This window comes from Pleurodeles waltl, chromosome 1_1 (genome assembly GCF_031143425.1).
Source record: "Pleurodeles waltl isolate 20211129_DDA chromosome 1_1, aPleWal1.hap1.20221129, whole genome shotgun sequence".
Lineage (NCBI taxonomy): Eukaryota > Metazoa > Chordata > Amphibia > Caudata > Salamandridae > Pleurodeles > Pleurodeles waltl.
The window spans coordinates 400312919-400457097 of record NC_090436.1 but is presented as its reverse complement, the minus strand read 5'-3'; the positions used below and the strand labels follow the sequence as shown (position 1 = coordinate 400457097).

The 144179-nt window shown below is 42.9% G+C and overlaps 1 protein-coding gene across 1 annotated transcript; it reads left to right on the top strand.

The window, feature by feature from the left end:
* Positions 1–26765: 26765 nt before the first annotated feature.
* On the top strand, positions 26766–135563 carry CRHBP (corticotropin releasing hormone binding protein). Its single transcript, XM_069218213.1, has 7 exons — positions 26766–26913; positions 27442–27535; positions 31307–31464; positions 54383–54593; positions 77616–77764; positions 118493–118613; positions 134880–135563. The coding sequence occupies exons 1-7, from the start codon at positions 26833–26835 to the stop codon at positions 135041–135043; spliced, it is 978 nt and encodes a 325-aa protein (XP_069074314.1). The 5' UTR covers positions 26766–26832; the 3' UTR covers positions 135044–135563.
* The last annotated feature ends 8616 nt before the right edge of the window (positions 135564–144179 follow it).

Sequence of the window (144179 nt, the reverse complement as noted above, 5' to 3'; positions counted from 1 at the left end):
GTTCAACGCAAGGCTTAGACAAGTTGCTGAAGCAGTTTGCCATTGATGTGTAATTTGCCAACATATAAAAAGGGAAAGGGATAGTGGTTAATTTGAGCCACGTTGAAAGAACGGGAGGTCCATTCAGCAGAATGCAAACTGATTTTATTGAGATGCCTGTGTGTGGAGGTTTGGGATATGTGCTGGTGATTGTATGCATCTTTAGTCATTGGATTGAAGCGTACCCTACACAAAGAAATTATAGTCTCACAGTAGTCAAAGTACTGCTTAGGGAACTGATACCACATTTCAGATTTCAGATCTCTTAAGAATCAGATAGGGGAAGTCACTTCAACAATGAAGTAATTACATTACTGTGTGCAGCATTGAACATTGAGCAGAAGTTGCATTGTAGTTATCACCCTGAAGCATCAGGACTAGTGGAACAGATGAATGGTACCTTGAAGTCAAGAGTTGCAAAGATGCGTGCGGCTACAAATTTGAAATGGCCTGACGCATTGCCTTTAGTGTTTATGTCAATGGGAAACACACCTGACGGGAAGACAGGATTGTCACCACATTAGATCCTCATGGACAGAGCAATGAGGTTGCCCGCGGTACCAGCAAATGCACTTGTCAACATTACAGATGGTATGGTGATGGATTACTGCAAAAGTCTGGCTGATGTGGTCCGCTCTTTTTCTCAGCAGGTGGAAGTCACCCCTATGCCACCGATCCATGACCCAGGACACAACCTGAAAGCTGGGGACTGGGTTGGCATCCGAAAGCATGTGAGAAAGATGTGTTTGGAGCCTCATTGGAAGGGACCATACCAGGTAGTTCTGACAACTACCACAGCTGTGAAGTGTGCTGGAATTCCGAACTGGATTCACGCAAGTCACACGAAGAAAGTGGCATGTCCACTGGATCATGAAGAAGCGTTGTTGAGAGTACTATCAACAGGGAAACAGGTCTCAGGGCCGGAAGGAGAACAAAAGGGAATTGAGACCGGATCTGAGCTCGTTGAGGACGGTTCAGTCACTCTTGTGAGAGACAAGGGAGGAGACCTCCAGGAGGGCGACAGAGAGCCTATCTCAACTGAAGCAGCAGGAGAGCGTAGTCAGAGGAGGGCTTTCCCAGAAGCAGACAATCTTGAGAGACAAACAGAGCAATTGCCATACCCAGAAGGTGAAGGAGTTGAGGTGGATCTCAGTCAATGTGATCTGACTCCTCCTGAACCGTTTGCAGGTCCGTCAAGAGAAAACACCACAGAACAAGGAAAATGTTCAAGTTCGATTTTAAAGAGAATACTGATAAAGGGTCCACTGAAAGAAGATAAGTGGCCAGAATCACATGTGGAGAAAGGGAAAGAGGTGGTTGTTGCCACAAATCACTTTTTACTATTGTGTTTTTGGTGAGGTGCTGCTAGTGAGCCGGCAAGGTTGGGACAACAGTTGCGATTTGTTGTAGGATAGTGTAGGAAAGTACCATCTTGCCTGGCATGTTACCCCCATATTTCACTGTATATATGTTGTTTTAGTCCATGTGTCACTGGGACCCTACCAGGCAGGGCCCCAGTGCTCATAAGTATGTGCCCTGTATGTGTTCCCTGTGTGATGCCTAACTGTCTCACTGAGGCTCTGCTAACCAGAACCTCAGTGGTTATGCTCTCTCTGCTTTCCAAATTTGTCACTAAGAGGCTAGTGACTAAATTTACCAATTCACATTAGCATACTGGTACACCCATATCATTCCCTAGTATATGGTACTGAGGTACCAAGGGTATTGGGGTTCCAGGAGATCCCTATGGGCTGCAGCATTTCTTTTGCCACCCATAGGGAGCTCTGACAATTTTTACACAGGCCTGCCAGTGCAGCCTGAGTGAAATAACGTCCACATTATTTCACAGCCATTTACCACTGCACTTAAGTAACTTATAAGTCACCTATATGTCTAACCTTCACCTGGTGAAGGTGGGGTGCAAAGTTACTTAGTGTGTGGGCACCCTGTTACTAGCCAAGGTGCCCCCACATCGTTCAGACAAATTCCCCTGACTTTGTGAGTGCGGGGACACCATTACACGTGTGCACTGTACATAGGTCACTACCTATGTATAGCGTCACAATGGTAACTCCGAACATGGCCATGTAACATGTCTAAGATCATGGAATTGTCACCCCAATGCCATTCGGCATTGGGGGGACAATTCCATGATCCCCCGGGTCTCTAGCACAGAACCCGGGGTCTCCACTGCAGCTGCTGCTGCTGCTGCTGCCAACCCCTCAGACAGGTTTCTGCCCTCCTGGGGTCCAGGCAACCCTGGCCCAGGAAGGCAGAACAAAGGACTTCCTCTGAGAGAGGGTGTAACACCCTCTCCCTTTAGAAATAGGTGTGAGGGCTGGGGAGGAGTAGCCTCCCCCAGCCTCTGGAAATGCTTTGATGAGCACAGATGGTGCCCATCTCTGCATAAGCCAGTCTACACCGGTTCAGGGATCCCCCAGCCCTGCTCTGGCGCAAAACTGGACAACGGAAAGGGGAGTGACCACTCCCCTGACCTGCACCTCCCAGGGGAGGTGCCCAGAGCTCCTCCAGTGTGTCCCAGACCTCTGCCATCTTGGAAACAGAGGTGTCTGTGGCACACTGGACTGCTCTGAGTGGCCAGTGCCAGCAGGTGACATTAGAGGCTCCTTCTGATAGGCTCTTACCTCTCTTGGTAGCCAATCCTCCTTCCTAGGTAGCCAAACCTCCTTTTCTGGCTATTTAGGGTCTCTGCTTTGGGGATCTCACCAGATAACGAATGCAAGAGCTCATCAGAGTTCCTCTGCATTCCCCTCTTCACCTTCTGCCAAAGGATCGACCGCTGACTGTTCAGGACGCCTGCAAAACCGCAACAAAGTAGCAAGACGACTACTAGCAACCTTGTATCGCTTCATCCTGCCGGCTTTCTCGACTGTTTCCAGGTGGTGCATGCTCTGGGGTAGCCTGCCTCCTCTCTGCACCAGGAGCTCTGAAGAAATCTCCTGTGGGTCAACAGAATCTTCCCCCTGCAACCACAGGCACCAAAAGACTGCATCACTGGTCCTCTGGGTCCCCTCTCAGCACAACAAGAGTGGTCCCTGGATCTCAGCAACTCTGTCCAAGTGATTCCCACAGTCCAGTGACTCTTCAGTCCAAATTTGGTGGAGGTAAGTCCTTGCCTCCCCACGCTAGACTGCATTGCTGGGTACCGCGTGATTTGCAGCTGCTCCGGCTCCTGTGCACTCTTCCAGGATTTCCTTCGTGCACAGCCAAGCCTGGATCCCTACACTCTAACCTGCAGTGCACAACCTTCTGAGTTGTCCTCCGGCGTCGTAGGACTCCCTTTTGTGATTTCACGTGGACTCCGGTTCACTCTTCTTCCAGGTGCCTGTTCAGGTACTTCTGCGGGTGATGCCTGCTTCTGTGAGGACTCCCTGACTTGCTGGGTGCCCCCTCTGTCTCCTCTTTGAAGTGGCGACATCCTGGTCCCTCCTGGGCCACAGCAGCACCCAAAAACCTCTACCGTGACCCTTGCAGCTAGCAAGGTTGTTTGTAGTCTTTCTGCGTGGGAACACCTCTGCAAGCTTCAGCGCGACGTGGGACATGCATCCTCCAAAGGGGAAGTTCCTAGTCCTCTTCGTTCTTGCAGAACTCCAAGCTTCTTCCAACAGGTGGCAGCTTCTGTGCACCCTCAGCTGGCATTTCCTGGGCTCCTGCCCACTCTCGACGCGGTCGCGACTATTGGACTTGGTCCCCTTATCTTACAGGTACTCAGGTCCGGAAATCCACTGCTGTTGCATTGCTGGTGTTTGTTCTTCCTGCAGAACCCCCCTATCACGACTTCTGTGCTCTCTGGGGGTAGTAGGTGCACTTCACACCTACCTTGCAGGGTCTTGGGGTGGGCTATTTTTCTAACCCTCACTGTTTTCTTACAGTCCCAGCGACCCTCTACAAGCTCACATAGGTTTGGGGTCCATTCGCGGTTCGCATTCCACTTTTGGAGTATATGGTTTGTGTTGCCCCTATACCTATGTGCTCCTATTGGAATCTACTGTAATTTTACACTGCTTGCATTACTTTTCTTGCTACTACCTGCATAATTTTGGTTTGGGTACATATATCTTGTGTATATAACTTATCCTCATACTGAGGGTACTCACTGAGATACTTTTGGCACATTGTCATAAAAATAAAGTACCTTTATTTTTAGTACTTCTGTGTATTGTGTTTTCTTATGATATTGTGCATATGACACCAGTGGTATAGTAGGAGCTTTACATGTCTCCTAGTTCAGCCTAAGCTGCTTTGCCATAGCTACCTTCTATCAGCTTAAGCTGCTAGAAACACCTCTTCTACACTAATAAGGGATAACTGGACCTGGCACAGGGTGTAAGTACCTCTGGTACCCACTACAAGCCAGACCAGCCTCCTACATTGGTTGTGCAGCGGTGGGATAAGTACTTGTAACTACTTATCACTTTGTCATTGTGTACTTTTCATAAGAGAATAATATACAAAACAAGTTCAGTGTATGTACACCTAACCAAAAGGTTTTGCTTTTCTCCTCTTAAACTTTTTACAAAGTTCTGAAAAGTTTCTCTAAACTTCTAAAAGTTTCTAAAAGTTTGAAAAAGTTTTTTTTCTCTGTTCTTTAAAAAGGTTCTGAAACTTTTTCTTTCTTCTCACTGTCTCTAAACCTTCTTCTATCATGTCTGATGTAGAGTCTGCTCTTAAAATGGTCAGTACTACCTATGACAATTTAAATTACAAGCGCCTAAGGAGTCTCTGCTTAGATAGAGGTTTAGTGATAGGAAAGAACCCCACAAAAGAGTTTCTATATAACATGCTTATTGTGAATGATGAGTCTCTAGGAGGCACTTCAAATGAGAAGTTAATAGATGGCTCCCATTCTGACTCAGGGGATCTCCTTGAGGGAGGTGGGGAGGGTTCTGTTCCAAATCTGCCCCTTAGCAGACCACCTAGTAATGCTGGTAGTAATGGAGGCTCCCATCATAGTAGGGGTGTCTTTATTCCTGGAGGCCAGGTTATTAGAGTCCATTAGGGACAGATCTCCCTCTGTTGTTTCCAATTTATCTTCTGTGCCCAAACATTCCCAACCCACCCACCCTGAAGACAACATATTAGAAAGGGAACTCAAAAAGTTGAGAGTGGAAGAGACCAGACTGAAGCTTAAACAGCAACAGCTGGCCTTAGATAGGGAATCCCTAGACCTGGAGAAGGAGAGACAGAGATTGGGGTTTGGACCCCATGGTGGCAGAAGCAGTATTCCTGATAGTAATCCTGTTAGAGAGCATGATTCCAGGAATCTGCACAAGATAGTCCCCCTTACAAGGAGGGGGATGACATCAACAAGTGGTTTTCTGCACTTGAGAGGGCCTGTATGGTACAGGGGGTCCCTCAAAGGCAGTGGGCTGCTATATTGTGGCTATCTTTCAATGGAAAGGGTAGGGATAGGCTCCTTACTGTTAGAGAAAGTGATGCTAACAATTTTGCAGTTTTGAAGGATGCACTCTTGGGTGGATTTGGCTTAACCACAGAACAATACAGGATTAAGTTCAGAGACCAGAAAAGAGTCCTCACAAGACTGGATAGACTTTGTTGACTGTTCAGTGAAGGCCTTGGAGGGGTGGTTACATGGCAGTAAAGTTTCTGACTATGAAAGCCTGTATAATCTTATTCTGAGATAGCATATTCTGAATAACTGTGTGTCTGACTTGTTACACCAATATCTAGTGGACTCAGATCTGACCTCTCCCCAGGAATTGGGAAAGAAGGCAGACAAATGGGTCAGAACAAGAGTGAACAGAAAAGTTCATACAGGGGGTGACAAGGATGGCAAGAAGAAGGATGGTAAGTCTTCTGACAAGGGTGGGGACAAAAGTAAAACTGAGTATTCATCAGGCCCACAAAAATCCTCTGATGGGGGTGGTGGGTCCAGATCCTCTTCCAATAATCAAGTTAAAAAGCCTTGGTGTTATTTGTGTAAAGTCAAAGGCCATTGGACAACTGATGCCAGTTGTCCAAAGAAAAACACCAAACCTCCCACTACCACAACCCCTACTGCAAATTCTAGTGCCCCTAGTAATAGCAGTGGTGGTGGGAGCAAACCTACTAATAGCCAATCCAAGGGAGTAGCTGGGCTCACTTTTGGTAATTTAGTTGGGGTTGGTCTTGTTAGGGAGACCACAGAGGCTGTGTTAGTCTCTGAAGGTGCCATTGATTTGGCCACCTTGGTTGCTTGTCCCCTTAATCTGGATAAGTACAAGCAACTTCCCCTAATAAATGGTGTTGCGGTTCAGGCCTACAGGGACACAGGTGCCAGTGTTACCATGGTAATAGAGAAACTGGTGCACCCTGAACAACACCTACTTGGTCAGCAGTATCATGTGACAGACACTCATAACAACACTCTTAGCCACCCCATGGCTGTTGTGAATCTCAATTGGGTGGGGGGGGGTTACTGGTCCAAAGAAAGTTGTGGTTGCCTCAGATTTACCTGTAGACTGTCTACTAGGGAACGATTTAGAGACATCAGCTTGGGTAGAAGTGGAGTTGGAGGCTCAAGCAGCAATGCTGGGCATTCCTGGGCATAATTTTGCTTTGACAAGGGCTCAGGCCAAAAAGCAAAAAGGACAGGGTAACTTGGATCCTGGAACAATGGACCAAGTGCTCCCTAAAGCTAGGGGTAGCAAGAGTAAATCCCTACCCACTATCCCTCCCTCTACAGATGATTCTCCTTCTGAGGAAGAAGAATTTCCTCCCTGTGCAGAACCTTCACCAGATGAGCTGGCAGCAGACACTGCTGAGCTTTTGGGTAGAGGGGGGCCTGCCAGGGAAGAGCTGAGTGTGGCACAGCAAACCTGTCCCACATTAGAGGGTCTCAGACAGCAAGCTGTCAAGCAGCAAAATAGGGATGTCAGTGACTCACATAGAGTTTACTGGGAGGACAACCTCTTGTACACAGAGGCAAGGGACCCAAAACCTGGAGCAGCCAGGAGATTGGTCATTCCCCTGCAGTACAGAGAGTTCCTCCTAACTCTGGCACATGACATTCCTTTGGCTGGGCATTTGGGCCAGATCAAAACATGGGAAAGGCTTGTCCCCCTGTTTCACTGGCTTAGGATGTCAGAGGACACTAAAGATTTTTGCAAGTCTTGTGTGACCTGCCAAGCCAGTGGCAAGACTGGTGGCACACCAAAGGCTCCCCTTATTCCACTACCTTTTGTTGGGGTCCCCTTTGAAAGGGTAGGGGTTGACATAGTTGCCCCCCTTGACCCTCCTATTGCTTCAGGCAATAGGTTTATCTTGGTGGTTGAGGACCATGCCACAAGATATCCTGAAGCAATTCCTCTAAGGACCACTACAGCACCTGCAGTGGCAAAAGCCCTCCTGGGAATCTTTTCCAGGGTGGGTTTCCCAAAAGAGGTTGTATCAGACAGGGGTAGCAACTTTATGTCTGCATACTTGAAAGCTATGTGGAAGGAATGTGATGTAACATACAAATTCACCACTCCTTATCATCCACAGACTAATGGACTGGTAGAGAGGTTTAATAAAACTCTCAAAGGTATGATAATGGGACTCCCTGAAAAACTCAGGAGGAGATGGGATGTCCTGTTACCTTGCCTCTTTTTTGCTTACAGGGAGGTACCCCAGAAAGGAGTGGGCTTCAGCCCCTTTGAACTCCTCTTTGGACACCCTGTAAGAGGTCCACTAACACTTGTGAAGGAGGGTTGGGAACAACCTTTAAAAGCTCCCAAACAGGACATAGTGGACTATGTACTTGGCCTAAGATCCAGAATGGCCGAGTACATGAAAAAGGCCAGTAAAAACCTTTAGGCCAGCCAAGAGCTCCAGAAGCAATGGCATGACCAGAAGGCTGTTCTGATCCAGTACCAACCAGGACAGAAGGTGTGGGTATTGGAGCCTGTGGCCCCAAGAGCACTCCAAGACAAATGGAGTGGACCCCATCTAATTGTTGAGGAAAAGGGTGAGGTTACCTATCTGGTAGACCTGGGCACTGCCAAGAGTCCCCTTAGGGTGATTCATGTCAACTGCCTAAAACCCTACTATGACAGGGCTGATCTCACCCTGCTCATGGCAACAGATGAAGGACAGGAAGAAGAGAGTGACCCTCTCCCTGATCTCTTCTCCTCCACTGAAGAGGATGCTTTAGTGGAGGGAGTAGTTTTAGCAGATTGTCTGACTACAGAACAGAAAGACAATTGCATAAACCTCTTGGACAATTTTCTGAACTCTTTTCAACTGTGCCAGGCACCACATCTTGGTGTGAACACACAATTGATACTGGAGACAGCTTGCTTGTCAAAAGTAAAATCTATAGGGAGCCTGACCATGTCAGGGACTGCATGAAACAAGAGGTTCAGAAAATGCTTGATCTAGGAGTGGTTAAACCTTCTGAAAACCCATGGGCGAGTCCTGTGGTGCTTGTACCAAAGCCTCACTCAAAAGATGGAAAAAGGGAGATGAGGTTTTGTGTTGATTACAGAGGTCTCAATCAGGTAACAAAAACTGATGCTCACCCTATACCCAGGGCAGATGAGCTCAAAGATACACTGGCATCTGCCAAGTATCTAAGCACCTTCGATTTGACTGCAGGGTATTGGCAGATCAAATTGGCTGAGGATGCTAAACCTAAAACTCAGTTTTCAGCTATAGGAGGGCACTACAACTTTACAGTGATGTCCTTTGGTTTGAAGAATGCACCTGCCACTTTTCAGAGGTTGGTGAACACAGCCTTGCAAGGGTTGGAGGCTTTTAGTGCAGCATATCTTGATGATATAGCTGTCTTTAGCTCCACCTGGGATGAGCACCTGGTCCACCTTTGGAAAGTTTTGGAGGCCCTGCAAAAGGCAGGCCTCACTATCAAGGCCTCGAAGTGCCAGATAGGGCAGGGAAAGATGGTTTATCTGGGACACCTGGTAGGTGGAGAACAGATTGCACCACTTCAGGGAAAAATCCAGATAATCATGGATTGGGTTCCCCCTACAACACAGACCCAGGTGAGAGCCTTCCTAGGCCTCACTGGGTATTACAGGAGATTCATTAAAAACTATGGCTCCATAGCAGCCCCACTTAATGATCTTACCAGTAAAAAGATGCCTAAAAAGGTATTATGGACAACTAGCTGTCAGAAAACTTTTGAGGAGCTCAAACAGGCCATGTGCTCTGCATCTGTCCTAAAAAGCCCATGTTACTCCGAGAAATTCATTGTTCAAACTGATGCATCTGAATTAGGGGTAGGGGCAGTCTTATCAATACTGAATTCTGAGGGCCAGGATCAACCAGTTGCTTTTATCAGCAGAAGGTTGACCCCTAGAGAAATGCGTTGGTCTGCCATAGAGAGGGAGGCCTTTGCTGTGGTATGGGCACTGAAAAAGTTGAGGCCATACCTGTTTGCCACTCACTTTATTGTTCAGACAGACCACAAACCTCTACTTTGGCTAAAACAAATGAAAGGTGAAAATCCTAAATTGTTGAGGTGGTCCATATCTCTACAGGGAATGGACTATTCAGTGGAACATAGACCTGGGAGTACCCACTCCAATGCAGATGGACTCTCCAGATATTTCCACTCATACAATGAAGACTCAACAGGTCATGGCTAGTCTTATTGTCCTTCGTTTGGGGGGTGGGGGTTGTGTAGGAAAGTACCATCTTGCCTGGCATGTTACCCCCATATTTCAATGTATATATGTTGTTTTAGTCTCTGTGTCACTGGGACCCTGCCAGGCAGGGCCCCAGTGCTCATAAGTATGTGCCCTGTATGTGTTCCCTGTGTGATGCCTAACTGTCTCACTGAGGCTCTGCTAACCAGAACCTCAGTGGTTATGCTCTCTCTCCTTTCCAAATTTGTCACTAAGAGGCTAGTGACTAAATTTACCAATTCACATTGGCATACTGGTACACCCATATAATTCCCTAGTATATGGTACTGAGGTACCCAGGGTATTGGGGTTCCAGGAGATCCCTATGGGCTGCAGCATTTCTTTTGTCACCCATAGGGAGCTCTGACAATTCTTACACAGGCCTGCCAGTGCAGCCTGAGTGAAATAACGTCCACGTTATTTCACACCCATTTACCACTGCACTTAAGTAACTTATAAGTCACCTATATGTCTAACCTTCACCTGGTGAAGGTTGGGTGCAAAGTTACTTCGTGTGTGGGCACCCTGGCACTAGCCAAGGTGCCCACACATCGTTCAGGGCAAATTCCCCGGACTTTGTGAGTGCGGGGACACCATTACACGCGTGCACTATACATAGGTCACTACCTATGTATAGCGTCACAATGGTAACTTCGAACATGGACATGTAACATGTCTAAGATCATGGAATTGTCCCCCCAATGCCAGAATGGCATTGGGGGGACAATTCCATGATCCCCCGGGTCTCTAGCACAGAACCCTGGTACTGCCAAACTGCCTTTTCGGGGTATCCACTGCAGCTGCTGCTGCTGCCAATCCCTCAGACAGGTTTCTGCCCTCCTGGGGTCCAGGCAGCCCTGGCCCAGGAAGGAAGAACAAAGGACTTCCTCTGAGAGAGGATGTAACACCCTCTCCCTTTGGAAATAGGTGTGAGGGCTGGGGAGGAGTAGCCTCCCCCAGCCTCTGGAAATGCTTTGATGGGCACAGATGGTGCCCATCTCTGCATAAGCCAGTCTACACCAGTTCAGGGATCCCCCAGCCCTGCTCTGGCACGAAACTGGACAAAGGAAAGGGGAGTGACCACTCTGCCCAGAGCTCCTCCAGTGTGTCCCAGACCTCTGCCATCTTGGAAACAGAGGTGTCTGTGGCACACTGGACTGCTCTGAGTGGCCAGTGCCAGCAGGTGACGTCAGAGGCTCTTTCTGATAGACTCTTACCTCTCTTGGTAGCCAATCCTCCTTCCTAGGTAGCCAAACCTCCTTTTCTGGCTATTTAGGGTCTCTGCTTTGGGGATCTCACCAGATAACGAATGCAAAAGCTCATCAGAGTTCCTCTGCATCTCCCTCTTCACCTTCTGCCAAAGGATCGACCGCTGACTGCTCAGGACGCCTGCAAAACCGCAACAAAGTAGCAAGACGACTACTAGCAACCTTGTATCGCTTCATCCTGCCGGCTTTCTCGACTGTTTCCAGGTGGTGCATGCTCTGGGGGTAGCCTGCCTCCTCTCTGCACCAGGAGCTCTGAAGAAGTCTCCTGTGGGTCGACGGAATCTTCCCCCTGCAACCGCAGGCACCAAAAGACTGCATCACTGGTCCTCTGGGTCCTCTCTCAGCACAACGAGCGTGGTCCCTGGAACTCAGCAACTCTGTCCAAGTGACTCCCACAGTCCAGTGACTCTTCAGTCCAAGTCTGGTGGAGGTAAGTCCTTGCCTCCCCACGCTAGACTGCATTGCTAGGTACCACGTGATCTGCAGCTGCTCCGGCTCCTGTGCACTCTTCCAGGATTTCCTTTGTGCACAGCCAAGCCTGGGTCCCCAACACTCTAACCTGCAGTGCACAACCTTCTGAGTTGTCCTCCAGAGGGGGATCCCCTTTTGTGACTTTGCGTGGACTCCGGTTCACTCTTCTTCCAAGTGCCTGTTCAGGTACTTTTGCGGGTGCTGCCTGCTTCTGTGAGGGCTCCCTGACTTGCTGGGTGCCGCCTCTGTCTCCTCCTCCAAGTGGCAACATCCTGGTCCCTCCTGGGCCACAGCAGCATCCAAAAACCTCTACCGCGACCCTTGCATCTAGCAAGGCTTGTTTGCGGTCTTTCTGCAAGCTTCATCGCGACATGGGACATCTATCCTCCAAAGGGGAAGTTCCTAGTCCTCTTCGTTCTTGCAGAACTCCAAGCTTCTTCCAACAGGTGGCAGCTTCTGTGCACCCTCAGCTGGCATTTCCTGGGCTCCTGCCCACTCTCGATGCTGTCGCGAATATTGGACTTGGTCCCCTTGTCTTACAGGTACTCAGGTTAGGAAATCCACTTTTGTTGCATTGCTGGTGTTTGTTCTTCCTGCAGAATCCCCCTATCACGACTTCTGTGCTCTCTGGGGGTAGTAGATGCACTTTACGCCTACCTTGCTGGGTCTTGGGGTGGGCTATTTTTCTAACCCTCACTGTTTTCTTACAGTCCCAGCGACCCTCTACAAGCTCACATATGTTTGGGGTCCATTTGTGGTTCTCATTCCACTTTTGGAGTATATGGTTTGTGTTGCCCCTATACCTATGTGCTCCTATTGCAATCTACTGTAATTCTACACTGCTTGCATTACTTTTCTTGCTATTACCTGCATAATTTTGGTTTGGGTACATATATCTTGTGTATATAACTTATCCTCATACTGAGGGTACTCACTGAGATACTTTTGGCATATTGTCATAAAAATAAAGTATCTTTATTTTTAGTACTTCTGTGTATTGTGTTTTCTTATGATATTGTGCATATGACACCAGTGGTAGAGTAGGAGCTTTACATGTCTCCTAGTTAAGCCTAAGCTGCTTTGCCATAGCTACCTTCTATCAGCCTAAGCTGTTAGAAACACCTCTTCTATACTAATAAGGGATAACAGGACCTGGCACAAGGTGTAAGTACCTCTGGTACCCACTACAAGCCAGGCCAGCCTCCTACAGATAGGCATAGTCACCTACAGACAAAAGTGCTGTCATCCTTAAACTAGCAGTCTTGCCTAGAGCAAGAGTCCAAACTACGACACCACAATGAAAGAAGATCCAAGTGAAGGAGACCTGAATGGTGATCAAAAATTGAAATGAAAGAGAATAGCAAGTCGAAGATACGCAGGTCCTGAGTGGGCGTATGCAACTACTAACGAATGGCAGCAAGAGTTTATATCTTTTTGTTTTGATACAGAAGTTCTGGGTCAGTATTTTGGCACATGAAGGAAATTAATTTACTGAACTGTTAAAACAATCTGAGAGAAAATGTTTGAGAAAGAGACTGTTGAAAGTAACCGGAAAAGACCTTGATGACCTGATTTGACCTCTTGAAACCTAATTTTGACAAAGCTGCTAACCGATTTTGACAAAGGATCCTGGAAGTGAAACTGACCTGCTGAAAGAAGAGTTTTTGTTTTTTGATTTTGCTGCAAGTTTTTCTATATTTCCTTCTGCTTTCTGATTCTTTACAGATCATGAGTAACAGAATTCAACAAGGTAGAGGTGCTAGGCCCTGTAAATGCATGAGCATTGGTTTGGCGATTATGTGTGGGATATTGTTTGTGGTGCTGATTGTGGGTATGTCTGTTCTTGATAAGAGGGAAGCCAAAAAGTCTTCTGCTTTTAAAAAAACTACTGCACTAACGGCATTAGAGAAGTTTAGGTTAGATAAGAAATATTTGCATGAGGATACTAATGCGCAGGGAGAACTTCCTTCTAATGTTTTCTATCGCTTATTGAGTGAGTATGTTGAGACAATGGATGCGAAGAATTGTTTTGTGTGTACGCAGATTCCTTCATCAGTCGAGGAAGGAGTCACCTATCATAGCTTGCCTTTAACTTATGGGATAAGTTGCAGTCTGTCACTAATAAGATTTTATAACCAGGAGTCCATTCAATATTTTTACTCAAAATATGATGTTGTGTTTTCGTTTGTTCCTATAAGTAGGTATTGGAGTAGAATAGCTAAAGATAATGACATAGTAATAGTTAGAGGGTTCTTTGATCCTACACTGACGTTTGGCACAGCTTATGCACATAGAAATAACTTGACATGCTTGCTTACACCTTTAGAGAAAAGCTTCTTAGATCTCACAGATGACAGGAGAAAGGCATTAAAAGAGAAATTAGAAAAAGGCTTAGAGAAAAGGACTTACAAGAATGACTATGCTTACAGTGCAATTAAAATGCAAGGGAAATTAGCTTTAGATGCACCACACAGGGAAACTTTGTATATATAGGCCTAAATTGCGCACTGACACCTTATTTGTGGGAACAAGTGAATGTAGGCGTGTGTTTTTGTTTCGGAGTAAATGGACATTTATTTTGAATGGACAGGGCCCTGCTATTCCAGGGATTTACCACATCTGTGGACTTAATGTTTATTACCGTCTTCCAAGAGGATGGTATGGGACATGTTATTTGCGGATAGTTTTCCCAAAGATTTATCAAATGGAGGATCTGAAGAAATTTCCGAAAGTGACTGAATTACATCATGAGAGATTGAGGAGGGAGTCCTCTTCTGCTATAGTGGGAGATATATTTGGAGCAGTGATCCCTTCAGTGGGAGTTATTCTGAATTCGATAAAGATTTGAAAGTTGTCTTCTATTGTGGATAACATACTTACAAATTTTTCAAGGGCCATACACCTGATAGATACAGAATTAGCTGCTGATAGAGCTATGACTCTTCAAAATCGTCTTGCTTTAGACATTTTTTTAGCGAAGGATGGTGGAGTCTGTAGAATGATTAATTCTAGGCATTGTTGTTCATATATACCTGATAGCAGTAAAGAGATAAGAGACTTAGGGCCAGATGTAGCAAAGGTTTTTACCCATTCTGTGTCTATGGGAAAAAGTGTTCGTACATATGGCCCTTATTTACTAATCTGACTAATGCAAGTGCTGATCTGAAAGAATTGAAGGAACCGGGTGTTTGGGAAAAGGTTGGCAAGGGATTTGCTTCAATGGGAAATTAGCTCAGCAACATTTGGAATGGGATTCTATTGAAAATAATACAAGGAATATTAATTGTTGTTTTTTGTCTAATTGGAATATGGGGATTATGCAAATTATGCAAAAGAATTAAATTGAAAAGGTCAAAGAATGATCAGAGGAGGGAAGAAAAGAAAAGGGAAAAACTTTACAGGGAAAATTCAAGGGGAAACCGAAAGGATGAAGAGATTGAATTGTAGAATTTTTAGCTAGTGCAAAGAATTTGTGGGTAATAGTTAGTGTGATGACATATTTAGTCATCAGAGGAGGGATTGCTAGCGCAGGTGTCTTAATAAAAATTGTTAATAAGTGTTTATATATTTTGATTAATAAGTTTATGTAGAAAATAAAAGAATGTAGAAAAATAATGCACGCATTTGAAAATGTGATCGCGAAGAATGGCCACCAATGTTAACGAAGTGTACTAATCAATTATTAAATATTATGAAATGTTGACTATATGTTAGACTTATACAGTAATATGTCATATTGAGGGCAATGCAATAAACTGTAGCTTTATTAATTGTAGGCCTTAACTTAGCGAGTGTCTTGGCCTACTTGCCAGGCCTCATGTAAAAGCTATACTTCTTAACATTTAATGAAATAGCTGACCAAGTGAATTAAACTGTGAATTTCTATTGTATTGTTTAAATGTGCTCATAACGGAAGCTTTTCGTGTGAACCGACTGCTAGGAGATGATGTTCTTGCTAATGCAACATTTTGTGTGTAATGTGTGTGAGACTGACTTTCCCAAGACAAGAACAATGAAGATACTGACTAGAGTAGAAGCTGCAACAATATTGTTACCTGACAAGCCGGATGATGAGGACATCGCAAGATGAACCAATCAACATTATGAGAACGGAGAAATATTTGAATTCATAGATTTGGGATGTTAGTTTTATTGGACAGAGTGTGAACAAACATACTATTTACTGACCAATAGGGATTTGGGGGATAGTTTAGGTGACGTTAACTTAACAACACTGCACAGTGAGAAGGCAGACATTCTGCCCTTGCCTTCATGCAGTCATTTTTTACCATATATTCCCTGACCAAGAGGTTACTACTTCCTAATGCATTTTCATTAGAGACATGCTCAACTTTAATGCTTAAAGTCTTTGCCCTTTTAAATTCTGATGCTGAAGCCTGATGTCTTGCTGATTGTCTGTGTTCCTGAGGACGAAGACTGATTCTGCTTTGCTGTTCCACCCTGAGGATGAGTATATCTAGACTGTGATTATTGTGCATATTTGTTTTTTCTAGGTAACAACTGCGCTGTCTTGATAGAACCATAGTTAGATGTTTTTCCAAATTTGTGTTACTAAATTGTTTTGCTTGAAGCCCAACATGCTGATGCTAATCTGATGTTAGTTAAGGATTCTCACTAATGATTTACGATAACAGGGACTAATGCTGGTGAATTTCTCTGCTAAACTTCATGTACTTCATTTTATTGACACAGTTGACTTTGCTATTGATTTGCACCATAACCTTAGAATGTGTTGTAGTTCAAGCTTTGACTAGATTGTGTTTCTTCTGCCACTTTGGACAACTAGTGTTATTTCTGTATGTGCTTCATTTGATATTGAGATTAATCTACGTGACCTTAGCATTGTTAATATAGGGAAATAAATATTCTAAACTTTACTAAAAAAAGGTGTGGTTATTCATGACTGAAAGGTCATGATGTGTGACAATTACTGACTCCATTAATAAGTGATTTATTGATTACTAATGGTTATTGATTATTTTGTATTGATTATTGATTGTGTACTGGATCTATGGTAAGAACATCTTAATTGCGAGTCAAAAGGTTAATCAACCTATTTGCGTCCCCTTGTGAGTTTACTTTTTAAGGTCAGACGTGCTAACAATGTCCCGGCCACCATATTGCAAGTGCCTTATAGCCATGGCATTTCTAGTACAGTGGCCAGGGTATCCGTCACGTTTTGATTGAGTATCCCACCTAGCAAACTCTAAATAAGACCTGAAATCAGGACAATAGAACATCTTACAAAGCCATATATTTACATACTTAGGCCCTGATTTAGGAGGGCCAAGCACCACTTTAGCGCCACATTAACGTCATTTTTTTAAGCTAAGTCAGCACTGAGGTGTCCTTTTCCCTACACCAGATTTACAAAGTGGCGCCATGCATGCCTGTCACCACTTTGTAATCTTTTGCACTACATTATGCCTGCACCAGGCATAATGTATGCAAAAGGGGCGTTCCCCAGTTGAGGGGGGGGGCTGAAAAAATGGTGCAAGAAAATCTAAGAGATTTCTTTGCGTCATTTTTTTGGCACCTTAACGCCTGCTCAGAGCGGGCGTTAAAAGGGGGCACACCATTGTTTACAAAGGGACCCCATGTACTGTTCAGGGTTAGCGCCATGTTGATGCTATTGCCCCCGTATCTTAGATACAGCGTACACATGGTGGTGGTAGGGGGTACCTAAGGGGTGCAAGGAAAGTGGCGCTGTACTGGGCGCAGTTCCACTTCCCTTAGATCTGCCCCCTAGTTGGGGTAATGGCTTTCAACCTGTATTTGGTGGGGTCTTGAGGGACAGGAGAGTAGTGTAACAAAACTGGAGGGGTCCCCCTGCAAAGAATAAGGGGTGGCCCCCTCCGGGCACACTCAGGAGCTTTCGGGCAAGTATGCTGTGCTGAGGGGTCACCCTGGAGTTTGACCGCGCCTGCACCGCGGGGGCTGTGGGGGCCTTTGTTACACCACTGGGACAGGAGCCCTGATTTGAGGGAGTTTTAGTACTCTGGAAGGATTAGGAAACGCTGTTAGGACCAAGAAGGGCATTTTCTGAAGATGACTAAAAAATATCAAACCAATGTAACAGAGGGGGACACGTGGGTTGCCTGTGCATGGGCAGTAGGTTGCGGTCAGCAGAGCGTAGTAAACGAGTGGTGTTCTGGAGGTGCAGCTAGATGTAGAGCAAGGCTCGCAAGCACACTTCTATGTTGACACGTGCATTGCCCTTTGTTTTGCCTTGTTTTTCATTCAGGTGTTCAGCTTCTGATATGATCGATTTCTTTGTTAATCATTTAACCATGCTACTCATTTGAAAAGAGTCGCTTAAATAAAGGTGAACAAAAATAGACTCATCGCCTTTGGACAGTCAGGAAACATACTCTTATCACAGCAAATGTATCAGAGAAAGTATGACAGTGACAGAAAGGAATCATTTTATTCTTGAATATTGGGGCCCAGATAGTGATCGCTATTGTACCTGCAGATTTGCGTTGTATACCTCTTCGCTAAAATAATGTTAGTTTTTCAATTATTATCATACGTAGCCACGGGAAGGAGGGCAATTACATCTACTCTGCTGTTGGGTATGCATCAGTGTTTAATTTGCGATTGTTTCCGGTGAGGGGCACCTGCACTTATTTTTCAGGGCCGGTGCTTATTTTTCTGTAGCAAGCATTTACTGCGAGCAAAAGACACATATGGGAAATACGAAGGGAGAGAAAAACGTAAAAGCGTCACAATTGGAAAAAGCATAAAGCTGAAAGAGAGAGCTGAAGGGGCAGGGAGTGGCTGTAAATGGATTAAAGAGGCTTGTGATGTCCTCAGGATTACTTTGCCTTAGTATTCCGTGTTGCAGCCGCCGCGTGTTTAAGAGGAAGGCTTTGGGCACCGGCACGTTTTTATTTACAAAATAAGCACTGGTATGCGTAGTTTACATGCCTTAATCACTCATTTATTCAAGGGGCTTGAGAGCTGCCGGTAATAACGCTCCTATCTTCTCTAGCGTGGTAAGTGTTTTCGACGCATTAGTTCTGCGAGCCCTCTCCCTCCAAGAAGGCATGTTTTGTACACTCCATTAGTCTCGTCTCTCTAGGCTTGCACAGCAGTGCACTTAGGGCCAGATTCACAAAATCATTTTGGCAATAAAAGTAGTACGTTTACATCTGAACAAGGCTAAATGAGCGCCTGCAAGGTACCCACAAAAGTCTATCTACCTAGCCTGCAACCTTTTTGGGGTGTAGGGGAAAAGGTTTCTCCACAGGGGACATTTTTCTCCTTGGACGAAAAATAGAAAAAAAATGCAACTGCAAGTCGGACAGACTTTCCTTCATCTGTGAGTTCAATTCCAATTAGAGAAAAGATAATGTGTAGAACATATAACATCACATCGCCATTGTCATGCTTGGAAGCCTGCGACTAGCAGTGTGTGACGTGGACAAAGTAGTGCGTCTGCACCGATTCATGAAGAGCAGGTCTGCCAGTGTAGACGTGGGACCTTTTTTTGGGAACTCATAACAGCATTTAAGTATTTTGTTTACTTCATTTCATTATGCATATTTATATAGTAAGAAAGCTAGCCTCGCTGCGATGGGCAATCAAACACTTTAGAAACCAGTGGAAACAGCCACCTGTGCATGGCTCTAAGGAATTGCTCTGTGTGGTAGTCTGGTGTTAAACATCATGCAAAGGGACTTGAATTTAATGGTGGCTGGCAAAGGGGTTTGTGGGAGTGGTGTGACTGAATTTATTTTAGTTCATAGTGAGGTAGGCAACAAAAAACAGAACAACTTTAATGGAGCCTCGGTGGCGTCTCGGAGGCCTGTCATTGGCTATAATTCACGACTATTTGAGTCCTTACAAAAGGACTGGACGAAGGAGTGGAGATTGTTGGGATGTCCATGCAGGAGACTGAGCTATATTGAAATTCTTTTTTATATGTTGCATGAAAGAAAACGCCAGACCCTGCGTACAATGAGACATCGAATGGATTTTTCATGTGAGCAGATGCAGGCAGAGAAGGGCAATGTGGTGCAGCACTTAATTTGGGATCTTTTGTTGTGCGACCATCTATGGATGAATTTCGTCTTTGGTGCAGTTGAGTTTTAGATAAACAGCAAGGATCTGATTCACAAAGGCCTCCAGTGGTGGCAGTGGAAGGGGACGGGGGCGACGCCCGCACTGTGGTGGTACCTCCACAATGAGTCACTGCAGTGCAGAGGTCCCACCAGGATGCGAGCACTCCGCCACGAGTACAGAGGCGCTTCGTGAATCAGGCCTCAAATGTCTATGTTTGAATGAAGATTAGGCAGGTTCAGAGGCAACTGATTTTCATGGTCACTGGTAATTTGTGCTGGAACTGTGTCTCTTGAGCTTATTGCTGAACAGAGATGTCTTGAGTTTATTGATGAACAGAGATGTCGTGATAGGCAAGTATTGCCCCTCAAGTGTCCCAGGTTGAATAATATTTATTCGGCAGCCATGTGGTAAAAACATGGGTGGGAACAAGACGTTTTTGACGATTCCATTATACTTAAGGTTGCATGAGAGAAAGAATGTGAGTGAGGTCAGGATGGTGCCTGGTATTCTCAAGTGTGAGGAGATGGGTTCAAGGTAGGTCAGAATAAACATTCCAGAGATGACAATGTGTGTTCCATTGTGTGTCCTTCTATACCATATTGTGTTGTGTTAAGGGCATTTTATAGTTCACACATAAGCGCGATATCGCAGAGCAGAGTATTGAAAGAAGGGCATTGCTAAGAAACACGGGAGTTAAGTGGGAGAATCAGAACAACCAGGTTTTAAGTTTTTCCTAAGGTTGAGGAGAGGAAGGGCGGGAGGATGGATAAGCAAAGCTTGTTCGAATGGCCACCAGGCTTTGACCCACAGAGTTGCGTCTTTACTGAATATTCAGAATATTTCAGTTTTGTCGCCATTTATACTAAGGCATTTACCCTAAGGCAGCTGCTGCTCATCCATGTGGCGACTGTTGTCATGTAGAGCTGCCCTGGGTATTGTGGGAACCTTTAGAAAGTGAAAAATCCAGTCAATGTAGTACATGTAGGATATTATATCAAACAGCACAACCCTGGCTCTTTACACTCAATGGAGTAGGAAGCAGGGGAAAGTGAGAGTTTGAAAAGGGTGGGGAGGGCAGCACCAATATGTTCTTGTCCCAGTGAGATCATTTAGTGGAGGAGGGATCATTAGGTGTACCTGATTTGATGGAGCGCATGGTTCTAGATATGTCCTATGTGTTCATAGGGGATAGGATGAACATTGATGCCCCTAAGCAGATGTGGAGGAAAGGGACATGACATCTAGTGAGTCTAGGGATGGGTAAGGCTTGAAGTTGTCATAGATTAGCTTAATATTGTTATGGAAGGAATTGGAGAGGTCTATGCAGAGGTCCAGGGAGGAATCAACGGGTTGAGAGAAATCATGTGGCTGTATGAATACCTTCACAATGGTAAAGATTTCTTTTGCTGGGTTGGTGCTTTCCTGAATGCAAGAATCTAGGCAGAGGTGCCTTGTTTGACGCAAGTGACTGGGATTGTTAGGAGGTCTGATTTGTAGGTGAGTGTGTCTTGATGAGCACGAATGCCCCTCCCACAGTCTCTAGCTGCTTACAGTGTCATTTGAGCTGCATTAAAACCTTTGCATACCAGCTGACATACAGGATCTAACGAAGGGTGAGACATGTTTTGGAATGGGCGATGTTGTAGCCCTCATTAGTAAGCCAGATGTTGAAGTTGGCACTGGCACTCGGCATACCAGTTGTCAGTTTGGGGAGGTATTTTGACATCTCTGATTCCCAGCTACCCCTCGTAACTTCATGCCAGGGCTGAGTCTTAAGGCTGTGCTTGGCAGTTGACTTCTGCAGAGAGGTGGGGACGTGAAAAGCTATTAACTGGTGGTCAGACTAGGATAGTGGGAGAGGAGTCCCCTTGTTCATGAGTGGGAGGTAGGTAAAAATCGAGTGAAACAAGGGTCCAGCTACGTGGGTGGCCCCCTCTACTTTTTGGCATAGGCAGAACACTTAAAGGTCTTCCATTATATTATTGTAGTTAATGTGGGTGGTATCTTCTAGATGAAATGTAAGGTTGCCTATTGTGATTAAGTATTGCAAGGACAAAGCAAACTGTAAGAACATTTCTATGAATTTGGTGCTGAAATTCTTGCTTGATCCAAGGGGGTGATATACGACAATCCCTTCCATTGCCGAAATGCTAAAGGAACTTAGGCTGAAGATGAGATATTCTATCCATTTGTTGGCATCAGCAGTTAGGGTGGTGCAGTTAAACGAGGAGTGATACACAAGGGTAAGCAGCAACCCCAGTTTATATGTTGTGTCCTGTCTGAGAATGCTGTAACCTAGTGGGATTGCATTAGCTATTTCATGCAGAGGGGGAGTTGAGCCAAATATTTGTCAGAAAGAATATGTCGGGGCCACAGTATCCATGAGGTCCAAGATTTCTATGGAATCTTTGACTAAAGAACTGGCATTGATATTGATATAGATGAAGAACAGGTTGCCATGATTCCCTGTATAGGTTGGGGGTGGGGGAAAGGCTGGGTGGTATGTAGGGTACCAGCTCTGTTGAGCCAGGGCCACCATTTCGAGGCAGCTGTAAGCAGGGTGAGGTATTACAGGAGAATTAGCAGTGGTGGCAAATTAAGGTGTCTTCCACTGTGAAGAGCCACAAACACACTTAAGTGAGTGTTGGCCAGGGGGAGCTTATTCAGGGTGGTGGCAGAGTAGCTATGACTTACCTTAAGGAAGTATGACAAAGAGCCATGTGTCCATGCCCTCTATTAGTGTGTCATGATTCCACAATTTTTGCCTGGACTCTTTCAGAGCTGTTTTCCTGGAAAACACCTTTTTCTGAAAAAGATGTAAGTATTTTCAGACTCATTGAGCTTCCGAGAGACCTAGGCAACAGAGTGTAATTGATCTGCCTTTAGATGTCTTTGTGCTGTATTTAAGATAATCCATTCTTTACAAGCTTCAAAGTGATGGCATTACCCTGAAGTCATAAATTCCAAAAAACTTCTTGAAGACTGTCTTCCTCTCATCTACAGCTACATCTTCGACTAGTTGGTAAATGTTACAATGGATGTAACTAAAGGAGTTCACTTGTTGTGCCTTCGTGCATCGCTTGTAGTATGGGTAGAATGTTCCTGTTAGATTATTCCATGTTCTGTATGAGATCGTAGTAAAGCATGTACCAGTCTCGGTGACCTGGTTGGTGCTTCCTAAGTCAGGCCACATTTAGTGGTATTCTGAGCTTAGGGATGAAGCATTATTTTACTTCTACTCTGGGTCCCCGTGTCATCACTAGTAAAGAAAGGACACCACAACAGAAAGCTCCTCGTAAATCACTACTGGTGTAGGCTTGTGCACCAGGCATCTATTTCAACTACTTGGACATAAGTGGTAGGAGATATTTAGTTTTGCAGCACGTGACCACAGGGCACAGAATACAGGTGCATAGGTCTCAGTAGTTCTTTAGTCCATGACCCCCACCCATACTGTACAGAAAACAGTTATACAGATTCACAGGAGGAGTGCCCCAGGTTGCAGTCCCACTCAGGTAAGAAACAGTGATGCCCACCTGTGTTAGGTATTGGGCAGTGTGACTGATTTGTATAGGAACTACAAGCTAGATTGTGTGAGGAAGGTCGGCTAATAACATGGGTCCTCATAATCCCATTATGGTGCAACTAACAGAACCATAGTTGTTGAACTGATGCTTAGAATAATGAATGTCACACAAAGAGAAACCTAGGATGGCAAACGAGCTAGCCGGAGGTGCGAGATGGAGGAAATCACAAGGATAAATGGACAAAAGAAGCTTGAATTGTATCAACCCCAGGCACCTCAGCGCCACATTATTTCCCCTCTGCACAGTTAGTTGCCAAGAGTTACTGTTATACTTGGGCTATGGCCCTGAGTTACATTTTACATGGCGTTTCACTGATAAAATGGGAAGATTTGCAACTGTCAGGCAAGGTCTTCGTGTTCCATGGAAGCAGCAAGTGAACCGGATCCCCTCCAACTATCCAACTATGACATGGGGATCTACATGTTCCGTGCTTAGGAAGAGATAGGATCACAAGTGCTGTTTTGGCAAAGAGCATGCTCACAGCCACTGAACTATCTTATCTGCCGGAAAGTGCTACAATCCCCTGAGACATGCACACTAACGTGCAACCACCATTCCTCTAACCGAGGTCTGGAGTTGCTTATGGGTGGCATCACCAACTGAGGCCTAGAAAAACACAGATCACACTTTCTAGGGAGACAGTTATGCTAAATGTATGGCAAATATTTACAAGCTGTATCCCAGATTCATTTCTGCTAGATGTTTGAAGTACATCCAAGGGGTTATAATGTGATAAGACAAACTGTGGCTGTCATCACTGTAGAAACATAGAGTTGAGATGCTCAGAGTCAAAATACTATTCTAGAGAATATTCTAGTTCTGGTGACCTCCATGAATGCAAGTCCTGCTAATGTTACCACACAAGCTGTGAAATGTGTTTTGTGGGTTTTGTCTGCTTATTTTTTCAAATAGATGCATCACCCTGATAATCTTCAAGATCGTGTACAGCCTTCTCAAGGGAAATTAATTTATAAAAGAAAAATAATGTAAGGAAGATCTCACATCTAGGCATATCTGTTGCTCTTAGGACATCCATTGTAATAAACAACAAGCTGATGGAAGGAATGATTGAATTAATGTCATCAATGTGCTCACTATGACACAGGACTAAGCTATACATTACTGATGAGGCCTAACCAAGCCAAAACCAGTACGGAATTGCTGTGTTCCCACCTGGAAGGGACCTGGCCTGGCAGTTCACACTGGACTCTTCCTATTGGAGTTGGGTCAAGACTGATTTACATAAGGCAAATCTCTGTGTAGCATGGGGAAATGAGTGAAAAACAGTGGTATGAAGCACAGCCCTAAAGGATTGCCAGTGGCTGAGATTAATTCAGACTTACTTCCCATCACCTTGTTGTGGTGAAGAGAGCCACACCTGTAGGGCCATTGATACTGAAATACAGACCTTGATGTGAAGCTTCTTCCATAAGCATAAACACCTTATGTGAAATCTAAATTGAAAAATCATAAAAACGGTAAGTAATGGGTTGCCGTAAGAGAGACCATTAATTAGATTAACTTATTGTTTTTTTCTTAATTACCTCAAAGTTGCTTGAAGTGAGGCAGTTTTTTGCTCAGACAAATGTGGAGGAATGTTGACATCAATTTAAAGTCTAGGAGGTCACCTATTCTTAGTGCTTCTCTGGAACGTGTGCACTTGGTGAACCAACCGCAGCAAATAAACATATTGGGAATCACAGGAGTTAGTTAAAATGCAGTACTGGTAAAAACAATTACACTACTTTGAAAAAAACAATTGTATTAAAAGATTTGCCATGTTTTTGCTGTGCCTATTTTTACCAAGCAAGAATACTAATTGCAGGAGTTCAAACTGAATTGCTGTTCCCAGGGAAGGCTGGAACACATACTGTGTTCATAAATAGATTCTTAAACTTTAGATTAATTACATAGTGAGTCAGTTGACGGCCTCACTATAACCTCACAGTAATGACTCAAAGCATCATGCACAGTTCAGAGTGCTCTTCAAGTTCCTATTACCTGTATGTATGTCAATCAACAGCCTTTCACTAGCCTTGTCAACTGCTACCTACACAAAACAGTGGAGCACCCCTCAACTTACTTGTTCCGCTCCAATTCCAGACCCACTAAAGCTCCCTGAATGGGATGATCTACAGCTGGTTTTAACATCTCCCATGACTTTTCAGTTACTTAGTCAAGACCCATCTCTGCTCCATGGAGGCCTCGCTCAACAATGCTGATGGACATCCCTGGCCCAATAAGGCCTAAAACTGTCTGCTGTTGCATGTGTTCCCTTCTTGAGGAGGCACTGGGGGTCTTGCCTGGCAGTTCAGGATGGACTGTTCCTGTGAGGAGAAGGGTCAGTTCTGATTTCCACAGGCTTCGTGTACAGTGGCAAACGTGTCAAAACACAATAGGTTAGTATGCTACCCAGAGTGAACGTCAGTGGTTTAGACTATTTGCAAAACGTTCTCCCACCACTTGTGTGCTTTAAGGGATTGTAAAAAGTATGCATGTGTCACTCAAATGCTTTCCTATAACAGCATAAAATAACAGCATCTCTTACCCACTTCTCTTAGAAAGCTCTTCAGCCCTGTGCTAACCAGGGAAAAATTAGGCCACAACAGTTTAGACATCTGGTAGCTCCCGCTTTGCAGTAGATCAGATGGGACCCTACAGTATGGTCTGACAGGTATAAAGTACTGCATCAGAAGTAAAGAATGAATAGAGGATGGGTGGTCTAAGATGGTCAACATAGATGCCATGAAGGATGAGACAGGTCTTTGTGGACAACTGACTGTGAGAGTAACCCTGAGGTGGAAGCTCTCTTGGTAGTGGAAGAAAACACAGGAAGTCTAAACAAATAAATGTTCGGCTTGCTTTCAGTCTTAATATATGGCCATTGTAAACTATTGTAATCTAAACACAAGCTGACCTGTCTTCATTATCTCTGTGCCCAGATTATTTCTGTCAAGCGGTTATTTTCTGCGTGTGACATGGCAAGCATAGAGCTGCAGGTTAAATGGAGAATGTCCGACAGCGTATGCCTCGTCCTCTCTCGTTTTTACACACCTAGAACAAACGTTTTGCCTTTTATATTCTTTTATTTTTTTACTTAAATGTATGCACCTGATTTGTCTATAAAACTAAAAGTTCATCGTTTTTGTAACAGCTTTTGTTTTTTACAGAAACCTGCTAATGGTTTCGCTATTTGTAAGTGTGCAAATAAGATAACTGAATGTTTACCCGTGTGAATGATGTACGTTTTGCAGATGTTTGGGGGTCTTCGTCGCGTGAAGCGGTTTTGTGGTACCCTGTGCCAGATCATCCATCCTTCTGCTTTCTCGCAGTACAGTGACAGGGATCCATCACGGCTGTAAGACTGCATCCACATTCTTACCTTGGAGTTGTCAGCCCTCCACTCTCCCTAACTCTAGGTCTGTGCAGCAGTTTGTACATACTCGAATGCAGCAACAAAAGAATGCTTTAGGGCAAACCAAGCACACGACAAGTATACAAATGCCCGGTGCCGAGATTGTGTGGCAGTGTGATGGACCCTCGTCGCAGCCACGTAGTTTGTCGGTGAGATAAGTGTAACCCATGGTTACTGAGTTCATATCTGTGACAGGACAGTGCCTCCCTCTCCCTTCCTCTATATAAGGGGTCTGACAATGAATCCCCACAGGCTCCTCCTAGCTATCAGCCAGGAAGGCACGAGGACACAGACGCGGAGAGGGAGCGCGCGCTGCCATGGCCCCGGCTTCCAGGCTTCAGGTGCACTTGATACTCATCTTCATGTCAGCCCTGAACGGAGAGACCAGATACTTGGAGGTGAGCAGCGCTATGCGAGGCGGCTGCCAGCTAGGCACTTCACTTTTCAAAGAGTACGCGTGCTTTTCAGATGTATATCATGTGTTTGTGAAGTATATCGGCATTGTTTCTTTTTTACTGTTATACAAAGAGTTCTTCCTCTTTTGTTTTCCTTTCTCCTTTTTTCTTGCTGTGTGTTTTTTATTTTCCTGTTCCATGTCTTCCATTTACTTTCTTCTCTTTTGTATAGGAGACCTTTAAAACACAGAGTTCCTAGAATGCTTTTGCTGCTTGTGTACTTTCTGTAATATGATGTTCTGTGGTTTATCAGAATTTACTGTAATATAAGGTTTGTATTGTTTGTTTTAAGCAAGTTTTTTTTTTTAAGTTGACTCTGCCGTTTCATTATTATTTGTAGTTCGAGATGTGTGTTGTGACAGTTTCAGCCATTCGATGAGCATGAACAGGGCGCCCAGCGAAAAACGCAGCTGCTGAACCAATGTACATAATGTCACACCTCCTAAAGTTTATTCCGGTTTTGTTTGACAGGTGCGAGAGGCGGCAGAGGATGGCGAGTTTTTACACATTAACCCTGACTTGAAAAGAGAGTTGTCAGGAGGGCAGCTCTATCGGCGGTCTCTCAGTAAGTACCATCCATTTGTTTTCTTAGGGGTGCTTGTGATCGCGCCCTGCTGCTGTATTGCTTTTCTGTAAGTGGTTGTGCTTACTAAATGTATATTAGTAGTCTACCATGTGAAGAGGAGTTAAATAAACATTATTTCAGATATCTTCATTTGGTAACGGCACCTGAATCTTTAACTGCACTAAGCAAATGCATGCACCCCTCCCCCACCACTTTACCTAAAGCAGGGGAGTGCCCAGAAACTTAAAGCACCCCTAACTTTGAAATAAACCCCTAATGGCACAAGAGAGGTGACGACAGCCCTCCATTGAAGAGCTCCCTTTTCTTTTCCATCCAACCATCTATTTATTCATACTTTCAACCTTCTATCCACCCACTGATATCCACTACATCCCTTTTACATACCGTCATCCATTAATTCCTTCATCCATCAATCTTTCCCTATTCCTTCCATCCATCCCATCTGCCATCCATTCATCAATCCACTTTGACATTCATACACCCACTCTGTCATCCATCCTTCCATCTAACCAATCTCCCATTCATTCATCCACTCTCCCGGCCGTCCATTCATTCATCCATTCTTATATCCCTCTCCTCTGCCATCCATTCATTTTGACATCCATACATCTATCCTCTCTGCCATCCATGTATCCAGCCATCTACCCATCCATCCATTATGAACTCATCCACTCTGCCATCCATCCATTTGTCCATCCACTCTGCCATCCATTTGCTCGTCTTTTTATCTATTCATCCATCCCTTTGCTATGCCATCCTTTCACCTGTCCATCCACCTCTATCCTTCCCTTTACCCTGCCATCCTGTCCCCTGTCCATCCAACTATCCATTCGCCCACTCATCCATCTATCCCTTTACTCTGTCATCCTCTCACCTGTCCATCCACCTATCTATTTACTCATCCTTTCACCCACTTCTCTATCTACCACTTAGTCATCCACCCACTCATTCATCCAAACGCCCTTTCAACCTTTCTTTCATTCTCTATTCTTTTATTCCCTATTCTGTTTGCTATCTTTCGTTGTTCCTTGCGCCCGCTTACCCTTCTAATAATGGTGTATTGTTTTATAGCGGTATTTATCAGCTATTGAGCCCCACCCGTGTTGAAGCTGCTAAAGCCCGGGGGCGGGGGAGGTTCAGGACGCCCCTGACCTAAAGGGGTGGCAGTTGTAATAATAATTTCAAACGAAAGTCTGAAGCATTAAACCTGGATGTATACTCGTCCTTCACAGGTTAGTTACGTAGATTGAACTAGGTGTATCCAGTCAACCGGTTGTTGCGTATTTTTCTTATGTAATCTAAAATCAGTTTACCATGTCGGTTAATGGTAAATATAGTCTGATATTATTTGAGGGTATATATTTTCAGCACTAATGTTCCTGCACCTATCGCGCTCCAGCTCAGTGACGATGTTTTATGTTTTGTGTTTCTTGCTCAGGGTTTTCTGCTTGTAAATGCAGTATATTGAATTTAGACAGAGACAAACTGATTTAACGACACAATGAGCTATTTCACCAGGTCACCAGATAACAATTTGTATTTTCAGACTGTCAATATAAAAGAATGAAATCTTTGTTTTACCCGATGCTCCAAAAGTGGCCTGGAGCTCAGAGGTCACATAGCAGTGACCTCAGCAACCGCTACAAAGTACCACTGTCTCACGCCTGAGGTTGAGTGTCTATCCACAGGAGGTACCCTCAGAGTTTCATTCAGCACTGGGCCTTTGGACAGCCATGCCCTGCTGTTAAAATGGTATTAGACGTAGAGCTGGATGGGAAGGGGCAAGCCGCTGGTTTCTGGAGGAGAAAAATCCACCCATGGAATTTCCTCAACCGTAGGAATAGAATGGAGGATGCAATCCTCTTGGATGAATTTCCTCCAGGTGTAAGATTTCTTCAAGAAATGGCTATATTTCCAACCCCCTCCCCCCGCAACTTTATATCTTTATCTCTCTGTGCATCATAAGGGGAAGGACTTCCTTGAACTATAACCACAGCCAAGGAATTCCACAGTTCCCCAATTTCTGCATTATTATGAATATCCCGCACTAGCCACATAACCCACTCACTGCATAATTTGCTGTAACAATGATTCTAGCTTAAATTGATGAGCATTTAAACAGAATAAAAACGCAGCACACAGGGTGCAACACGGTGCCAGGGACTTTGCAAACGTATCTGGTCGCTTGGCAGCTAATTATGGCTGTATTTAAATAGTTAAGAGCTGAGCATTTTGTATCTAAATTGTTAACCCCTGCCAACTGATGGACTGAGAAAGAAATCGTTTTGTCTATATCAGGACACAACATATTTGAATGGAGTTCAAGCAAGGAGGAAAGGCTTTTTTTCTTTGTCATGAAGATCTTTGTTTCCCTGTGTGCCTAAACAGATTTAAATCGCGTCAGAGCTCATGGCAATCAGTGTCTACGAGACTACCAAATAGTTGAATCACTTTTTAGTCTGCAATGTCTTGAACCTTAAAGTGGCTTCTAGAAGAACTTGTATATAATACGTAAGTAAGTAAAATAATGCTCTGCAGGGTTCCTCCTCAACAAAAGAAGTAATTACAAATAAATTATATCGGAAGTAAAAACGACCCTGGAGACTCTTTAAAACAAGCATTTGCAATGCAATGGGTCTTGCGTTTGCTTGAGTTAGAGCTATTAGAGTGGTAAACTCCTAACCTGACTTTTCTTGCCACATAACCTGCAGACACACAAAAGGAAACAGAAGTTTGCTCGCAGTGAAACGTATCCTAAAACTGCAGTTATCCATGGAACCGGCAAAAGTGCAATAATACATGTAACAGGGTCGATGTCATGCAAAGCGCTCGATTACTGCGTGCTGCTTACAAAATAAAAATAAAAAGTAGTCCAGAACCCAACAGAAAACATTGAGCCTCGTATGTTTTCAGTAGTTGGCTGATGCGCTCAAGAAGAGCTAAACACCAGAAAAGGCATGATGTATGCACTAATGCACTAATGAAATCAAGCACATTTTAAAAGGCAAGCCCACGAACAAATCAAACTGATGGGCCTGACATGGGTGTGGTTAAAAGCCCACAGAGAGATTACACCAGGAGCAGAGTGCTTTGCACGCTCGACCCTAGAAAAAGAACTGGTATGCACAGAACAAAGGAAGTGCAGCTTTTATTACAAGAAGCTGTACATGTAGTTTAGGTATGCTGACGGAAGCTTCACACATGGTCTGCCCAGGATATTCTACATAACGTAGTAAGGGGAGTGATAATAAACTTGTTTTTGCCTGTGTGCCCATCCTTTTGAATCAATAGCTGTAAAATGTCAAGAAAATAATGTCTCCAAATGAGTCATTTGATATCTAAGGTGCCTTTCTTTGATGCATAATTTGTGTTTAGTTCTCTGTACAATGTAATCATTTCTGCAGCTTGATTGGGTCTGTCACTGCCACATGACCCCAGTGGCCCTTACTGAAACCAGATTTCTTAGCTACTTTCCATGCCAACCCTATGTCCTATAGACATGGAATGAAAAGAAGTGGCCAGTGGGTGATATGTGCTTTGTTTGAGAAGATCATATTTTCACTATAACCAAAGTTCAGTTTGACACCAGTTGTATGCTTAAGCTATATGCTAAGCAGTGTGGAGATATACGATGCAGAAGTGTGCAAAGGAAAAATGTATGATGCTTGATGTGCATTGTCCATTGCTCCATGTTCCATTGAAGTTCCCGATATGGAGCAATAATGTACCCTTTTTCTTCTGCTCCTGTAGGGTGTGTTGACATGCTGAGCATCGAAGGGCAGTTCACCTTCATCGCCCAGCAACCTGCACTGCACTGTGCTGTTTTCTTCATTGGTGACCCAGAGGATCTCATCACCATTGAATACGACTTTGTCAACATTGACTGTCATGGTGGGGACTTCCTGAAGGTAAGCCGCCCTACAGATGCCTGGTGACGTCTTAAAAGCTACACTTTTCTTCTTGCATGACTCAAGTGGGTGATACAACATGATGGGGACTTCCTGAAGGCAAGCCGCCCCACAGATGCCCGGTGACTTCTTTAAAGCTACACTTTTCTTCTTGCATGACTCAAGTGGGTGATGCAACATGGTGGGGACTTCCTGAAGGTAAGCCTCCCCACAGATGCCTGGTGACTTCTCAGAAGCTATACTTTTCTTCCTACATGACTCAAGTGGGTGATGCAACAAGGTAGGGGATTCTATACAAGATCTGCAGAGGGTAGACCAATAGAGAGGTGAGTTGTTTGCACTGCTGCTCCTCCAATAAGAATGCAAGTGCTGGGTGAGCATATGGAATTTGAATATTCATTGGTCCTTCACTGACGATGACCCACCAAAAACAGCCAGCCACCCCCATTCCCAATTTGCCTCATTTTTAATCTGGAGGGGACTTTATAGGGGCCCGTCCCTTGAATTTCTGCAAATTCAAGGGAAGTATGCCCTCTGTGAATCATGTGATTGTATTGTGTGACGATGTGAGCATAGATGCTGTGAATCACCACTCAAGTTGTAAAACAGAGTGAAAAAAAATATCTTAATAGAGCGGAAGGGCAGCAACCACGTATCTGGATCCCCCATCCCCCAGCAGTGTGTACTGTGTGGATTGACTGACAACATTTCCTCAGTGAATCAGGAGGAATCTGTCTATAGGTGTGCCTGTGGGTGGGCCACCTCAGCATTGTTCAGCCTCGGGTTAGTAGTCACCTCTGAGGCATCAAGAGTCAAGTTTTAGGACTTGGTGTTAGGTGTGACCGCCTGTGGCCCCAGCAGGGCCAGGAATACAAAGGATATGATAATTTTCATATGTATTAAGAGTGGCCGCTACCTAGATGCTCAGAAAAATAAGTTTCCACTTTTGTAATTACCCAGATGGAGCTTTACACACACGTCAGCATATCGTTTTGTGATTGCCAGGGGGGCAGTTAATTACTAACCATCATCTACTCATTCCACAGCTTTATTCCTTTTGAGTAAATAGTGAATCACAACTAAAATATATGACAGCACCCACTTAGTGTTTTGTTCTTGTTGGGTGTGAGACAAAGAATGTCTATTTCTGGTGCTTCGTGTGGGATGAAAAAGGTGCGGGTCCTCTGAAGGCAGTGTGGCCAAAGAAGCATATCTAGGATTTTTTTCCAAGAAGTATGGCCTATGCAATAAGGGTATGGCTTATAACATGTAAACTAAAACCCAATGCATCACACACTGGGCCTCCTTACCAGTATTTGGGTGCTTCTGAGTTTTTTGTTATTGCATTCAGAGACAGCACACGGCAATGACCCTATGCCTAAAATAAAACAGACATGTTAGCTTTGCCATTGCTTGTCAGAAGTATCAGATAAATGAGCCACAACAATGGTTTTTGGCATAATTAAACCTGAAAATATTTAAATCCTGAAAATATGAGACTGTCGATTAAACATAAGTCAGGTCCATGTGAAGCGCAGTGGTGTTCGCAGTGTGTCAGTCACTCCTATTCTTCCTTCCGCATTACTTTCCTCTACAATCTTTCACTCTATTAGACACATACGCCCTTCTAGCCCGAACATATTTCAGAAATTCTCCACCTACCTATAACATCAGCTTCCTTCTCATCATTCTTTTCACTTATCTCCTTCCTGCTCATCATTTTTAGACTATGCTTCTGGGTGTTATTCCTTGTGTTATCTCCAGTTCATCATGTCTCTCTCTCACACACACTCACTCTTCTCACCATTAAACACAGCGTTGTTATTTCTTTTGGTGCTGTCAATATTTCAACAGCTGTACATACCTCCTTCACACACTTGGTTATTACAGCTCACACTTTTGTAACCATCACTCTGTGCGCTCTGCAGAGAGGCCAAAGACTGGGTGAACAACTTTATGGCCCACAAATTGTGGCTCATCATGAGCACCCACCCACACTTTGAACTCACCCAGATACCTAGATATGGCTGTTCAGCTCACAAGATGCACCATACAAGAGTCTTATGTTGCATGTAAAAACTTCACAAAGACAACATCTGGAAAAAGCAAACACATAGGGAATGCAAGATGAAGTAAAACATGTGAAATGTAAGCAGAAGCTGCATGGCTGACATGGATTATTTCAAATGTTTTTAGAGTAATTGTAGATAAACCCATTGTGATTTTTACCTGCAAAGTTGTGAGCATGAATATAAGTCATAGAAGGACCCCTTTCAAAGTCAGCTTTTATTAGCTACCAGGACTCTTGTATGGCAGGGTTCCTACCCACACTTAAAGCTCTTTGCCTATCTACTTTGCATTATCACTCAGTGGAGCACAGTATATATTCAAGAGGTCCCACGTTTTAGCTCCCAACTCAAGAAACACCTATTATGAAGACCACATCAAAATGTATTGACTTTCTCGGTCTTGAAATAGTTCTATGAGAATTCAAACCAGTGATGTCCAGAGTACAACAGACCTCAGCAAGATATACCTAATGTCTGGGACTGAGGTTCCTGAGCTGAACATTACTGGGAGGTATATACACCAATTGCCGACTTCCACCAGCCACAAAGTGGTGGACTGTGGGGGGGGGGGGGGTATGTGAAACATTGAGCTACCTTACTGTGATGGGACCCATGGCCTGAGTGTTACTTCCATACCTATTTGCTGGAGCCAAATGACGCCCTCAGCTTACTGGTATAGGAACTGCTACCTGCAGGTCCACAGGGACCTCTCCAGCAGGAGTGTATCCTCGGCCCTCCTTAGTGAGATTGCAGTGTGTGACCTGCTGATTACATGCTGCCATCTGCTTCAGTTGCAGGATCAAAGGCAAAGAAGCAGTCAACAAGTGACTGGAGTGAAGCTGGGGTATAAAACTAGAAGTGGGCTGTTACTCCATGGTCATGTAGTGTTCGTTAAAGACATGTGTCTTCAGTTCTGTCCTGAATTAAAGCAGGAGTAGGATGGTCCTAAATGTATCAATAATTAGATATCAGTGTAGGGTGCAGATCAAGCCATTTAAATGTTGCAATATCAGGATATCTGTGCATACCGTGGATCAAAACAGAGATGCATCGTGCAACTCTTGATGTCCAAGCTGTTCATGTTGCAGGGTTTATATGTGTTTTATGGGAGTTCTACTAACTCTCAATAGAGGTCAATAGAGGGGTCCACCCTGAGAGCCAGGTTTGTACCTCAGTACTAGGATACCAGTGCATGGTTCAAATATTGGTTCTTTAAAGAGAGGGAATAGCTAATGCTCCACAGGGTGAACGTTTCTGAAATTAAGCTATAGTAGAATATTCTGAACTATTACCAGGCACTTTTTTGTAGGTCAGCACTCCAAGACCTACTGTTACCACTTCTTTAAAATGTGCATAATGTGGGCTTTGGCGTCGCCTAACGGAGTACTCTCTTTGGCTGGTTGGTGTATCATTCCGTCTCCTATTGTGAGATTGTATTGGAAAGCATAAGATACAGTTTAAATCTGACAAGCGCAGAAAGTTATCATATCATTTATCCTAAAGAAGCATTAAATGCAGAAAGCATTTTTTTCCAATAGAGAAGGATTTATTTTATGTGTTTTAGGACTAAAATTGCAAGTCAGTCCTAATGAATTTGGTAATGCCTGTCATCAATATGCTCTGAAATGGATTTGTTACCAATTAGGTATTCAGTTAATTCACAGAATTCTTTTTTCTCAATTCTGAAGGACTGTGGCCAATGTGAATTTGCCATGCTTACTGTTAAGGAGCAAGGTACCTATCTTCCCATCATAAATGAGTTGAAGGGCAGTGGCATGAAACTTATTGGCGAATTGATGGTGAAATATCATTGGATGCACACGCGTCTTTAATTAAAGACATATCTAAGAAATATGGTGTTGTCCAGTTGCTCTTGACCAGTAGGGGCAGTGATGCCTAAACTTGTGTGGAGAGGGAGTTCCACCTGTACCGCTCACTCAAGCTAAAGCCAGTGATTTGGGCAAAAAGTTTAGTCATGCGTTTGAGTATTTGGTTTCTGGCAGATTGTGGATGATAAAGTCGATATGCAGTCATGCGATTTAAATATGAAATTTGACCTACCCTTGTCTTGTTTCATTGACAAAAGTAAAAGGTCATCATGTACGAATGTTTAAAAGTATGGGTGTTTTCACAATGCTATGGTGAAATTTGGCAAACTGCTAAATGTGCTGACCACTGTTGGGAAAGGATGTGTATGACTAACTGAGCATTTAGCTTGTTGTAAGCCATGGACCCCGGGTTATCAACTGTCACTTGTTTCCATTTATATTGTATTGCTTGTCAGTGTTTGTAATTTATTTTAAAGTAGTTGCAGCAAACAATTCAAACATTTACTTGAGTAGGAGTGCATGAAGGTAAAACTGTCCTAAAGTCAGGCAAAATTGGAAATTTCGCATTGGCAAAGCTCAGCAAATTTGTCAGACTTGCAAAGTTTTCTCATTCATGATCTGCACAACAGGGCTGTTACACAGCCATGGGATGTCCCACCGATAAAGGGCAAGGTGACGTGTATTGGATGAGAAATTATTTGGCTTGGAAATGGGTCGAAGTGTGTTCTCAGTAAGGGGATGCACAGAGAGAAGCAGAAATCGGAAATTGCCGGTGATCTTCAATGTCAAGGGATGAGAAAGGGCAGGTTCATTGGATGTTGCAAGGAGTTGGGACCCTATTGGAGGCGGCACTTTCTGCATGCCAGACAGAACCTACCATTCCCATCAGAGGTGGGTAATTGCACTTACTGTGTAACCTGCGCTCACCCCTGGGTAGCTTGGCACAGAGCAGCCAGGCTTATCCCAGGGGTGATGTGTAAAGCATTGAGATAGCACTTCCCTACAACAAATATACTGAGCATCACAAAAGAGCCTTTACCCGAGGTGTATGTAAATAAAGTTTGTATTCAACACACATTAGTTAACACAACTTGAAAATCATGTAAATATGGGCATAAATCACATTTATAACTATCACTAGCAGTACTAGGCTCAATTGTTTTAAAACAACATTAGCAATATGTACAGTATGTACACGTGAGAAAAATAATACTTTCCCTCCAGCACCCTTATGCGGTGCCAAAACTTTGTCAGCACAAACCCCATCCCAGCGATTACCCTAATTCAATACCACACAGTTATAGGATGCATCCCGGTTCACAAAGATAGCAGCAATGTGTACATACAGAGAATTGCAGCACTTTTAAATAGCTCCACGGCCTAGGCAGCACAGGTAAAACCCAACGTCAACCATGATAGTCCTCTGACAAAGAAACAACATGTACGGCAACACCGGTGTGCGGTGTAGTCAATCCAGAGCAATCACTCCCACACACTCCCAAATTTTTGGCATGCTAGTATAAAACACACTTTCATACACTTGCTGATATCCAGCAGGTTAGTGGTCACTGCCCTCACAGACCTCCCCTGAGTCCAAAATTTCCTTCACCATCCAATCAGTTCCTACTATCCCGGCCCCCATGAGCTGAAAATGAGAGCACCCTCTCCACGGATGCTAGGCCGCTTGCAGACGGAGGTACACTTATTCAGGATCCGGGAGCAGAGGTGGGGGGAATAAAGAGATGGCAGCTGGTCAGGCAATAGACGACAAATGGGGGTGTGGCCACCACCCTGGAAGTTCACTCAGGGGTCACCCCACTGTGATTTCCGGTGCGGACCATGTTGTGCCAAGCACAGGGGGAGGGTTGCTTTGGCACACATGCTGTCCACAGTGGTGCCCAGCCACGCCAGGCACTAAAATACACAAATAGTTACCAATTCTGCACCTCCCTGGCAGGGGGCACAGTGCCTGGGATGCGATGACTTGAGTCACCCTGGACATTCCCAGTTGCACACGAAGAGTCAAAATCCGCACCTCCCTGGAAGGAGGCACAACGTCTGGTGTGTGATAACTTGAGTCACACCAGACAATTCTGATTGCACACAAAGAGTTATCAATGCCATACCTTCCTTTAATGAGGCACAGCGTCTGGTGTGCGAGGACTTGAGTCACACCAGACAAAACCGGACACACATGAAGAGTTCCAATCCCATACCTCCATGGAATGAGGCAAACCATCTGGTGTGCGATGACTTGAGCTGCACCAGACCAACCGGTTACACACAGAGAGACATAAGCTCAGCAGTGCAGTAGGAGGTAGAATGCAACACTGCTCCGGGTACTCCCCCACCTCTGTGGGCCACAACCAGCGAAGTGACCAGTGCACAGAAGGATCATGAAGTCAGATGTTGCACAAGAGAAATGCAGCACGCTTGACAAAAGAGGGCCACGCCGGTTCCAGCCACTGGTGAATCCGCTCACTACCAACAAGACGCTTATGCATGTCATGGCCCCACAATGAAGGGCCACAACCTCTTGAATGCAGCCAGTACTTTGAAGGCTCCGCACCAGGCAAATACAGTCTCCAGGCACAATACCTAGTACCACGTCACACCGATGCTGCCAGGTGATGTCCAGCAGATGATGTAGGCACTAAAGAGGGCACCACTCTCCAAATGACACAGGTAGAAGATGTATGTCCACCTCCACCTGTGAACAGGGGGCAAGCCAACAAGCCATTGGAGAGCAGACTTCAGGGTGCCAAACAGCAGCAACCAGTTTGCCCAGGCCAGCCACGATGCAGGAAGGGTTCACAGTCCCTTCATAGGGCAGTAATTACTCATTGTGCACAACAGATTCCTCTGGCAGTGTGCACCACGGTGTCCAAGATCTCGTCCCACTTTTCTTCAGTGTTTCTCTCAGTTGCTGCAGTGTGGCACCAGTAGTTTTTACTGCAGTAGTCCTTTGAAGTTGGGGGAGGTTCAGAGGGTTCCTCTTTGAACCATAAAAGTCTCCCCTAAATTTCATGGCCATGGGGCTGTGGAATGCAGATCTTAATCTTTAGTGGGGCCTTCCTTCCAGTTGTGTGCCCAAATTTTATAGCGGTCGCTGGCTAATGCATAGACGTGCTCCTCCACCCCCCAGTGTGGACTTGAGTCAAATTAAAAGGCACACAAAGAGTTTTAGGGCAGAGAAACTTTCACTTTCTAGAAGTGGCATTTTTCTATGATAGGTGACAAAACCACCTTTACCATAGAAAGGGTTATGTCAGGACGAATCCAATGATAGTAAAAAAATATGAGGCGACTCTGCTGCAATCCACTGTTGCAGTTAGGAGTAATTTGTAACACTTCCCCCATAATAACCTATGGGCAAAGCTGCTCTCCTATGCAGTGAAAACGCACCTGGATATTCTTCACTCTCTGGGCATACGTGCACTTGAGCACATATCTAGCATGCATTGGTAGGCTGGACACGTGATTAAAAGCACCGTAGATGTAAGTGCACACACAGGCTTGCTAAGGCAGGCGGGATACATGTTTGAAGCAACTGTACTGCTGGTGCATACACACAGGACAGCACCACTTCCCAACATATGTGGGAAGGTGCACGCACATTTTCACACTGTACTTACAGTAGGAAAGTGTTCAGGGCCCTAAGGCCACTAAGGGAGAATCAGCAGAACCTACTAGAAAAAGCAAAAACGTTTGGGGAAACACCACCTCATTGTGTCAGGTCCAGCAGCAGCCCATCTTTAAGGGCAGAGGGGCCACGCACCTGCACCTTTTGGACCCTAATTCACCCAATCACAGACTCACTCGAGATGCTCATGTACTCACTCACAGACCCACTCAGGCACTCGTGCACCCACTCACAAACCCACTGAGACACTGACACACCCACTCACAGACCACCACAGAGACAATCACACACCCACTCACATACCCACTTAGACAGGGTAGGAATACCCTGAACCCCTGGGCCTGCTGGTGAAGTTCCCCAGAGACCCTGCTGGGGCCAAAAAGCATTTATTTTTTATTGTTCCCACAATAATTGCGGAGGATCCATTAATCTCAGCAAAAATGTTAAAAAAACACAAAATCGTCCCGGGAGGCACATGCCCTCTCACCCTTGCAATAATTGGCTGGGTCCCCGGGGATAGGGTTCCTGGGGCAGATATTGGCACGGGGAGGGGGGGCTGTGCAGGCTCCCTTCCCCTTGCATTAATTGACTGGGCCCTGGGGAGTGGGGTCCCTGGGGCAGAATTTGGCAGGGGAGCAGTACCACCTACCCTTTTAGTATTTGGCTGGGCCAAGGAAGATGGGGTTCCAGGGCCATAATTGGCCTGCGGAGGGGGATTCTGCACCCCCCTCTCAGGCTGCCTGTAGATGGGGTGTAGGCCCTGTGGCCGACCCACTACTGAGCACAGCCAAAGGCTGAGGCATGGGGGTGGGTGCCTGTCTGAAGCCAGGCCTTGCGCCGGTTGGCCACAGGTCCAGGGTAGTGGGGGTTGGATTCACATAAGGTAATTAAATATTGCTTAAAGTTAAAAAAAACACAGGGAGGTGGTGACCCCAGGGCAGCGGGGGAGCAGGTGGCTTTATTGATGACCCCGGGGAGGTGGTGATTCCCGGGGCAGCAGGGCGGGCGCACGGCCCCTGCATTATATTTATTTATAGCCATGGGAAGGTAGTGTTCCACGTGGCAGCCGGGGTGCTCTCGGCCCCCCACATACTATTTATAAGCCCCAGGGAGCTGGCAGTCCCCAGGTCAGCGGAAAGGGGGCAAGAGGCCCCCCTCCATTATTCAGCACATGCCTCTGGGACTTGGCCCACCCGCTTGACAAACCTTCCCAAAATTTTCAAAACCAGTTTGCCACTCATTTTAGCTGCTCTCTGTAGGAAAGTACCCTCTTTTGCCATGGTTACCCCAATTTTCTGCCTGATGTCAGTGTGCTTGATTGTGTTCACTAGGATCCTGCTAACCAGTGATTATGCTCTCTATCCTCTAAATGTTGTTTTTACATACTGGTAACCAAGTATTTCACCCAAAATTGGCATACTGGTGCCCCCTTATAAGTCTCTCGTATATGGTACCTAGGTACCCAGGGCATTGAGGTTCCAGGGGATCCCTATGGGCTGTAGCATATCTTCTGCCACCCATAGGGAGCCCATGCAAAGGCTTCTCCAGGACTGCCATTGCAGCCTATGTGAAAAGGTGCATGCACCCTTTCACTGCCATTTACACTGCACTAGATCACTTATAAGTCACCCTTATAGCAGGCCTTCCAGCCCTGAGGGCAGGGTGCAGAGTACCTGTGTGTGAGGGCACCCCTGCACTAGGAGAGGTGCCCCCATGACCTCCAGGACCATTTTCCCAGACTTCTTGAGTGCAGGGATGTCATTTCACGTGTGTACTGGACATAGGTCACTACCTATGTCCAGCTATGTATTGGTAACTCCGAACGTAGCCATTTTTGGTGTCCAACATGTCGGAATCACACACCAGAGCTTTTGCAAGCACTGGATGTATGATTCCATGCACTCTGGGGGCTCCTTGGAGGACCCCCAGTAATGCCATTTCAGCCCCAGCTGCTGCCACCTCTCAGACGAGTTTCTGCCCTCCTGTTGCTTAAGAAGCTCAAGCCCAAGAAGACAGCTTACATGCTTGAGAGGGTTAGCCTCCCCAAGCCACTGGAAATGCTTTGAAGGGCACATTTGGTGCCCTCATTGCATAATCCACTCTACACCAGTTCAGGGACCCCAGCCCCTGCTCTGGCACGAAACTGGACAAAGGAAAGGGGAGTGACCACTCCCCTGTCCATCAACACCCCAGGTGTCGTGCTCAGAGCTCCTCCAGAGGGTCTCTGGGTGTTGCCATCTCGGACTCCAAGTTGGCAGGGAACTCTGGGAGCATCTGAGTGGCCAGTGCCAGCAGGTGGCGTCAGAGCCCTCCCCTGATAGGTGCTTACCTGTTTAGCTGACCAATTCCCTTTTCAGGGCTATTTAGGGTCTCTCCTTTGGATGGTTCTTCAGATTCAGATTGCAAGACTCCAGCAGGAACAATCTGCAGCGTCTACTTCACCTTCTCACTGAAGAAACTGCATCTGGACCCTCCAGGAACTCTACAAACTGCAACAAAGAAGCAAAGACGACTTCTGCAACATTGTATCTTCAGCTCCTGCCAGCAACTGCAACTAGTTCCCAGTCAAACATCCTCAGAGGACAGCCTGTCTTCAGCCTGCACCAGAAGAGCAAAGGAATCTCCCTTGGAGTGAACGAGTCACTCCCCTGCTTCAGCAGGCACCTCACTGCATCAACGACCGGGGCGTGGGTCCCCTCTCCTGACAAGTTGCGTGGATCCTGCATCACAGGTGGTAGACTGAATTGGTCCCGATGGTCCTGACGTCCTACTGTTCACCTTTGGTGGAGGTAAGACAGTACCCCAGTGCACAGCGTGTTTTGCAGTTGCCATGGCTTGTTGGCATCCTTCCACGAAGTTCTTCGCGCACCATGCAGCTCCAGCCCCCAGCACTCTATCCTGTGACACACATCTTCCTGAGTGGTTCTCCGGTGGCGTGGGAGCCTTTGTCGTAGTGCTGCATGGGCCTTCTTTTGCACCTCCTTTGTCCCCATGCTGTGGGACTCCTGTGCGCGCTGCCTGGTCTTCTGTGGGCTCTCTGAGTTGCTGAGAGCCCCCTCTGACTCCCTTCCAGGGTAGAGTCCACCTGGTCCTTCCTGGTCCTGGGCAGCACCATTTTCCCCTAACCGCTAGCTTTGCGTGTGCCAAGGCTTGTTGGCAGAATCCAGCAAAGCAAACCAGACTGCAATCCTCCTCCCGGCGTGGGACATCATCTGCCCCAACCAGGAACCCAGATCTGTCTTCTAGGGTGCAGTACTGACTGTTCCTCACCGATGGTTCTTCTTTTGCACCTTCATCCGGGTTAGCAGGGGCTCCTGTTCTCCCTGGACTCTTCTGTGCTTCTTGGACTTGGTCCCCTTCTTCCACAGGTCTTCAGGTCCAGGAATCCACTGTTAGTGTCTTGCAGTCTCTACTGGTTCTTGCATTATCTTCTTTCTCGTGTTTCTGTGTGTTCTGGAAAAGTTACTGTGTTTTGCTCATGCTTTCCTGGGCTCTGAGGTGGGTTCTAATATTTATCTTTGATGTTTTCTAGTACTCCCAGCGACCCTCTACACACTACACTTGCCTAGGTGGGAAACTGACATTCGCATTCCACTTTCTTAGTATATGGTTTGTGTCCAGATAGGCCCATTTCTAACTATTGTGATTTTCACTATTTGCACTGTTTTTACGCCTGTCTGTGCATACTAGTGTATATATTTTGTGTAGTACTTATCTCCTAAGGGAGTATAGTCTTTATGGCATTTTTTGCATTTGTGTCACCAAAATAAAGTACCTTTATTTTTGTAACACTCTTTTCTTTCACGTGTGTGAGTACTGTGTGACTACAGTGGCAATGCATGAGCTTTGCATGTGTCCTAGATAACCCTTGGCTGCTCAGCTACAGCTACCCCAAGATAGCCTGGCTTCCAGACACTGCCTACATTTCACTAAGAAGGGATAACTGGACCTGGTATAAGGTGTAAAGTGCCATAGGTACCCACTACAAACCAGGCCAGCCTCCTACACTATCTGGAAAGTTTCAGGGTGATTTGTTCAGGGGTCAGAGAAAAAGGGGGGTCCCAAAACACATTTTCCCCATGCAATTTCTCAGTGGGATTTTAGACACAACTACAGCCCGAACTTCTGGACGGAATTAGACCAAATTTGGCAGAAAGCTATATCTTACGCAGAACGATCTCTTTTCGTAATTTGGTGTAAATCTGATCAGTAGTTTTGAAGATAATTAAAAAAAAGGTTTACATATATCTAGAGATGCAGATCCACCAGGGATCCACCACAGTGGATCCATGGATCCACACGTCAAGAGCAATGTCATGATTGGCTGGCCGCAATCTGAGCGGGAAGTTGCGGCTGCCATTTTGTGTATCAACACTCGGTCCCAAGGGTGGGGGGGGGATAAAGCTTGGCAGCCCTCTGAATGATCATGTGGTAGGCAGTAGTGTCCTTGGTTGGCAATGGTTTGGGGTGGTAGGGCTCTGTTTCTTTACTGTATGCAGGGTCGACCATTTAGTCCACCCAAAAGTCACCCCCTCTCTAGGTGCTAAGGGTTCATCATAGGGATCTAGTGTCTCATGTAAGCTCCTTAAATCAGAAAAGGTGTCATATGGTATGTCTGGGTAGTGAGGCGGTGGTGGTTGAGCGGGTGTGTTTTTTTTTGGGAGTGATGGAGGAAGAAAGTGCTGTGGAGTAGTAGCATGAGGTGGTGGGCTTGTTCCCCTGTCCCTTTACTCGGTGGATAGGTCTTGGTGCCTCTAAAGCCAGCACCTCCTCAAAAGTGAGCCTGCGCTTCTTAGGTATGCGTGGTGTTACATGTGGAAGCTTGACTGATAAGTATCTTGCCAGTTTACGGGTGGGTAAAAAAAATCTTCTGGTCAGCATTGAGGCTGACGTATGAGGATCAGGGCCTCAGCAGTGTCTGACCTTGGTGTAGAATTTGGTTTCAGTGCAGCTTTAAGAGTCGATCTTGGTTTTGAAAAATGGAACTCACCACCACAGTGTGGAGACTGAGTTGTCTTGATGATTTTGGGTGGTGACCTGATAGGAGTCAAGGCCTAGTCTCACGATGAACCAGCACCTGGCATTGAAGCTGAATTGGAAGGTCATTGCTGTTTATGGCTTGACTAGGGGCTAGATAACCAATTCCTTCTGGAGTGTTGCTCTGCCTCAATCTGAGCATGTTCTTGGAGACAAAGGCGTTTGTAACTCGGGCTTTGTCTTCAAGAACAATGCTGCAGAGCTGTGCGTGGTCCTGGCGTGTGAGCCAGACGGTTTCAGAGCCATTCCAAGACCTTATCCAAGACCAACCAGTGCAAATCCTGGTTGTGTAAAATGACTGTTATTGTTCTATAGCGATGTATGAACCAAGTTGCAAAGACAATTATTTAATTTTTTTCTCCACGTGAAACTTTGCTTGGGCACTGTCAAATACGGATGTGGGGTTCTTAGTCATGTTATATACATAGAGGACGAGAAGGGGTGTTGGGAGGCTGGCTAGATCTCTCTCTATATATCCATTGTGGTTCATAGAGATCTTCTTATCTTTTTAAACCCTGATCTGTGAGAAAGACAATTTGGTAATTAACACAGGTTGCTAGCCTTATACCTCCATCAGTATAATCAGCCCATATTCTAAATAGAATGATGAACAAATTTTCATCCAGACCATTTGTTATTTGATCCATCTCGTCAATAAGTGTGAAAGAAGTCAACTCTGTATTTATAATCTAAAGGATGCAGTTTATAATTTAGGATAGTGTCATTTTGGTGTATTGTACTTTACCCGACCATGTAAATATTTTGGTGACCATCTCTGTATGATATCATTAACTTTTCTGATTATTAGCTTTGAATGGAGCTCGATGGTTTACTCAAGATCCATGCTAATGTTAATACAAGTGTATCAGGACTGCCAAGTATAAGAGGGGGAGCACTGTCTAGATCCTGGAGTATGAGAGAATGTGGGTGAGGTGAGGGTGTTAGCTTTGTTGTGTCAGTGGGGGAGTCATAGAGAGACATGACAACTGATATAAATGTGGGGCTTACATCACATTTGTGCATACAAAGGGGCATGGAACTTTGTATTAGCATTTTTAGTTTGTTGTTTCTCTTTATGAGGGAGCTGAGAGTATACACAGAAACCCTGCTATACCTGCCCATACTTGCTAGTTGTCTCTCTTTAGCAAGACAGTTCTGACTCTCAGGCCTATTTGTTGTAAATGTGTAAATGTGTACCTCTTTAACTTATTGTTACTTCTTAAAAATCCTTTCTGACTTTCGGAGGTATTCTTTTATTAGAAGTTTGGAGGTAGGTGCATGACAGATAGCATATTAAATTCTCACAATTCCTAGTGTCCTGGTGTCGTATTTGGGAAACTTTTCCTCTTGTTACCACATTCAAATAAACTCAATTTGTTGACCAAAAAGGTTGGAAGCCTGTATTAACCTTGCAACAATATTATGTTTCTGGCTGTTTCTTGACTCAGCGAGTCATGGTTAGAGAAGGATACCTCTGTGAGTGTGGGTTGTATGTTGGGGTATCTTTTTGCGAACTTTCAGGATATTTTTCTATTTAGTGCGCGTGAAGGTGTGGTAGGTGAAGGTGTTGCCTGCTTGTTTGTGAGCCTTTTGTAAGTCTCCAGATTGCTGGAGTACATAATTTCTAATAGATTGATGCATCACATTTGTTAGATGTATTTATTGCATTAGATATCAGTGTTTTAAAATTGGTTGCATTAATATTATGAATTAAGTTGCATCCGAATAAGTTATTGCCTTAAAATATAAATCATCTGACCCTGTCACATGAGCAAAAGGTACATAGAAGGGGTTGTGAGAATTGCCGTCTGGTAAGCTCCAGGCTTACAACTATGCTGTAGCACGGTCTCTTCTGAGTGAATGATTTTATGTTGCTTGTGCTCGTGTTCGATTAATCTTAGGTGAACTCAGACATGCTGTGCTGGCCTTGTATTTGTGTGCAGGGAGTAGAAATAACTGGAACTGTGTTTTTGCCCCCAGGCTGCTCTGAAACAGGGATACATCCCTAGTAGTTCTTGGTTTAGGTGTGTGGCAAAATGTGACACTAAAGCATGGAGAGAACAAAGAGCTGGATCACCCAGGAGTTTGCTATGTTTAAGGGACCTACTGATTCCAGTCCTGATCTCCTTGTCTGTTCTGTGTGAGAATGTGGATGCAGTGTTACTTGATGGGGGAAATGGTTGCTCGTGGTCTGTGTAAGATCTGCAGAGTCATTGGTGTGTATGTTGTTAGTAGAGGGTGGAGAGTGGGACCATAGCAGGTGTGGGAGAATATGTTGTGCACACAGGAAGTGTGTGCCGGGCATGTGGCTCGAAAGGTGTTAGGGATGCAATGTGTTAGTACAAGATGTTGATGTTAAAAGGTGCTTAAGGGTAGAGAGATGTGCGAATATGGAATAATTCTAAGACAAAGTGCTTGAGGTGGAGGAAAAAACTATGCAAGTGATATTTCAAGATGCTCCAGTGTGTTGACGGCTGGGGCAGAGGTTTTTATTTCTGTATATAACAGAACATTTTTGGCCCTAAGGGGGAAGTGTAGCCCTTGGCTTCCACTGCAATGATTCAATAATTTCTGAAACCTTTTTATCTCAATGAACTTATCACATTATTTGTACCTTTTATTCAATAAACAGTTTCATACTGATTACGAATTAAAATTATTAGTAGAACTCAAATGTACAGGTGGTCCTAAAGTGATGACGCAGTGAAGGTGAGTAATGTGATAGATAAAGTGCCAAAGTGTTATATACAATATATACAAAGGTGCGGTTAAAAAGATGAATGGTCTTCAAAGAGACCCCGTCAATCCAGGTGTCTAGAAGTCACTATTCATTTTAACAATAATCCACACCCATTTATGTTGATGTTTCGACCCAGCATATAAGAACAAATCAATAATGGGTCATCATCAGGACAGATAGTCTTTTGATAGGAAGCACCCACAGATCAAATAACACTAATGATTTGAGTGTGTAATTCTTTGAATTGTTTCTATTCCCAGTTAACTTCAACTGTTCCTCCATAAGCCTTCAATCATGGCTATATGCAATGCGAGTCGAAAATATGTGTGAATCTTTCCGGTTGGAAAGGCTTTCCTTATTGCAACGTACAACCTCGCTTCTTTTTTCAGTAACCACTTGCTTGTTTCAGCGAAATGGAGGATGCCAACTTTATTTATGGTGCATTTTCCGTCAAGAGGTGCGTTGTGCTAGCTGTTTCCCATTGAAACACTAACATACCAAACCATATGCATTTGATGTGGTATGTTATGATTGGGACTTGACCTTGTGTCAGTGTGATGTAATGATTTCCGTTCTAATTATGAGATGTAGTGCAGTGTGATAGGTTGTTTTGTGAAGTGCTGTCCTGTCTTGTTCAATGTGGCCATGTGCAGCAGTATGCTGTTGTTCAGTTACGAATGTTCTGTGCCATGCTTTAGTATTGTTCCTGTCCAAGGTAGGGGTGCAATACAGAGCCCTGCCGCCCCTGCAGTGCAGGAGACTTTCCAACCCTTTACGGGGCTCCCAAATCTTCAGGAGGCCCCTATTCAGCACACCGCCAATGAATATCCATGAGATATGGGAGACTCAGAGGCCCCTCATCAAATTTTGCAGGGAAATCCCAACAATTTGAGTTACGCCAGTGGTCCAAGGTCCCAGTTGGACAAAAGGGCTACTGGCAGTTACCCAGACTCAAAATACTATGAAAACTCTAAAGGAAGAATGTTTAAAGGCCGGGCGGCCTATTAAGTCTATCCTGATACCCAGAAGGGAAACCCCTTGTTGGGCTAACCCACTCAAATGTGAGCAACCTAGGTTAGAACATTTTTACTAGATCCACACAAATGAAAACATTTATATTTGGTCCTGCTATATGAAGTTCATCTACAAGACAACCCATGTTGAGTCTACCCTGGTGTGGGCTACCCAAAAGGGAAAGTTTGTGTTGGCTCCAACCATGAGTGAGTCACCCAGATGATGAAAATCAAGATAAATCCAATCTTAAGGGGGCTGCCCAGAATGAAAGTGTATGATAAGTCTATAACGAAGATTATCACTTCAACAAGTAATCTCTTTTTACAGCCAGACATGATAGCTGTCCGAAAATGAAATCCCACAAGTGAGGTGCAATCAAATGAGGTGCTTGAGAGGCTTTAAGTCATGAGACCCTTACCCCATTTTCATTCCTCTCTGAAAATAATTGTAAGGTAGTGGATATTGTTCTGACCATCGCACCATAATTAAGTCTACTGGCGTGGGATAGCCTAATGTACAAGTAATCGCAAAAGATAACTGTCAGTTGGTAATGTTGAAATGGAACTCTAGTGAAAGAAGAATTATCACCCCAATAGCCCCGGTAGGGTAGTGCTCATGCAGCATGCCCAGTATCCCTAGGTAAAAATTGATTATTCTATGAACATGGTGTGAGAAGTCTGCATGTACAGAGCAATCGAGAATTATACATAAAGATGCTTCTAAAGAATGGAAACATAATATTAATCAGGCTGGTAGCATGCAGGACACTAACTGTGGGCAGTGTAGTGGCAAGAATGTATCAGCTATTAATCACTGTATTGTGGCCATTTAAGCTGCTCAGCTGTATAGGCATAGGTCACCTTACCTACAGGTAATTTTCAATTCGGTGGAATGGTGGAGATGCAGGTGTTCTCGACCTGGGAAGTCTAGGCCTAAACAGGGCCAAGGTGTAGGGCTGGCTCAAAGATGAGCCCTATGTCTCAGACACACTGAGTTTGAGGATAATATGCGGGGCAGAAGGCAAAGGCCTGCCCCTACCACCAGTCAGAAGCAAAATTTCTGTAACTGCCAGTTAAACTGGCCAACCTGCCCACTTGATGGCTGCTTGAGTCATGTGACCCAAATGTCCACTTAGGTCCCAGAAACACTAAGGCCCCAATATGAGTTTCACCGTACCATGATGGATCTACAGCATGATAAATTTGCCTGCAAATTTACCATTACTGTGCAGTAAACCCACCCAGTACTGTGCAATAACAAGTTAAACCTCTTTGAATGGGGAATTACTGGGTGGAGATCAGTGCTTAATATGTGCTTATTGTGTCCGGTGCTGAGCATCGACACTTATTTTTGAGGGCCGGGGCTTATTCTTCTGCCTCAAGCATTTGCTGCGAGCAAAAGACACATATGGGAGAGGTGGATGAAGGGAAAAACAAAAAAGCGTCACAAAGGGAGAAAGTAGAAAGTTGCAAGAGCGAGCTGAAGGGGCAGGAAGTGGCTTTATATGGATTGAAGAGGCCGAGATGGCTTCAGGATTACACTGCCTGAGTATTCCATGATCACACATTTAAATGCAGCAGCTGCGTGTTTAAGAGGAGGGCTTTGAGCACCAGCACCTTTTTATTTAAAAATTAAGCACTGGTCGAGATGCTTTTCAGTTGTAAACCCTCATTGAATTTCCCATGCCATGGCATACATTTCTCTGTACATTTACCACCTGCTTTGAGCAGGAGGAGAATATATGCACCGGGTGGGAGGCGAGGGAGGCAAGTGGGGGAGTAAGAGAAGGAAGGAATTCGGGCAGAACTAACTTAAACCATGAGAACATGTGCTAATTTTGTTCTGCCTGGCTCGTAACAGGACCCTATGAGTAGTGTGAGAGCAGGAATGGAGGAGGAAATTAACCACAAGGCTAAATAGGAACTCTGGAGAAAGAAGACCACAAAGCTAATGTAGAAGGTATCACGGATCCAGACAGTTACAAGGGGGGATTAAGATATCGGAACACATTCAATCATTCCTTAGCCTGACAAAGAGACAACACGTGTAGGCGTGACTCTCTGAATCCCTGAAACAAGGCCGCAAGGAAGAACTAAGGGAGGTGATTACTGGAGGCAGGGCAAAGCTGATGTATGGATTAATTTATACTTTTACAGCTGGAGCTGCAGGCAGTGTAGAGGACACCTTACATTATGTAAACATTAATTACTGCCATTCGAACATGCTACCTGATGGTTCAATACACACACAGGTGACTGCTGTATAAATTCAACAGGCTAAACTATCTTAGTGTGGAGCCAGTACCGTGCAAGTTGCAAAGTTGTCTGTGGCATTTACTGTCCGATCAACCCACAGCTTCTCTACAGGAGACTTGAATGATTTGAGTGGTTTGAAGTGCTTATTTTACCCCTTTCTTTTTTGTGGTATGCAGAGTAAAAAAGACACCGAGACCGCAGTTTACAGGTATTATTATTACTATGCTCAATGGCACTAATTTTAGTGACAACAGGAGGGTCAGCTGAAATGGCACCTCTGCAATTGCAAATCAATGCATTGTAAGACATTTTTGGGTGTCTTAGTACTGGCATGTTATGGAATGATGCAAGTCATGATTGAGGTGAGGTGCATTGTGAGACCTATAATTGTCTCTATAAGTACTTGTTACAGTACTGATATACTGCCTGATGCATGTTGGGTTTGGGGAGCGTTGCATAAGTTTGATGCATATCATAGTACTGGCATACTAGTGCAAGAAGCAAATCAGGAATGAGATTCATTGTGAGAGTTTGGTACATGTCTTTGTAGTGGAACATTACTGTCTTATCCAGGTGACTGGTTGACACCTGTTCAGTATAAGTCAATAAGGACGCTCAATGAAGGACCACACGCCAATTATAAATACAATTTAGCTTTACTAGAATTTCAGGGAAATGTATGAATTTAGCACTTCAACAATGGCAGAATAAAAATAGCAATAAAGAGCATATATATACATATATATGAGTACACTACAAAGATATATATGAGCAAAGAGTTCATTGACAGAGATAAGCTTGGAATAACTGTATACCAAAATGTGTTACACTACGATGTTCAGGAAGTCAAATATAAACGAGTTGAATAATTCAGATAAGCTTTGATTTGCTGCACACCAAAATGCATGTTTCAATTACTGCAGCAGGCTCACACTACGATGTTCAGAAAGCAAAATATAAACGAGCTGAATTCTTCAGATTTGCTTTGCTTAACTGCATACCAAAATGTATGTTTCAATTACTGCAGCAGGCTTATACTACGATGTTCAGAAAGCAAAATATAAACAAGCTGAATATTTCAGATTATAAACACAGTGCAAGCATAATAATCAATCATAATAATAAAGCAGAGAAACAAAGGCCTTTCATCCCTGGGTGGAATTTAACTTAGTCCACGAAATGCTGGGAAGCCCTCTCCCGCCCGCTTGGACCTCTCTCCCCCTCGAGCGTCACGGTCTCTGAACAGCACAACAGGGAGGCAGCGCTGGGTCTGAAGATGACAGTTTTCACAACTCCATCTGCGAGCTTCAATTCCCTCACCCGCCTTTCAGTGCTTAAATAACCTGAAGCTTGGATTCTATCCCCTTCCAGCATTTTCTAGCTATGTTATCAGCACATGTCTCTTGGCTGCTCTGCCATTCCCTGCCCATTGTTTTCATTCCATCTTTTACTGTGGTCTCGTTCTCAAGGTTGAGACTGAATCTCCTTCACAACCTGTTTCTTACACATGCAGCTGCGAATAAGTTTATCTACGGAATGTAATTAAAAAAAAAACAAGCTTGAAAGCAAACATCGTGAACTTTTCCACGTTGCTCTGGCTTCAGCAGGCATCACGCTCATCTACACTGTTCAAGCTAATTACCCCTTTGCATCACAATGTCTTCCGCACCTTTCCCTATACTGATCAATTACCTAACAGGACTGTCTTCCTCGTTCCAGTCCTTAAGATACGAACAATGTCTCTGTCACACACAGGATTCTCTCAACTTCTTTAAAAAAACTTTCCCTTTGTGCCCCTCCCAATAAAGATTGCTGTATCCTGGTGCACTGTAAGGTCATCATTTACTTTGATTTAAATATGAATACAATTGAATTTATAACGTAAAAATGTGCTGTAGAATGCACTGCTTTTGCCATTTTTTCCCAAATTTTCTTGGGTGGAGAGAGAATCCCGCAAGTCCCATCATTGTCAGGCTCGCTCGCTATGCACACTATGGGGGCTGGTCTGACAACATTTGCCAGGGCTGCTTTGGGTTCCCAGTCCGGTCCTGGTTGCAAGAACCCCCTTTTGAACCCTCGAAGACAATTTCTTTATATTTATTGACACTTGCAATCTTCTTTTCAGTTGCAATACCTTCAGGAAAAAGATTGAAATTGGGGCCCTATTATGTCATAACACTTTCGTTGATTGTTTCCCGACTAAGTAGTATTAAGGCCTGATCTCTCCTTTATCCCCAAGGTTGTGTTGCTCTCGGGAGGTACTGTTCCTACTTTTTTCCTTCTTCTTCCTCGAATCAAGAGATCCTCTTCCATTTTCTGAACCTTCATAGGGCTCTCTATATCTATCTAGATAGAACTAGTTATTTCATGAAAGTTCATTTTCGTTTTGTTACATTTGGCCTGGAAAATAAAGGCCATTTCCCGACTACTGCTACTTCAAGTTAGGTACACTGTAATAGTTATTGGGCCGTCTCAGAATCACCAGCTCCCCTGCCCCATACATGACACAATAGAGAGTACTGCTGTAAATCAAGTATTTACGTTGTAAATTGATAATGTTTAAAGTAATAAGTCCTGCCTAGCTGTACCATTACAACATACTCCTAATTTCGAGTACACAAAAAAATAGGGCTGGTTATAATACTGCATTTTGCACACATATATTAGTCAATATGAGTGCTGCGCTTGTTTAGGTTGGGGAGTTTGCTTTAAGTATTAATGCCAGCAAGACACTAGTTTTATTTTTAGGACATCAGCAACCAAACATCTGCCCTTCCATTTATGCTCCCTGTTCACCTGTTGCCACACTATGGCTCATATTTATGAAGCCTTTCTCTTGTCCTTGGGTCACGCAAGGCAACACAAGGACAACCCAAAGGCTTCAGGAATATTTACAAAGCTCTGCAAGGCCTGATCTGAGTGGTCTTGCGTGGCTTTGTAAAGAAATGTAACGCAAGATAGCTGCTCGTGCTGCATTGCGTTACATTTCAACCTGGGAGGCATCCCATGGATTTTGGCGCATTCACAGATTTACAAAGACTTGTACACCTGAGAATGCCTCAAAATGCTATGCCCTCTCTACTTAGGCATAACAAGGAGAACTATCTTTATTTCTCCTCGTTATTTCCTCTTTCTATGTGTGCTGCATTCTTTCGCACACATAGAAAGAAAAATCCCTCTAAGTTTGTTTTTGTGCAAGAAGGTGTACCTTCCTGCACAAAACAATCCTGCTGTAACACAGGCACCCTTGCACTATGGGTGCACACAGTGGTTGCACACAGTGTGCCACCGTAAGGAGACAGCAGAGATTCTCCATATCTTTGTAAATTTGGGGCATTTCTGCTATCTCCGTTCACGCACCACAGCGCAGAAACATTGCTTGCTACCTAGTAGATGTGCCCCCTGTTTTTAGCTGGGTGGACATCTCAGGTGACAGTCACACTTCCTATTACTAAGGGCCAGACTTATCATCATCCCAGTTTGCATTTCCTAAATAGCGATTTTTAAGAAATTGCTATTTAAGAAATGCAAAATGGGATTATGAAAATTGTGATTCGGTAATAGCAATTTCTTAAAAGTCGCAATCGCTATTACCGAATCGCAATTAGGGAATGGGACTCCATTCATCCCTATGGGCCTGCAGGTCCATAGGTGCGATTGGTTTTGCATTACCATTTTGCGAATTCCTGTGAGAAATTTGCAAATTAGGTAATGCAAATCCCAGGGTGCTGGGGGCCTAAGGCCCCCTTTGATGCACCCCAAAAAAATATTTGTGGACATGTAAAGCGCACACATGCCCAAAGGGCATGTGTGCGCTACATGCCATTTTTTAAAATACATTTCTAATGCATTTTTTAAAATTGCACATGCTTAACACAAAACTTGAATTTGTGGTAATTGCATTTCCTAAATGCCAAATTCGCATTTAGGAAATGCATGCTGCATGTGAATAGGTAATCGCAAATAGGTATTCCCTATTTGCGAGTCCCTATTTAGGGAATCACAAATTGCGATTCCCTAATCGGAGTTGCAATTTTAAGGAATCGCTATTTTTGCGATTCCTTAAAATTGCACTGCGAATTCCTTTCATAAATCATGAAAGGCGATTTTGAATATGCAAACGGTGGAATTTTGTGATTCGCACTGTTTGCGAATGCAAAATCCTTTGATACATCTGGCCCTAAGATTCATCTCTGTGAATCAGGTCTGTAGTGAAGTAGATTCTGAAAACACACTTTCAGCACTAACGGGCCCATGTGAGTAATACATGTATGTTTTCAGTATGCACTATGAAATTCATGCGCAATAATATTTGATGCTTGTCCCTAAAGGTGTTCGATGGCTGGATACTCAAAGGGGAGAAATTTCCCAGCTCCTTCGACCATCCCCTAGCCACCTCGGAGCGCTACACAGATTTCTGCGAAGACGTGGACAGAAAAAGAATTTACAGGTCGTCGCAAAATGTGGCCATGATTTTCTTCAGAGTCCATGAACCAGGGAACGGATTCACAATAACCGTGGGGAAAACGACAAACCTCTTCCGTAAGTACGCCATCTTGTTTGGTGCAGCGCCTCTGTGATTAGAGAATTGATATCCCAGATCAAGGGACATGGCCCTATCATCACTTTGATTTAATACATTTCATGTCAGAGCAAAAATGAGTATTGATTTTTCCCTAAAAGCTTCAGTCGTTTAGTTTTTAAAAAATATGACTCAGCCATAAACAAGTAGCAGTCCATTTTTTTAATTAGGGAGCTCCAGGTAAGTGATTTCTATCACACGAAATGAATTGTGGGTGTCATGTTTAATATGAGAGGTCGGGCTATCACCCACACAAAGCTACAGTTAATTCAACTATTATTCAATCTGGTCTGTTACCTCCGACTATTCCTTGCCCTGCAATGTCTTCTGAGACACCCCATCCATCTTCGACATAAACTCCATCGGTGAGGGAATATTTGCTATGGCCTGCTGCCCAGCTAAATGAGAAATGAAATGCCGACTTCGAAGAAACAGCTACTATACACAGCACGTGTTTGTGGCTGCGATTGCCACTTGCCCAAGGCTAATTTGTTTCCTTTGAACCGCGAAGACCTGGGATCTATCCCTAACTTCGGCACTAAACAAAAGGTGTTCCCTTCAACCCCTGACTATAAAATTGTAAATATTCGTACGGCAAAAATAAACAAAACGGGGAGATGTCCCGAGTAGCCAGACGGCAATAACGCATAGGCCTCCAGGCACTGACAGTAATGAGGACACAGAGACCAGGGATTCAGTGAGGGCGGTTACTGGCCCCGAGCGGCCTGGGCACCTGTTCTTTTACACCCTCGAGCCGCGCCCTCGGATGAATGTGCGGACACAATGTAGAGTTGTGGCCCGGTGGCTCAGGACATCTCTTCTAACCGTTCGAAAAGAAGGAAAACAAAAAAAACTTATGAAAATTATAAAACAACTAAACAACTAGTCTCAAAGATGTTACCTTAACATACAAAGTCTTGCGGCCTCTAGCTCGGTGGAGGATTAGTTCTCAATTGATAACGGTGTCCTCGACGACCTCTATCTTGGAACTAAGCTTGTGATTCACTTTCCTCCCTCACAGCTGTTGGTGATGAACTATGATCACTCCAATGACCTTCTCCAGTGGTGGTCTCCTCTGCCTTCTCCCGTACACTTTCAGCAGCAGTCGCTTTTTGATAGTAGTTCAGTTTCTCTTCCTCTGACTCAGACCTTCCAAATGGAACCCTTTTGGACCATGATACATGTCTTGATACCTCCATGCGCCTTCTTGCCGTCACCATAGTCCCCTTTCTTTTCACTGCCACCCACTTTTCTTTTTAAAAAGCGGTATGAAACTTCCACCTGGGGTGGTGGTCTTTGATGACTGCTTGGTCTCCTACGGGAAGATTAGGGTCTGCCGCTCTCCTGCCTCAACTCGCTTTCTCATTGTTGCTTCTCCTCCTTTGCTGGACAGTGTCTACATTGATGATGGATGGTTCCCACGAGGGCCCCAATGGTAGAAGATCCTGTATCGATCATCTCATCAAAAGATCTCTTGGTAGAAGATCATCAAAAGATCACTTAGGGCACATCCTGTGGTAGTGTGAGGTGTTTGCTGATAGACCCTCAAAAATGTATTCAAACAACACTAACGATCTTCACACCTTTCCACTCCATCGAGAGTGCTCTGTTGAGTGTCTGCATAAATTGCTCCACTTCCCTGTTGGCTGAAGGCCATTGGGGAGTTATTTGCCGATGCCTGATGTTATGGGTATATATGTATTCTCGAAATGCCTGTCTTGAAATGGAGGACCGTTGTCTGTTTTGATTTCGTCGGGCAGCCCCAACAGAGCAAAGATTCTCTTGAGTACAGGTTTCACACACTCAAAGGCCGGTAGATCTCACTAATTCACCAGCTGGAAATTTGGTGTGACTGTCATTACCACCAATATGAGTCTATTATCTGGAAGGCTGCCAAAATCTATGCTTACAGACGACCAGAGCTTAGTGCTTGTGGCCCCCATGATCACCGGTGCTGCACGCGGCTCACTACTTGTAAGGATACACAACTGAACATTTTTTACCATTTCCTCCACCATTTGGTCCATTCCAGGAAACCACACCTTGCTACGTAAGAGTGCTTAAGTTTTGGCTATGCCTTGATAGCCTTGGTGTGCTAGTTCCATTATTTTGGCCTACAAACCATGAGGGATAACAATTTGATGGCCCCGCAAGATAAACCCTTCTTCACTTTCACTGAGCTCATCTCGGCATCTCCACAGCAGTGTTCTTGCTTCCTGTTCCATCTCTGTGAGGCCACGGGAGCCATCTAGGAAGTTTCCCCAGTGGTGTCCTAGCAGTGCTTCTGTTGTTTGCACTAGACAGCTGTCAGCTTTAGTGGCTTCCACAATTTCAGGCAGGGATAGCACCTGGGGGCAGGCCATTTCTGTTACCATCCGGACAAACACCTCAACTCCTGGTTCATCCTCCCGCTGGGCACTGGGATCAGCAGCCAGAGCATGATGTGACAAAAAGTCAGTTGGGTTATTTACTCCTGGATGGTACACAACCTCAAAGGAGTACTGCTGAAGCTGGAAGCACACCTTTCGATTCTTGGAGGACTGTTCCGCGTAGTGCCTGTAAAGAGTGGTACCAGGGACTTGTGATAGTTACCACTTGAAATATCTGTCCACACAGATAGATGTGGAAATGTTTGCACGCCCACCGAATAGTCAGGGCTTCTCTTTCGATCTGTGCATATCACATTTCCATCGCTGTAAGAGCAATGCTCGCACACTCGATGGGAACCTACCCCCTTTCACTTTTCTTCTGCTAAAGTACTGCCCCAAGCTCCATAGGGCTAGCATTTAAATGAGCTCCATGCATTGTGTGGGGCTGAAGTATGCCATGGTGGCATCATGCAAAAGAGCCATTTTGCTGTCTTTGAATGCCTTGGCTTTGCTGTCCCATTCCCAGTGGACATCCTTTCTGGTCAAGGCCCTCAGGGGATCAGAGAAGGTGACCAAGTTGGAGACAAAACTGCCGCAATAATTGCCCATCCCTAAGAAGCAGGGACAGCCGCTGTCCTGATGACCTCAACCTTACTTGGATTGACTGGTAGGCCCTCCTCTGAGAATTTGCATCCACAGAACTCTACTTCATTAATATAAAACAAACATTTCTGATGGTGGAGAGTTAACCCTAGCTCTACCAGCCATTGCAGGGCAGCTTTTAGTCTGGCATGATGCTCTTCAAGGGTGCTTGAGAAGATTAGAATATCATTACTCACATTTACTATGCCAATCAGGCCAGATAATGCTTCACGTATGGTGTCCTGAAAGACCTTCGCCACTGACGACACTCCAAAACTGAGGTGCCTGAATCGTAGCAGACCCACATACGTGGAGAAAGTTGTCTTATACCTGCTGGATTCCTTGAGCATCAACTGATTTCCTGAGTTGAAACACATTTTTAAGAACCATTTCACTCCATTTAAATCAGCCAATTTATTCTATGGTCGGGGTAATGTGCCTCTCCTTGTGAATGGCCATGTTGGGGAGTCTCATATCAAAGCATAGTCGTATAGCACCTGGTCGTTTGGCATCAGCCCTATGCCCAGTAGCGAAACCCACAGAGTAGGGCCAGTCACCTTCTCTATTATGCCTGATTGCTCCAGTTGCTCCAACGCCTTTTTATGGATGTAGGGGTACTCTCCGGTGATGCAGACCCACTGGCCTCACTGTATCATGGATGTGGAGTTTCACTTGAACACCTTTCAAACATCCTAGCCCCTTAACCAGCTCCAGAAAGTCTTTCAGGATGTTGTCTGCTTGGGAGTGATGAATCTGCATTGCAAAAAATAAACTAGGTCCAGATCCTCCACTGTGTAGCAGGCTAGCAGAGTTCCAGTGTTTTCTTGAGTCACGTGAAACTTGGCTCCTGTTTTGCTGTTTCCCTTGGCCACTTCTACTTTGTTGACACCTTTTAGTGGAATAGAGTCTGTGCCTCCTATATGTAACTTTTAGCCTTGGTGGGGTCAATATCGTGCGTGGGATCCAGCTTGAGGAATTGCTCTGTATCAATGACATTCACCGATGCCCCCATGTTGATGAAAAGGGTGATCTTCACTCCACTGACAGTTACCTGACATATGGGGGATAGTCTTCTCTTCTGATTACTTCGCCCTGTGAAGGATACAGTGAATACTTCCTCCTCATCTTTGTCTTCCAGGAGGTTTTCAACTGCTTCGGTTGACTGATACAACCTCCTCTCCCTCTTCCAAGGATAACTGTTGGATGTTTACGCTCCTTTTCGCTTTTGGGGTTGGGTTAACCCCTATGCTGGAACTCCGACAGACCTTCGCAAAGTGGTTTGGACGGCCACACTACTTCAGGCACAGCTTGTGCTGAGCGGGGCATCCTCAAGGAGGGTGTCAAGCCAACCCATTGTTGGCGCACATCTTTTTGCTCAAATTGGCAGTGGCGGTCTCACGTGATCTAACTGGGCACTGTTTTATGGCCTCGACTCTTTCTTCTTTGATTTTGATCTCACTATATATTGTTGGAGTCGTTGAGTTGCTTGCCAGGGTAGATTCCATTTCTCCTGCTCAACTGTCAGCCAGCTCATGCGATCTGGCCGGAATGAGTATCTCATCCAAAGTGATGTCAGGTTGCTGCAAGATTAGCTTTCAGAGGGTGGATGACCTACACCCCTGAACCAGCTGTGCTTGGATCTCGCCCTGTTTGTCAATTCCGGTGCACTTGCTTGCCAGTTTGTGCAGCTGCGCAAAGAACGTGTCGATGGACTCACCCTCTGCCTGATGTGCTTGTCGATGGATAAACCTTTCACAGTCTGTGGTCAGTTAGGGATCAAAAGTCTTTTTAGGGCAGCTACGTCTGCATCAAAATCATCAGCTCCAGTGTTTTGTAAATTTTTGAATAACTCATACAGTTCATCACCTCCCATATGTAACATCATGATCATTTAACAGCTCCTTCCGTTTCGCGCATAGCGCAAAATTATTGCTGCAGACGCCTGACCCACTGGCGCCTTCATGGTGCGACTGTCGCCGGATCAGCCAGCTGGCTGAACAGTGGTAGTGCCGTGACTGAAGCATGTGCGCAGTTTGTTTGTTGCACCGGAGGTGCAGCTCCTTGCTGTGGTGCTGACATATCTCTTCACTGTGTGGCTGCACTTGCTTATGCTTTTTGAGTTCTCTTTTTCTGTTTCTGATATCGGGCACACCTTCCTCTCAGCACAGCCCATGTAAATATCCCTCTTGTACACACTTGGCTCTCAAGCTTGCTTTATTAATATAAAAAAGGTTTTCTTCTTCCATGTCACCTGTATGCACTATGATTTTCCACACTTTCTAGGTGTTGTCTTGTGTCTTTTTTGTCTTGTGTCTTTTTTTGTCCAACATCCTGAAATTGTTATCCTCTTCTGGGCATACTGTGGCCCAAGGCTAAGAAAGCAGTGCCTATGCATTGTTGGGGTGAGCAGGACAGTAGGTAGGTGGCCTCTGCAAATGACAGTAATGTTCATGTGCAAATATGGGAGCCTTTAATACTTGATAATTTTACATCCATCAGGACCGCAGTGGAATCAGGGTCTCCAGCTTACTGTCAAACCAGAAACATCACTGATGTGATATTGATCAACAAAAGCTCTGTGTACTTTGTTTACTACCAAATGTACCATTCCCCCACTACATCCTTTTCTTGAATCCAAGAAACAAGCTAATCTATATCATGCATCGGCCAATAGTCAACTTATAGAGTGGGTGGCCCATCTAAAGGAAAGCCCTGGCCCTTCCAAGGCAATTTCACAGCCGCACAAAGACCTGCTTGATTGTTTTAATGTCTGGGTTAGATATCTGCCCAGAGCCAAAGCAATAAATACTTTGGGTCAGTCGCCTTCAGACTCTGATTGTTTGCAAGAGTAATTTATGGTTTGGAACAACCCACACTGCTGTCTTTCAGTGTGGGAGTGTTATTCAATGGTTCATTTAAATAAGTTGCTTCTCTACGGATTTCATTGGTACAGTTGTGTCAACAGTGGCCTGGTGTCTGTGTGGACATGGGTCCTGACGGACAGCAGCACACTCCTGCTTCTCTGATTTGGCATGAAGGTTTACAAAGAGCAAGTGTTTGCCACAAAATCAGCCTTCCTTACAGCTAAAGTAATGGAAGTGGAGAACTCAGCAAAGACATTTTTGAGATTGTTCAGAATTTTTCCTCCTAGTATTGTACTGGAAATCAAATTGTGAATTCTCAGGAGCTGGCAGATAATCTGTCACATATCTTTGAAGAGAAGATGCTCTCCATCCTGAAATCGTTATCCTCTTCCGGGGCATACTGTGATCCAAAACTAGGAAAGGCAGTGGCTATGCACTGTTGCTGTGAGCAGGACAGTAGGCAGTGGCCTCTGGAAATAATAGTAATGTCCGTCTGCAAAAATGGGAGCCTGTAACACTTGATAGCTTTAAATCCATCATGACAGCAGTAGAATCAGCATCTTCATTGGATCTTTTGTCCCCCTCCCATGGAAAGCTGCTAAAGCCCTTGGACCTTTGGTTATTTGCAATAACTGTTGCAAAGCGGACTGGTTCCAGGAGAGTGGAAAAAAAGCCTTTGTTGTGCCATTATTAATAAAAGTGAATGCCGATCCCGCAGTTTTTACTAATTATCTACTGATCTCTCTGTTGCCACTTGCTAGGAAAATAGTGGAGAAACACATAATATATCTCTTGTCAGAGTGACTGGAATACGAACAAATACTTGACTCTATTCGTCTGACAAAGCCACAGGAAATCAGCATCAGAGGACAGGCATTGTATTGGTGTAGATCTTACCATATTGATAGATCCCAGGCAGTTTTCCTTTCACCATTTATGTCTGAGTTTAATACCTTGAGCCAAAACGTTCCTCAGGGTTCAGCACTTAGCCCCACTGTCTTCATTATTTACATCTACACGCTGTTGGGAATGATAGAATCTCTTGGTCTCCGGTGCATGAATTATGTGGATTATGCTATTTTTGTGGATGATACTTAGCTCATCATCTCGCTGGATGGGTCAGGTGCCAACTCTATGGAAACATTCCATCTCTGTATGGCAGCAGTGTCCAAGTGGCTGCAGACCAACCCACTCAAATTTAAATCAGACAAGATGGAGATATTGGGGACTGAACATTCTAATATCCTGGATTCACTACCAGTGACCTTTTACCTCAGCACTTGGTCGATTGTGTTAACCCCAGGCAAAATTATTAAAAATCGGGGCTCCTACCTGGAACCAGAACTTTCCTTAGAGAGCCAAATGAAATGTGTTACAGCAACGTGTGTTTTTAACCCTCCTCCGTAAATCAGGTCCACCGAGTGGTTATCCAGGCAGCCATATTCGGTTGCCTGGACTACTGTATCTCTCTCTTTCTGGGGTTGGATGGGGGTGTCCTAACAAAGCCCCAAAAGATACAGAATGCCGCAGCTAGATTGGCTTTGGGGCTTCCTCATTTTTTATCGACTCTGAGGACCTCAATTATTGATATTTCCTTCCAGTGAAGAATAATGCCTTTGCCTTGTGTTTAAAGCAGTTCATCATAGTGGTCCAGATTACGTGGTTCAGAAATTCCACAATTACATTCCATCATGTTGCCTGTGAACCTCAGGAGCCCAACTATTGGCTCTGCCTAGGATCAAAAAAGCTCGCTAAGGTGGCAACGCCTTTCGGTGAAAGCAGCAAAGGTCTAGAATACGCTATCAGGCCCTGTACGGGTTGCCTTTTGCCCTGTACGGGTTGCCATTTCCTTACTTAAGTTCAGAAAGGACCCGAAGATATGGCTTTTTTAAGACCTAAGATCTGCTTAGAACTTTCCAGTGGGATTGCAACGCTATTTGCTTTGTTGTGGCTGTTTCTTTTTTCCTGTGTTTTGCTTAGCACCAGGACACCTTTCTGAGATATTTGTTGTGCTTTACAAATCTGGTAACATAACATAACCTGACATAACGGTACTATGCAAAACCAAATATTACATATGAAAATATGCAAATAAATATAAAGAACCATTAAGCAATTAAAAAAAGATGTTCACAATAAATTGATTTCTCCCCATTGGTTAGAAGAAGGGTTCTTCACAGTCAATAAATTGTTGCCTACATTCTTTGTTAAAAGTTGTCAGAATACGCCTTCCCACAGTATAACCCTTTGGAAGGGAAACTTCTAGATGGCGACATGAGGGACACAAAATCTCTACACTTTATTGCTTGTTAATAAATAATGATACACAATCCTTTGTGTCCCTCCAGCAGACCTGGGAGCCGGATCTAAGCATCCTTGATGATGATGATTGGTCGGAGACACTGAGGGCGCCAAGGGAGGTGGCTATCTCGGCCTGACTGTGTCTCATTCAGTTTAAATACCTCCACCTGGCTTACTACACCAGACACCGACTGTGGCGAATGGGAGTAGTGGGATCACAGCGGTGTCTCCGATACAATGCAACTGATGGTACATTTCTTCACACTGTCTAGGGGTGCCCCTCGCTGATCCCCTTCTGGAGGAAAGTGACCAGCTGCCTTAGTGAGGTACTCGCTTGGGAGATCCCATTGGACCCCAAGTTAATCATCCTGCACTTTACAGAGAGGAGTGGTAGGAACTGATATAAGTGGGCACTTTTGTTCTTAGGCCTCACCATAGAAAAAAGAGGCATAGTTTAAATATTGAAGTCCCATAGTGCACCATCCTTGAGCATATGGAAGAGAGAACTAGACTTTTGTATGGGGCTGGGGATACCAGTGTTCCACGCCCAGGCATGCACACAAATGCATCCAAAAATTTAGCAAAGATGGGCAGAATACAGGGGCATAGTGTTGGCTCCACCGTACACTGTTGTTACCTGCCTGGATGAGGAAATCAGGGAATGAGACATTAGGGGACTTTGCAGTGGTCTCCACGCGAACAAGATGGCTCATTCCTGGATGAGAGGCAGAGGGTGGGATTGGGGGTGGCAGGTGTTGGACACAGTTACCTGAAGGATGTTGAATGATTAGTTTAGTGTGACAGAATTTCATCTGTATCCTTCTGGCATACATGTAAGATCATGTATAAACCAGTAAAATGTGTTCAGCCAAAACAGCTGAGGTTGAAAGAGTGGGGGACCACTCTCAGAGGTATGGAGGCTCTTTAACATGCTGGAGGAAATAGATAATCTGCTCACCACAGCTTTCCCTCCCTGACCCAGGCCTCACACTCCCCTTTAGGAATTACATGTCAATTCCTCTGGCATGGAATGCCTAAACCAAACATGTGAAGAGCCTACTGCGGCACCTAAGAATGATTCCTAAGAGGGGGTGACAGAGATCAGCGGTGGATCTCAATTGGGACTGTGGTTCTTCCTAGTGCACTTGTAACTGGAATCCCAGGCTGAAAGAGGTTTTATTTAAGAGAGTGATAGTTTTGAAACTGCTAAACATGGTTAAGCGTGTCCAAAGCTACCACACGTCAAAAGCCCTCATCAATGAACCACTGAACTGAGATTTTCAATGCAGCACTCTTTTGTGATCTATAAATCAAAACCTGATGAATGTAGTCAAAATTTCCAGTGGTGGAGCTATCAATAGAGCCACAGGGAACCTAGAAGGCTACACAAAGGCTCACACAAGGTGGAGCTTTAAAACAAAACATCTCTGCAACTAGGGAGATTTACAAGTAGTTATATGGTATGATGGGCCTGATTTCGAACTTGGCAGATGGGGTACTACATGACAGCGGTGACAGAAATCTGTCTGCTTAAATCTAAATCCCATTGGATAAAATGGAATTTAGATCTCGGCGGATGGGATATCCGTCACCGTTGTGACAGAGTAACACATTCACCGAGTTCTAAATCAGGCACCATATCTAGGTCAATGCTATCACCCGATAGTCAATGTAAGTATATAATTACTTTTCTTAACTTCATATCTACTGACATAGACATATCATGGGATGTAGCAGTTAGCTCAATATAGTGGATGCAATATTTTTATCATGTGAACATGAGCATTATCCTGGTGGTATTAATTTCAAGGGGCTTTACCATGGACTTATCCAGCTTAGCCTCACCTGGAAAATGCAACCACCTATTTTCAGGCCATGAAGATGGACTGAGCAAGTACCAAGATCTGATGAGGGCTACCAGCGGCACACACTAGGGGTCAAGGACTGGGGACTGCTGAGGGTGCTCAGACTTGAATCAAGAGGCTACATTTTAAATAAAAGGGAAGAGGCATCCTCACCCACAAGCTACTGAAATCTGACTTCAGTGACAGTCTTGGGGGAAGGGGCAGGAAGTATCTGAGCTCATAATCAAATGATATAAAGGAAAGAACATGTCACATCCAGTCATCGGCCACTAGATCTCAGTTAGAGTAATTCTGGGGGACACCTTTAGAAAAGGTCCAGATTTGCCTATGGTTAAACAAAGGGCTTCATCAGCCTTACCTAAGCCCTCCATTTTATGTAGCCATCCACACAATGCCCCTCCCTGCCTGGACAATCCATTCCTATGGTGCCTGCATTTTCACCGGCCCTTCCTAGGGTTTGCAGAGTGATTCAGGCCACCCTCAGGTCCTAGGGGGAGTGTTGAGCATTTGTTATACACACAAGAAATGAGACACACATTCAAAAAGAAATCCAAGACCAATTTAGAAACAAAAACACAGATTTTTATATAAATTTAGAAACCAAGATCATCGATATTGAAGTTTTTAGACGTTATTGCTTTTTACAGTTAAAACAGTAGAAAATCACAGTTGTCAGATTTGAGGCAGGAGCTTCGAACGCAGTAATGTTTTCCTTTGGGAGGAACATATATGCTGCATTGAAATAATTGCAAGCATTTTTCAGGGTTCTTCTCCTGCACTTATGGGACCTGGGGGTCCAAGGGCCAAGAAACCACCAGTAGTTCTGTTTTAACTGCCCTGCGGTGTCCGGATGCACAGGTGGTGGTCGATTTGGTAGGCTTGAGCACTACACAGTAAAGTCAATGGAAAAGTACCTGAAAAAGAAAAGGCTGCAAGGTGGGACTGGGAGACCAGTCTGGCAGAACCCACAGTGGGGCTCAGCTGTTTAGGATCTCTGGGGCACAAAGACACAGTCGGCTTATGTGGACTCGGGCTAGGGGGCACGCATGCCGAGGTGTTTTGTCTGGCTGGTCGCCTGAGTTAGAGGTTCTCACTTGGTTTTGGTGACCTGGAGAGAGAGAGACAACAAGACTGCAGGCCCCCTCTCAGGGATGACCTTGAAGATCCTGACATCCCTTGTCAGCAGGTCAGTGTTTGCATCGGTGGGGCTAGACACATAACAAGCCTTGGTGCTTGCAAGGTCTCCGGTAGCCCAGGTATTAGTGCAGGGAGGCTCAAGGAAGGCTCGGAGACTGGGTGACATTATGGGGCTGACCTCCTGGACTCTCAATGTTCTCCTGTTGGTGAGTTGCACCCTTGGTGGACCTGATTATCTGCAAAATGGTGAACCGGGCAGATGCGGTTGGTGCCGGCAGATGCATGGAGAAGGGTCCTCTAACTCAAGAGGGAAGCTGCTTGATTGGCAAAGTGCTGAACAGACCTCTAAGGATTTTGGGGATCCTGGTCAGCACAAGATGAGTCGTTTCCTCCAAATGTTGGGAGGGCAGCAGCCAGGCTGGGTTTGGCATCAGTTTCAGTCCTGGTCTACAATTCCTGCATTTGTGACTCTTCTTGGTCATTTTTCTGTTCCCAGACCAATCTGATTTTCTGGTGTTAGGGGGTCGAAATACTGAATTTAGGGGTGTTTAGGGGAGTGTAGCATGGTAGCCAATGGGCTACATACCCCTGGGGTGACCACACCCCCTATATGACCACTTCCTGTGGAAATTGGGCATATTCCTGACCCAGAGTTCCTAGTTTCACAAAAACAAGATGGTAAAACCCTTCCTTCAGTGCTCTATTCAGGTTGCCCACCTTAGGGGTGAGACTAGCCCTAGAAGTGTAACACACCCTTTGAATAACTAATTTCCCTCCTGCTCTGGTGCCAAATGGGTCTCACTGCAGGGGGTGACATGCACAAGAACTGGGGGAAGCCAGGGTAGCATATCAAAGGCGACAGGAGCTTTGACACCCCTGGCACTGATGTGCTAAATTGCTAGCCATCCTGCTGGAGGAGGTGTGATCATCTTCCTCATGAGCAGGCATTGTTTCTGGCCTCTGAGAGCATTGGCTCTCACCTGCAGGGGTCAGAAACTCATCTGTGGTGTCAGGCTGGTTGAAACCAGTTAGTAAGGACACTAAGAGACTAGTATGTTTTCAGGAAGCACATCTAAGGTGCCCTCTGAGTGCATGTCATAATAAATCCAATACTGACATCAGTATGGAATTATTAAGATGAGGTGTTTGATACCAAACACCATTAGTTTCAGTGCAGCCATCATGTAGCTGGGTCACTCATAATGACCAGTGTTCAGTACATGTCATGAAAATAGCTGCCTGATCACTTGTAACTCACTTGTAACATCAAGCAATGGAACTAGACATCACAGGGGCTCATGCTGAAGGGCCCTCACATTTTAATATAATGCACCCTGCCTTTGGGCTCTAAGGCCTGCTGTAGGGGTGACTGACATATATTATATGCAGTATACCCAAGCATGCCACACAGTGAGTGTCTCATGTCATGGTTTCAAAATGGTTTGCACCATTTCACGCATTCTGTGATGGCAGTCTGCATGTGTTTGAGTGTGAGTCCCTTAGGGTGGCATAATACATGCTGCATCCCTTAGGGATCCTCTTTAGAACCCATGCTTTAGTACCAGGGGTACCATTAAATGGGGAATGTCAGGGGTGCTGCAGTCCTTGCCAATTGGGTTACAATTGTCACGTCTTGTTTTTAGGGAAGGAGCACTGGCACTGGGGGCCTGGTCAGCATGGACCCATTGCACTTCCTGTGAAAAAGTATCAGTACTAGGGGAAAAAATGTGTGGGGTGACCATGTCAAAAAGGGCACTTTTCTACATGGCTACCTACTCCTCCAGATGATAAATAATACCATCTATATTGGAGAGTTATACAAACCTCTCTGTACTCCAAATACTTCAAGTGGAGGATTGTAAAACCCTGGAAACTCATGGATATTTTATTAAGATACTCACCTACAGGTACCACCTGTGGCATGCTTCATCCTCGGATCATCACCCACTGCACCTGGTGTGAGTGAGTGGGCTCAACACACTTTGTAAGCAAAGCACTTTCTAAAATGAATTGTGTCAGTTAAAATCGCCTTTAGGGTCCCCTGTTTGTGTCTGTAATGTGAGGCCCTTTGGCAAGGTTAAAAACATAAATATGAATGATGTGACTGGGTACTGTGGTCCAAAAATCACAATGGGGTCGACATGTTTCAGCATCACTAATTGCCTATGAGGGTCAACTGGCTTCCTTCAGGACCAATGAAGATCTAATCCCTTCTTTACTGTGGTTACTATTACCACCTGTCTGTAATACTAGTGATGGGATGCTCTTATACACTCAAAAAGCATGCAGGTTAGTACACACAATCCTATAGGAAATTTTATGTACTTATTGTCAATCGTGTCTAGCTCCATAAGGCTGCAGGGGAGGACGATCCCTGTAGTCACACACTTGCCAAGGGAAATCGTCCTGCCTTTCACCTACATGGGACCCTTCGAGCCTTGAATAAAACCATCTTGGCATGAATCAAGAGAAGTGTATGTTCTTTATAATCTTACTACTTACATCAGGATGACCTCTATATATTTCCCTATAGGATCCAAGCCCCAGGCTCAGTTTGGATAAACAATTAATTGCCTTTTCCCTCATGAAATCTTTTCTGCCTCTTTCAAGCAATACACTACCTGCTCTCCATTCTTTTTGAAGTAGTTTATTTGTGAGTTGTTGCCTTCACTGTCTGTCGTGAACATAAAACAAAGCTTTAGCATGAGTAATTCAGTTCTCCCCTTGCTCTCTGTTACACATTCGCCTTCGCAGCTTTGCAGGTTGACAAGTTCTTTGCCACTTTAATTGTTGGCGCTGTACGACTTCCTCTGACACTATCAGATGCAACAATTCCCACTCTCTACTTACCATATTCTGACCCAAACCAAGGCTCACTTCTTTTGTCTAAGCTCAACCGTTTTGCTTTCTCTCTGATAAAAAAAAGAAATTCACTCCTTTTCTGCAGAATGGTTCTTTTAGGTCTTTTTGGTCAATTAACTAGATGACTGAAGCTGACCAAAACCCTTTCACAACAGCATTTGAACAAAACCCAAACAACAGTCACATCTTCACTTGTGACGTGAATGTAAACAAAGAAATTTATGGCTTAATTACTTCAGCAAGATGTTGATCATAGTTTGGCACTAACCCCTTTATTTTTGGCAAAGAAGTGGTTGTTCGTGCAGGTGGACATTATAAACAGTGCCAGTTCATTTGAACACAGTTGCACTTATAGCCATCAACAGTAATTCATGCTTGAAAAAGCCCACACACAGACACATCCCTCTCACCACACATGAACACAACCAAAGCTGCACACATAACTACTGTCGCACATCATCCCGAATGGCTACCCACAAACAGCACCACTGACATACATACACACCAGCACTGCAACAAACAGCACCACATACAGCCTTGCAATAAAAGCATGTACACAGAAAACAGCCCATGTATGTTGAGTTTGCCAATTTTTGTTTAATGCCTACCAAGCGCCTGTGTGTTGGTCTTCGTGAAAAGGTAATGTCTGATATCTTACCCATTGATGTCATCGTAACACTATCAACATACACACCAAAGTCACTTGTTCTATTCTTTAACCTCCAAGCAAACCCAAGAGTTGGTGTCCTGCTCTTACAAAATATACCACATCATACCTGGCATTCAGGCCCCCCAATATACACATACACCAAGTACCTGGTAACCTAGCACCCTCAGCAACCTTAAATGCACACACTCACAGCAGATTTCTTACCTGAACGCATATATGCACAAACCCATAGCATGTTGTTTCTTCAACCCTTCAAAACTAGTCTACATCTGGCATGCTGCCATTTCCTATTCATCCAAACAACTGCCCCTTCCACTTTCCCATATAAATATGCAAACATGCCGTTCTAAAACCCAAACCTTAAACAAAACCCTGAGTGTTGTCCCTCCATCCTCAACCTTCTACATGATCTGGGCACCAGGGACCCAGCCATCATTTAGAGAGGCCCCTGGCGTGGATCAGAGGCCTGCCTATGGCTACATGTCATTTGGCCTGCTGCTCCACTTCACCTCGACCCTGCTTGCTGAATTCCTGGTGCAGGACATGCAGGCCGCTATAGGAGATGTGGCCGCCTCCAGGAAGATCTGCTACTGGACAGTTTTATGGACCGGGTCTTGCCGACAGAGGCCGACTGCTGTGGGCCATGAGGTGCGGGAGTGGCAAATGCAGGATATGGACTGGATCCCCCCCCCTCATTTGCATCCACTAAGCACAACTGCGATGTTGAGGATTGATTAGCCCGCACATCCTCTTGGATGAGTGTGCTCGAGTGGCATGTCCCTGGGATGGCTCTGGTGGGGACACACCATCTCACTCTTCAGATGATGGATAAGACCCTAGAAATATGAACCACTTCAAGCCCTGAGAGATACTGTGCATCTGTGGTCCACCAGGATTAATTAGAGTAGGTACCCTAGGTAGACTGTAATCTCAGTAGCATCCCTAGGGGCAAAGGGGACATGGGGAAAACACTCATTAGTCCCTATCTCCCCCTTTGCTGTACTGCTCATTTCCACCCACGGATGGGCAGGGACACACCTTCCACTTGTGTCAGCTGTTGAGACATCTCTGCTCGTCACCATGGGAAAGAGACAGGGGGCATCTTCATCCCAACAAAGCAAAATTGATAAATATACAAAGGTGACTGTAGACTCTCACCACCCAGAACATACTGGGGTTGCACATGGGTCTGGTCATACATCAATCACCGCTGAACAAATACTCCAGGCCAAATGTGACAATGAGCTGATGCTTGGAGCATAAATCAGTGGTTTGGGTGTGGAGGTGGACCTCCAGTGCAAAGACATTCAGAAGATGAGACTAGAATTTCCCTGGCAGAAAATTTGACTCATACCATGCGTACAAATGATACACGCCTGAAAGATAGGACATCATGTTTAAAGTAGAGGACAGACATTGCTGGGGCATATCTCGCTGAAACACCTTGTGGTTCTTAGGGTACCTGACAGTGCTGCCGGGCAAAATCCAAAGCAGTTTCTAGGCAACTGGTTGAAATCCTGGATGCCGACTCAAGTCTTTTCTCCATGCTTTGTGATAGAAAGGGCACTTTGTGCTGTGGTGGCCAAACCACCCCACAGAGCTGCTTCGAGGCCTATGGATGCCCACTTTTTAAACTATGAGATTTATGTATAACACGGCAATCTTGCCTTTTATCGGAGCTCTCCCTCAACTCGATGAGAATCAGTGTTTATTCAGACTACACAGCACAAGTACAACAAAAGAGGTAATTGTTCCTTGCTGTTGAACAGAAGTTAAAAGCCATGCAAATAACCTTGCATGGCAAATAAACTTGGCTCCTTTTCATGAAAACCTCAGGGTTAGTGATGATAGCAAGACACTGTTCTTTGAAAAGTTTCAGGATGTGTGGGACTGGCACGAGATACAGATTGCTGCTGGGGGACATGCTTCAGCTCGCAAACGAGCCATAGTATCATCAACATGTGAAAGAGACACCAAACCGCCCTATGAAATGAGGAATTGGGGCGCTTGATATCATGGGCTATGATCAGACCTTAGAAAACCAGGCGCTGAGGATTAGCCACCGGCCAGCACAGACCGCGAGGATAGGCATAATGAGAGACTTGAAAAGCTCAGACCCACTATTCAGAATGCACTGTAGGGCGATCTTCTCTCTGAATAGTCACAGATATAATTTCTTACCTTATTAAGCATTTCCTTGCTGCTGGGGAAGGCTGGTAAGCTGGCCTTAAATGCATAAACGTCTTCTATTAAGTAGGTTGAAGCTGGGTCGGTATCAGATTTATATAATTTGAAGTGCTCAGACTATTTCCGATTCTGGAAAATCCCCCTACTGATCTATGGGACCAAAGTTGGGAAAGAGAAACAGATGCTATATGTTAGGGAGTGTAGGGTGGGTGGGAGCTGGGTGTATTAGTTTTTGTAGCTTAGTTTGTTGTATTATGGTCATGCTTTCATTGACCTTGAGTCAAACCTGTCCCCAGAAATCTTTGAATAGATTATGGCATCATTCTTGTGATTTCTTGATGACTGAAATCACCACAAGCCATTTTATAACACTTTTAATGAAATTATATTCAATGACATACAACACAGCTTGGGCCCTGGAAGCCAATTTACTCAGCATGCTTAGAGGTTTACATAGGATTTAGACCCTTGTGATAGTGCCACTATACGCCACATACTTTGTATTATTTGTGAGGGCAGCCTCTTGATGCATATACATATTCTTTGACTTTCGCATATTAGTCCTTGCCTTGTGTCCATTCTTCTTTAAAGGAGGCAGTCTCCGATATCTGACATTGAGCAATGCCCCATTTCGTAACCACTAAACTAACTGACACAAAGAGTCTTCAACATCTTGGTCATCCCAATTCTTCCATCAAGCTCAGTATAACCATCTTAGGATCCAGTCTAATGTGTCTGTCAATAACCCTAAGTAATATGTTGTGTATTTGTAACAAGTAATTGTGAATTATTGGCAGGCCCAAATGGTAAAAGGTCCCCATTTCATCTCTACATCTTAGACAATGTAGATCTATTTACTCTTTCATTTTACGCAGTCTAGTTGAGTGGTAGTAAACTCGATGCAGATACCTAATCTGAATTAATCTAAGTCACATAGACACGGCCAGGACTTGAGGGGCCATTATTGATTCAGTAAAGTCAGCATCATATAAAGGCCCCACATCTTGTACCCATCTATTACGCAGTTGCTTAGGCAGGTTAGGGGTATTTTTCACTAGCATTCAGCATATTTGAGACATTACTTTCTTCTCAAGATATGATAATGTTTAGTGTGCCTCCAATGCATTATATTCCAGGGGCTGTCTTGGACATGAGCGTCTACAGATTGGCATAGCCAAAAGTATCAAGAGAATTAGGATTTATGGATGTCGTAAAATTCGACCATTTGAGTAAATTATTCATATGGCTGCCCTTTCACACATCTCCCAACCTAGAGAAACCTATAATGCCCTAGTGACGGAAGCCATGGAGACCCACTGTATGTTGAAGCCATGTGCTTCCGCAGTTGTGACTCCGTCCCACCCAATCCACTGGAGCACCTGGATTCAGAATGTCAAGGTTGAATTTGTGGTAGGTGGAAGCTGTCAACACTTGTACAGGCTTTAGAACAAGTCAAGTATATTATTTGTTTCAGTACATTCCAGCTCAGCGGCAATACAAAGGTCATCTTGATCATAAAAAGCCAGTCATTTATGGGCATCAGTTGGCTAACTAATATAGTTTAGTATCAGTCACTTACAGTCATAACAGACTTCCAACTACTCTGCTCCTACACCTGGACTCTGCCAACTGTAGGTCTGCTCTGTCATGTGGTGTCACCCCAGTCCTGAGCCCCCGAGAGTGAGCCTAAGGTGATTGCTCCAATGGAACTGATGCATCCTCTGCTGCAGGAACAGAATCAATGCATCGCCACAGTTACATAGAACCCAACTGGCACATCGCATTTAGAACCACTACTGCAATGCTTTTCCCGGCTTCAAGTCCTCATATCCCTGTCGATGGCAGCCTTGATGCCAAAAGTCTGCATCACAGCCTCTGCGCTCATTGGAACTGATGCACTGCCTCGACTGCGCCACACATCCTCGACCCTGGTCTTGACTGAGCAAGCCCTGGCACCTGAATCCTCAACGTCAACGCAGCAGGAACTTGCACCCAGACTCCACTGCATCTCAATATTGGCAGATCACTGCTGCTGTGTGAAGAAGCTTGACACATCAACTCTACTTGATCACTGGTCTAGAACTATTGATGTAACTTTCGTCTCACTGCCTTTTTCCTGAGCCCTGTTTGTCTGTCAAGAATATAGCTGAAATTTGACTATATTTTCTCCACACCTACTGACTTTTCAGAGGCCCACTTGACATGTCTCAGCACTAACTGCCTATTAGATTTGCACCCGGCATTTGATTTACTCTGCTCCAGTTCTACTGGCCTGTCAGAGGGGCAGTCACATGTGACTGACTCTGTCCAGGCCAAACTGAGTTGTACTAGGGAGCATCCAGCATGAGGCAGATTCTGCCTCATCTTTACACAATTGTTATTGTCACATCTGCTGTCTAAATTTGCCACAGCTATCGCCCTTTAAGAAGCACTGGCCAGCCGGACGCTTTCCCACTCCCGGCAGCTTAGTCTTTCATTTAACTTTTTGTGCCACCCAAGCTCTCCTCAGATCTTGAAGTACTCCTGAGAATGGCATAATAAGCATAAAAAAGCACTTGAATCAATATAAACAAGAAAATTATTACATTTCACAGGTCTCAAACAGGTTGCGCATCCTATGAGCCTGCTTTAAATAGAATAGCATAGCAAAGTAACGCATATTTAAATATCTTTTCTGGTCAAAGAAAAATACAGTGGATTGTTGAAAATGTTTTTGCAACATTACAAATAAATAAAGCAGATCCAATACAATAGGTGTTACCTTTAACAGGCAAGTGTCATAGTAATGGTTTGCTATTGCTTTTTAATTTACAGTTATAAAGTGGCAGTCAGCCATAACTGAAAGGTAAAATATAAAAAAAATAATGGCCTCTGGTGCATCACAATGCTGCATGTTACAATATGGCAGCCATATTGGAAATATTTTATTCCAAGTAGACCACAGTGTGTTTGCTTACACATGCATGCAACACTGCATCACATGTGTTGCGACATATGACCACAACACATGTATTGTGACACAGCATTTTTTTTTTTGCTTTACTGTTTCAATATGGCCAGTGGCCATCGTAGAAAAGTAAAATAAAAATATCAAAAGAGAAAGCATGGGTGCAAATAGAAGAAAGTGACTAGGTCAATAGCACTTAGCAGCTTTCATCCCTTGAATAAAAAATAAATTAAACATAAAAAAAAAAACAGGAGACAGAATGTAGAAGGGTGGGGTAGCAATGGATGAGCTGGACTGAGGGGATGGAGAATGTGGAATAGTCACCTAGAGAGAGCACAAGGGCAAGGTCCTCATCATAAAATACATGTACAAAATGAGTAATTTAAAAAGAGGTTCATGATAATATGTTTGTAGACTATTTGTAAGGTAGATCACATTCATAAAATGCCGTAGACTGATACCAGTGCTGAGGGACAACCCCTAAAGCTAGTGCAGAACAGTAGTCAATGTCTGAAATGGCATCTTAAACTCCCCTTTCTGGATATGTGTGTATGTACTGTTTTATGTATATTGTTTGTTCTGTGGTGAGTGGTATGTGATGACATCAGCTCTCATCAGACAGCTAAAGCTGTGTGTAGGCAAGACCTGGCCTAAAAAGCAGCTTCACACCTAAACAAAAGAAGACAACCCTCATTAGATAAAAATATCTCAATGATGTATCAATTAAGTTAATTAGTTGTACAATGGCAAGCCTATATACTTTGTGAATAACAGTCACTTTCAAGCTGATCACAGGGATAAATTGTACAGTGGTGGAGTCCATTCACATACTCTGTATAATCCCACCCCCTGATATACCTCTGTAAAAAAAATGTTGTCCAGAGATTTTCATTTTTGATTCGTGTTTTTGGATCATTACAGAAGCAATTTAACCAAATTTTTCTGTACGACATTTTTAAAAACAGCGTATTTTTAAGGAATATAATATTACTAATCAGGACCAAGCGCTTAGGCTACTTATTGATATGAGATTTTTATATGTAACCTGTGCACTGGGCCTATTTTTAAACGATTTAAGAAGGGAAATATTCATATTTATAGTGGTTGATAGAATGTAGGGTATAATGCGGAATGTAGAGTTTTAAATGTTATAATTGATTACTATTATAGAGGTTGATGGTATTTTAGGAAATCTTCTATGCTAGGAGAAGGCAAGAAATAATATGGAAAGCACTTTATTGAAAAAAAAGCGCTTTATAATAAAGTATGGATGGAGCTCTTTTAGAGCTGTTTAGGGGATAAATTGGTTGGCATGTTGCACTTTATGAAACTATAAGAACTTGAATTATGGAGGAACTAAAAGGAAAGAAGAGTTTGTTTATTCTAAAATAGTATTGGTTGATGGTATTCTAGATAACCTCACTACGCATGACAAGGCAAGAAATAAAACGTGGAGCATTCCAAAATGGGAAAATGCACTTAGGAGATCGCAAGGACCAGAGTCTAAAGAGAACTGTATGTGGGATAATTTAAGTTGGCACGCTGCACTTTTAGGAACTGTAAGAACTTGATTTTTAATCAAGTGAATTATGCAATTAGAGTTGGTTAATAAGAATTAGAATGATCTAAGAACTCTGTGTGTTAATATAATATGTAATTGTAAATTGCATTGTTTTTATACTTTTAAGGCTTATGCCAAATAAAATAATTTTTTGACTGACAATTATTGCAAATGGAATGATTGTCAATGAGGAGTTGATGCCTTCAAAGATATATTCAAAAGGTACAGCCAATATTGTTTAAAAACTTAACAGCAAATTGGAAGAAACTTGACCTTCGTGTTTTGCCACATGCTGAGTGGGCTGTTCGAAATGGTTCCAATTGTCATTGTACTGTCAGATGTTATTATTGTGCTACTTATATTTGTTGCAATTGTTCATAAGTCAAGAATTGTCAGAGTTATGGATACGTTATGGAACCAGTGATAAAAAACACTTAATCCCGTTTCAGAGATGCCCAGTGTACTTATCAAGGCACATATTCCTATGGGTGATGACTCTATGAGCAAAATTAGAACAAAGCTTGGAGCTTTAACTGCTCATTCTGTAAAGTTTCTAAAAGAATTTGCTGGGACAGAAGAAGAATGTGACATTAAAGACCTTGAAAAACACTTTGTGCATTCGTGGAAAATGTGTTCTGACTGTCACACATTTGACGATCTTCAGTACAGTGAGTTCAAGAGATCAGTCCTGCTGTGACCTCCCACCTACGTCATATTCTGTCCGAGTGTTTTACTTGATCAGAAGATGTGTAAATGTTTTGGATCATACATACGTAGAGAAAGATCTGTGTGAACTTGGTTGTGAAGGTATTAATGGAGTACTAAAACCTATGAAATGTCTAAAGCCTCTACTCACAGAACTTACACATATGTGTACTTGCAAAACCTGAGCAACAAAAAGATATCCCTGTTCATATGCTCTTCTCAAATGTTCAGCATGCTGCAAATGTACCACAAGCGATTATCAAAACAAATAAAGAAAGGGAGCTATGAAAATATGTCTAAAACAGGAGTGATAAACATTATTTATTTCTCAGTCAGATCATAAACATTCTTTGGTGTATACATAAAAGGATTAAAAACCATTATTATTTGTTCCATTTCTATACATGCCTCTTCTTCCTCTATTATAGCCACCATTTTGGAAAATGGTGGAAGGGTTGCTCTGAGGAGTTATTTTCTGTCTTTATAAGACGACTTGACCCCCAAAACCTATGTTTTGACACCAAAATGAAGTGTATAGGTCTCATGGTTCCTGAAATATAACATCATCATTGCAAAACATACGCTGTTTTGTCATCTAGAACCAATTAGCCCCACATTAGCAATGTCTAACCAAGGTAAATTACTTGTTTAATGACACAAAAATACAAATCAAAAATGAAAATCTCTGGACAACAATTTGTTTACGGATGTATATCAAGGGGCCAGGACTAGTATTACATAAGCTTGTGAGACAACTGAAAATGTAGCTGCCAGACATAAACAATAATTGTACAAATAAAGTGAGCATGAGTGATAAAGCGCTGCACATTATGGCAATATGAAATTAACAAAGTGTTTTCTCCATTGTCAAGCTTGCAATGTGATCTCCCAGACACCAAATGGAAGATTTACTATGGTGATCCCTCATCAGCACAGAAATTGCAGTTTCTCCATAATATACCCAGTGGTGATCAAAATCTCTGATGTGACACTCGGTCACTTGAGTGACCTGCAGCTAAAGGTTAGTTCAAGATTTTGTTATTGATTTATAATCACATTCCCTTCAGTTTTTACTGCATTACAACATTTATGCAAACACACTCCTCTATTAAAAAAGTAAATAGCACAAAACTAGCATGACAACAGTTTACTACCTTGGACTAACCTGCCTATCCAGACGATCAATGAGGTCTCTTGGAAGGTTGTAAGGCATAGAATTGCCACTATGTTATTCCAGCAATATGAGGTTTGAGTCACAAAAGGTCATAATACATCTCATTGGTGCAAATATACAGCTTTCTCTACTTTCAGAATGTTTTCAGGTTACACTTCAAAATCTGCACAGCTTGCATCTTCCCATGCTTGCTTCTTGATTCATTGCACCAGTGTAATTGCAGTTAACTGGTGTACAAATATTCATGTTGAAATGTTAGCACTTTGTTTTTCTTTTTTTCTTCTCCAATAAGAACATATTTTCAAGACGTTGACAGAAAAGTTTTGTTAAATGTTCACATTTTAATTGCTAAAAAGTGAATCATTACAATGTGGGTTCTGAGCATACAGTTGGTTAGCATCATTTCTACTTTTGGACAGACCCCATAAACCCATTATTGGGGGCATTCTATTTGGTACAGTTTAGCATCAGGCTTTAAACACATGTGTAATTTGATCGGCACAAGCTAATCAGGAACCCACGCAACCATGTTTTATCACAGATAGCCCTTCCTCTACTGCTCTGGATGATTATCCATTATCGCTCTTTGACATAGTGAGTGGACTGTGCTCCAGCTAGCACTATAATTTATCAAAACCACACTTTGGTCCCTGGTAGCACTTCTCCTACTATCCCAGGCTCCTATATCATCAGCCTACTGAGTTGCTTAAAAAGTGGTATATCACTCAGCATGTGCCAATCAAAATCTTCACTCTAATTCTTGTGGGCACCTGTAGAGCTGTTGCTGCCAACAAAACCACTCTATTTCACAAAGACCCAAATATAAGATTTAGCTCCTCTCTGCTAGAAAAGTAATGTTCCTACTGACTCTCTTACCTCTCCAATACTTATTATTTCAGAATACTTCTGTAACACAATGTTGCAAGTCTGTCCTACCAATTCCATGTAGGGCAATCACGCAACCACACAACAATCACACTATATTTGTATATATATCTATTACCTACTGCTTTTTCCGCCTGGTCCCCTCCCACTGCCCCAAGAACCACCACCTACCCGGGGCTTATAATATATTTGTGGGGGGCCTATGGCCCCCTCACTGCCCTGGGGACCGCCACCTGTCCAGGGCTTTGTTCTCCATCTCCCCAAGCGTTCATGTAATATAATGCGGGGGGGGCATCAGGCCACCCCTGTGGTGAAATGTAATTTATTAATGGGGGACCCACATGCCCCCCCACTGCCCTGGGGACCACCAACCCATGATGCAACACTATACTTGGAGAGAGGGGCCATGCGCTCCCGCACCCAGGGGACCAACACATGTGTAAAGAAAGAAAAAATCCCTGGGGATCATCAACTACCCGGGGCTAATATTGAAAAAAAAAACATATATATATAGATATATATCTATATATATATAGATGTATATATATATATGTAAATAAATAGGGACTTGTGCCCTAAGGTAACTATAACTCACACCCTCGCCATGCACAGTTTTTTTAATCAAAAGTTTTACTGTATATATTACGTTCATATTATCAATGATGTTATGAATGATGGCATGATTGCCATAATTTGTGGGGTAATTAGCAGTGCATGGTGAGGGCGTGAGTTATAGTTACCATAGGGCACAAGTTATAGTTACTTGAGGTAACTCTAACTGTAACTGGTGAATTTCAATGGTTTGGTACTTTTAAAATGTAAAAGGTAACGTCCCTGTAACCTTTGTTTTTTGTAAGACAATATATATATATGTATATGGGTGTGAGACAAAGCGTAAGAACATCTCTCTGGGTGTGAAAGTGAGAGAGCCTGGGTGGGAGAGTAAGTGTAACAGTCTAAGTCTTGATTTGAGAATGGGTGTAAGAGTCTGAGTGTAGGAGTGAGTGTGAGAGTGTCTGCGTGGCTGTGAAACTGGGTGTGATAGTATCTGTCTGGGTGTGAGAGTAAGTGTGCGAGTCTCGGTCATGATGTGAGAGGGATTGTGACAGTGTCTACCTCAGTGAGAGAGTGGGTGTAAAAGTATCTTTATCTGAGTATGACAGTGAGCATAAGAGTGTCTGCATGGGTGTGAGACTGGGTGTGAGAGTGTCTGGGTGTGAGAGTGGATGTGACAGTGGCTATCTTGCTGTGAGAGGGAGTCTGAGAATCTCTGTATGGGTGTCAGACTGAGTGTGTCCATGTGTCAGTGGATGTGAGACAATGTGAAAAAAACATCTCTGTGGTATGAGAGTGACAGTAACAGTCTGAGTCTGGATTTGAGAATGGGTGTGAGAGTGTTTCTCTAAGTGTAACAGTGAGTGTGAGAGTGTGCATGGGTATGAGAGTGGGTGGGAGAGTGTCTGTGTGGGTGTGAGAGTGGAAGTGACAGTGTCTCTCTGGGTGTGAGAGTGGTTGTTAGGGTGTTTGGGCGTTTGAATAGGTGTATGAATTAATATCTGTTTTTTGGGGACGTTTCGCAAAATCCACAGATCCCCCCGCAGATTTACACCGGGGGCCGCACTGAACCCCGTGGATAGATCTGTAGATCTCGGAAACAACAAAAAATATGTTTTAAGGCATATGAAGACCATTTGCACTATTTTACACAACTATGTAACCTCCATGGGGTCAGGGAATATCTCCCATGACCCTATCATCTACATTCATCCAAGATTTCAGCCCTGGGGACCGTTTCCTGATGAAATAAAATGGCGACTGCAACCTTCTTGTCAGGGTGCGGACAGCCACTCAGAATCTCCTCGTTTTGCATGGATCCGCAGATCAATCCGCGTGCTAGATATCTATAGTCTTTGATCTTACATTACTCCAAAAATGCTGAAAAAACCAAAGGTTACAGGTACGTTATAGTTAGGTTCTGAATGTACTTGTACAAAACCATAGAAATTCAGCTGAGTTATCTAAAGTAACTATAACTCGTGCCTTAAGGTAACTATAAATGGAGCCCTTGCCATACATTGCTAATTACCCCACAAATTACAGCACTCATGACAACGTTGATAAAGTCACTGTAACATCACACACACACATAAACATATATATATATATATATATATATATATATATATATATATATATATACATATATATATATATATATATATATATATATATATATATATACATATATATATATATATACCTACCTAACTTTCTCTTAATTGTTGCCCAAAAAAGGAAAAAAACACTCCAAACAGTAGCCATGCCCTCTTTCACTCAGAAATATCAACAGTCAAAAAGGCAACAATAGCAAATAGAAGTCACTGTAACATCTCACAAATTACAGCACTCATGACAACTTTGATAACAACATTGATAAAGTCACTGTAACATCACACACACACACACAAACATATATATATATTCATATATATATATATATATATATACCTACCTAGCTTTCTCTTAATTGTTGCCCAAAAAAGAAAAAAAAACACTCCAAACAGTAGCCATGCCCTCTTTCACTCAGAAATATCAACAGTCAAAAAGACAACAATAGCAAATAGAATGTGTAAATATGAAAGGCTTTCCATCCTATTCCTCTCCATATCGTTTACCCTGTATGCTAACTATCCTCTGTGCACGAGACCACCATAATCTCTCAACTTTCCCACTGAAGCTACTACCTCCACTCTCTCCTGACTATCCATATACTGTACACATTTTGCAACCCCCTTCTAACCTCCTCCTACATGCATTAATCTAATTTGCAGTTCTCCTTCCCTATCTCCGATAACATATTTCCAATCTACTCAGCTCTGTCATTACATATTCTAGTGCATACCCCCACTCCAAAAGCTCCATGCTCCTTCGCACTCTATATTAGAATGATTGTCCTCCTTTCCACCCTTTTACTCGTACTGAAACTCAAAAACATACCAAGTTGCACACAAAACCACTCTTTTGCTGTCACCTCTATAGCATCTTGTATCCACTCATCTAACCTTTCCTCCACTATTGGCACTCTAACCCTGTCCACCACATGACAATTTCCTCTTACATCCTATCTTCTCTTATCTTCTCACATTAATACCATACTCTATATCAACGCCTATATCTTAGACCCTCCTTCTTCACCATGCTTCCCCTCCTCCACTTAACCCTGTAAAATCCCTCCTATGCATGTGTGAATACAATCCTGACATTTCCTTACTTTCAAATCCTCTGTCAGAACCAACTACTATACTTAATTTACTCTTCAATCTCTCACATCCCCTTCTTCCTCTCCCACATTCTCATTGAACACAAATTGTCTCATTAAGGATCATTTATTAGATTCCAGTCCTGATTCAGCGGTGGCTTCCTACCAGGGGCTTCAGGGCAGAGCCATACTTCCTGTGAGGAACAACATTCTGCCCCTTGCCTCTGCTGCTAAGGATTTAACTGAGCAGTGTTAATAAATATAAGTTTTGTCATGTTTCATGAAAACTGCCAGTGCATAGGTCAGCCCTCTTGGCTTTGTCTCCACAGTCCTGGTGACAGGAAGAGGGAGCTTAGGCACGATCCAGCTACAGAGTGTTGTTTAAAAACATATATAGCAAACATACTACGCATGCCTAAGGCAGCTTGGTGCATCTGCTGAAATTTGGATGTCAGGGCATGTATCAGTGCATCCTTGAGGTTAATGAGAAGCCACGTAGGGCAGCAGGGGCAGGATCCTCAGCAATGTCTCAGCCTCGTACAGGGCTCTGCTTCAAGTCTTATCAAGAAGTTGGGAAAGGGATTGAGGTGAGGCTTCCCAGTTTCAAACCTAGCCTTGCTTCCCTCTCTGGCTCCTTGTTGAAGGTCAAGGCTTGCAGGATCTAATGTTCAGCATCAGATTCCTGCACTACTGCTGCCAAGTAACCTCTGAGCAGCCAGCTAATGAAGCAAGATATAACAATGTTGTTTCTCAGTGCATGTGTTTGTGAGTGTGTTTGTCAGTCATTGACAGTGAATGAGATTGAGTGTGTGTGTGTGAGTGATTGATTATGCAATTTATAAAGCGCATGGCTACCCATCAGGTTTCCCAGCGCTAGCTAAGGTTACAGTAATCGACAACCAGGCCTCCAAGGGCTACATAATCAAATGCTCAAACAGCCAAGTTTTCAGAAGTTTGCGGAATTCCAAAATGAAGTTAGTCTTTTAAAAGTAATGGGATGTTGTTCCAGAGTTTAGGTCCTGGAACACAGAAGGAACAACCACCTTGTTGAACGCTCAGAGCTCTGGGAACAACAGCTAAATTCTGATAGCTTGATCTGAGAGCACACCTAGGCACATAATAGGTAACTTCAAAGCTCAAGTAAGAAGCGGCAATGGTGTGGAGACATTTATACATAAAGCAGAGTGCTTTAAAAATGCACCCGCTTGTCCAGAGGCAACCAATGGAGAGATTTTATTAAGATGGCAGAGCTAGTAAACTGTGCTGGGTGAAGCAAAAGACGCGCCACAGCATTCTGTACTATTTGAAGACGTTTTAATAGGATTGTTACTCCAAGATAAAGAACATTTCTGTAATCCTGCCTTGACATAACTAAGGCTTCGATTATGGTACGCTTGTCTGTAAAGGTAATATAGTAAGGAACTTTTTTCATCCATTTCAAGATGCCAAAGCAGGTGACAGCCACCTTAATTATTTGTTGCCTCATTGACAGCTCCTGATCTAACCACACTCACAATCTTTTAACCAATGAGACAGGGAGTCAAGGAGTGCCCAAAGGTGCCACCCCATGGTATAGAGGATTTACCGACCAACAGTACCTCAGTCTTATCACCATTTAACTTCAAAAAGTGTGCAGACATCCAATCTGCCACTTGCTGAAGACAGAGAGGGAGTGCAGCCACAGTTGACTGGTCCTTCGACTACAGAGAAACCACAATTTTGGTATCATCCGGAAAAGGGAGTGAGGCAAAAACCCTCAATGCTGTTAGCCAATGGCCTCACATAAATATTAAAAAGTAAAGGGCTCAAAATGGAGCCTTGAGGCACTACTGATGTGAGAGCATGTGGCCTAGATCTGCATTGATTTCAGTGAACCTGAAAGAAACGGTCCTCCAAAAATGATTAAATCCAGGCAAGCGCCTTACCCCGTATACCAAAGCCATTGAGTCTCCTGAGTAATATATCATGGTTGACAGTGTCAAAAGCCGCACTCTCTCCTCAAAGCAGGAGTGCAGCTACCCCGCCACCATCCAGTTTATGTCTTAGGAATTCAGGGACCCCAAACTAAGCAGATTCAGTGCTATAGCCTGCACGAAAGCCCGGCTGAGAGGGATGTAGTAGATCATTCTGATTTATGAGTTGTGTTAATTTTAGATTCACATGTTTTTCTAACAATTTAGAAAATATAGGTAAAAGGGATGTGGGCCTATAGTTGGATCACATCCGTGAACCAGCATTGGGCTTTTTCAGCAGGGGGGTAACTAAAGCTGTTTTCTAGCAACTTGGAACTTCTCCGTTAAGTAGAGACTGATTGAATAGATGGGCAATTAGCTCTAGGTTTTGTTGAGAGAGCTTACCCAAAATGTATAAGTGAGTGTTTGAAAGTGTCAATGAAAGTGAAAGTGAGAATCTGAGTTTGAGAGAGGACATGCATAAGTGAAAGTGTGTGCAAGAGAATGTGTGGAGGAGTTTTAGTGTGTTATATGGAGTGAGTGACTGGAGATTGTGAAGAGGTGTGGAAGTGAGGCAAGAGTGTAGCTATCAATAATGCAGCAGGTGCAGTTGTAAAAGGGTGTGTATGGGGATGCATGTGTGTAAGTGTGTTTGTGTGAGTGCAAACCAGTGAGTATGAGTAAGTTTGTGTGTATGAGTTAGAGTGTGTGAGCTACAGTTAGTGAGGGGGAAGAGAGTGAATGAGAGAGGAAGAGAGTATGAGTGAGAGTAACAGAGTTGTGGATGAGTGTGTTTGTTTAAATATTTTATGATTATGAGGCTACCACTGGCCCAGGCATACACAATATAATTCTGGGCATATGACAGCACCCAAGGTAACATGCTGCCACTGGCAAATTGAAGATAATCCGTGGCAGAAGGCCCATAGCAAAATGCAAGTCTCAACATGCTCAATGTAATTCTTGTGATGCGGCCTAATTGGAAAATGCTAGTGCTGGCACATTGGAGGTAAATATTGGCATAAAGGAAGGCACCAAAGGCAAAATGCAGACCCTGAAGAACTGGTTGGGGAAAGCAAATCATGATAAGATGCTGGCTCTGACATACTAGAGGTATTTTTTGAAATATGGGCCAACCATAGTATATAGACAATATCATGGCAAAATTCTGATAATGGAATATTGTATGTAAATATTTGCATATGGGATACCAATATAAATGTTGGCATTGACACAATGAAAGTAATTCTTACCATATGGGGAACTCTCAAGGCAAATGCTGAAAAAATGGGGTGAACTCCTGCACATATTAAGACCCACTATTTTTAAATATCATCTCACCAGCCACAACGGCCCTTAGATATTTTTTGGGACAGACACCTGCTTGAGTGAGGATGTACCAACCATTCAGCCTGATACTATTCCTGCTGACTTTAAGAAATCTCATATACTCATTCAGCAGAGAAAACTGTAAGTAGACTTCCCATTGGCCACAAAACTGCTCTCCTGACCAAACAGTTAAAGAACACTGAAGTCTCTGTTTATGAATCACTATTCATTCAGTGCTCCCCATCTCACCCATTACTTGCACATTCCTTCTAATCTACTGACACCAAATCTCTGCAAATTGGTAACTTTAACCCTTGATTTGACAAGCCTAACTCAGATTAGGTAAAAGGCCCTATCAGGGAACATACATCAATTACTTTCCTGCATCTAGTTTCTGGGACATTCAACGCAGCAGGACATACTTTATCATGCAATATTTGCCTCTTCTAACGTAAGCACTGCAAGCAACTGTTATCCTGTCACCTGGTAAAAACATCACCCAATTTCATTCCAACAGTGAACGCCATTTGCAATAAACACAAATCATTCCTCAAACCATCATTTTACCATCTATACCCTTTTCCATGTCTCTACCATTAGTATAATAAAACGGGTCAACATTCCTCTTGATGCTTGAGAGCTAATTTTAATGCCATTCAAACTGATCTCAGTCAGAAAACTACCATTAAACTCGGCCAGATGACACTCGAAGTAAAACTGCTAAAAACAATGAGAAGGACACTGGAAAGACTTTGGAAAAAACACTACAGTAGACATGGTGTTCACAGTATGTCAACTGTGCTGAAGGCAACAATAAATCGCTAGTTGCACCTCATTTCAATAGCGTGATGCCTTACAGAGGGACAGCATAAAATCATCAGTGCATTCCAGAAGCCAGAACACACTAATACAAAATTGGCTCACTCCTAATAACTATGTTATTCTTTGGCAAATCATTTAAGCAAAAAAGCAAATTACCTTAACATTTGCCCTGAAAAGAGGCAACAGAACAATTTCACCACAATGTCAAAACTAGCCACAAATAAAAGCATGATCTTAAACTGCTTCTTATGACCTTCCTTACAGAAGAATACTTCTTTAAACCCCTAAAGCCTGTCAGTCATCAGGCTCACCTGAACAGCCATACCCAGCTCATGGTTTCAAGTACGTATTCCATGCTCCTCAAAAGCTCTACGGCCATTCTAGCCTATACCACAATAAGTAATTCCTTAGTGACTGTAAAGAATTGGAAATTACACATATCAAATGCATTTAAAAAACGGATTCTTTCTGATCAGACATTCATATCTTCTGATCAGTAATGAATGGTCCTTTTTTAAATGAACTGACTTAAAGACATGGATTCAAACAAAAAATAGTCACTCATTGAAGAAAAGTCTGACTCCCAAAATGGATTCAGCTCTGGCCGTACCACAGAGGCATCACTGATTGCTACATGGAATTATATTGTTAGTGTGTCTGACCCTATTTGGCTTCTCTTCATTAATTTATAAGGGGACGCATTAGAGGTTTGATGGACATTTGACTGCGCCTAGTGTAATTCCCACCACAAGATTCAATTTCAATATCAATCAATAACAATATCAATCAATAGAGTCAATAATCTTGGGAGTCAGTAATTTCCAGACACTATGGGGGTTATTCTAACTTTGGAGGAGTGTTAATCCGTCCCAAAAGTGACGGTAAAGTGACGGATATACCACCAGCCGTATTATGAGTTCCATAGGATATAATGGACTCGTAATACGGCTGGTGGTAAATCCGTCACTTTTCCGTCACTTTTGGGACGGATTAACACCTCCTCCAAAGTTAGAATAACCCCCTATGACCTTTTGGCCATGAATAACCACAACTTTATGTAAAAAAGTTTATTTCCCTATATTAACAATACTAATATCACGTAACAGTCTCAAAATCAAATGGTAAACATACAGAAACAATACTGGCTGAACGAACCTTCTAAAGAATCGCAATTTAATCAAGGCATGGATCATTACACATTCTAAAGTTACAGTACAAATCAACAACAAGAATAACTGCACAATAGAAATAGAATACATTTATATTCAAAAAAGAAAAGAGATCAACTGTTGTTAATATTTAGCAAGCATCCTCAGTGAGTCTACTGACTAACCTTCTGATTAGAATAGCATGTTTGGGCTTCATGCAAAACAATTTAGTCAACACAAATTTGGAAAAAACATCTAGCTATGGCTCTATCAAATTTAGCGGTTGGTACCTAAAATCAAAAGCATATTACATTGAGATCAATGACATAGCCTTATACCTTGCTTTGATATGGTTCAGCAAGCTGTGATAGTCTTCATCAATTGGACATCTGTTCAGTTGGCAAGGCATCAAGACTCAGCAATAAAGTTCAAGATAGAAATGCCTCAGGAACCAGCATAATCAGGATGTCACTTCTCAGCAACAGAGTTAGAAAAGTGAGCGTGTCTCCTCTCTGGACGGTTAGGAAAAATGTGTGGAACTCTCTTCTCTGTACAGTCTGGCTAAGTTAGATTCCCTAGGACATTTTCCCACGGTGCTATTGGTCAAAGAATCATATGTTTACATTTAGTCCAATAAAAGTAGAATTTCAAATCTACGATATAATTAACTGTCTTTCACATATTGATGATTGGCTCCTCTTCTTCTGTTCCCTTCGTTGGGCTTATCAGGTAACAACTTTGTATCATCTTGTACTCCAGTCAGTGCATCCATTGTTGGTTCCTGGGAACGTCGCCTATATACACCCTAAATTCTACAAAGTATCAATTTCTAGTACAACAATTTCTAGCAAGCAGTTCTCATTGGAAAGAAAATGTAGCTACTATCATTCGGTCAATGTAATGGAAAAATACATATCTAATTCTCTATGCAACTATTTTGTGTGACTTGTTTAAGCAATGCAGCTCAACATGAGGCTGTGCAACTAGGCCTAAGACCTCGCTGATTTAAGGCCTATAATTAATAAAGCAAATACATAATACATGACCATTAATATAAAATACTACTACATTAATATAATCATGAGCACAACATTTCATATTAATATGCAGTTAATGAAGACACTTTGGCCCTCATTTTAACATCGGTGGTAAAAACTGCCCACTGCCATTGTGACGGTCGCCAAAAGACCGACGCCGTGACTACCAGCTGTCTGCCATATTATGACCACAGCCGGATTTCTGCCACAAGAACGGCGGAAATCTGGCTGTGGCCATGCCAGTGGATGGCGGTAAAGTGGCGCTACTGTCACCAGCAGCGCCACGCCAATAGACCGCCGCCAGCCGTATTATGACCAATAATTTGGCCTGGTGGTGTTCTGCTGGCAGGCGCTGCTGGTGGTAGAAGCGCCCCGTCCTGTCTCCTGACGGAGGACCCCCTGGATCCAGGTAAGTCGGTTCTCAGACAGGGGAGAGGGGTGAGGGGTGTTGTGTGGGGGTGGGGGTGTGTTAATGTTTGTGTGTGCATGGATGCGGGTGCGTGTTGCGTGTTGAATGCATGTGCGCATCTATGGAGGTGTGAGTGCGTGTATGTTGCGTTATGTGAATGCATGTCTGCATGTATGTTTAAAAGTGTGTGCGGATGTGTGTGTGAATGGATGTATGCATGCGTGTAAGCATGTGGGAATGGGTGTGTGTATGCATGTTTGTGAAGGGAGCGTGAATGTAAGGGGGTTGGGTGTTTGGAGAGGTGGGGGCGGTGGGAGGGTAACTGGAGAAGAAGGGGGGGAGACCCCTATCAGTGACAGGGAAGAAATTCCCTGTCACTGATATGGCCTACCGCAATGGATTTAGTGGCATTACGAACGCCATGGAAATTATGGCGGTAGCTGGGGTCATAATCCCCCAGGCGGAACAATGGCGGCCGCCGGACTGGAGATTGATATCTCCAGCCAGGCCACTGTTACCACCGTGGAGGTCAGAGTGGTACATTGGCAGGTTGGCTTCAGCCAACCCGCCAATGTCATAATATGGCGGTAAGTACCACCAGCCTGTTGGCGGTACTTACCGCCACATGAATGCCGACCACCGGGGTCGTAATGACCCCCTTTGTGATTACTGACGGTCAACCAATAAGGCACATTTTCAAAGTTGTGTATTATTTCTGCATATTAATTCATTTTCTATGCAGATATAACATTCAGAATGCATAATTATTTATTAGTAAAATTCAGCGTTAACACTGTTGACGTTAATGATATAGTTACTGGACTTCTACTTGATCAGCCCACCTCACCTCTGCCTTCCTTCACAGACCACAGGACATAGGAATCCAAGGAGTCAGTGGTGCTGGGACAGGTTTTAGAGGGAGTGCTGCTATTAGTGTTTTGTTACTGAAGTTATAGGGATTGTGAAAAATCCAAAAGTTACAACAAGAACAAGTGGAGCAAACGAGCCACACCCATTCAGCAGAAGTGGTAAGGGAGTAGTATGTCTCCAGTAGGACATTTTGGAGCACATTGTCCACATTGTCCACCATATATCTAACGCATGGTAGGATAGTGCTATTTACAGAAAATACTTTTCATTCAATGGCCTCCTGAAAGTGGCCTCTAAATTTCAATCATATATGCAGTTTTACTGCTATAACAATGTGGCACACAAAGGATAATGTGTGGATATCGGGATTCTACACATATTAGCTGCACGTCATACAAGTAAAGTGTTATGTTTTGTTTTGACCCAATACAAACACACATCAGAGTTACAAATAATGTACCTTATTTTGCTTTTATTGCTGATGTTTTCTAGAATATTTGTATAGTTAACTCACAGGTAACTTACAAGTATTTACATTTAGTATTTTTACATTCTGCAGCCTCTGCGTTCACAGTCCCTGCACTCTCTGCAATCAGAGAAGGGAAAAGTAAATATCAAACAGGATGTGAAAAGAATAATAAGCAATTTGTCAGACGACATTGCCTTTCATTTAGCCTTTGTCTTTGAATGCAAAGGAAATGCAATAAGATGAAAGCAAAATGTAAATGGCTCTTTATTGCTCAGTTACTTCTGACCACCTGCAAGGTTTTTTTGGGGTGTTGCATAACCTCCCACACTCCTACTTCCAGCGCCCCTGCAAATGCCTGTCCTTTGATGGATTATATCTTACCTCACTTGCAGTATGATTATCATATCCCTTCTCCTTTTCTATCTTAAGCTATTTAATTCCACAGCTTGTACACCACAAGAATCAATCACTGCTCCTTTTTAATTCATTATTTACCTCAGTCCACTACCAGAGCTCAGATCCTCCTTTAATCTCAACTGCTATGTAGATGACACAAATCATTCCAAATCATGAAAATTTATCTAATCTTAATTCATATGCCTCACAGAAATGTCCAGAAGCAATTAACCACTGAGGGCCTCAGTACGACTTTGGCTGTCCTTTCACAGGACCGCCAAAGCCGCTGGAGGCAAAAGACTGCCAGTAATGGAGGTCTTTTGCCCGCCACATTAGGAGTGTTCCGTTGGGCCAGTGGAACACTCACCACAACATTGACGCTGGCTCGTTATTGAGTCGGAGGCAATGTTGTGGTGTGTCGCACCACCCGTCGCACATTTTACTGCCCGTAATTCGGGCAGTGAAATGCGCAAAGGGGCCCCCAGGGGGCCCCTGATGCTCCCATTTTGCCAGCCTTTCCATGGCAGTGTTTACCACCATGGAAAGGCTGGCGGATGTGGACTCGTAATCCACAGGTCAGCGCTGCTTGGAGCACTGCCGTGGGGGATTACAACCGCCGGGACCGCCAGGCTGCAGGCTGGCTGCAGCCTGGCAGTGTCAGCGGTTTGACAGTGGCAGCTCCGCCACGGTCATAATGGGGCGGTCGGACCGCCCTGTCTATGCTGGCCCGATGGCCATCACAAGGCTGGCGGTTTTAAGACCACCAGCCTCGTGATGAGGCCCTGAGTGTTTGATATCTATCTCAAGCTCAACAGGTCAAACACAGAGATACTTGTATATAATAACTGGAAGTTTCATCTATCATTTGGATTTATTAACTAGGACCTTCACCATTGTGATCCGCTGAAACTGGAACTTAGAGGTGATTATGGTCTCTGAACTTTTCTAAACACCACCGGTTAATCGAATTGGTAAACAAAGGTAAACTTTCACATGATTTGATGTCTTAGATGAATTATACCATCTCCCCAGGCACAGCAACCAGGATTCATAGTAGACCATATGTAATCCTACAGACTGGCTAATGGCATCAGGCCAGCAGGGTCAACCATATTACATTTCATCCTAAGCTGATCCTAGGAGGCCACTAGGACTGCCTCCATGCTTTGCCTCGCATGGAAATTCAAATTAATTAGAGCGTAAGCTATCCAGAGAGTGCACCAACCAGTTAGCCAGATGTAGCACCATAAGTGCAGCTCGGGTGAGGAAGATTGATGAGACTTATTTTTATAAAACAATTGGGTTTCTTAAGCAAGTTTGTTACAGTCCCTTCTTGCAAAGATCGATAACCACTCTGGCATAAGGGGCCAGAATAGTTGTGGGTCAGCTATTCACAGTGATTGTAGACAAGGGCTATCTGGTGATCTCAATTTAATTCAGGGAAAGGCAGATTGCACTTTCTCTGGGGTCATCAAAGGCACTTTCAAAATGGCATTGGTGTGAATGAGTTCTGACCTAAAACGGTCAGATACTTGACTGGTGGGAAAAGGCTGTGAAAAGTCAACACAGAAATTGCAGACTTGCATGATAAAGAAAGATGCAAGGTCATTGCATAATTGTTGGGAGGGACAATTGCTAATACAGGATGGAGATAAATAGCTATTAAGAATGCCAAAAAGCAAATGCTTCTCCTAAAAAGATGAACTCTTCCATCATTCACAACTCACTGTTGTGAAACGAGCGAGGTTTAACATTTGTGATCCCGTCTTTGTCAGCTATTTTCCTTTTTCTGGCGTACCCTGGATGACTGCAGAAAAGAGGAGAGAAAGCTCCTATTAATGATCAGAGATCCTATTTTCTTGGTTTTTGGTCGAAACAGCATGCGTGGCTCATATAAACTTTACCTAAATGTCTCAAGATCCAACTATATCACAAAGCGATGAAGATGGGCATAGGCTAACATTAGTTCAAGGCTCAAAAGTTGCAGCCAGCTAGAAAATCATTTGCTTATATAGTGCCATGCTTTAACTCACTGAATTGGTAGCAGTTTTGGATCTTGAGGATTTCCTCACCTTACTACCTTTGTACATCTGGATCTCCAAATGTACCAGGTTCAGCAGTCATGGCTTGCTTCAGGAGGCGGTAGAGGGTTTGACAATTCTGCTACTCAGAAGAAATTGCACTCAATAAACTCAATAAACTCAACATCCAGTCAGAGCCATGTGTCTAAATACATTAGGCCTTACAGGTCTTTAATTTATAGATTCAAGTAAAAGACAGTTAACACATATGAGAACATTTAAAATTGAAGGTCTTAGCACATTCTGAGGTTATTATAATGCTTAAATGGTGGTAAGGCAATACACTCAAATTACATGGGACTCCATGCCCAGTGTTACTATAGGAGAAAGAGTTCAAGTGTTCTCTACAAACCTCTCTGATTTTACAGTTATTGAGGTCTCTGTTTACAAACAGCCAGCTTCTGGGGAATAGGTACCAGAAAGAATACACTAAAGGATTCATTTGTAAATAATATGATTAATTTCAAGTTTCTTATCAGCTGTGGGTACATGGCAGGATAATGAACAAGTATGTCCCCTAGTGGCTGAATTTCATAGAGAAAGACCCAAAAATCTAAAAATCGAAAAGCCTACCAGCCAGACTGGAAGAAGGGCCCTACCTAAATCCAGGATATAATTTACGGTACCAAATATGCCAGTTCACATGCCTCAGTGACAAGTAACAGAGCTACCAGGAATCCAGTATTTGAATATCAGCAGGTCCTGGATAAACATCAGGGATATGGCATTCAAGGAGAGCAGCTAGTCACACGTCATTGCAGGGGGTAGGTGTTAACTTGCCAATTCCATTCAAGATTACCAGCTAACGGGGACAGCCACTAGACCAGGGTACCTCTGGACCCACCAACTCTTCATTTGGATTAGGGGAATAGGATTCAAATCTAACCACAGTTTCAGATGATGATAATTGATTAACTGTAAGGGCTACAGACTAAAATCTAGTTGTTTCAGAATATGCATGACTGGATGCAGCCAGCGGCACATGCTGAATACCTTGAGTGAAAGTGGAAAAACATCAGAGTTAATTGGGGCTGTGCAACAGCAGATATACTGTCACCAAGCCTCCACACCCTTACTGTCCATCTGCAGAATTCCAAAGATAAAGCAATTGGTGGAGAAGGAAATCAGCATAACAATAAGAGTCATGCATGAACAAGGTAACAGGTGTACCTGAGAAGGAACTATAGTAAAGGGCATACCAATTATCCACCTTCCGAGAAAGGAACAACATCCATGTACACCAGAATCAAACATGAAATAGTCTGGTATGCACCCAGCTCACTTGTAAATGGGGTCACCTTTTAGGTGCATCCTCTGTGCCAGCTGTTGAATGTCACAAAATCATTGAGCAACTTACTTAGTTGACTGAGGTTATAGGACAAGCAAAGACTTCAAACAGTAACACAGTGGCGGCACAACTTCCACAGTTATGGGATGACTATTGTGTCTACATCACACCCTTCATAGAGCCTCAAAAAGCCAATTAAACCGAAACGGAATACAGATGTTATTTGATTTATTGTCTAGAAAATGGAAATAATGGCCCAAATATGATGGCAGTGACAGTGAAACAGCTGATTTCAAATTAGTATTACGAAAACATTATCAAATCTCCAATAAGGAAAAAGATGAGACAGAACCTACTAATTGGACCAAAGACTTATTCTTTCATGATATACCTTTTCTAAATGATCAATGTGCTCAGAAGCACTGTGATCCCAACAGCAATGGCCTCTCGCTCGACTATGGCAACTGTTTATCATCGGCTCCCCAAATGCACCCTATCCATATTTCATTTTTTTTTAGAGTGGGACAGCAAGGGTAATCCTGGGCAGCAAGCATTTGGTCAGTCCTTTCACCAGTTTGGCGTGCTACACTGGCTTGCAATTTCTATGCATATGTCTTCAGAATGTCTCTGCATTTGGTATCTCACTGTCCACTTCCAGGGTCCAACTTCCTTCAAGAGATATGCTCCCATCTGCCATCTGTGGTCCTTACTTGTTTATCTTTTGATAGCTTCTAGCATGTATCAGTATACAGCAGAAAGTATCCCTTATCCTACCTCAACCCGATTGCCTAGCACAAACTTTCACTCCTTCATAAGAGTGAAATCAATTACCTGAAATGTTTCAGGATCCTAACTTTCCACTCATCAGAAACGTACCTTGCTTCTCAGCACATGCCTTAGTGCAGGGTTATCCATATGGGTTACTGTAGATCTCTGCAAATTGCTATCATCATTGAGTATTACAGCTATTGCATCGGTGTAATAGCATCCAAACCTATCCAAAATAAAATTAAATCAATTTTGAAACAATCTAGGCTCTGATTCCAGGTGATCAGAGGAGTGAAGCTTTGTACCGGCAAGAACCCAATAATAAGTAAAACAACAATACTCAAAAGTGTAGAGTGGTGCATAAACTATGCAACACTGAAAACAGAGCTTTCTTCAAACTCTTCATTTTAAGAAGGAAGTAGTCCAAATCCAAGTTTGTAGGGGAATAGGGTGGGAAATTAAACCTAATTAAGATTTATTCTTAAAACATACTGAGATTATTGGGTCATTAAGTGGTGATCAGAGGTAAATAATGCATTGACCATTTGGGGAGGAGTTAATTCTAAGACATATTGTTCTTTTCAAACCTGCTTTATTTTGATGTAGTGTAACAATATAGAATTTCCATTACTTTAAGTGTCAGGCGATAATTTCTTCATCTGTATAATACAATGTAAGTAGGAAAGTAGTTTCTTTTTGGCGCAAGTGTCATTTCCTAACTTTTTATGCAGATATGTTTTTTTATTAAGCAAACATGTCCCAAGGTCATTGAAGTGCTTCACAATAGACCCAGCCCTAGTGATGTTCCCCGAATCAGATTGCGAGATGAAGGTAGAGTTCAAACCTGTTTCTGCAGGTTGCAAGTTTGGCATGTCTAGCCACTTGGCCATCTTTTTTCACTTAGGGCCCGATTTAAATGTTGACGGAAAGGGTACTCCATCACAATGGTGGCGGAGTACCCTTTCCCCCAACCAGAAGGTCCACCCTCCTCATTTAGAGTTGGGCTGACCTCCAGTGTATAGACTGGGGACACTACTCCATTGCTGGTGCCTACACACAACTTGGACGATCCAACACAGTGAGGGCGTTGGAGGATTGGCCATGTGTCTGTATGCCATATTTAAATTGGGAGGACACATGCTCAGTTTTCAATGCCTGTCATCTCCATGAAAAACATTGTAAATGACCCCCACACCATGGGAGAATGCTCCCATGGTGAGACAGTCATTTTTTTTTTTTCAATAAAATAAATCTCACTCTCTTTCTGGAAATAAAAAAAAGTTGTAGGTTTGAAGTACGGGTTTGTCATGCTGACAGAGATATCCGTCAAACATACAAACACATTTTCAGAAACAGCTGTCATCTTGGTTCCTGGAAATACATGGTACAGCGGACATCTCTAAATGCGGCAGGCGGAGTACCCTAACAATGGCGGGAGTAAAGTGATACACCATGGCGATGATAATTACTCCATCCACCTAAATTTAAATCAGTCTCCTAGTCTCCTTTTATAATCATCAAAAAAGGGCCATTTTAGTTCACATAAAAATAGTATTTTTAGAAATCATGTCTTTTAAACAAGAACAAACAATATGCATACAACAAAAACATTGAAAAGTGTTTGAAACAAAATTTTTAAATTATCAATTTTTGTGCTCATGTCAGCATCCACCTAAAGCAGATGTTCTTTTCAGGCATCAGTATTCTACTGTGTTTTTAGGCCTTGCTTTTCCAGTTCATTGGGCGATTGCTTTCTTTCCGTTAGTGTAATTCCTTAATAATGATTAGCATTTAAACATATGTATCTCACCACATGGAACTTGATTTTCGTTGTTCATTTTATTTGACAAGGTTCCACATGCCAGACAGCTCGCCTGATTTCAAGAGACTGGCATTAGGGGCAATGCCTGGAAGTGGTTGAAATCCTTCCTTGAAGACAGGAGTCAATCAGTACTGTTCCTCGGGGCCTTTAGACCCACAGTGTTTAGCATCTATATGTCTCCCCTTGCTGATTTGGTGGAATCTTTTTAGGGCTAAAATAATCTTCCATGACTAGCTTTTCCTTTGGTAAGGGAGTACCAATCAAATAAATGCTATTCAACCATGTCTCTCTGTGGTTTTTCACTGGATGAATTATAATCAACTGAAGTGCAAAGCCAAAAAGATGGAGGTTCTCAGTGTGGGACACAACTTTGATTTCATTCTGAAATTGCTTTAGCCAGAAGGGGCTTCCCCACCCAACACTCAAGTTGATATGGTGAAGAACTTGGAGTTCAAATTTGACAAAGATATGTCTTTCTGCAAGCAACTCAACTCAGTGTTTGGGATATGCTTTGACTACTTGCATATGATGAAAAATGTTTCTGCATTTCCTTTTGGTTCCAATTAGGATTACAGTGATGTTGGCCCTAGTCATGTCCAGGTTGGACTAAGCCAACGCTTTAGATGCCGGTCTGCCGCAATACTTGCTGAGGGAATTACAGACCTCCTAGAAGAGAGCATGTCTCCCAACATCTGCGCAGTTTTCACTGGCTTTCCGTAAATAAGCAGATTTTATTCAAGACCTCTCTGTTAACGCACAGAGCATTGCATAACTGTGGACTTGTCTACATCCTCCCAGATCTCTTACTATAATCCTCTGAGATCCCTGGCTACGCTTCCAAGGGCTCATCCTGCTAAAGCAGATGGACATTCCTTCTCCTTGTTGGGGCCAGTGGATGGAATAATCTTCATGAACTGCACCAGATACATGAGGAAGGACCTTTTAGGAAAAAACTCAAGACACAGCTTTTTGTTCTTTGGCCACCTTCCATTCTTTTTTAAGTGTGCATCACCGCAAAGGGGGCGGGATTCCCGTACATAAATATAAACATAAACATTCATTGAGTCTTGCTGACAAAGGAGTTTGAGTAGAGATATTTGAATTTTTTATCATTTGTAAAACTGGGTTTTGATAAAACTCTAGTTGCCTCCATCTTGCCCATTCCTGAATTGAGCAATCAAAAAGGAAATGGATGATGACTTCTTCATTCTTGCCATTAAACTTTCAAACAGATGAAGTCAGTCTGCTTCACACAGGATGGCTCTGCCCTTTAATTTCTAGCATGTTTGTTCTTCCTCTGATTTTTGTTTAAGACTAATTAATCAAAAAAAGATGACACAATCACACAATATCTCACAGGTTATTCTTAAAAGAGTACATTCATAATGAGGTCTAAAACAAGTCATCTAACTCTTACTGCAGAATTTTCCACAGACCATACATGTGTCTAAGTTGAACAGGTAAAGTACTCTCATTCAGTTATTTAGCAATTAGCTTAACAGTACACCAGAACTAGCTTACTACCTATAACCAAACTACCTATAACCAATGCAGTTAGGTTTCACTTAATAGTAAGCAGTGAAGGATTGCCCTTATGGGTGTGGGTGTTGGTGCTCTGCCTTCCATGTTTCTGGCATTTTTTTATTATAACAATAATGAATATTAACCTATTATTTACTAATGGCATAGTAGAAAAGCATTGGCAAAACCAATAGGTCTGTAGTTGTTTAGTTCTTTAATGATTTTTGCAAAACTTTATTGTTGGGGAAGCTGCTGGGCCCTCATCAATATGAAAAAAAATGATGAAAGGAGCAACTAGATTTTAGGTCTAAAAAAAATTATAGTACCAAAGTAGCCCTGGCACGGAAGGGAACTCCTTTGTGTATGGCTGTGCTCCATGTGAAAGGGCAGCATGCTGTAACTCACAGTGACCTCAGCCACTGGATAAACTTGGTTGACCCATTAAACAGGATGCATGATGAAGTGGGTGGCAGAAACACATGTGAATGACACAACAACATCAAGTTTGACCGAAAACCTCTGTAAGCAACTGTGATTTGCACATGCTTTTAGTGAAATGAAAAGACGCTTGCTACCTCTAGACCATAAAAACCAATCAGTCATGGGTTGGCTTCTGCTTCTTGCTTTTCCTAATGATTTTTTGTAATTTTGTTTTATTCTTTATTACAAATGGAAAGGGTTGAAAAGATTTAAAAGAGAGGCTTGCAAAGACAGAAATAGAGTGTTGCATAGACAGTGTTGCATAGATAGATAACTAGATAGAGAGGTCAATAGAGAAAACAATTGCATAGATAGAGATAGTTGTATAGAAATATAGCTAGATAGAGAGGGTTGAATACATAGAGTAAGCTGCATGAAGACGGATGCCTAAATGCACACCAGAAAGCCCCAAACCATAAAAGCACCATGCCCCAGCCATGTGCCTAACACAATATGAGGGCAACTCAACTAAAAGTCATTCCTACTGGATTTGTTAGGCTGTCTGTACAGTACGTAAAGACACAATATATACTGAAACACAATGCACATCAATATTCAAAACCTTTGAGAATGGTACCGCCTTTCAATAACATCAGACAATATATGCAGTGATTTACTGTCAACCATGGATATGTCAATAACATTTTCAATAGCCAAAATAATGCAGTGGGAATCTTTCTTCAACCTATACTAAGTCTGGAAAGGAACCATATGAAATAATAACAAAGGCCCATGTGCCCCAGAGAATTCTGGGGTACTTCTTCCATTTTATGATATTCATTATGATCAGCCACCAATTCAACCGGTAAATATTTTGTTTCATTTTCTTTTTTGATGACACATGCCTAAAGGTGTGGCCCTTATTTATGTACCTTGAGGTGCCCTAACCCCCATGAGTGGGGCATGATGTGTCTTTTTTGTAAAGGTGCATAGGGGACCAAGTGGTTGTGGCTTTGCATCCTCCTTGCTGCCTTGCACTATTTGCGTTGCCAGTGTGGTGAACCGCTCCTAATTCCTTCTCTCACCTGAGGTCAGCGTGGATGGAGCCATTCTGGTTGTATGCTACACATTACCCTCAGTTATGGGCTCAGAGAGCAGGGAAAGGTACAGAGCCATGCCCTCAGGAGTCTGGCCCAGGTGTCCATTAGATTTGAGTGCATGGTTCTAATGAAGGTCAGGATTCATCCTGAAGGCACTGGTCATCCAGAGGGCATGAAGTGGTGGAATGAGGGGAAGTGACACACACTTGCTCAACTCGCAGGATTGGGTCTTCTCAGAAGTTAATATAGTGTATTGCCGGAGTCCAGATAATAGTGACAGTGCTCCCCCCACACCCTCACCTCCAGAGTTAGGGAACCACTGCTTTCATTTTCAAGAGCTACAGAAGAAAAAAGTATATTTCTCTGTCCCTGTTGGACTAATTTTGATTGGGAATTTAGTATTTCACTCCTGGTTACGTGAGAAACGTGTCAATAGACAGTGTATGTTTTGTTATTGCTATATATGGGTTCAGACTGACCCCAAATGAGGTGCAACCTTTCCCGGACAGTATTATCATGGATAAAAAGGGCAACATTTTGAGATAATACAGTTCCATAATATATCACATTATGCTGCATAATTTGCCCTTTCTTGGAGCCTAATTTAGTAAACCCTACTGCACAATTTGGCAGTCACCAGTAGGTAGTTATAGTTAGAATTTAGTTTCCATAGGAAAAGCGTTTTTTGTTTTGCCAATAACTTCAGTACCATTTGACGAGTCCTCATGACATTTTCAGAACTAGTTCTGCTGTGTTAAAAGTTTTAGGTTGCTTAGTCAAGCAGGGATGAAGAAAAAGATGGGGGGACACAAAATGTTTTTTTCCCATGCTATCTCCCTGAGGGGTTTTAGACATGACTACTTATTCTGCCACACAATTCCAGTGCAAAAAGAACAAGTGATGGGCGGAATGCTGAACAGTGTCAAATATTCACCCCCAGTACAGAGATCTGGGCCTGAATCCATAGTTTTTTTTGCTGCCCATGCCATTCCAGTTTGGACCCAGGCATATGCAAATCAGTCTTGGCCCTGTTCCTCATGGGAACAGTCCACCCTGAACTGCCAGGCCAGGTCTTCCCTGGACTAGAAACAAGCATCCTGGGACCGGTTTCGGGGTTTCACCCCTCATCAGCCAGGCTAGCTTGAATCCAGTGGCATGGGAAGCACGGGACCCACGTCTGGGCATACCCTTCCACTTAGGGTGACAATTGCAAAAAGAACAAGTGATGGACGGAATGCTGAACAATGTCAAACATTCACCCCCAGTACAGAGATCTGGGCCTAAATCCATCGTTTTTTTTGCTGCCCATGCCATTCCAGTTTGGACCCAGCCATATACAAATCAGTCTTGACCCTGCTCCCCATGGGAACAGTCCAGCCCGAACTGCCAGGCCAGGTCTTCCCTAGACTAGAAACAAGCATCCTGGGACCGGTTTTGGGTTTTCACCCCTCATCAGCCAGGCTACCTTGAATCCAGTGGCATGGGAGCACGGGACCCACGTCTGGGCATACCCTTCCACTTAGGGTGACAAATGCAAAAAGAACAAGTGATGGATGGAATGCTGAACAATGTCAAAAATTCACCCCCAGTACAGAGATCTGGGCCTAAATCCATCGTTTTTTTTGCTGCCCAGGCCATTCCAGTTTGGACCCAGCCATATGCAAATCAGTCTTGGCCCTGTTCCTCATGGGAACAGTCCAGCCTGAACTGCCAGGCCATGTCTTCTCTGGACTAGAAACAAGCATCCTGGGACCGGTTTCGGGGTTTCACCCCTCATCAGCCAGGCTAGCTTGAATCCAGTGGCATGGGAAGCACGGGACCCATCTGGGCATACCCTTCCACTTAGGGTGACAAATGCAAAAAGAACAAGTGATGGACGGAATGCTGAACAATGTCAAACATTCACCCCCAGTACAGAGATCTGGGCCTAAATCCATCGTTTTTTTTTGCTGCCCATGCCATTCCAGTTTGGACCCAGCCATATGCAAATCAGTCTTGACCCTGTTACCCATGGGAACAGTCCAGCCCGAACTGCCAGGCCAGGCCTTCCCTGGACTAGAAACAAGCATCCTGGGACCGGTTTCGGGGTTTCACCACTCATCAGCCAGGCTAGCTTGAATCCAGTGGCATGGGAAGCACGGGACCCAGGTCTGGGCATACCCTTCCACTTAGGGTGACAAATGCAAAAAGAACAAGTGATGGACGGAATGCTGAACAATGTCAAACATTCACCCCCAGTACAGAGATCTGGGCCTAAATCCATCGTTTTTTGTGCTGCCCATGCCATTCCAGTTTGGATCCAGCCATATGCAAATCAGTCTTGACCCTGTTCCCCATGGGAACAGTCCAGCCAGAACTGCCAGGCCAGGCCTTCCCTGGACTAAAAACAAGCATCCTGGGACCGGTTTCGGGGTTTCACCACTCATCAGCCAGGCTAGCTTGAATCCAGTGGCATGGAAAGCACGGGACCCACGTCTGGGCATACCCTTCCCACTTAGGGCGACAAATGCAAAAAGAACAAGTGATGGACGGCATGCTGGACAATGTTAAACAGTTTGGGCTGGACTGTTCCCATGAGGAACAGGGTCAAGACTGATTTGCACATGGCCAGGTCCAAACTGGGGTGGCGTGGTGAGCAAAAAGACGATGGATTAAACCCAGATCTTTGTGACTGGGGGTGAATGTTTGATTTGCTCTGCATTCCGTCCATCATCTGTTCTTTTTACATAAGTGTGGCCCTGACCATACCAATTCATTGCATGTCCCATTTGCGACATACTACTTGTGCACAGACACCAAGTTGAGATAGACACTATCCTCACATGTTCACAAATGTGTGCAGCCCGTATTCACATGCAATGAACCCAGACCCTATTACCACAGCTCAGCAGGAGTGAGCCTTGTTCTAAAAGACGGGTACCAGTCCATTTTAAAGAAGCTTACAGAGAGTGAGACTCAGTTGATGAGTCTCAGTCACAGCAGAGGTATAAAACCCAAGAGGTCCATAATCAAAAAATCCAGGAACTATTTAAGCGGGTCAGTGCATGAAATGGGGGCCAAGGAACAGGGATAGTACCAAAGCATTGATTTCCTATGTTAATTCACAAAAATTTGCTTTTTGTGATTTGGTGTGAATCTGTTCAGCCATTTTTGAGAAATTAGAGTCTAAAGAGATGCTTAGGTTGGGATTGAAGTAATTAAAAAGTTAGGTCTATTTGGATAGTTGACCCTTCAGGAATCCAGCGCTACCGAAATTCTAAAAAATAGGTCTTTCTGATTGGTCTAGGGAGCTTCGGCCATTTTAGTACCACAGGACAGTACGGACTGATCTGATTGGCTGGCAGCAACACTGACGTAAATGTTGCAGTCGCCATTACGGCTCCCCTTGTTCTTAAATGGCTATGATAAAAGAGCATAAGGGGCAGGATAGGGACAGCCTGACCCAGGTACTTGTTGGGGGGCAGCTACTTTTAGCCACTGGTAACTACTCTGGGAATGTATCTTGAAATGGCATTCTCTCTCTTTAATGAAGTTTTTAACCGATGGTGCTGCTTTTCCGAAACCGTTTGCTTTACTGCGTTTTATTTATATTGATAAAAAAAGACAACCTACTTCACTCTAGTGATCTTTACTTCGATATCCTTGTTTTTGCTCCTTGTGCTTTGCACAGCAATGGATCCAAATGCTTTCAGGATGAAATTTTTCACTGATATAGTAAATTCTACTCATTTGCATTCCTGGCAGTGGGGCCTTCATTAAGTCTCATAATAAATTCCTTCTTCTTTACAAGTGATTGTGAGCTCTGTCCCCACACAGCAATGAACAAAACAGAGTTCTCTCGGACTTCTCACACCCACCAGGTGTTAGCTCTGATGTTAACATAATGGAGGACATTTTGAATTTATAGCAGGAGTTCCTAGTACCCGATTAAGTTGTACTCGACTTCTCAACCTTGGATAAAAGAAAGGCAGATCTTATATTGATTGAAAGACTCTTAAACTATCTTGCAACTAGTAGAGAAGGTATTACACTCTCCGGTTTCACAAGCTTTCCTTGAAATAGACTCATGGCAGTTTTTCCCTCTTCAGGTTCCTGGAGGAACGTCATAATTGAAATTAGGTTAATGACATTTTACTTCTGCCTCCTGATATGCCAGCCATGCTACTGAAATTTATCAAGATTTGGATCTCTTTAAGAGGCTGGTGCTGTGGCTATTTTATCCACTCTGTTACTCACGGCCTAAAATTTAATATTTTAATGTTGATTTGTACAAATATTAAGAGAATGCAACAGAGATCACCCAGAGAATGGATATTGATATGGAAAGAAAAGCATGCATCAGCAAACTCTGAAATAACATTTGCAAAATAAACATTAACACTATTGTCATTAAAACAGGCTAAAATGTATTTGTGTAGGTGACACTCCGGTAAATGATTTTCAGGGGAAATTACTGAGCCAGATGTGTTGCTTTCCATACCTTAAAAAGTCTCGGTACGCATGCGTATTGTTGTTAATGTTCGTGTCTTAATGCACGTATCCTCATCATTAATATACCTTCGGACAGCACAAGTAGTGCTTCCTTTGGAATTCTCGGTTATCATTTCTGTGGGACAATTGTTTGAAGTCAGTGGACTACTTCTATTCAAGCTCTGGTGGCCAAAAACCAGGATCTACATTGTTAGCCTCATAGCATTGCTACGTTTTTCTTTAATAGTTTGCACATTACATGTTATTTGACAATGTTGGCAATGTATATGTACTTTAGTCAAGTGCCAGTGCTGTCTTTGTCTAAAAATGCCTAAGTTATTTGGTTTGTTCAGGGAAATGGCAATGCGTGTACTTCACGGCAGAGATGGGCATTATTGTAATTCAATCCATGTGATTTACATTTATCTTATACACTCAGAAAGCCAAAAATGCAGACCTGTAATATGAGAGTGAATTTCCTGGGTTTGATGCTTAAGGCCTCTGATTCACTGCATTCCTAATGCACTTTGCTTTGGACTTCAAAGGGTTTAGAGACATGATGTATTTCTGTTTTGATGTAGGATGCTTGACACAGATCCTTTAAAAGATTTTTATTTTTTGATACATTAAAAACTCCGAAGACAAGTTCTAAGGCAATCCATAATTCATCAGGCCAACATTTTTCGATCCTTTGTATATTTTTCATAAATGTTTCATGTAAAAAAAGAATTGGATATTCAAACTTTCAAATTCTTTATTTTTTGTCAATTCAGAACCAAAACTGATAGCATTGATATTAATAAACTAACAACACTACTACTTGCACTTATTTCTGGCGGAGTATTTGATGAGGCCACACCAATCACGATGAAACAACCAATGCCATACAAGAACTAAAGCCTTCTTTTTCAGCCTAGCTGTTTTAGTTGAGGCCCCAGGTTCATTCCCCGGCATCTCCACCAGTAGAGGATGTGGCATAATGGCCAGAGCAGCCTACTTTGGAGCTAGGGATCCAGGTTCAAATCCTGGTGTTGGCTCAACATCCTATGATTCTGGGCTAATCACTCAGGGCCTCATTACGACCCTAGCAGCTGGCGGTAACACCGCCAACAGGCTGACGGTGTTCCACCAACTATTATGACTGTGGTGAATAGCCATGGCCATACCGCTGGCACCTCCAACATACTGCCAGGTTTCCACCTGGCGGTCATAATCTCTAGGGCAGCAGTGCTCACACTGCTGCCCTGGGGATTATGAGTCCCTGGCCACAGCAGTAAGCACCGCCATGGAAAGGCTGGCGGTAAGGGGGACTCGGGGTGCCCCTGGGGCCCATGCACTTGGCATGGGCAGTGCAGGGGCCCCCAGGCACAGCCCCATTGTGCATTTCACTGCCCGAATTTCGGGCAGTGAAATGCGTGACGGGTGCTACTGCACCTGCTGCACATCAACATTGCCACCAACTCTTTTACAAGCCCGCTGCAATGTTGATGTGACTTTTCTGCTGGGCCAGTGGATGGTAACACTGTTACCGTCTGCTGGCCCAGCGGAAAAGTCAAAATAGGGAGCCAGATATACCGCCAGGTATACTGGCGCCCGCAGCTTTGGCGGTCTTTGGCAAAGACCACCGAAGTTGTGATGAGGGCCTTAATCTCCATGTGCTTAAGGACAGTGTCTGGATACCCCCATGGGTGATTAGCTGCGCTATACAAATCCAAGTATTATTATTTAGCTAAACAAAAGTAATAGAGAGGGGCTTTGGGTCAGCCCCCTTCAGCTATTGCTTTATTGGCAGTGTCAATCACGTTGTGGATAAGCCCAGAGGGCAGGGTACATTGGGTGGGGCAATAAGGCTGCCCCCTTCAGGGATTGCTTTGCTGGCACTGTCAATCACATTTTGGATCAGTCCACTGTACACCCATTCAATGTTTGAACAGCCATACATATTGAGTGCTGACATTTTGCATCTTTATATCACAACCTACATCAAGAAAGGCCGAGCATCGGCATGCAAAGAAGTCCATCTTTATTTTTAGCAAAGTATCCAGCACTGTGTAGAAGCTGAGGCTGCCGTCACCTCATGCCTCACCCTGTTAATATATGAAAGAGCCCTGGACCGCATGAGTCATAGAACACGTCCCTCACCCACTCTCCTAAACTGCACGTGTCTAAGCAGTAGAGCAATACAATATGCCATCAGCGTGTGCTCAGCTGGCTGTTGGTGGGATTGAAGTAGCACTATAATTTCCTCCTAAGTGTGTCTGACTTTCTCGCCATGGGGTTCTGCACCTCGTGTAATCCTCAAGACCCAGGATAGCCTGTACATGTAAATTTGGGAATTTGAGCAGCAATCTCCTGAGTTCATAATCTCTTTTCTAACAAAATGTGTTATATTAAAAGGTTTAGCTATTGAAGATAAAATGGAACGATTGCATAATATTTATCTTCAAAGTTTAGGAGTGCCTGATCTCTATCTTTTAAAGACAGATATAGGGGGTTATTACAACTTTGGAGGAGGTGTTAATCCGTCCCAAAAGTGACGGTAAAGTGACGGATATACCACCAGCCGTATTACGAGTCCATTATGTCCTATGGAACTCGTAATATGGCTGGTGGTATATCCGTCACTTTACCGTCACTTTTGGGACGGATTAACACCTCCTCCAAAGTTGTAATAACCCCCATAGTTTGTTTGTAATTATACACAGTGATCTTCCATGTGTTTCATGTGGGCGTATAGCTAACTTTTTTTGTTAGAATTATAGCCCTGACACACTGTGAGTTTTCTCCAGGGTGTGGGGGTTATTTTTTATTTTTTTTGTTCAGGACCACCACACTTTCACAAGCATTCATGAAGCGCCAAAAGTTTGTTGGGCTGTATGTTCTAAATATTATACTGACATCCTTAAGACAGCGCTATGCCATCCTCCTCAAATAGTTTATCTGATGGATCTTTCTTTGTCGACATGAGAGGTGAAGGGAGTTAACATTAGGCAAAAGTTCTAATTAACAGTGTAACCTGATTGGCCACACAATGAGGACTAGGAATCCAAAATAAAGTTAAGGAATGTTATTACAAGTTAACAGTCAGGTTAACATAAACCAATCTAAAAACATGCTGTAAAGATACAACATAACAACAGGATAATCAAACCTTCAGAAGAAGGTTAGGCAAACCAACGTAAGGCAAACCAGAAGCTCAGTTACAGCAAAACAGAAAATTAGCAAATAAATCTGGTGCTCAGAGAATAGTCTTCGATCTTCTCTCCTAAACATGAGTATTGTCTAAAGTAATCTATCTAAAGCAATCAATGCAAATTAATAAAGGAAAATCTAAAAAAGTTAGAGAAATGCTGGAAAAGGAGAACATTTTATGCACATACTTATACAGAAGGTGTCAGCGTTTCAGATGCCCAGTCAAGTGTCTTCTGTAGAGAGATACATGTTAGCCCAAGCCACAATCAGCAAAGGGAAAAAATAGGATGAACAAGGGAGAAAGCATAGAGGTCTGAACCTCTCCAAGTCCAAAAGATTAGAAGCTCATTTCAACCTCTGAGATCACTAGTTAATACCACATGAATCCTCTACGTAACACCCCTCGCTCACAACATCAGGGGTTCCATTGGTTTCTCCATTCTCATGTTGTAAGCTACAACATTTGCAGATTCTCCCAGACCAGTCCTGAGAACGAAATCAACTGTAGGTACCTGCAACTCCTCAATACATTACTGAATGAGAACTGTCAGTTAACATTCTGACTCTCCATGTTCTTTGACAAGGTCCTCTTCTCAGGTTCTCTATCACTAGTACTGTGTTGCATCTATTTTCAAGCTACCAATTCATCCAAAGAGAAGACACGCACGCAGAAATGGAAATCAATATTTCAGGGTGAAAGAAATACAGGCCTAGTCATGTCAAGTTTAAACATATAATTCACTGGTACACATTTAATACGTGTCACTTGCTCACATATAACTACAAATAAATGGAAATGTCAGTACAGAAACAAATTAAACTCATGCTACTGTTTTAGATAAATGTAATGCAATTTTTAAATACACTAATATAAATTTAACTAAGAACTACACCATAATATTCAAATTTGAAAACATTAATACACATGTTTACATAAATCCTTCTTGTTTCTAAAATATTTTATTTAATAAGGCACACAGAACATGTAAATTTCTAGTTCTACAGTGAATGCACTTCAGTATTGGATTCAAGTGCAACACTTCACATTAATAATGTTAGAACACAGAAAATATATTTAGTGGTAAATACACATGTAGATTGCATATTTGTGTTGTGTATGGGTTTTAAAGGTGGGGCCAAACTTTACGCTGCTCCAGCATGAACTTCTTTGGGACATTAGTCTAAGGTTTCCACCAGTAGAGCCGACAGGGCCACAGCTGGCATAAACATGACAGTCTGCCTGAATTCAAATAGAGTGGGAAGATCGTCAGTTTGTGGGGAGGTACTCTGCCACGTGCGCCTCAAACTCTAAATGAGGGCCTAATTCTCAATACCAAATAAAGGAGCCACCCCTAAGCAGTGACTTACTTCTTCTTTTTTTTAGAAATATTTGCATTCTTTTTTGCACAGTGTAAGCAGAAGGTGATACACATTGCTTGCTTATGACACCCAGGTTTATGTCGTATACGATATTTCATTGTAAATAATACCATAGACATTCCCACGTAAGAGTCTGGTATCTATCCTGTGTTTGTATTCTTCATATATGTCATGTGCCTTTTTGTTTCAGTTAAGTACTTTATTGGTGGCTTTGGAGTGATAAGCATAGGAGGGACCAAGTGAGGGGGAAGGAGAGAGGAAAGGATAAGAAGGAAGAAGGATTAGGAGGGACACAGGAGCGAAGAGTGCCCCCAGGAAAAGGAGGAACCCTGAGCAACGAGTGATGTTCCAGCTTGCTCTCAAGCCATATAATTAGTTTACAAACATACAGTGGGGGGAGGATGGGTATTGTTTATGTCTGCTCTCAGTTACTTTTCATTAACAATGAGGTAAACCAGTACTCTCTAGGAAATGTGCCTCCATGTCGCTTTGTTTAGGGCAGCTCACTATCATTTTTACTATTTACTTTCTGCAGTGCCAAATCCCAGATGGCTATTTGAACTATTTTTCATGTAATGTAATTGCTGAGCTTTCTGCCTTCCTACAGTTAATCAGATCTTCCCTCCACCACTATACCTACAGAGTCACTAGCTTTCCAGCGCATAACTATAGCTCTTTGAGCAAGAACAAATGCTGAGTTAGCAAACTTAGCTTCCAATTTATTGTTTTTAGTGTGAAGCATTAGTCCCATGAGAACTGCCTCAGGGATCATAGGGATTATTCAACCTGTTGTCTGATCCACTTCCTAAGTGATCTTCTACCAGTACTTTACAGTACTTGCACATTCCTAGAACATGTGTACCAGATCATCATCATTGGTGTTGCATCTAGGGTGTTGTAAATTGGCGTATTGGTAGAGGCAGGCTGAAACCCTGTTCCAGCAGCAACCTCAATTCTTGTCAGGGTGAAACAAGTTAGCCTTAAATGAGAGGCAATGCGTTAATATTTATGAAGCATTTTAAACCATAATAAAGGGAAAACACAACACAAGAAACCCATATCAATTTAGAAGACTAGAGTAAAATGTAATAAATTATTTGAGACCAAAATAAAAAAAATCCAATCAGTAGAACCGGGGATATGCAATTTCAGAATTGTAAGTAAAAATAGTGCATAGAAGCTATGGTTATTTGGTCGTGCCAGACCTATACCAAGTCAAAAGTTCAGGGCAACCACAATTAAGCTCAGGCCGGATATAGGGACCAAGTTAGGCCCACTCTGAACAAATTACCATAGTTCAATCAATCAATCAATCAATCATTTCTAAAGCTCAGCTAATCACCCATAGGGTCTCAAGCCCCTGGTTTGGGGAGCACTGCAACATCCCACATCAAGGAAGTGTCATGCAGTGGTGGTTCTGAGGAAGCTGAGGGGCTGCAGTGTGGGGTCCTTCATTGTAATTGAGGATGCTGTAGACAAGGAGCTTGCAATACAAAGTCCTGCATCGACTATCCGTCATGCAGCAATGGTCCCCAAGTAGCTATGGGCCTGCAATGCCTAGTCCTATGTCACAAACTAGAATGTCATTGAGGAGGGGTTTGCAGTGTGAAGGCCTGTATCAAGGATGCGTTGCGCAGTTGTGGTTCTGAGGAGACTGCTTACTAGTGTCAAACCCTTTGTGAGTGTACCCAGGCAGAGTATTTGTGATGTACAAGTGTGGCAGGTGACAGCTCCTCCCCCTCATCAAGTCAAAAATGGCCTACGCTGCCAATAACTATTTTCCCTTTGTCTGACTGTCTGGGAGCAATACACAAAGACCAACTGGCAGATACACCTAATCATGTGACCCAGGATACAGGCTGCAGGCACCAAATGGTTTGGACAACTTTATAAAAGGTGCATTTTCAGAATGGTGATTTAAAATCTGACTTTACCATCAAATAGGGTTTTAAATTAGACACCAAACTCGAGATTCCCACCTTCTCCTATTTGAAAGTTATCATTTATTAAATGTAATAAGTTAACCCAATGTTATCCTATAAGCAAGGTAGACCTTGCAGCAGTGAAAAACTACTTTAAGGGTTTTTCACTACCAGGGCCTATAAAAGTTAAAAGTACATGTCCAACTTCTTAAATAGACTGTAGCGTGCTCTATGATCTACTTAGGACCTATCATAGGGGTGATCTATAAGTATTAAAAAGAAAGGGTTAGGCCTGGCAAAATGTTTATCTTGCCAAGTCCAAATGGCAGATGAAAACTGCACTCACACAGTGCAGTGGCTGGCTGGGGACATGTTTAAAGGGCTACCTAAATGAGTGGCACAATAGGTGCTGCAGACCTACAAGTCATATTTAATTTACATGCTCTGGGTACATATCTACATGTAGTGCCACATATCTAGGGTCTTACAAGTAATTTAATTGTGCAAATTGGGTGTAAGCCAATTTTACAATCTTTAAAGGAGAGAGCACAACACATTAGTACTAGTTAGCAATGGTAAAGTGTGCAGAGTCCTTAAAGCCAAACAAAACTCATTCAGAACAGTGAAGACAAAAAGTTTAGGACAGACCCTGCTGAAAAGGCCAAGACAAACATAGGGCGTCAGGTACATCCCAAGCAGTCTATGAGGTAATAGGGAAATGCTGTTGTGCCCACTTAACTATGTAAGCTTGAGTAAGGTGTCTCAGAATAATGTTTTGGGGCATTCCACCACTGTACTCCACTGTGTTTCCTAAAGTCTGTTACCAATTTGTCTTTAACTGCCTGCGGTATCCTACCTATCACATTTAATACTGCAGCATACTGTGTGTAACCACTGTTTTGCTCCAATTTTAAACATTGTGTTGGGTGTAGCAAAGTCCTTATTTACTGTATTGTTGTTATTAACTTGACAGGATCTATTAGCAATTGTGGTATTATTGCTAGCTGAGAGTGAATACCCCCACCTACTAATAACCCACTTTCCTAAATTGGGACTCCAGTACTATCAGGCAAGTTTTCTCACCAAAAACATCAGTGGATTAAACATACAGCAGTACCCTGATGTTATTGAGTAGGCATCTATTAAGGTTTTAAAAGTATGCAATATGTCTGATATACAGAATGCCTATTGTTAACACATTTGTTTCCTTCGGCACCATGTCGGGAGCCCTGGTGTTTTCTGCAAAGTTTGGTCTTAGCAGAATCTGTATCAGTTTAGGCATCCCACTGCAGTCCTACTGTTTCCCAAGCACATATGTTTTCATCCAGTCTCCCCCATCTTATTGAAGATGTACCTCATTACCTTATTATCACTCTGGGCCCATCAGTTCATTACCCACTGCAGCTGCACTGATAAGTAGAATAGTTCTATGTATGGGGCCCAAGTCCTGTCTCCTCCTGGATTGTGGGTTGATGCTTGTCTAGTGCGATTTTGTACGATCCTCACACCACATCCGCCACCACTGTGTCTATGTACTGAAAACATTTTAATAAGATCTTGGGAGTGGTGCTAAACAAATGAAAGAATCTCATCAGTACGTCCATTTTAGAGATGGGTGTTCAGCCCATTGTTAAAAAAGGCAACATTTTCCAATAGTCTGCTGAGTCTTTCATTCCCTTTTAGACCTGCATTATATTTCTATTATTAGGACGTTGTCCATGCAACAGACTTGCACTTCAAGAATCCTAAAGGTCTCTGTGCTCCATCTCTAGATTAGTTTGCATCAGTAGTGACAAACCAATGACTCTATGGCCTGGTTATTTATCTGTTTGTTTATTTATTATATTGTTTGATTTATTTGTTGATTTATTTATATATTTTTTGGGAAACTCCACTTGCTAATGCTAATAGTTATGAACATAGTTTCATGTACATGATCCACCCCTTCCCCAATTATATGCACCTAATTTCTGCAAAGGCTAAGTATCTTCTGCCAGTGTACAGGTCCTTGAGTAGGCCAGGAATAAGCTGAGCTCAGTAGGTCCCCATTGTTTTGGGAGGTGGAATAGTCCCAGTGGTGTACTGAATGTAATAGCAAGGTTCTTTAAAGAGGCATCTGTTCACATTTGGACATATTATCTAGGTCTTAGATAAGTGTGGTTCATTCCATAGCTGTGCTTCTAGGTCCATTGAATTTGCCCCCCATGGACTTATGCTTGAATCTGGCCTGAGCAATCAGTTTTTATTCCTGATCCTCAGGAGTGATATTATTTCGGGAATAGTAAATCTAGGTGTGTTCTCGTTTTTTTTGGTGGTGCTAAGATTATTTAGGTTCTCCAATATTTTGAGGTGTAAGCAGAATCTGGCTGGCTAATTGTTTGCAGCCTCCAAAGTTTAGTGTATTATAAATCAACATTGATCCATCCGGAGAAATTGCCTTCATCACTATCTAATCCACTAGTAATAATGAATTACAAAACCTGCAGCATAGATACAAAAAACATTAAGAATCCATATTTTATTATATATATAAAATTACTTTAATAATTTACTAAATATTTATAAAACCTCCTACCATATCAACGCAAAATAATGTCAGAAAAAGTGCAAGAAATCAGGTGCACGTGATTAAAAACGACAGTAAATCCCCCACATATCCATTAACATATTAAATTTAAAAAAGCCTGTTGGTTGACCATTCTTCTAATTGAATCAACACTTATTTATGTTTGGGCTCAAATCCCCAATTTTGTCCTCCACTCAATTCCAGAAAAAACAATCCAGGCTATAACATTATCATTTTCTACTCCTAACATCATCCAATGTCTAGAGCAATTATTTGCTACAAAACTAAAATGTTCTTTAAATTTGGGATTATCCACAAAAAATGCTGGTTCATTTCTCACCTGTAACCCTAATTGGATGGTGTTTGATTGTAATGTTTCGTTAACAAATGTCCATATAGACGAGTCCATACCACTTTTTTCTCAAGTCTCTCTAGCCTATTGATCTTTTCACTCAGTGATAAATCAACTGAGTAAGACACAGTACCTAAAACTTCCATGCCAGTTTGGCCCTGTATCAGCCTATTAATGTAATCCTCACTATACAAAAGTGTCTCTTTTTCAAAAGTCATACTTGCAGAATACTTAATCTCCAGAGTTCAGCGCAAATACTGAACAATTATAAAAAATATGTAATTATCAAAATCCCTTTGCAGATAAGCCTCTGCTGTGAGAATTTATTACAAACTACACAGGGTACCCCAATAAAAATCCAAAGGATCTGGGATAATCATATTACAAAACAAACTTGATCCATCCGGAGAAATTACCTTCATCACTATCTAATCCATTCGTAATAATGAATTCCAAAGTTTAGTGATCCCTTTCTTAGGAGCTTCTTCATAAATAATTTTGCAGGAAACCAGTCTTGACATCATCAATACAAACTCTTGGTCAGTTTGATGCTATCAGGTAACAGGAGCGACTTCTTAGTGGCACAAGATTTGATGACCAAACAATAGCATTTTGTCCAACCCCACCATCAGGTTTTTAAAAACTTCACCTGGGATCGGGTCGCTGCCACATTTTTATTCATCCCCTTCCTTTCAGCTCCTCCCCTCATCCCTGTTCCCCTACAGTGTTCTCTCCTTAACCTTTTCCTTCCAACTCTATGGTGTTCTGTTGAAATGGTTTGTTCTACCTCTGGAACTGTAGAATGTTGTCATTGTGAGACACACAGGCAGCGTTGAGGACTCAAGTAATGTACCTATCTCCTGCCACTGGTGATGAAAATAAACTTTCAGCCCAAGTGTTATTGATCCATTGTGATCTCTGTAACACTATCAACAGAGTAAGAGATTCCTCTGATAACAGCCTAATTTTCAACTGGACAGAAGAATTAAGAACCAGAGGTTATAAAGACCTCACTGCAGCAATGACAGTTATTTCCTAATATTATGGTTGTAATCTGTTAAAAAAAGACTGCCACCATTAATGGGCCAGTCCTGTGTACCCGATCCATTTTTCATGATGCATTTACAGCATTTTATGATCCACTGTATTTTAGGTGTCCTACAGATGGTGTATAATTAAGATCCCAGAGTGCTGCTCTTCGAGGAACACAAGCAGGCCTCTCATAATCATGTCAACAGCCCTTCCTACGTACCCCCTATATCTGGTACCTTATTGTCTATCATTAAGGGTTTTGTTGATGAAGGGAAGATTAGAAATTAGTTTATAGCTTGTTCGATCAAATAGACCTGCTTTTGGTTTCGTCAGCATAGAAAAGAGAAATGTATTTTATGAGCTTTTGGCTGACGGATTGAAGTTGCCCCTTACTGTGGTGGCATTGCATAACTCATCCAAAATATTCAACGCTTTCACCTTACTGGTAGCCATGAATCCTTGTTTGAAGCCCAACATTTCAAATGCAGGGACAGCCCCTCAGCTATGGTGGAGGAGCGTCGCTCCGCTGCTAACAGGCAGCATAAAAGTAAAACGATAATACAATCACTGTATTATCGTTTTAATTTTTGCTTCCTCCTCATAGGACATGGTGGGGCAGTCACCGTCATCAGCAGTGGGGGAGGAGGAGTGGTGTGCACTTCTAAATGTGGATGTTGATTTTCCCGGCTGTCAAAGGCCGGCCAAACTGACATGCGCACTTAGAACTCCCCACCCCGGCTGTGTATCACAGCCCGGGTGAAGAACCCGTGCAGTCTCCGGGTCCCTATCTGAGGGCAATTCAGGCCGCTCAGACCAATCCAGGTGCTTGTCTCATGCTGGGTAACAGCATGAGACAAGCATCTGGATTTGATGGTGAGAGAAGACGCACAGAAGCACTGAGGCGGCGAGGAACACTGAGGCCGTCTTTTTAAGGTGAGTGATTTTATTTTATTATTGTTTTTTATTATTCTCACCATCCCCTCAGAAACACCCCCCACCCTAGCGCAAACACCCTCTCCATCACGCATCCCCTCCTCCCGCCTCACCGAGTATTATTAAAAGCAGCCGTGGCTGTTCAAATGAAGTGTGGATGTTCCAGAGTTGTAAAGGAACATTAAATGGCATGTCTGACACCTTGAGTGGTATGAGGCCTGTCTTCAGTAACAAAGAAACCAGTGGACAGGGAGGAGAAGAGAACACCGTATGGAATCTGGTTGGCAATAACCTTTTTCATTGCCTGTGATCGAGACCGCAAGACAAACCAGCATATGTAATAAAGGGGGACCAGAGGCTATACCCAGGTATCTTGTCTCCTATCAGTCAATTCTGTCTTAGAGTTGGGGGGCCCCAAGCAAAACATACTTTAAGGGTCCATGTTCAGAACAACTTTGTATTTCATTGCCCATTTTCTGCTAATTCAAACTTCAGTTTAACTCCACTGACATTTTTTTTACTGCCAAATTTAACAAATCAATGGTCCTTGATAAATTGGAACTGGAAAACGAACTTAGACCCTGATTTAAGAGGGCTAAGCGCGATATATTGCCACATTAGTGTCATTTTTTTAAATTTGACACTAGTGTGGCGATATGATGGCAAAAACGCAGTACCATATTTACAAAGTCGCGCAATGCATGCATTGCGCCACTTTGTAACCCCTTGTGCCACATTATGCCTGCGCTAGGCATAATGTATGCAAGGAGGACATTCTCCCTTTAGGGGTCCCGCAACAATCGCGCAATGAAATGTAAAAGATTTTTTTTGCCCCATTTCTAGCGTCATTTTTAACACCTGCACAGAACATGGGTGAAAAGGAGTCACGCCATTGTTTTCAATGGGCCTCAATGTGCTTTGCGGGATTAACGTAAAACTCTTTGGCGCTAATCCTGCAAAGCTCCAAACTAGCATAAAGTATTTTGACGTTAGTTCCCTAAATACTACCATGGTGCACCGTATGTTAATTACAGCACACACATGGTGGCTTTAGGGGGGCGTTAAGGGGTGCAAGAAAAGTGGGCCTGAATTTGATGCAGTGCCACTGTTCTTAAATCTGCCCCTTATTATGGTTCAATTTTTAATTGTTGAATCAATATCAGTAACTAGTCAAGTATGTGCTTTCAATGTCTACAACTTGTTTTATAAATCAGAAATGTTTTTTATTTTTATTTTATGATTTTTTCTCATTTATTGCATGTATTGCATGTTTAATTAAGGTTTTATTGTAACGATTTAATCAATCATACAATAAGTATATATATTCATACCATGCTTATGTAGGTTCTCATTCGATTTTAGGTCTTCCAGACAGAGAATTTGGCAGATGTCCCATTCATTCTATTTAAAGTACATACTTGGGCATAGGATGTCAGATAGGTATGCACTCTAAGTAGGGGGGTCGGGCACCTAGTTTTTAGCAGGTGGTCTGCATCCACCACACCATAAATAGAGATTGATCTTCCTTTGCAAGATTGGCTGCACAAAACATAAATAGATAATGAACTTACGTCACATATTTATAAACAATACTTTTCACCCCCCTTTGCATGCACACAGACCCACACACACAAATATGAATTTTTCACTCTACATGCAGAGTCACTTGGGTCTCGAAAAGTAGGAACTTTAGGCCTAATTTACAAGAAATTGACGCATTGTCATTGATGCATCAGATTTCTTGCGCCTGTCGCACATCCCCTAACAACACAATGGATGCCCTGTATTTACAATACAAAGTGCCATGGCACACATTTTCACAGATGGGTCAGAAATTCGGGCGCATCTGTTGGCGCTAAAGTGATGCATTGCTGGAAGTGCATTGTTAAACCTAGAGTCCCATTGGAAAAAGCCCTGCATCCATTTTTAGGCTTGTCTGAGTAGGTGATCAAATTGTGATGCAGTCAAGTCGTAGAATGACGCAGTGAAAAGTTCTAAATTTCACTGCGTCAGCTCTGCGTGGCTTTTTCCATGGGAATGCCTACCCTACATACTTAATAAGAAATCGCTATTTAGGAAATGTAAAATGGAACCATTGACTAAAATGCAAAGGGATTTCTTAATACCGATTTCCTAATACTGATTTCTACTTTGTAGGAATCGCTATTAGGAAATCAGTATCTCTGTACATATAGCATTTTGCATTTCTTAAATAGCGATTTCTACGAAGTCGCTATTTAAGAATGAAAAATTGCATTGTTGTACATCTGGCCTCTCAGAGGAACACATACTTTACCATGCATAGAATTCATTTTGTATCTAATATCTGTTTCAAAATAACCTCTCAGCTCAATAGTTTGAACCTCATATTCTCTAGGAACAACATCTGCTTATTTTAATTCGATTTTGGGCTAAACTTCCTATCATATAGTTCATCTGAAATTAGTGTAAGCCATGCACCTGAATCAAAAAGAGTTTCTACATCTGAACCCCAACTAAGAGTATGATCTTTGGGATGTTTCTTTCTTCCTTCCTTAGTCTACGCAGATAATATACAGTCATCAATCTGTTTCACAGTTTCTTGAGACACATTTCCGGATGAACAACAACATTTTGCAAAATGTCCCTTCTTGTTACATCCTCATCGCCAGTGTAAAAAACATTCAAAATCCATCTAAATGTGAGTAGGTTCTTTATTGAAAAACATCCCATTCATAGGTCAAACAGCAACTGAAGACTAGCTGTAACTTAGCATAGAACACTCTAACATGATAGCTGGGCTGGAACACCCTACATACACACATTCCAAATTCCTGCTAAACTCTACAATATTAGAATACCACTGGTACCTCCTGCCCAGTTACCAACATCATGAGCTACCAGACCAGGAATTCTTGAAAACGTGTGTGTCGGAAATACCAGGCGCATTCCTGCATGTTGTTTCCCGATTCCTGGTTTTAGCTAGTTCATGGTAAAGCTCTGCTTTTACCACATGCATTCCAGCATGCAGTATAAGTCTGAATCGTGAGGCTGGAACTCTAAAATGTCTGCAACTCAAAATCATGAGAAGAAAGGCCAGTATATTTTAAATTCATCAACTGAACATGTTTTTTCAGTGTTAAATTGCACATTTCCTTTCATTTGCTACTTAGAAATACACACCAATAGGATGTAACGGAGTTGGTGACTTTGTGGAGCTTCTAGGTGGTGCAGGACTGGATCCTTCGAAGATGTTTCCTCTAGCTGACTTGTGTTACTCATTCCATGGGCCTGGTGAGTACATTTTTGAGTCTGCTGTATTTCAGGAGTCTTATATGACATCCTAGTTGAAATCTACTGGTGGATTTCTGTTTTAGTGTCATTATTATAATCGATCACAGTTTCAGTTAATGAGTGACTTTCAAAAGTTAAGCCTAAATTGCACCAATGCCCTTACTCAGATACTTAGACTTCACCACAAATTGAAATTAGAATATTTGAATGCATCTAGAGCTTCCTTTAAAGCTAAGAGATACCAAGCAATATGATAGATAGATAGATAGATAGATAGATAGATAGATAGATAGATAGATAGATAGATAGATAGATAGATAGATAGATAGATAGATAGATAGATAGATTCACATTTACATTCACATAAGTTTGGGAATGTATTCAAACTCGGCTGACTTTCAGAGCACATAGGAGAGTATTCCAAAAGCCAGTGGATGGGACAACACTAAAAACAATATTGTGTTTTGGCATTAATCAATACAACATACAACAAATCCCCATGTTAAAATATATAGATAACTGCCAATTTGACTTGAGTTAAATTTCAAATAGAAAATTGTTTTGAATTTTTATGACAGGCAAGAAATGAATTTTAAAACCATGGAAGTCTAAGACATCTCTGTCTATAGATGACTGGATTAAAGATCTAATATTATCCAAATACGAACATGTTATGTTTTTTTACAAACAATGAGGAACATCTGTGCAATGAGATGGAATGTTTTTGTGACATATAACTAATCCCTATATTTGATACTCTTTCTTCTTCATCCCTTTTCTTTTCTTTTCTCTTCTCCTTCATTATTTCTTATACTTGTCTCCCCAACTATTGTGTGGTTATGTATAGTTGTAAATGTGTAATATTCTTATTCCAATATTACCTACAGATAGCTCTTTACATTCCCCATTTCTGTTAGTGTGATGTAATGTTGTCCTAAAGTTATAATATCTTATTTGAAAAATCAATAAAATATAAACTCAAATTGAAATTCAGCAGTCCAGTTGGTCTAAAAGTCTATGAAAGCAGGATGTTTGTTTAACGCGTAAGCTGTCCAAGTTCCCACTGGTATTTGGGACAGATTGGCCAGAATTTCATGAGAAGAGGGTATACCCCACTGAAAGTGAATATACCCTTTATTAAAACAAGACATTTGCAGATCACAAGTCAGCAGGTTCAGACTTGCAAGTCAGCATGGCCGAATTATGAGTTAAAAAACATGAGTCCACTGGTGACACTTCAGTTTTCAAACGTTTCTAGCCATGCTTAGGTTCTTCCTAATGTGAGACCCAGCGTTTACGGCCTAAACAGTTTTTATTACTGTGTAGGGGCCATCAAAGTGAGTATTAATGCTGCCTGTGATCTGTGGCTATTAAGGCTTGTTACAATAGGGAATAAAGAACATTGGCAACCCATCATGCTAGAAAGGAATATGGGTGTAAATACAGACTAAGGGCTTTATTTAGATATTGTCGGACAGGTTACTCTATCACAACGGTGACAGATATCCCATCTGCGAAAACTAAATCCCATAGAATATATTGAGATTTTGATTTCGGCAGACGGGATATCCGTCAACATTGTGACAGTGTAATCCATCCACCAATATCTAAGTCAGACGCTAAATAGCAGTACCCCTCTGGATTCATCCAATTAAAAAATTGAAGTTTGAGTGTGGGTAAAACGCCACACTTGTACATTCAAGGTAAACAATATTTATACATAGTATGTAGAATTTATAAGTATGGAGCTGAGAGACACGTAACAAATCTTATTTATTGTAATTGACATACTGGTGGCAGAAGTAAAAACACGTAACAAATCATATTTATTGTAATTGACTCATACTGGTGGCAGAAGTAAAAATGCAAGTGGCACAATAAAATAAGTGCATAATATAGTGTAAAAAAGAACACAAAATGAATAAAAACAGAACTTATAAACATTAAAAGGAAAAGAGTCAAGGTTGTAACTCCGCAATCAGTATCTCAATAGCCAATTTTTCGACCACTATGCAGAAATGAGTGACGTTGCCATCCGGAGAACAGATATATTTCATTGCTGCCATAATTTCTAAATCGAATGAAAGAACTACAAAAGCTATTGCTAACGCGTCCTTCTATGTTAATTTATACACATCAGGACTCGTTTTAGGCCGATGAATCTTTTGACCCAGTGGTGAGACACCGTAAGACGAGATAACTTATCAATATATCAAGCAATATATCAATAATATTGTCAACATATATCACCACAATATATTTCACTTTAGACATTAGTTAAACCTTCGGCGCAACCATGACTGTTCAGTCATGAATAACCACACCTTATTGAAGTTTTGTGAATTTTATTCCCTATTGACTACAATCTAATAGCAAATGTATTAATCTCAATCCAAGAAGCAAAAGAACATAGTCACAATGTGGTAATAATGCAAAGATTACAGACATAAGATGGTAATATGAAGATAAACAAATCTAGACGTATAAAACCTTATTTATGTTTAGTTCAGCATAGCACCACGTCAGTCACGTCAGTTACGTCAGTCAAGATGAAATGCCTCATCTATCCACAATTAGCATCAGCATGTTGGACTTCATGCAAAACAATTTAGAACGTCAATTTGGAAAACATCTAACTAAGGTCTCTAATCAAAAATGCACAGCAGTTGGTACCTAGAAAGAAAAGGCAAATAAATGAATTTCAATAGCAACAACATAATTACCCTCCTCAGAATAGGTCAGCATACAGGATCAGTCTTCGTCTTCAGGACATCAGTTAGATCGCCGTCAGTCTATCTAGTCTATGGACAGGGGACACTTCCCTCATAAGGAGGAAAGTGCAATGGGGCGACTAAGGGTGAGGATGGTTTTATTAAGTCTCAAATCACCAAACAGAGTGACAGAGTTTCTGGATGCAATCGATATAATTCCCTACCTAGCGCTCTCGAGTCTCTTGTGTCATAGGTTTTTATCCCTTTTTCGTAATACATTCCCCCAAACTTCTATTGGATAGTCACTACACCCCACTATCTGTAACCCATAAAATTATACATTAAGTAATGCATTTGTCATTCTACGATAATTTACATCTTTCTGATTGGTCTTCATAATTGACGTCTTTCGTAGGTGGCATATCCGGGGTTACTTAATTTTCTGGCACGTTCTTTGGGTCAAGAGTTCTCTTTTCCGTGGTTCAGTGTCCTTGAAAGTGTCCATATTTTGTTGCAAAGCGTACAACTTTATCCTAAAGCAACTAGCATGCGGATGAGAATATAACGGTCAATGATACAATAAGCGGAGAAAAAGAACAAATGCTGGGTCATGGCCTTTTGCAAGTCAGCACACTGGAGAAACAGAAAAATATGCTTTAATATGAGAGCTACACAGCTAGTTTTCGACTCACGTTAACTTAAGGCTTATGGATTCTAATAAAATGCAATCATCGTACGTATTAACATATTCAATTAGTTATAATTCAAGCAATTATTTCTTACAGTCGACATTAGTTTATGCATGTGAAAATTCTCCACGTTTAAAATACGTTTCAATTAATAATATTAGCATTGTTAATATAAGCATTCCACATCTAAAATAGATAATGTTTAAACTACGCGCTCTCAGTCCCTCCTCTGATGACGCTCGTCATCACACAATCTTTCTCTTTGATCTTAATTTTTCGCCTTGCGCATAATACGCATTTCAACATCTTGCCCTTTATGTGAGCTTTCCCATATTTCATTGAACATTTCCTCTCTTTCACTTTCTTCATTTCTCCTGGTTCTTTTAGTCCAATTTCTCTTCACTTTGTCATTGATTTTACATGCCCCCCATAATCCTAATAGACAAATTAAAACAATTAATAGGCCCATCATAATTTTTGCAGCTTCCCACTCGGGCAATTCCTTTCCCAAATTTCTCCCAAACACCAGGTTCTTTCAAATCCTTCAAGTCTGTACTATCTCTGGTAAGGTTAGTAAGCATGATTCTAATCTTCTTACTATTATCTGGTATAAATGAGCAACAATGACGCTCATTAAGCATTTTGCAAACACCTCCACTCTTTGCTAAAAGAATGTCTTAAGCAAGCCGATTTTGAAGAGTCATAGCTCTTTCTGCAGCAAGTTCAGTATCCATCAGGAGTATGGCTCCTGTAAAATTTGTCAGCATGTTATCCACTATGGTAGACAACTTTTGAATTTTCATAGAATTTAAAATAACCGCCACTGATGGGATTATGGCTCCAAATATATCACCAATGACAGCCGCCACTGATTCTCGTTTTTGTCTAGGATGTTGTAATTCAGACGTTTTAGGTATTTGTTTTAAGTCATCAATCTGGTATATCTTCGGAAATACTATTCCCAAATAACATGTCCCATACCATCCCTTAGGGAGACGGTAATATGCATTTAGTCCACAAATATAATAGATTCCAGGGATCGCTGGATCTTGTCCATTTAACATAAAGGTCCATTTACTCTGAAACAAAAACACATGCCTACATTCACTCGTACCCACAAACAAATTGTCTTGATCAGATTTTGGTCTATATATACAGAGCCTACCTACGTGTAATGCATCTATAGCTAATTTGCCTTGCGTTTTGATTGCAGTGTAAGCATAATCATTTGCATAAGTACGTTTTTCTAGTCATTTTTCTAATCTTTCTTTTAGTGCTTTGCGTCTATCATCTGTGTGATCTAAAAAGCTTTTCTCTACAGGAGATAATAAGCAAGTCAAATTATTGCGATGTGCATAAGCAGTTCCAAATGTAAGTGTTGGCTCAAAGAATCCTCTAGTTATTTTTATATCATGCTCTTTAGCTAATTTATTTAGGAATTCAATCACAGGCACAAAAGAAAACGCAACATCTAAGTTTGAATAAAAGTATTGCACATGCTCTTGATTATAGAATCCTGTTAATAGCAAGCTGCAACTAATTCCATAAGTAAGAGGGAGGCTATGATAAGTAGCTGCCTCCTGCACAGATGAAGGGATTTTAGTACATACATAACAATCTTTCGCACCCATAGTTTCCACATACTCATTTAATAAGCGATAGAAGACATTAGTAGAAAGTTCCCCTTTTGCATTAGTTCCCTCATGCATATGGCTTGCGTCCTGCTCAAACCTCTCCCACGTGATAGTTTAGTAGTGGTAGTTTCAGGTTTCGAAGTTGCATTAATAGTTTCTTTCTCTCTCCATGGCATTCCCACAATCACTCCCACAATCATTACTGCACATACAACACCTATTATAAGACCTAACCAGCCACACACTTTACTTCCTTTGCTATTGTAAGCCATGTTTGTATAGAATCAGAATAGCAGATCAACAATCAACTTGAGGAAGAAAAAGAAAAGGAAAAAAAAACTCTTTGCGTATATTACAGCGTCTTCACTCACTCCAGGATCCTTTTTCGTCAATTCCGGTCAGCAGCTTGTCGTAATCAGGTTTCTTTAAAGTCAAATCCAATTATAGTGTCACTTCCAATAGTTTCTAAAGTCTCTTTCTCTTTTCAGCTTTCACAGATTCAATTTCAATCAAGTTTTTTCCTTTGAATATCTTCAGGTACTGTAATATTGGCCTGGTACTTCTCGATCAAAACAGAATGCTAAGAACTCTTGTTGCCATTCAGAGGTTGTAGCATATGCTCATTCAGGACCTGTATATCTCTTGTTGGCTATTCTTTTTCTTTTTAACCTTCGTTCACCTTGTTGCTCTCCTTCACTCAGATCATCTGCTTGTGAAGTATCACTTTCTTCTATTATTGTGTCATTCGATACCTCCCTTATTTTAGGATGTGACTTGTCTGGCCAATTATCGCCTCTATGTGTCTTGGTTCGATGTTTTCCTTCAGGACGTTGGACAGCACCCTCCTCTTGTGATATGGTGTTTTCTCTTGACGGACCTGCAACTGGTGAAACTTCAAGTTCCTCTTCAACAGGACACGTTACCCTTTTTGTGTGACTGGCATGTATCCAGTTGGGAACCCCGGCACACTTCACAGCAGTGGTGGTTGTCAATATTACTTGACACGGCCCCTTCCAACGCGGCTCAAGACACGATTTTCTCACGTGCTTCTTGACAACCACCCAATCTCCAGCTTGCAGAGAATGACCAGGTTCGCCAATTGGTGGCAACGTGTTAGCTTCCACCTGGTGAGAGAAAGAGTGAATCACGTCAGCCAAACCTTTGCAGTAATCCAACACCATATCATCTGTAATATTCACTAGTGCATTTGCAGGTACCGCTGGTAATCTCATTGCTCTGCCCATGAGGATTTCATGGGGGACAGTCCCATTTTCTTATCTGGGGTGTTTCTCATAGACATGAGTACTAGAGGTAAGGCATCTGGCCATTTCATGTTTGTTGCAGCACACATTTTTGCTATTCTTGATTTTAAGGTGCCATTCATCTGTTCAACTAGTCCTGATGCTTCAGGGCGATAGCTACAATGCAGCTTTTGTTCAATGTTGAGTGCGGCACACAAAAGTTTAATCACCTCATTGTCGAAGTGTCTCCCCCTATCTGATTCTATAGAAACTGGAAACCCGAATCTTGGTATCAGTTCTCTGAGTAGTAGTTTTGCAACTGTAAGACTGTCATTCCTACGTGTGGGATATGCCTCAATCCAATGACTGAAAACACACACAATCACCAACACGTACTTCAATCCACCACAAACAGGCATTTCGATAAAATCCATTTGCATTTTGTTGAATGGACCTCCAGCTCTCCCAATGTGACTCAAAGTTACCACAGTTCCTTTTCCAGCATTCATCTGCTGACAGATGACACATCTGTGGCAAGTGATTTCTGCGGCATGTCTGAATTTTGGATTGAACCAATCAATCTTAAAGGATCTGATCATGGCGTCTCTTCCCAGATGTGCCTGCCCATGGTACAATCGGGCAAACTGTGACAAAAGACTATTTGGCAGAACCGGTTTTCCCTCTTCTGAAACCCATAGATCATCTGCCCTTTGTACACACTGCATTCTCTGCCAGGAACGTTTTTCTTCCTTGCTAGCACGACCTTGTAATGTTTTCAGTTCATCTAAGGTATCAACCACTCGTAATGCTAGACTTAAACTTGTGTCATTTTCAGGTTGTGGTAACAATTCCCACTGCTCTTTAAACGATATACAATTTAATGCACAAAATCTTGCGACCTGATCTGCATAACTGTTTCCCATAGACACAAAGTCTTGTGATCTGGTGTGAGCACTGCACTTCACCACGGCAATTTCAAGAGGTAACTGAATCGCATGTAACAAATCTCTTATTTGTTCACCATTTTTCACAGGAGAACCAGATGAGGTCATGAAACCCCTCTGTGACCAGTGTTGGCCAAAATCATGCACAATTCCAAATCCATATCTGCTGTCAGCATAGATAGTGACTTTCAAATTTACAGCTGCGTGGCATGCCTTTGTAAGAGCTATTAATTCTGCCACCTGTGCAGAAAACACTTTCTCGAGCCAGGAGGCTTCGACAATGCCAGTTATGGTACATACTGCGTAACCGGCTCTCAATGTTCCTGCTGAATCTCTTAGACAGGACCCATCAACAAACATAGGCCCTCATTCTGACCTTGGCGGGCGGCGGAGGCCGCCCGCCAAAGTCCCGCCGTCAGGTTACCGTTCCGCGGTCGAAAGACCGCGGCGGTAATTCTGACTTTCCCGCTGGGCTGGCGGGCGGTCGCCTTCAGACCGCCAGCCAGCCCAGCGGGAAAGAGGCTTCCACGATGAAGCCGGCTCGGAATCGAGCCGGCGGAGTGGAAGCTGTGCGACGGGTGCAGTTGCACCCGTCGCGTATTTCACTGTCTGCGCAGCAGACAGTGAAATACATGTAGGGGCCCTCTTACGGGGGCCCCTGCAATGCCCATGCCAGTGGCATGGGCACTGCAGGGGCCCCCAGGGGCCCCGCGACCCCCCCTACCGCCATCCGGATCTCGGCGGTCCGACCGCCGGGATCTGGATGGCGGTAGGGGGGGTCGGAATCCCCGCGGCGGTGCAGCAAGCTGCGCCGCCGCGGAGGATTCAATGGGGCCGCGGTACACTGGCGGGACCCCGCCAGTGGTGCCGGTCCGACCGCGGCTTTACCGCCGCGGTCGGAATCCCCATTGGAGCACCGCCGGCCTGTCGGCGGTGCTCCCGCGGTCCTCCGCCCTGGCGGTCAAAGACCGCCAGGGTCAGAATGACCACCATAATGCAATCGTTTTCTTTTAACCGGGTATCCTGTATGTCTGGGCGAGGTTTGGTACAGAGCTCAGTCACCTCAAGACAATCATGCTCAAATTCTTCCCAATCTTTGATTTCAGTATTTTCATTTGGAAGTAAGGTTACCGGGTTCAGCACAGTGCATCTCTTTAGCGTGACATTTGGTCACCCCAGTATAATCGTCTCATATCTAGTGAGTCGTGCATTTGTCATGTGTTGGGTCTTGGTTCGTGTCAACAGATTTTCAACTGAATGCGGAACCATTACTGTCAGAGGGTATCCCATGACTATGCCTTCACATTGTGAAAGGCTTTGACCAACTGCTGCAACTGCCCGCAAACAACCCGGTAAGGCTGCTGCGACAGGGTCCAAGGTAGCTGAAAAATATGCTACGGGGCGATTTGCATCTCCGTGGACCTGTGTTAAAACAGACAAAGAACAATCATCACGTTCATGACAGAACAACAGAAAAGGTTTCTCATAGTCAGGCATTCCTAATGCTGGTGCCCTGCACATGCATTCCTTTAATTCTAGAAATGATTCAAGCTCCTCTTTTGTCAAAGTTATTGTGTATGGCTCATCCTTGACTTCCTTTCCTGTCAATTTTATTAAAGGCTTTGAGATGATCGAGAAGTTGGGTATCCACTGGCGACAGTAGCCCACCATTCCCAAAAACATCCTGACGTCTCTTTTTGTTGTTGGGGGATTCAACTGTAAAACAGCTGTTATTCTTTCTTTTGATATTCTTCGGGACCCTTTCTCAATCAAATGTCCCAAGTATTTCACTTCTTTTTGACAGTATTGCAACTTTCTGGGTGACACCTTGTGTCCATTCTTTCCCAGATGATTCAATAATGCAATGGTATCATATTTACAACTGTCTCTGGTTTTGGATGCAATCAGCAAATCATCAATGTACTGCACAAGAGTCGAATTAAAAGCCAGCACAAGAGGTTCCAAGTACTTCTTCAATATCTGATTGAAGATGGATGGTGACTCAGAAAACCCTTGAGGAATTCTGCACCAACTGTACACCTTATCCAGGAATTTGAAACTGAACAAAAATTGGCTGTCTTCATGAAGAGGTATCGAAAAGAATGCTTGTGATAGGTCTACCACAGTAAACCATTCAGCATTACAAGGAACCTGAAACATTATTACTGCTGGGTTAGGTATCACAATTTCGTTTATTTTTCTCAAATCCTGCACAATTCGAACTTTTCCACAGGGCTTCTTTAAACCCATGATGGGTGAGTTACATGGACTGCTCAAAACTTCTTTCAGGACTCCCTGTCTGAGAAAATCTGCAATTATTTGTGACACCTCAATGAGGACATCCTGGGTCATGTGGTATTGCGGCACTTGTGGGAACACTGCATTCGGCTTTATCTGAACCTTGACTGGTTCTACTCCTTTTATCAACCCTACTTCTTTCCTAGTCAAATCCCATACTTTCTCTGTTACGGTCCCTTGTAGATAAACAGGTAGGTCAATCAAAGTATGCATTGGGAATAAAGTAATCAAAGGGTAGTCTTCATTTGTCTCTCCTCCTTCCTCTATAAATTGACTCTCATCTCCCTCATCGTCACTGTTTGTTTGTACTTCTATTCCATCGTTGGAACAGGTAATCGAACATTTTGTCTTACATAGTAAGTCCCTTCCTAGTAAGGATACTGGCCTTGAATCGCATACAACAAATCTATGCAGGCCTTGGAAATTACCAATTTCAACCTGCACCGGATCAGTAATCGGATTAGTCAGGTACTGGTTTGCCACACCAACCACTCATATAGTATGCCCTGAGAGAGGTAATCTCGGGACTTCTGCACTTCGAACTGTAGAGCGTGTAGCTCCTGTGTCGAATAAAAATGAAACCTTATAGCCCATTACTTTTCCCTCTACATATGGGCCTCTCTGATCCACCTCTAAAGATGCTGCAAGCCTGCACTCTTCGCTATCTGAGCTGTCATCTGACCAATCCTCATTCATGCCACTTTCACCTCATAATGGGAATTGTTGCACAGTCTTGTTTTGATTGGTTACCTGGCCTGTGACCTGCTGAGGAAGCATCACCTGTTGCTGTCCCATCGGAGCCATTGGCAATTGCATTTGCTGTCTAGGCACCATAGGAATCTGCTGCTGCACTGGTTGCATTGGTACTGACTGAAAACGCGGCATTTGCATCTGCTGCATGGGCTGTACCCCTCGCATTTGTACCAAATTATTCTGAAAATTCAGGTTTTGATGTCTCACTTTTGGACCTCGTGGATTTTGTAATGTACCGACATTAATGCTTTGCTGAACTGCACCATCCTGCATCATATTCGGACAATCCCGTTTCCAATGCTCCACGCCCCCGCACGCGTGACATGGTGACATCTTTTTCACTCCTTGACCGTCATCTTGAATAACAACATTATTCATGTCCGAACCACGGTTCACAAACCCTCGACCTCTGCCTCTCGGCTGTGCCTGAAACACACCATTCATTTGCGGTTGTTGCTGTATCATTTGCTGAACTCCATTTCCCTGTATTCCAGCTTGTGCAGCCCTTATCTGCATCACCATCACTTTTTCCTTCAACTTTTTCTGCTTCAACTCAATCTCATCACTACAGTATTTCGCATACTGCAACACCTCATCAATCGGTTTAGCTTGCCAACAAATCAAATGATTCTTAATCATCTGGCTGACCTCTGGTCTTAGCCCTTCGACGAATCTAAACACAAGGTGATTCATGTCCTTCGGTTCGATAGTCTCAGTACCACTGTAATGTTTGAACGCTTTCAATAACCTCTCGTAATAAAAATGTATTGACTCCTTAACCTTTTGAGAGGTCCGGTCGATTTTCTGCCAATCGGTCACCTTCGGCGACACCTTTTGTTTCAAGAACTCAATCACTTTATGATAATATTTCATCACCTCTTCTGATGGTGCTCCAGTCACCTTATCTCTTGCCGGCTCCTTCGTGGGCCAATCTACCCCTCTCTTACACTCGAGCCACAAATCCGGCGGAACAATGATCTCAAAGAAAGTATTCAAGTCTTCCCAGAGACACTTTGCAAGCTTCACGAACCTGTCCGTTTGTTGATACCACTCGATCGGCTTCTCTCTTAGCCTAGGATAATCATTCGTAAAGGATAAAATGTCTCCTCTAGTCCATGGCACATGCACTAAAACACCACCAGCTGTCTCTCTCATAGGTAAGATTTTTACTGAATCCAGATTAGGTGAGGTCCTAACTTCACTGGACCCTGGACTATCTCCCTTTCTCTTATCTCTTTTCTTCGCCCATCGGCCTTCCCATTTCTCCAATGCACCCCAAATCTGTGCACTTTGCAACAGTTCTCTCAGGTGTGCCTTCATGCCTGCAGATCTCATGTGTTCAAAATCTTTGGAGTCAAAATCTAATCTGTAACTTCTTTTCAAATGTTTAGTATTTCCGATATCGATATTGTATTTGTCTGCCAAATTCGCTAATCTCTGATGTACTTTGCCTACCTCTTTGGTAATCTTGGGACATAAGTATCTCAATTCTGCCTCAGTGTATGATTCCAACCTATTTACTCCCATTGTTCCTTCCACTAACTCGGCAGCTTCTGTCCCTAGTCGTACAATATTCAAGTATTCGTCTTGTTTTTCTTTCTCAGGTTCAACTGTGGTTACTGTAGTCTTTTGTGAGGTACAAGTTTTCTCTAACTACTCATTTAACTGTTGTACTGTAAAACCCTGCAGTGAAATGTTCCCTGCATGTATCATTGGAGAGTGTGAAGTATTTGTACTCATGGTTTGGGGAGTTAAAACTCCCAACCCTGCTTGACGCATCGCTTCGAGAGGTGCCCCTACTGGACTAAGGTCCATCAAGGCTCTCGGTGGCTCGTTAACTTGCTCTCCCGGGGCCATTATTTGTGGAGTTCTCATAGGCCCTCCTATTATCGCTTCCTGAGTCATAACTCCTTGATCACACATCCCTGTTTTATCTTGCGCATACAATGGCACTGGGGGACCAACAGTAATAGGTAACGATATAGCGGCAGGTGTCTGACCGAAACCCAGACTTCTTGGAGCCGCAACACCATAGGTCTGCTCCAGTGTACCCGGTACAGGTACTAACGGTGGTCCCGCTACAGGGTTATACCCAGGTATCAGCTGTGGCGGTTGAGACACTAGCTTCGGGGTCGATTCAATCTGTTTTAACTTTGGCTTTGTGTATATCGGGTCTGGCGGCACTATCAAGTTCGTAGTAGTCTCAAGCACTGGAACATCAGGGTAAATTCTCTTTATCTGCGTTGGAGGCTGCAACTGTATCGGTAAGTCTGGTGCAGTGGGTACACTGACACCATTCTGTATCAAAGCTGTATCGCTAGTCTGTACCGTATCAGTAACTCCCTTCTCCTGCGTCTGGATCCCAGGATCCAAGCTAGTGCTTGGAGCACTGTCGCTCACCGCATACGGTGGCGGGTGATCATGTTACAATCTATCCATAAATTCCTCATCATCTGAATCATCTTCTTCTTCCCAGGACCTTTTATTTTCTTTAGTTTTACCAGAATCTTTGTCGGTTTTACAGGAGGCTTTCTTTCCCTGTGTCTCTTCTCCCTGGGTTATTGCTGGGAATAACTTCAAACCATCCACGATTCCCCTTCTCCACATTTTATTCTCGTTGTCCCACCTAGCTTCTGCATATGATTTTTCTGCCCTTCTCAGTCTTCTCTGAAACCTTTCTTGTCTGTGTCTAAGAGCCATTAAGTCCCAAATCGCTAAAGCCTCGTATTGTGCCGGTCTCGGAGGTGGCTTCTGTGTACTTAACATCCACCTCAGATTTTCTAATACCTTTGGATTAAACGTCCCATGCTCTGGAAACGCTAAACATCCTTCTTTTTCTGTTAATTTGCGCCACTGTTTCATCCATAAACAGGGTGCGACACCTTTCTCTTCCATCACCATGTAAGCCGGAGTACCCTCAGGTGGTGTAGGTTCCCCATCAGTTGCTACAATATATACATCTCCCTTTAGAGCACTCTTGAATGCCTTGACAAAATTCATTTTTGCGATACTCTTTATTTCGTATTTAATCAGAAATGGCTTAGTTCCCAGGACACTCTTCACCTGCCCTTTCTCAACCTATTGCCTCTCACGGACGGCAGCCAATCCGTGCGCGACCCCTCTCGACATCTGACCTATCTCAGCGCGGCACCACTGACGTGACACTCACACACACTGCAGCTGACAAAGTCTTGCGGCTTGTCCGCCCTTCACTGATCCTTACAACTCATACAACTAATGCAATTATTGCGAGCACCTTAAAATGACAACACAAATCTGTCGGTTTACTACAGGAAGGGTAACACATTCGCTTCAGAACTTTACAGAGATTTCACTTGAAGCCTCGGCCGCTACTCTCTCCTTCTCAGTTCCCGCATACGCAAGTAGAATTCAACCCGCAAATTCTACTCTCGACTTGTCAATGACTCCTTCTAGTGCACTTTAGAATTTGTCAAATCTCCATCGAAGGTTTCATACATGCATCATAACTCAAACTCGACTTGTCAACCATGCCCGATTGACCTACTAAACCGCACAGATTACAACATAAACCACATTTATCATCATACTCCGGAGTCTTAGACCTCGACAGGTCCGTACACGACAACCAACCACGTGGATAATTATTTTTTGAGTAACAAGCGCTACATTCACATGAAGTACGCCAACTTCCCTACTCTCATACTGTGGAGTACGCCTACTCCTGCTAAACAACACTTAATTTGGCCTAAATACATACAAAATTTTCACAACCACCTGCAAGATGCATAAGCTTAGGTAAGCGCAAAGACCCTAACCACGCACACTATGGCGGCGAGAACATTCCCAACTCATTTAGGCAGGCTCCGAGATCCCGGGAAAGCCATGGCGAACTTAGCAACCCATCATCTCTCCAAATTGCATTATCACAGAAAAACAATTTAAACAATGAAACTCCGTCCTAGGGCCCCCAAGGGCCAAACCGTCGCTCTGCTACCAGAACTGCTAACGCGTCCTTCTATGTAAATTTATACACATCAGGACTCGTTTTAGGCCGATGAATCTTTGGACCCAGTGGTGAGACACCGTAAGACGAGATAACTGATCGATATATCAAGCAATATATCAATAATATTGTCAACATATATCACCACAATATATTTCACTTTAGACATTAGTTAAACCTTTGGCGCAACCATGACTTTTCAGTCATGAATAACCACACCTTATTGAAGTTTTGTGAATTTTATTCCCTATTGATTACAATCTAATAGCAAATGTATTAATCTCAATCCAAGAAGCAAAAGAGCATAGTCACAATGTGGTAATAATGCAAAGATTACAGACATAAGATGGTAATATGAAGATAAACAAATCTAGACGTATAAAACCTCATATATGTTTAGTTCAGCATAGCACCACGTCAGTCACGTCAGTTACGTCAGTCAAGATGAAATGCCTCAACTATCCACAATTAGCATCAGCATGTTGGACTTCATGCAAAACAATTTAGAACATCAATTTGGAAAACATCTAACTAAGGTCTCTAATCAAAAATGCACAGCAGTTGGTACCTAGAAAGAAAAGGCAAATAAATGAATTTCAATAGCAACAACATAATTACCCTCCTCAGAATAGGTCAGCATACAGGATCAGTCTTCGTCTTCAGGACATCAGTTAGATCGCCGTCAGTCTATCTAGTCTATGGACAGGGGACACTTCCCTCATAAGGAGGAAAGTGCAATGGGGCGACTAAGGGTGAGGATGGTTTTATTAAGTCTCAAATCACCAAACAGAGTGACAGAGTTTCTGGATGCAATCGATATCATTCCCTACCTAGCGCTCTCGAGTCTCTTGTGTCATGGGTTTTTATCCCTTTTTCGTAATACATTCCCCCAAAATTCTATTGGATAATCACTACACCCCACTATCTGTAACCTATCAAATTATACATTAAGTAATGCATTTGTCATTCTACGATAATTGACATCTTTCTGATTGGTCTTCATAATTGACGTCTTTCGTAGGTGGCATATCCGGGGTTACTTCATTTTCTGGCACGTTCTTTGGGTCAAGAGTTCTCTTTTCCGTGGTTCAGTGTCCTTGAAAGTGTCCATATTTTGTTGCAAAGCGTTCAACTTTATCCTAAAGCAACTAGCATGCGGATGAGAATATAACGGTCAATGATACAATAAGCGGAGAAAAAGAACAAATGCTGGGTCATGGCCTTTTGCAAGTCAGCACACTGGAGAAACAGAAAAATATGCTTTATATGAGAGCTACACAGCTAGTTTTCGACTCACGCTAACTTAAGGCTTATGGATTCTAATAAAATGCAATCATCGTACGTATTAACATATTCAATTAGTTATAATTCAAGCAATTATTTCTTACAGTCGACATTAGTTTATGCATGTGAAAATTCTCCACGTTTAAAATACGTTTCAATTAATAATATTAGCGTTGTTAATATAAGCATTCCACATCTAAAATAGATAATGTTTAAACTACGCTCCTCACTATTAATGTTTATTAGTGACCACTAAAGTAAATTATTGCATGGGTGATTGATACATGTTGTGATAAATGGACACTGAGACACCTAACAGCTCTCTAATGTCCATAGATTGCATGTCCTGCCTCTATCTTGATCACCTCTGCTGAAATGAAGCCTCACAGACTCAGAACACAGATTGCCCGAGGGCAAGTGAACATTTATAAAAATGTATACCCGAGTGTAAATTATTAAGTAATCCTCTCACCAAAACCAAGAGTAGATCATTATTTGTCAGTGGTGAGGTTTTGGAGGGATGATTGGTTAGCCAAATGCATGATTTATATGTAATTGTTTCGAAATGTTCAGCTCTACATTCTAAAAACGTGTGTCTGTTGGCAATAAACAAATGTTTGAATGCAAAAAAAGCTTACTGTCAAAATGTAATGTGTTTTTAAAAATGAAATAAATATGTCAGATGTTGAGATAGGCTCATCTGATACAGCTGTTTTCTCTCTGTTAGCTCGAATGAAGATTGGATGTGACAATGCCGTAGTGCGGATGGTATCCAGCGGTAAATTTATTAACCGGGTGACGTTTGAGTACAATCAGCTTGATCGCCGAGATGACCTGGAGGAAAATGAGCAAGGAAACAGTGTGGAAGACGTCTGTTTCCCCAAAGACTGAGTGATGCGCTATCAAACATGTTAACACTTTTCACAAAATGGCGTTACTGTGGAGGAGTCAATCCCATTCAGCCTTGTCGACGTCACTTACATAATTTGTAGAATCACTTTAGAGTTCTGATACCTGTCTGCTCCCAACATTATTCAAAATTAAACCATCATTTTACATGCTTTTACATTTCCAGAAGTTTTGTTTGAAGTCTGATTTATGTTTATAAATGGGCCTAGCTGTCTTACAAATACTTCAGGTGAAACAGAAATAAAGAGAGTGCATTCGAAAGAGGACATTATTTTTAATAAATTCATTTATATGACTGGCGAGTACACAGGACACGCTTTCACAGTCAATGAATGCAATCTTTTTATATCGGTCGAAAATAAAAGATAACATAGCTGGTGGCTGCAAGTCGATTTTATAATACAAAAAAACATTGTCAATGTAAAATATGTTGTGTTTATAATATTATTGCATTATTATTTATGTATAATTACTTGTTTATAATAAAGATGTCTAGCATGAACATTTTTTCTTTACAGAAGTTCAAACATAAATAAATATATACCAAGCGAAGGCAGACACGTGTCCTACATGATTCTTTTCAGTTAGCCTGTAGACGCTGAAGTAGACACGTAGAAAATGACAACATAAACACAGTAGATTACTTCGATATAGCGGTTTTAGTAGAGGTAAAATGATAATCGGTTTACCAGCTTTGGAAAGAGGAAGGGTCAGCTCATCCCTGTTTGGATTCAACCTACGAACTGCAGTTCACACCAATATCAGGGAGGATGGGGAAGTCATGCATTTGAGCTTGAGCTGTGTTTAGCGTGTCTGACCTTATTTGATTTCTCATGTTTAGTTTAGAAGGGGACGCGCTAGAGGTTCGATGGACCTTTTGACTGCGCTTAGAGTAAATCCCACCATAGGACTCAATTTCAATACAAATCTAGAACAATATCAACCAATGTTATCCAAAATCTTTGGAGCCAGTAATTCCACACACCATAACCCCTTTGGCCATTAATAACCACACCTTTATGTAAAAGTTAGAATGTTTACTTCCCTATGTTAACAATGCTAATATCACGTAACGTACTCTCAATATCAAGTGATACACATTCAGAAACAACACCGGTTGACCAAATCTTCTAAAGAATCTCAATTTAACTGAAACATGTATGGTTACGCATTCTAGGATTACAGTACAAGTCACTAAGAAGAATAACTGCACAATAGAAATAGCATACATTTAGATTCAGCAAAGAAACGTCAACTGTTGTTAATAATTAGCAAACATCCTCTGTGAGTCTCCTAGCTAACCTTCTGATTAGAATAGCATGTTTGGGCTTCATGCAAAACAATTTAGTTAACACAAATTTGGAAATAAAATCTAACTATGGCTCTATCAAAATTAGCGGTTGGTACCTGAAAAACAAAAGACAAATTACATCAAACAATAACATTTGAAAAGGATCAGCAAGCTGCGACAGTCTTCGTCAATTGGACATCTGTTTGGTAAGCATCAGCATCAGACCATGAAAGAGAATGGTTCAGAGCAGGGACTCTAAGCTATCCGAACCATTTGTAAAGCATAGTCTAAGGATCAGCATTCAGCATAAAGTCTAAGCAATAAAGTTAAGGCTCGAATCCTCCAAGTAAAGGAATCAAATTCAAATGAGCATGGAAGGTGATAATGATTGGAATGGCGCTTCTCAGCAAAGAATTAGGAAAAAATGAACACTTCTCTCTCTGTGTAGTGAGGCTAAGTTAAATTCATCTAAAGCTCCTCCCACGTTGCCATTGGTCAAAGAATTGTACATTTACATTTAGTCCAATGAAACTTCAAATCTAAAATATAACTAAACTGCCTTTCACTTGTTGATGATTGGCTCCTCTTCTCCTGTTCCCTTCGTCAGACTCGTCAGGTAACAATTTTATATCTCTCTGTCCTTCAGTCATCCTTTGTTAGCTCCTGAGAACATCGCTTTCACACACACTAAACTTTACATTGGAACGACAGCTAATACAGCATATTCTAGAAAGCAGTTCTCCTGGGAAAAGAAAACAATCTACTAGTGTTTGGTCAATGCAGTAAAACAATACAAGTATTCATCTCTTCAAACAGCCATTTTATGTGAATTATTTAAGCAGTGAAACTTAACATGACACTGTGCAGCTAGGCCCAAGACCTCACTAACTCAGGGCCTGCAATTTAATAAAGCAAATACATAATAAGTAATCAGTAGTATACCATGCTATTACATTAAGGTAAACAGGAGCACAACATTTCATATTAATAAGCAATAATAAGGACACTTTGTGATTACTAGCGGCCATTCAAGTAGGCACATTTTCCAAGTTGTGCATTATTTTCTATATTAATTCATTTTCTATGCAAATTCAACATTCAGAATACATGAATACTCATTACTAAAAATTCAGCGTTCACAGCTGTTTCATTGTCTGTAACAGAACTCCCAATATTCTAAAGCTCTAATTGTGAATATCAGCCCTCTTAGCAGACTCTTCACATTTCTGTGATGACTCTGCAGCATTGGTTGAAATATTCCTGTTCCTTTTGACTACCTTATTCAAAAACCATGTATAGGAGCACGGACATCTTAAGGATTTTGGAGGGCCGGGCCGAACATAATTTGGGGCCCCCTGCTCAGAACAACTCTGAATTCTTTATCCATTGTCAGCTAATTCAAGCTCTCAGCTGCTATGGTGCGATCACTGACAACACTCTTTGTTGGCCCCCAAACCTTTAATCCTTCAGGGGACAACTAATGGCAAAGCATTTGAATATTTATGAGATATTGCAGACCTGGGAACCTCTTTTCATATTGTTCAGAGAGCCCCATCATTTTTTAGTTTTACCACTGTCTGGGACTGTCCTGAAAGCTTACTGATGGAGCCCCTAGAAAGGTGGGGGCCCTTTGCCAGAGCCCACTTTTCCCATGCCTTAAAAAGTCTCTGCATGGGAGCTCTTCTTGGCACTTAGAGTGACTCATTGGAAAAGCTAGTTCTTGAATGGTAATGAGGGCAACAGTCCCAAAAATATTCTGCGTTCATTCTCCAAGGCAGGCAGGCACCTTTTGTGAAACCTTGACTGCTTGATTGGTGCTGACTTTTAAGCCCACAGATCACCAATTAGAGAGTCACCCTGAAATGAACCAAACTAGTTTTAGAACTGGGAAAAAACAATGACTCATTGTTTACTTCTAACAGCTAACTTGTAGTTCCATCTTATCCATTTTTAGAAATGAGATTCACCTCACTTTGAGGGAGATTGGTGTTGGCTACCTCCACTCCCCCAGGTAGGATAAATGAAGGTAATATTTGTGATCTCTATTCAGACATTCCCCTATCAATCTCGGTGCAGCATAAAATGGTTAACAATTTTAGTAGTACCAATAGTGACCCGTTGGGCACAATTCACAATGGTTTTGCTGTGAGTTGGTGTGGCTTATTCCTGCAGTGCTCCTGGGTACAGCTTTTTTCCAGGAGTATTCATGGCTTACCCCTGGAATACAGAGAAAATCACAGCAAACTGTTTGTGATTACATCAAAATGGAGGATCACAGAAAGCCTACATGTAATGGGCTTCCTACATCAAAAAAGCAGACACAATACATGGAGTCATTTGAGATAATTTATCCCTAACATGCATTCACAAAATGTTTCACTAAGAAGTAGTAATACACTGAATAATATTTCCAAACAGGGACGCTCTTGTAGGGGCAAAGCGTCGGGGTGGGGGCACAACAGCATAAAGAAAACTTTAAAAAAAGAAGCATACCTCCGCTGCCGCCGCTGCCGTTGCTGCTCTTCTGGCTTCCGCTTCACTCGCTGCAGGCACAGGCTCCCAGGTTGGCCTGCAACCAATCCTAACTTTGCTCTTGCAAGAGGACCGTGTTAGGATTGGCAGGAGCACTCTGACTTGGCACTCCAAGACAGAGTGGGAGCCTCTGGCTGCTCTCTCCAACCTGGCAACACAGTGCAGGGTTTAACAGAGGACAGTGCCCATGTGTGTTTGGCCGACTCGGGATGGCGGGCCAAACATACATGCGCACTGCCTTCAGTCTGTGGCCCCATCCCCTGAAAAATAAAAAGATCATAAACACTGTTTTTTGTTTTTATTCTTCATTTTTCAGCTCCCGCTGCTGGCGGGGTGGGGAGACGCTAGGAGCCTCACCTGTTTCTAAAGCTTGGCATTACCTGTAATTGAATGTAAAACTACTCTATGGTGCCTGTGCTTGTACATTCAACAACTTGAGGAAATAAGTAACTTGCATCTGTCCAAACAAAGTAAGCACTGGGTGGGACTGGCTAACAGGACAATCAGGCAGTGCCTGAAGGGATGATCTGACAATTCAGTGTATTGGCCTATTTTGCCCTGGTGGGCTGCTGATTGCCATTGATTTCCAAGATATTAACACAAATTGAGCCTGCAGCAAGCTCTAATGCATGTAGTCTCCCATACCTTGCAAATAATGCGTGTCTTTACAAGTTCAAAACTGACCCAATTTGTAAATGTGGACCACTTTCTTAGCTATCAGATTCGCCAGTGAGGGCCCCTTTTATTTTATTGCCTGGACCTCTTTTCTGTTGTTGTCCCTCCTGAGTAAGCAACTAGCATGGCCAGCTTGTCCTCTTGCACAATGAACAGCTAAGGCCTACTTGAGCACCAGTATTCACCCTGAGATACTGGCATATTGTGTAATGCTCTATTATATTTGAGCAGTATGGTGGGAATTAAGTCATATTGTCACAGAACAATTTCATATCAGTAGTGTCCTGAGCAAAAAGTGTACTTGAGCAACATCCATCTTTTTTGGAAGATTCCAGCCGTGCTATATCAACACTCTGTAAATGTAATAGTATCCTTTCTGAAATTCTCATGGCACTTTATTTTGTGGCACAGACATTTTGGGCTGTTAACTGGCACAGGAACCGTGATGGGTGTTACGTTCTGGACAATAATAAAAACGATTGCTACTTCTCGGGCGTTTGATTTAATCGACATTTCTTCCAGTGGGCTTCATATTCTTCAGAAGGCACTCTTTCTTGTAGATCTATTGGTACCTTGCTGCTGCGAGAAATATTGCTGTTGGGCACACTGGCAGACCCTGATGTGCTATAGGTTTTCATTAATATCCATTTAGTTCAAAGCTGCTTGTAAAACCTCTGGATTTGTATCCATAATGTCTAAGGACCTATGTTGTAGACTGGAACTTTTAGCACCATTTTTCACAACCTTTTCTTATAGGAACCCCTGCCGATGTTAGTGACCAATGGACTGCCTGCTTGTAGCAATGGGGTCCTGCTTGAATCAGTCATTTCTAATCTGGCAAATGTTTCTAAGTAAATGGGATACACCCTACCTGAGACAGTAATTGCCAATAATATAACAAATAAATATATTATCCAACTACAGTTTTGGTGTGGTACCACACGGTAATGCAAATATGGCATTGAGGCCTTCCTCTATGTGAGCCCTAATATTTGAAATGCAAATGTGTGTAACAGGCCAGCACAATTGGAATATTTGAAAAATGTATTGGAATATTAATTTGACCACCTTTGGTCCCAGTTCACATGCTAAGGGACTTGCCTTTAAACTATAGTAAGCTGTTCCTCAAAGGTGTCTACATGAAGCTTGCATAGTTGTCGTCCCAATTGTGTGTTTTGTCCATGCTGAATTTTGAGTCTTTTTCTCTTTGTCAAACATGTCCTTAAAGTTTAAGAAAAATAATTGATTTGCTAGCTCTTTTCATCTGTGATCTGGACAGTTGCAGAACAAACTGGTGTTTTCCTATGGGTCCAATCCAAAACAAACGACCTGATTTAGATATCAACGGATGGAATACTCCATCACAAACGTGACGGATATCCTGTCCACCATATTACAATCACCATAGGATATGATGTGATAGTAATACTGTGGACGGGAAATCGATCACGTTTGTGACAGAGTATTCCCCTCCACCAAGATCTAAATCAGGCCCTAAATTCATTCAGGATGAATTTGCAAAAGGTACGGGCCTTGCTCCTGAGGAAAGACATTTCTTTTTATGACTGTACGGAAGTGAAGATGTCTGGTTATTGAATAACCACGCATAGGGCCAGAGGTTGAGCGGTGATGGGAGAGGCTGAGACAAGCTGTAATGTGCACAAGGTGGGATCATGGTAACCCTAAGGGATTGGTCGTATAACTCCTTGATAGTGAAAGGCAAGACTGGCATCAATAGCAGCGTAGTGGTGTCTGCTACTCTGTAAACATACAGTATGGCTCACTGCGTATTAACACACACAGAAGATAATTGAACTTCATGTCCTATGGTAAGGTAGTGCACCAAAAGAAAGTAAAGCACTGCTGCAAAGAGGAGACTGTGCACTCGGCTCATAGGCATGTGCAAGAACAGGAGGCAATTGAGAAAGGACCTTTTAGGAATGCTTCTACACAATTATATTCAAAGAAGCTCATGTGTGCTGTGTGAAAATGAACTTATCTCCAGAACAAACATTGTGTGCACCTTCACCCTTTGGCTTTGTGTAGGAGGCCTGCTATTCAAATGTTTTTGATGCAAAAATCACTGTGTACCAATGTTAGTAGATAAAGATTTCCGTCAAAACCCTTCAGTAGTTGCATGAGAACACACATTTACCACTCATGAAATGTCCCCTTGATCCAAAGTAGCTTGTAGCACTACTGTGCGTTACTTTGGTGAACTTCAGTGTGTACAACTTGCAGCATGCATGTCCCCCAGCGTGGCATGAGCTGGCAGCTTACAGCTGCACCAATATAACATTTATAATTGTATCCAAAAATATATTTGTCCATATATGGCATGTGATTTGCTCCCATTTGTGATAATGGGAATGTTTTCCCTTTGAGCCAAAGTACTTATGCATTGCAGGACCATGACCCGATCTCTACATTGGTCTCAGTACATGTGTTCTGTAGTAACATGCCATGCTCTCAATACAAAGTCCATACCACTTATGTCCCTTCAAACTCATGCACCTTCCTCACTCTTTTCACATTGTCATTAGCTGTGTGTGCACAATAGGAGCACGCCCCACACTTGCATAGAAAGCAGTATGCTCCTTGGATTAGCCATGTTCATAATACCCAGATTTGTAGATTTCCCCTGTCTACATTTAACTGCATTTGGGAAAGGAAGATAATCAGGCTTATCGAGATATTCAATGGTTTTAGCATTATTGAACGCGTCCAAGCCTTTCTCTCTCTCACGCCCTCACTCTTTAAAGCACCACCCCTCCTCAATTTCTCTCCCCACCCCATTTCCTTTCCTAGTTCTCATACGCCTGTTTCTTTCTTCTTCTCTTGACTCTCTTCTTCTAGTTACCATCCATCTATGCTTTCTATATTTGGCCATTCTTTGTCTTTTTCTTCTAAAAATGCTGTCATTGCATCACCTGCAAATGATGCTTGCCATGAAAGCGTGACACAGATGAATTCATTACACACCTTTGGTAATACTTTTACCAGTAGACTGGTTGGTTGTGGGAAGTGGAATGCGCTTACCAGACAATGTGAGTTCCAGGACGTGACTTGGGCCCTGGGAATCCATCATGCCTTTATAGCAGGCAGAGAACTACTTACCCAGTCCTGTGTGCAGCCCATAGAGAGGGTGACAAAGCATTGCAGTGTGTGATTTATAATGGACCAGACCTTTTTATCTGTGGCAGTCGAGTGTGGCCTACTGGCCCCTCTGGTGTAATGTTCCACTGTGAAACCCAGAACATCCTGTGTGTATGTCAAGGGTCTGTGTGCATACAGTGAACCTGTGATATATGTGTGTTACTAGGACTCTGTGTGTGCATTTGTGTGTGTGTGTGTGTGTGTGAGTGTGTGTGTGTATGAGTCTGAGTACTGAAACCAATGGAATCCGTTTTGCTTGGTACAAGATAGAGGATGAGGACAACTTCCCTAGAAAGAGGAAATGGATTGCCTGCATTCCTATGGCTAGAAGTTGGCAATCCAGACAGTGAAGTGAGGAGGATGGATAGAGGCCCACCCTTAGGAATTCCATGAAGTCTTTAGGCCTGATTATGGGTGGGATACTCTGTCACAAACGTGACGGATATCCCGTCAACCATATTACAAGTTCCATTATATTCTATGGAACTTGTAAAACAGCGGGTGGAATATCTCTCATGTTTGTGACAGAGTATCCTATCCGCCAAGGTGGTAATCAGGCCATTTGTTAGCAAGAGGATTCTGATTAGCTCTACTGGGCACTGCCATTTGGTAGATGGTAAGGGTGAAGTGTGGTACTGCAGTTTCTGTTGCTCACAGTCAGGAAGTTCCAACGCCAAGCCTGTATTTTTTGCTGCTGTTGATTACTGCCTTAGAAAGTCCAATGACAGTCAGATGCAGAAAGCTCATACATTTTTGTGCCCATGTGATGAGTATTCCTGCTTGGTGGCAGCCCAAGTGCAGCCTGGTCTGAAAACCATCACTTTAAAGAAAAGCTGAGTAAGACAAATAGCCTTAGAATGACACTCGAAAGGAAAGCCAACCTAAATCGATTCTGAGGTTTGAGACAATGGATCCACATCCCTTATCTCGAAACAAAATGCATTAATATGTGATCCAATCCACCCCATTTTGTTCCAGTCCCACGTTCTTTTTGACTAACAAAGAAACTGCTCCACGGAGCACTCAAAGAGATGCTTTGTAAGCAGGGCTGGAGCCTGCCTGAGAGACAGTCTTCTTGAGATGAGAGGGCATCACCCAGCGGCAGCTCCTCTGCTAAGGTGAAGGAGCGTCGCCTCACAGCTTTGTAAAATGTTATTATTATTTTATTTTTCCTCGGGGAGCCAGGTTAGGACGGGCGGGGCTGGAGGAGGAGGTAGGCTGGAGGCAGAAGGCAGAGTAGTGAGTGCACATAAGTGTGCATGATGTTTTGGCCGGCCGTGTTCGGCCGGATAAACAGTCATGCGCACCTTGCATTTCTAGTGCACAGGGCCCTACGCCCTACTCCCTGTCTGAGCGCCAAAGCAGGGCACTCAGACCAATCATGATGCTGCTGTCATGCTGTTGACAGCAGCATTGTGATTGGAGGGGAGTCTGGAAGCCCTGTGCTTCCGGGAATCCGAGTAT

What these genes read in the sequence shown, in the direction of transcription:
- CRHBP (XM_069218213.1), top strand. Translation starts at nt 26,833, where the DNA reads ATGGCCCCGGCTTCCAGGCTTCAGGTGCACTTGATACTCATCTTCATG. An exon ending in GCTCTATCGGCGGTCTCTCA is followed by an intron (nt 27,536 to 31,306) that starts GTAAGTACCATC and finishes CTGCTCCTGTAG; the next exon opens with GGTGTGTTGACATGCTGAGC. An exon ending in TGAGTGACCTGCAGCTAAAG is followed by an intron (nt 77,765 to 118,492) that starts GTTAGTTCAAGA and finishes TTTGCTACTTAG; the next exon opens with AAATACACACCAATAGGATG.